The sequence below is a fragment of the Leptodactylus fuscus genome, chromosome 10 (assembly GCF_031893055.1).
Source record: "Leptodactylus fuscus isolate aLepFus1 chromosome 10, aLepFus1.hap2, whole genome shotgun sequence".
Lineage (NCBI taxonomy): Eukaryota > Metazoa > Chordata > Amphibia > Anura > Leptodactylidae > Leptodactylus > Leptodactylus fuscus.
Window position 1 is genome coordinate 59560687 of NC_134274.1, and position 121985 is coordinate 59682671.

Here is a 121985-nt window from a genome sequence, read left to right on the forward strand (position 1 = left end):
AATAGTGGATTTAACGTCATATAAAGTCTTGCAGCACAGATCATAAGAATGTATTTTATTGCAGGGGCCTGTGTTGTTAACCTCTGCCTAGATCTTCTTGTGTATATGTTTCTAAAATATTGAATATTCATATCAGTATGTACTGGGCAAAGTGTACAGCGTGCAAAGTCCACCAATATTCACTAGGCTCCTTTGTATGTTAGCTCAGCAAGCAGCCATTTCTTGCTATTACTTCCCGATAATGTCTTGCTCTGAGGTCACCGGCTAGTATTACATGTGGCCATCAGACAGTGTAGAGACAACTTGTCCTGCTTTCAGGGAAGACACACCCTACATGCCAGATTAGTAAAAGTTTAGATTTGCCTTTAGGGTGTGTACACATTAGTACTCTATAGATCTATCTATGATCCCATGTCCTGTATTAGAAGCTATAGTAAATGCAGTTTAAGGAGACCTGACTAAGAGCCTGGACACTTAAGGTGCACATAAGGGACGAAAGAGCGACCTAATATGTATAGAGGTGCTGACTCTCCCGTTATGTAAACCAGTAATATGGTGGGTACAGCTAGATATTATACAATGGCATGCAGCATATCAATAGGTATAATAATTAGAGATGAGCGAACACTAAAATGTTCGAGGTTCGAAATTCGATTCGAACAGCCGCTCACTGTTCGAGTGTTCGAACGGGTTTCGAACCCCATTATAGTCTATGGGGAACATATACTCGTTAAGGGGGAAACCCAAATCCGTGTCTGGAGGGTCACCAAGTCCACTATGACACCCCAGGAAATGATACCCACACCCTGGAATGACACTGGGACAGCAGGGGAAGCATGTCTGGGGGCATAAAAGTCACTTTATTTCATCCCTGTCAGTTTGCGATTTTCGCAAGCTAACTTTTCCCCATAGAAATGCATTGGCCAGTGCTGATTGGCCAGAGTACGGAACTCGACCAATCAGCGCTGGCTCTGCTGGAGGAGGCGGAGTCTAAGATCGTTCCACACCAGTCTCCATTCAGGTCCGACCTTAGACTCCGCCTCCTCCGGCAGAGCCAGCGCTGATTGGCCGAAGGCTGGCCAATGCATTCCTATGCGAATGCAGAGACTTAGCAGTGCTGAGCCAGTTCTGCTCAACTACACATCTGATGCACACTCGGCACTGCTACATCAGATGTAGCAATCTGATGTAGCAGAGCCGAGGGTGCACTATAACCCCTGTGCAAACTCAGTTCACGCTAATAGAATGCATTGGCCAGCGCTGATTGGCCAATGCATTCTATTAGCCCGATGAAGTAGAGCTGAATGTGTGTGCTAAGCACACACATTCAGCTCTACTTCATCGGGCTAATAGAATGCATTGGCCAGCGCTGATGTAGCAGAGCCGAGGGTGCTCTTGAACCCTTGTGCACCCTCGGCTCTGCTACATCAGAGCCGAGGGTGCGCTTGAACCCTTGTGCAGCCTCGGCTCTGCTACATCAGAGCCGAGGGTGCGCTTGAACCCTTGTGCACACTCTGCTTCATCAAGCTAATAGAATGCATTGGCCAGCGCTGATTGAAGCAGAGCTGAATCTGTGTTCTTAGCTCAACTACTCCACCGGTGTAGTTGAGCTAAACACACACATTCAGCACTGCTTCATCACGCCAATAGAATGCATTGGCCAGCACTGATTGGCCAGAGTACGGAATTCGGCCAATCAGCGCTGGCTCTGCTGGAGGAGGCGGAGTCTAAGGTCGGACCAGAATGGAGACTGGTGTGGAGCGATCTTAGACTCCGCCTCCTCCAGCAGAGCCAGCGCTGATTGGCCAAAGTACGGAATTCGGCCAATCAGCGCTGGCCAATGCATCCCTATGGGAAAAAGTTTATCTCACAAAAATCACAATTACACACCCGATAGAGCCCCAAAAAGTTATTTTTAATAACATTCCCCCCTAAATAAAGGTTATCCCTAGCTATCCCTGCCTGTACAGCTATCCCTGTCTCATAGTCACAAAGTTCACATTCTCATATGATCCGGATTTGAAATCCACTATTCGTCTAAAATGGAGGTCACCTGATTTCGGCAGCCAATGACTTTTTCCAATATTTTTCAATGCCCCCGGTGTCGTAGTTCCTGTCCCACCTCCCCTGCGCTGTTATTGGTGCAAAAAAGGCGCCAGGGAAGGTGGGAGGGGAATCGAATTTTGGCGCACTTTACCACGCGGTGTTCGATTCGATTCGAACATGGCGAACACCCTGATATCCGATCGAACATGTGTTCGATAGAACACTGTTCGTTCATCTCTAATAATAATATCCAAAACAACAGGCAACAGAGTCAAGCTAAGGCCTGGTTCACATCTGCGTTCGGTATTCCGTTCAGGGAATCCACATGGGGACCTCCTGAATGGAATACTGAACTCATTGACAAGTGGTGAGCTTATGAAAGCACACAGACCCCATAGACTACAATGCGGTCTGCGTGTTTAACTCGTGGTGTCCGCACGAATCATGCGGAGAGAAAAGTGCTTCATGATCTACTTTCCTCTCTGCGTGACTCGTGTATAATCTATAATTATAGTCTATGGGGTCTGTGTGCTTTCATAAGCTCACCACTTATCAATGCATTCGGTATTTCATTCGGGTTGTCCCCATGCGAACTCCCCGACCGGAACACCGAACACAGATGTGAACCAGGCATTACAACTCAAACATATGGCAACTTCCTCAGGTTACCCCCTGGAGAATATGCTGTATACAGTGATATGTGTGTATGGCACAAAAGTTATTTCCCTCTTACGTGGGTATGCATCTTCAGTACTCATGATTTTAAAGGGGTTTTCCAGCCCCTAATGCATGTTTCCTAGTGATCTGTAGGGGTCCATCATCTAGACCTCGCACAATTCAGCATCCTCCACTGGAAGATGGTGCAGTGAGTAGTGAACGCGTGCAGTCTACTCCTTTTCACCAGGGAAACATCACTCTCCACTCCTATTTCGTAAGAACCATATGCTCAGCATGAACTGCACAATCTTCCAGCAAACTCCGATTGTATAGGGTCCGGGTATCAGACCTCCATAGATCATACCTATCCTTTCATTGGATGTTATATTAATTGGATTTTATTTTGCTTGCTGCTTTATTTTGCATTGCTATCCCACTGTTAAATACACATTTTCTGGAATATATGCTGCATTGTTTTGTATGCACTTAGCTTGGGACCACTCGGGGTCTGAGCAGGCAGACGTCCACTCATCGGGTATTTATACATTGGGATTATAGCTAGCTGTATGACTGAGATGGTAATACCCTTTAACAGAATGCATCCGTCATCGAGTGTTTATTTTGGGATCCATGAATGAAATGATGAAGAATTGTTTACTTTCACAGAGTAACGTTGGGTTCACACTAGCGTTCGGCAGTCCGTTCTCAGGTTTCCGTCTTCTGCATGCAGAAGATGAAAACCTGTCATGCCGAGTCCAGCCGTGAGCACTATAGTGGCTCCTTCACACAGTATTATCCCCCATAGTGGCCCCTGCACACATTAATATGCCCCATAGTGGCCCCTGCACACAGTATTATCCCCCAATAGTGGCCCCTGCACACAGTAATATCCCCCATAGTGGCCCCTGCACACAGTAATATCCCCCATAGTGGCCCCTGCACACAGTATTATCCCCCATAGTGGCCCCTGCACACAGTATTATCCCCCATAGTGGCTCCTGCACACAGTATTATGTCCCACTGTGGACACCCATAAACAATTATTATACTCTGGGGTCTTTTCAGATCCCGGAGACTCGGGGGAATAAAAACATAAAAAACTACTGTTTCTTACCTGTAACCCGGCTCCTCCGCTGTCGGCCTCCGCTGCCGTCCTTCTTCAAAGACGTCGGACGTCACATGATGTGGGACGCAGGCCGGGTTCATGTGACGTCAGACAACTAGGAAGGAGGCCTGGCTGGGATCGTGGAGAGGTAAGTAACAGTGTCTTTTATGTTTCTTACCTCTCCCGGTCCGCCAATCATTATACTCGGGGGTCCGAAAAGACCCCTGAGTATAATGATAGCATCGGTAGAGGCTGTCACCCCTAATGTCCCGGGCCCTGTGGCAGCTGCCTCTACTGCTATGGCGGTAGTTACGCCACTGACTGGTACCATATATAGCTACAGAGAATTAGGCCATACTTGGACAGACTAACAAGCAAGCAATGATCAGGAATAAATGTTCCAAAAACCATTGCCTGCCTGTCGACTGCATTGACAGATAGTTTATCTCCACACAGTATGCATTTGCTGGCAGCACATACACTGTTTGCAGAGGGTACTGTGCTGCAGACAAACAATAATACGTGCTTTATAAAATATGCTTCACCCGATATACAAACGTTTGCTTGTTTGTCAACTGATCGCTGGCAGGGGTAACTGTGCAAAAATAGGAACCGCTCACCCACTTCGGTTTTACAGTATTTCTCCAGGTTGTGGGCAGTCCAGCATAGGGTGACGGTGCGAAGGCGCTTATAGGACTACAAGTGACAACATAGATAGAAACATTCTCATTGGTCCAGCACCATTAAAGTTAAAAACCAATATCTTTATCTCACATATTTAAAAACTTGTTGGTATGTGACGGCCTGTCGTGTACTGACAAGCCTTATACAGATGTAAAATAAAGATACCGGATTTTAACCTTAATGGTGCTGGACTGATGAAAATTTTCCTCTGACCTTTACACAGACCAACAACCAGTAATAGGTATTCCTAGAAATGGTTATTCTTTATAAGTGTCCTGATAACTGACCTGTGTAAACTGGTAATTTAATATAAAACTGACATTTGATATCTAATTTCTTCAGATTGTTAAATGTTACAAATACAGGGCTATGATATATAGATGAAGGATTGTTTTAGCAGGAATGAGATGTGATTTTTCCGCTGCAGTAGATAACTAGATTACAATAGGATGGAACCGATCATTGTGACATTGTAGACACAATAATTATTTCGCTAGTACAGGTCCTTTTACACATTGCTGACCGGGGGGGGCGATGATTGGGAATAGATGTTCCTAGAAATATTCATTCCCAATCATCGCTGGCTTCTTTATCACATTGCTGCAGTCTAGTTTGCATTTTGCCCTTGTGCCACATATAGGGCCATATAGGCTGTATTTCTACTACACTTTTTTACTGAATTGCAGCAATGCCTAGCATGTTACTCTCCATTTCACCTAGATGCTAACAGCCATTAAACTGAATATATCTGGTTTAGTGGTTATTGCCATTTAGGTGAGATGTATGTGCTACATACATCTCACCTAAATATATATAAAGAATATAAAGAATAAAGAATATGTGCTAGGCAATACCACAATTAAAATCTGCGTGCAAAGTGAATAGTACAATGTCAACATGGCCTTATACAGCCCAATTATTAGTTCCAAAAATTTGCCAGCCTAATTGTACTGCCAATCACTAAATCAAGCTGGCAAACGCAGGATAGGAGATGTAAGATTATTGACAGCACATTGTAAACAGCTGAATAGGAGAGAAATGAAGAGCATTGATGTACTTATCATCAATTGCATCTTTTTCGTGACCTCCATGTGATGGCCTTATAAAGCTAGGATCAGTTGTTTGCCACAGCAGCTGCCTAAGTAGATGTTACGTAATTCTACCTCTGGGCTCACGGCCCCCTACACGGACCCATGATAACACAGAAAATAAAATAATGAATAGGTATGCTAGCCGTTAGGCCTTTTGCACATGAAGTAAAAATGGACATACAACAAATTTTTTGAAATGTCCATTTTGAGAATACAGTGAATTCAATGTGTCCATTTACATGTTCGTATTTTGACAGTCAGATTTTTCACGTCCATAAAAAAAATAATTAACATGCACTTTGTCTGTTTTGTAGGTCTATGGGAGCGGTTTTTAGAATGGATGCAAAATGGCAATCAAAAATGGTTAACAGAGGTTAGATCCCTCATAAAATGGCACTTTTGTGTGCAAGAAGCCTTAAAGAGGACCTTTCATGTCCTCGGGCACATGCGGCTTCATATACCGCTAGAAAGCTGAAAATGCGCTGAATTCAACGCATTGTTGGCTTTCCCGTTATGTGCCCCGGTGGAAGAGCTATCAGCGCCGTTACTGATAGTTCTTCACTGTCAGAAGGGCTTTCCTAACAGTCTAGCTGGGAACGCCCCTCTTGACAGTACAGTGTGTAGCTCTATACTGTGAGAGGGCATTCCTTGGTGCGCAGCGGTTTCGCTGAACGGTGATGAACGCGACTCCCCTTCCTCCTGACAGTACTTGTCCATAGACAAGCTCAGCGTCATGGCTAGGCAGTAAGGAACGCTCCCTTCACAGTATAGAGCTATGGACAGTATTGTCAGGAGGGGCGTTCCCAGCTAGACTGTCAGGAATGCCCCTCTGACACTGAAGAGCTATATATAACAACACTGATAGCTCTTCCTCTGGGGTACATAATGGGAAAGCAGACAGCGCACTGAATTCAGCGCATTTTCGGCTTTCTAGCGGTATATAAAACCGCATGTGCCCGAGGACATGAAAGGTCCTCTTTAAGGAAACACAGCTAGCACCCTGATAAAGCACATGGTCACGTGTGTTGAAGAATTGTTACTTCTTAATATAGTATAACGTACTAACTTTTTTGGATCTAAGAATTTTCTACTCGGGTCTCTTTCCATCCAGTATCCATACGTGTTATACTATATGTACGTAAATTTGAAATATGCTTTAATGTCATAAGTAAACAATTTTCCTCTATTCCCGTGAGTCACAAGACCTTCTGTAAAATACACAGCCCTGCGGCTGTCACTGAGCCTGAACTCTCAGGGGTATACAGAGCCAATGACTTTGCTATTATTTCTGAAGTTTTGACAGTGGTAAAACCTGCGTTGACGGAAGGGGGAGAGTTGGGGATCAGCGCCGTATAATTGCTAGGCTGCTTGTTCTGTCTGTGTAATAAGCATTTGCCTAGCAACCATTTGGCATTAGATCAGGGTGTGTCACTAGAAATCTTTTCCCTTTCTATCTGTACAAATGAGCAGTAGTACAGGACATGACTCAAAGCTTACATAGATAGAAGCAATGCCTGCCCAGGGTTAGTGCGAATAATAGTGCGGCATCTCACACATGTCAGCTGGTTATGTTTACGCCAGGCGGATACCAAGACATAACATTGACTGTTAAAGGAACTTCTTACATTTCATGCAAAGTCAAGCCCTTGCAAAAGTGAAAATTCAGGGGGTTGGTTAAATCAATGCCAGCAAACCAGATGTGCCAGCAAGTATGACATATTACATCTGCAGTGGAGGTGCTATTCTTAGTGGGGTACATCAAGGTCATTAGGGTACATCTAGAAAAGGAGCGTAGCGATAGCTTGTGCAGAGGAAGTTAGTGCTAGTGGGCTCCGCAATCTTCATGGGGCTGAAAAGCCTATCTACAGCATAAGAATCCATCCGCATTATAGATAGCATATGGTAAGTGGGGACCCTAATACATATCTTGGTATAGTGCCTGGGAGTTTCAAGCTACACTTCCGATCCTGTTCGTCCATTGTTCATGTCCCCTGACAGACCCAAACAGCAGAGAGGTGACACTAGTGTGAATCTATAGTAACAAATATAGGCTTCACCAAAGAATTTGCTTCAGCAAAAATATCGCATGTGGCACTACATTTAACCAGAATATACAGAAATTACAGATATCAAGTATCATATTATAGTGTCAGAAAATGTTATTGATGGAGAGCGTTGCAGGGTCTGTGACCTCATCATGTCTAGCTCTTTCCAACTCCATTGTGAAAGGATTGGGTGTTCAATCTTATAATACTAGATCCTTCTTCCCTTCACATCATCTGTCAGAAAGAGTCAGGAATGTTAAGGTTTCTTCTGTGGACTTTCTGCTTCTATTGTAACTATAGGGAAAAAAGCAGCATTTCCATAGGTATAATTAACATACTGAGATTTCTAAATCCCCAACGTTTTTGGAAATCGCAGCATGTCCATAGTGACCATAATATGTATATATAGTTATCCCACAATATGTAGATTGGATCGCTAGAATCCATCCACTTTGCTAGAATCCATCTACTTTGCAGGGACTGTTAAATGATGCGTTTTTTTCTGCAACGTTTTAGCCATGGGCAAACTGTGGCATTTACGCTATGGTGGGCCCTGACCTAAAGGTATACAGGTAGTCCTCGGGTTACGACGGTCTCGAGTAAAGTTCTCTTGTAACAGAAAGCTACCAGCACTTCCGACTAGCAAGGATGAGCCTGCGGCAAATCAACGCTGGTTCTGCAGCAGGCTCGCCATTGCCAGTCAGGAGAACAGGCAGCTTGCTGTTACAAGGGAGCTTACTTTTTCTCATAGGAATGCATTGGCCAGCGTTGATTGGCCAGTGTACAGCATTCGGCCAATCAACGCTGGTTCTGACGGAGGCTCTTCTGTGAGGAGGTGGAGTCTAAAATTGGACCACAGAGGTCTACATTGTGGTCCGATATTAGACTCTGCCTCATTGCCAGCGTTGATTGGCCGAATTCTGTACACTGGCCAATCAACGCTGGCCAATGCATTCCTATGAGAAAAAGTAAGCTCCCACATAAATGCAAGCTGCCAGCTCTCCCTGTACAGTACGTGATTTAGTGTGTAGCCACTCGGAACCGAGGAAGACTGTACTGTACTGTATATGGTACAGTCTTCCTCAGTTCACATTGATCCATTCCTACGCGGAGTTACGTCGAAATTCGGTTTACGCCGCCGCGTAAGAACGGATCAACGTCGTAAGTCGAGGACTACCTGTATTCCCATTTCAAAGTTCTCTTTCAGCTTTGTAATGGCTAATTCACATGGACGAATGTGTCAGGCAGAAAATTTCCGCTTCAGAAATTTAAAGCAGAAATTTGGAAGCTGATTTTAATGTGATTCTGAAAATCTGCATTAAATATCCACTCCAAAATCTGCCTCTCATTCATTTCAATGGAATTTTCAGGAAGAATCCACCTGAAAGAAAACCAGGATGAAAATATCAGCCACTGCCTCCCACTGAAATGAATGGAGGACGATGGCAGTCAGAATTTGGAGCTGATTTTGAGGCAAAATCTGCCTCAAAATAAAATCGAAGTCCCAGTCTTTTCCTGGCCTGCCGCCAGCGTGCTATCGGAAAGGGTCTTCAGCGCAGCCGGTGGTATCATCACGGATAAGCGCAGCCGGCTGTCAGCTGACAGTGCTACCCGGCTGACTTTCATCAAAATGAACAGCCACTGGATAGACCCATCATTTTCATGTCCACCAGTGTCAAGCACCCTGACATGAACTTTCATGTGTGTGCTCAACCTCTACAATTCCTCCTCCTCATACTCCACCACCATCAGCGTTGCACAATTCTGCTCCAACTAGGCTCAATCCAACCTGATTCCCCCAAACTCTTCTGGTTAGAGGTTCAATCCACCCTGATTCCCCCCCCCCCCCCCCAACTATGCTGTTTAGAGGCTCAACTCACCCAAAGGGCCAAAAACTAAATCTATGCTGTTTAAAGGCTCAACTCACCCCAAAGGCCAAAAACACTGCCGGTTCAAGGCTCAACTCACCTCTAGAGCCAAAAACACTGCCAGTTCAAGGCTCAACTCACCCCAAGGGCCAAAAACACTGCTGGTGCAAGGCTCAACTCACCCCGAGGGCCAAAAACATTGCTGGTGCAAGGCTCAACTTACCCCAAGGGCCAAAAACACTGTTGGTGCAAGGCTCAACTCACCTCAAGAGCCAAAAACACTGCTGGTGCAAGGCTCTACTCACTCCAAGGGCCAAAAAGTAAAACACTGCTGGTGCAAGGTTCTACTCACACCAAGGGCCAAAAAGTAAAACACTGCTGGTGCAAGGCTCTACTCACCCCAAGGGCCAAAAACACTGCTGGTGCAAGGCTCTACTCACCCCAAGGGCCAAAAACATTGCTGCTGCAAGGCTGTACTCACCCCAAGGGCCAAAAACACTGCTGGTGCAAGGCTCTACTCACCTTAAGGGCCAAAAACACTGCTGATGCAAGGCTCAACTCACCTCAAGAGCCAAAAACACTGCTGGTGCAAGGCTCTACTCACCACAAGGGCGAAAAAGTAAAACACTGCCGGTGCAAGGCTCTACTCACCACAAGGGCGAAAAAGTAAAACACTGCCGGTGCAAGGCTCTACTCACCACAAGGGCCAAAATCACTGCTGGTGCAAGGCTCAACTCACCCCAAGGGCCAAAAACACTGCTGGTGCAAGGCTCAACTTACCCCAAGGGCCAAAAACACTGCTGGTGCAAGGTGCAACTCACCCAAAGGGCCAAAAACACTGCTGGTGCAAGGCTCTGCTCACCCCAAGGGCCAAAAAGTAAAACACTGCTGGTGCAAGGCTCTACTCACACCAAGGGCCAAAAAGTAAAACACTGCTGGTGCAAGGCTCTACTCACTCCAAGGGCCAAAAAGTAAAACACTGCTGGTGCAAGGCTCAACTCACCTAAAAAGCCAAAAACACTGCTGGTGCAAGGCTCTACTCACCCCAAGGGCCAAAAACACTGCTGGTGCAAGGCTCTACTCACCCCAAGGGCCAAAAACATTGCTGCTGCAAGGCTGTACTCACCCCAAGGGCCAAAAACACTGCTGGTGCAAGGCTCTACTCACCTTAAGGGCCAAAAACACTGCTGATGCAAGGCTCAACTCACCTCAAGAGCCAAAAACACTGCTGGTGCAAGGCTCACCCCAAGGGCCAAAAAGTAAAATACTGCTGGTGCAAGGCTCTACTCACCCCAAGGGCCAAAAAGTAAAACACTGCTGGTGCAAGGCTCTACTCACCCCAAGGGTCAAAAAGTAAAACTGCTGGTGCAAGGCTCGACTCACCTCCAGAGCCAAAAACACTGCTGGTGCAAGGCTCTACTCACCACAAGGGCGAAAAAGTAAAACACTGCCGGTGCAAGGCTCTACTCACCACAAGGGCGAAAAAGTAAAACACTGCCGGTGCAAGGCTCTACTCACCACAAGGGCCAAAATCACTGCTGGTGCAAGGCTCAACTCACCCCAAGGGCCAAAAACACTGCTGATGCAAGGCTCAACTTACCCCAAGGGCCAAAAACACTGCTGGTGCAAGGTGCAACTCACCCAAAGGGCCAAAAACACTGCTGGTGCAAGGCTCTGCTCACCCCAAGGGCCAAAAAGTAAAACATTGCTGGTGCAAGGCTCTACTCACACCAAGGGCCAAAAAGTAAAACACTGCTGGTGCAAGGCTCTACTCACTCCAAGGGCCAAAAAGTAAAACACTGCTGGTGCAAGGCTCAACTCACCTAAAAAGCCAAAAACACTGCTGGTGCAAGGCTCTACTCACCCCAAGGGCCAAAAGCACTGCTGGTGTATGGCTCAACTCACCCCAAGGGCCAAAAACACTGCTGGTGCAAGGCTCAACTTACCCCAAGGGCCAAAAACACTGCTGGTTCATGGCTCAACTCACCTTAAGGGCCAAAAACACTGCTGGTGCAAGGCTTAACTCACATCAAAAGCCAAAAACACTGCTGGTGCAAGGCTCTACTCACCCCAAGGGCCAAAAAGTAAAACACTGCTGGTGCAAGGCTCTACTTACCCCACGGGCCAAAAAGTAAAACACTGCTGGTGCAAGGCTCAACTTACCCCAAGGACCAAAAACACTGCTGGTACAAGGCTCAACTCACCCCAAGGGCCAAAAACACTACTGGTGCAAGGCTCTGCTCACCCCAAGGGCCAAAAAGTAAAACACTGCTGGTGCAAGGCTCTACTCACCCCAAGAGCCAAAAACACTGCTGGTGCAAGGCTCGACTCACCTCAAGAGCTAAAAACACTGCTGGTGCAAGGCTCTACTCACCCCAAGGGCCAAAAACACTGCTGGCGCAAGGCTCAACTTACCCCAAGGGCCAAAAACACTGCTGGTGCAAGGCTCAACTCACCCGAAGGGCCAAAAACACTGCTGGTGTATGGCTCAACTCACCTCAACAGCCAAAAACACTGCTGGTGCAAGGCTCTACTCACACCAAGGGCCAAAAAGTAAAACACTGCTGGTGCAAGGCTCACCCCAAGGGCCAAAAAGTAAAACACTGCTGGTGCAAGGCTCGACTCACCTCCAGAGCCAAAAACACTGCTGGTGCAAGGCTCTACTCACCCCAAGGGCCAAAATCACTGCTGGTGCAAGGCTCAACTCACCCCAAGGGCCAAAAACACTGCTGGTGCAAGGCTCAACTTACCCCAAGGGCCAAAAACACTGCTGGTGCAAGGCGCAACTCACCCAAAGGGCCAAAAACACTGCTGGTGCAAGGCTCTGCTCACCCCAAGGGCCAAAAAGTAAAACACTGCTGGTGCAAGGCTCTACTCACACCAAGAGCCAAAAAGTAAAACACTGCTGGTGCAAGGCTCTACTCACTCCAAGGGCCAAAAAGTAAAACACTGCTGGTGCAAGGCTCAACTCACCTAAAAAGCCAAAAACACTGCTGGTGCAAGGCTCTACTCACCCCAAGGGCCAAAAAGTAAAACACTGCTGGTGCAAGGCTCAACTCACCCCAAGAGCCAAAAGCACTGCTAGTGTATGGCTCAACTCACCCCAAGGGCCAAAAACACTGCTGGTGCAAGGCTCAACTTACCCCAAGGGCCAAAAACACTGCTGGTTCATGGCTCAACTCACCTCAAGGGCCAAAAACACTGCTGGTGCAAGGCTTAACTCACATCAAAAGCCAAAAACACTGCTGGTGCAAGGCTCTACTCACACCAAGGGCCAAAAAGTAAAACACTGCTGGTGCAAGGCTCTACTCACCCCAAGGGCCAAAAACACTGCTGGTGCAAGGCTCAACTCACCAAAAGAGCCAAAAACACTGCTGGTGCAAGGCTCTACTCACACCAAGGGCCAAAAAGTAAAACACTGCTGGTGCAAGGCTCTGCTCACCCCAAGGGCCAAAAACACTGCTGGTGCAAGGCTCAACTCACCTCAAGAGCCAAAAACACTACTAGTGCAAAGCTCTACTCACCCCAAGGGCCAAAAAGTAAAACACTGCTGGTGCAAGGCTCTGCTAACCCCAGGGGCTAAAAAATAAGCTGGTTAGAGGCTCAACTCACCCAAAGTGCCTAACATTCTGCTGGTTAAAGGCTCAACTCACCCAAAGGGCCTAACATTCTGCTGGTGCAATGCTAAACTCAATTAAAGGTGCAATGCTTAGATGACTTCTTTCCAAACCAAGGGTGATTCCTTTCCGTAAGATCTGATGGCTGTTTCCAGCCCTGAATATCCTGGTTGATCTTGTTCAGTAATGAGGCCAGCTCAGCATGACGATCTTGTACGTTAGGTTGTCCATACCCACTAATGTGCATGAAGACTCCATCACAGTAAATGTTCTTATTTTTCTCCAAATCAATCTCTGAATGGAATGCTCTGAAAGATGGCCTAGGCACTGCTGCAATGGCAATCACTGGGTTTTCCTGTTCTGGTTACAAAGAATATTGTGTCTTACTTAAAGAAGAGACAATCTTAGGGTGAGTTCACACGGAGTATACGTCAGCTTATTCTGAACGTAAAAGCAGTTCCCATTCTTTTCTATGGGAGCCGGCTTATGAGCGCTCCCCATTGAAATGAATGGGGAGTGCTCGTATGCCGGCTCCCATTGAACTGAATGGGAACTACTTTATACGCCGCTGATTCTGAACGTGTTTTACGTTCAGAATAAGCTGGCGTATACTCAGTGTGAACTCACCCTTGGGCTGACTGCTTGTTGCTTGTGCTGCATCATTTGGAGTTGGGTCTGTCAGCCTTGTGATGAACTCCTCACACACACACACATACATACACAATAAGAATTAAGGGTAGGTACTGTTGGATTTCCCATTGCCTATTCCATCTGTGGTTGTCATGGGCAACGTGATTTAAAGGAGTGCTTGTTAAGGTTTCATTAGCGTAAAATTTGGGTTTCAGTCAATACAATTGGGGAGAAAAGAAGGTTTCCAGGTATTTTTCCACTTTCATAGAGGTTGTTTTGAGTGTGGAAAGTGTGTAGTTGATAGGCTGTGATAATGGGGTAAAACTGTGCCTTGGGCTTGTTAGATGCCCCCAAGCATGCTTCCCCTGCTGTCCCAGTTGCATTGCAGAGGTGTTGGCATCATTTCCTGAAGTGTCATAATGGACTTGGTGACCCTCCTGAGTCGAATAGTGGTTTCCCCTGAAACAAACTTTTTCCCCATAGACTGTAATGGGGTTCGATATTCATTCGAATAGTCGAATATTGAGGGGCTATTCTAAACGAATATCGAATATTTCACTGTTCGCTCATCTCTATTCTCTATCTTTAGTTTCTCTACTCACTACTGTATTCATATCCTGTAGCTTTTACATTTTATTGTTCACAATACATATTCTACAACTAAATATATAGTCTCTGGCCAATATCCCAATACTTCTGTACACTCTGTACGCTGTAAGTAAGTAATCTTAATGTCTGAACAAATGAAGCTTCCATATGTTTGTTTTTAACACACCCCGAAAACGGACAAGTTGTAAGACAAATATTGTTCAACAAAGCAGGCTAGCAGAAACTAATGTGTAGCCAAACACAATCTGATGGACAACTAATATTTATTGGTGCTAAACCTAAGGTCTATATTATCATTATTTGCTGTACAGCTGGATACCAGCTACTGTCTTTAAAGTCCTTGGGCACACACAGTCTTATGTACCGCTAGAAAGCCGACGGTGTGCTGAATTCAGCTCACTGTCGGCTTTCCCATTATGTACCCCGATGGAAGAGCTATCGGTGCTGTTATTGATAGCTCTTCACTGTCAGAAGGGCGTTCCCTACAGTCTGTGAGGAACGCCCCTCCTGACAGTAGTGTCCATAGTGTTGTACTGTTAGAGGGGGTGTTCCTTACCAGTCAGCAATGATGCTGAGCAGTGAGGAACGCCCCTCCTGACAGTACTCGTCCATAGCACATAATGGGAAAGCCGACAGTGCTCTGAATTCAGTGCACTATCAGGTCTCTATCGGTATATAAAACCGCGTGTGCCCGAGGACATGAAAGGTCCTCTTTAAGAATTCATTTCAGGCTGCAGACATGTTGACTGTAGGGTTCTTCCATGGGATTTAGGTGTCCATACACCTTCAATAATTGTCAAGCTAAACACTTGATCAACCAACACATGGCAATCCTCTCAACATTCAAGAAGAGGTGAATGACCCGTAGTCTGTTACTTCTAGAGGATAAAACTCTGACCATGGTCATGTGATTTATGGTCCATGGTCATGTGATTTACGGTCATGTGATTTACGGTCCATGGTCATGTGATGAGCACACAGGTGCCGCTCGTTACAGTCACAGCACAATAATCAGACATCTGCCTGGTAATCAGCTGTGCACCTGTGTGCTCATCACATGACCATGGACCGTAAATCACATGACCATGGACCGTAAATCACATGACCATGGTCAGAGTTTTATCCTCTAGAAGTAACAGAATGAATGACAGCAAGCCGAATTCTAGAAAACCGTGAGGAATTGATACAGAAAGTATATTGGAAAATTGTATATCTTTTTATTCTACATTGGATTGTCAATATTGGTCTGAAAGTGGCCAACCCATTTAATGTTTCATGTTTTTTTCCAATGTATCTCAAATAAAAGATGAGGTCATTCTACAAATTCCTTTTAAGAGGTTGTCTCAAAAAGACAACAGCTTCTTAAAAAGAAGTTGCTGCGCCAATCATCTGATTGATTCGCCATCTATAACTCTGCAGGCTAGACAGGATTTGTAGTATATTCCATCAGATGGTGTACCGCAGAGCTACTTACCCATGAAATTTGGCCTCATACAGGGTACCATATGTACTTACAAGTCTATACTATGGAAATGTACTGATGCTAGGTGTAACCGTACACCAGGGGTCAACAACCCTTGGCACACGTGTCAAGAGTAGCATATGAGCCATGACTCCCTGGCACTTCTATTTCTCCTCTTCACCGTGTGGGTGATAACTAATGATTGCACTTCATCCATTCTATCACTACAAGGCACTTACAGACATCGATTCATTCCACAGTCTGGTGGTGGGAGAAGACCATATGACTGTACACGTCACTCCAACTCATCCATTGATACACACTGTGCTACGTAAAGTAGTGCAGGCGCAATGGAGGAGGCTGAATTGTTAAGAACACACATAGAGCAGTAACTACAGTAAATACTGCGGGGGAGGGGGACTAATGGGATTTTATGCAAGGTGAGGTTAACTAAAGGGGCATCATTTTCTTCTCACTTTCTGTAAAAAGCGGTGCAGGAAAAACCACAATGTGCCATGGGTTTCCCTGCAGCACTTTTCGGCTGCGGCTCGCTACGTGGGGCCTTAGCCTATCAGAGCATGCAATGCACATATGAACACAAATTTGGCCAGGCTCACACGGCTATGATACTGAAGTAATATGCTCCTTGTATTACAGATGACTTTTATGTACGGGCTGCCAGTGTACGGCACAACGAATACTTTATTCTTTTTTTTAAATTTAAATCAGCATGCTGCACAAAAAAGGTTGCCTACCCCCGCCATACACCATCATACACCATTCAATATGGCTCTCGACTATGTGCATAGCAACTTACAGAAACATTTTGCTCTATAATCATACAATTGGGAAATGAAACAAGTACTGTATTTTACGCTTTAGTTTTGCTGAAAAAGAAAAGTCATAAAATAAGAATTATAATCTGTGGATTTCAGGAATATCAGCTCAAAGTGTAGAACAGGTAAACCAAGGATAAGCTAATGAGGCAACCGGGGAGATCTGTATGTTATATGAGCTGCTTAGCAATACCATCAGATAGTACTGACTGCAGACACAAACCACTGGACAACATTTCTAAGAATGCTAATACAATAATGAATCATGTCTTGTAACCAAGAAATAAAGAATAGTATATGAAGCACTACAGATGTATAGTAATGCTGCCAGATAGTACACTCTGTGTATCCCCATAGACTGCAACCACAGCTACCAATATCATGCATTATTTACATAGGTTTTCATATGCCATTTAAATTCTATTTTTTCTGAATCCTCCCATAATTCCATATACTACATCATGTATAGTAGTCTTCATCCTGTACTGATGGGTTTGTGAAAGAAACACTTAGGCTGGTCTTAAACGACCGTAGTTTAAGACTGCAAATGGTCCGCAATTGAGGATTTTCAATTGCGGACCATTTGCGGACACATTATATTCAATGTGTCCTCTTACACCACCGGATATTTTATCCATTTCCAGTATATTCAACTGATTCCCTGCTGGTCTCTACTTGTTAGTCCTATTGCAACACACATAATCACTGACCCATGGATTGGCCAAGTGGGTATTACCAGGAATTGTGAATTGATATGGGACAAGAAAGTATAGAGCTACAGTGTTGAAATAAGAATGGTGGGGGTTTGGTGAGGGTCTTTTATTTTCTATCCCATTCTGAGCTAACAAAATCTCACTAAGCATCAGACAATCTGTTGGAAGTTTGTAGGCCATGTGGGATTTTCGCCTGGTAGCGGGCTGTAGCCTCAGGTTTCTGGTATGACTGGCTGATTTATGTCCTTTCAGTTATGAAAGCAGGGTTTAGTTTCTTTCCCCCCTTCCTAGTGCAGTGATAGTATTTTTGTATTGCAATGTAAGTATAGTATACTTAACCTTTAAGTACTATCATGGTGTCTATCATACACATATCATTACACTAGACACCATGATAGTACTTAAGGGTTAATGCTATGAACCACCATGTATCTCAATCTAATCAATTTCAAGGAAGATATTTGCATGTTTTATTTGTGTATAAATGTCAATGAGAAATGCATCTGTCATAAAAAAAAACCCTGTATAGTTTATAATAGGAATTTCACACATTTGTGCAAAAATTTCCACCCCTGTCCCATTCATCTACAGGGGCTTACAGAAATCCATGTGTTTGTTACCAAAACAAACTCATTCAGATGATTGGAACTGATTGTATGTCTAGATTCACACCTGCACACGTGATCTCTGTCATTTGGGTCCTCTAGTGGACCAGAACAACAACAGAGAGCCAGAAGACTAAAACAGCATTTACACACAGCCACCCACAGACCCCATTAACTATAATGGGGTCTGTCTGGTGTCCACCATTTTCAGTTTGAAAACAGCAGAGAGAAAAGTCCTCTGTGACTTTCTTTCCAATAATTCTTGGAGGTTTCTGTGATGGAGTCAGTGGTGAACCTAGCCTATCTGCTACCTGAGGTGGACGATCAAAAGATGGCTACTCCTAGCAGGCTTCGGGCCTGTCACATCTGGGACATTACCATACAGGCCCGAAGCCTGCGCTAGCAGTAACAGTCTGTTACTACTAGCACAGGATTCAGGCCTGTCTGGTAATGTCCCAGACCACGTGGAGTCTGCTACATTACCATAGAGGCCAGAAGCCTTTTAGGATTAACTTCGGATCCCGGAGAGGTGAGTAAAACGGTTTGTTATGTTTCCTCACCTCCCCTGGGGTTCTGATTATTATACTGATTGCTGTGGCTTGACGCCCCTCCAGAGTGCCGCCTGATTAGAGGTGCGGCTCTGGACGGAGTATCCAACAGAGACTCTGGCATAGATATGAACTTAGCCTTAGTCCAAGAAATTTCTGCAACAAATCCGCTGAGTGAGAATATACCCTTAATTGTATCTGTTTCTGGAAAATTGGGGTATCAACCATAGGGATGTAAAGATATAAAAATAAGGGGTGTTCAAAAGTGTGGAAAATCTGGGTGATAAACTACAACATAAAACAATATTAGTAGTCACACATCTTTTTTCGCTAACAGAAATAAATTTTACTGGTAGCCCCAAGATTGACATTGGTTCATCTAGGACAAATTCAAGCCTAGATGAACCAAAGATACATGGGTATGGGGTTGTCAGGAGGAGGAATTGTTCTTATGACATAGCTAAATACAATTTTTAAACAAATTTAGAGAAAATGACACCTGCAAACTTTATTAAATGTATAGATTTCTTTTCCTAGGAATGTATGCCACTTAAATTTATCACAATCTGCAGACAATAACTATAAGATATATGTAACGGAGTTTATTAGAGATATTACACTGAAAGAGTTAAAGCCACGAATAAGAACTACGTCTGGCCATGTTATTGCATTACAGTTGTGTGTTCTTGTTCATTGGTAAAGAGACCTTTTGCTTGGCTCCATACCAATTTCATGGCTTACTACGCCTGCAGGTCCATATTTAGACTGAATCCAGTGAGACGTGTTTTTGCAGTTGTAGTGAAGCCCATTGTCTCTGGGGTACAAATAAACACCTTACAAACATCTGCCATTCCTCATAGAGATGTATCAGGAATGTTGTGCTTCATGCACTGTAGTCTGCACGCATACATGAAAAAGGAAGGATATGACTATAGAATAAAGCAGGAATACCGTTCTAAAAAGTGAAGTAGCAATATGTTGCACAGAAGTAGATGTGGTGAAAGATAACTGAAATGATGTAACTCTCATCTGCAATGCTTTCTAGACAGTCTTAGGCAATGTGAACTGACGCTTATGGTAAATGACAATTCTCAGCCTGTATCTGATGGACAGTAGATGCATTCAGTCTTAGTGGTGTAAGTACCTCCATAGCAGCAGAGGCAGCTGCCACAGGTCTTTTCGGACCCCCGAGTATAATGATTTGCGGACCAGGAGAGGTAAGGGAACATAAAAAACACTGTTACTTACCTCTCCACGATCCTGGCCAGGTCTCCTTCCTTGTTGTCTGACGTCTCTGACGTCACATGAACCCGGCCTGCGTCCCGGGTCATGTGACGTCCGACATCATTGCAGAAGGACGGCAGCGGAGGCCGACAGCGTAGGAGTCGGGGGACAGGTAAGAAACAGCAGTTTTTTATGTTTTTATTCCCCCAGGTCTCCGATTATTATACTCTGGGGTCTGAAAAGACTCCAGAGTATAATAATTGTTTATGGGTGTCAACAATGGGATATAATACTGAGTGCAGGGGCCACTACGGGACATAATACTGGGTGCAGGGGCCACTATTGGGGATAATACTGTTTGCAGAGGCTACTATGGGGGATAATACTGTGTGCAGGGGCCACTATGGGGGATAATACTGTGTGCAGGGCCCACTATGGGGGATAATAGAAAGCGCAGGAATGCGTAGGAGGGGGTCGGTCGAGGTCTTCAGCGTCGGTGTCAGGAGGGAGGGGGGGCCCCATGTCAAAAGTTCGCCACGGGGCCCCGTCATTCCTAGTTACGCCACTGGTCTTACTGTAATGTGAATATGGGGTTGACAGAAAAAAAATTCTCATTTCTCCATGGCACTGTGGTACAGCATTGTAGAACCAAAACTGGATTGTTATACCAAACGTAAAAAAAAAAAACCACACTCAAAATAGTCTGCAGTTCACTATGGGGTTGTACAAGTGCTTGTGCTGGGTCCAATTCTTTGCATTGCCTTTATTAATGACCTTGTGGATGGGGATGAAAGTAAAATGTAAATTTTTGCTGATGATACAAAAATTTGCAGAATACCTAAAACTCTCTCTAGATTGTAAAATATTACAGAAAGACCTAGACACATTGGCAACATGGGCAAGAGCATGGCAGACAAATCTGAATGTTGACCGCAGTAGGTCGAAGTAATCATATTAATGGATAAAGAATAAATTGAATAAAAGTGGGCTTAACTGAACAAGAGAAGGGCTTGAATACAAGTAGTCTAAACAAACCCTGCTGGCAAACTGAACCAAGACCTGTACAAGGTTCTCAAAGGGAGCTTTGAGACTCTGTTCATGAACACCAATGCTACGTTGCTACATACCATGTCAGTCACCATTTTAAGTTCTCTCTCTAGCTACAGCCAGCCCACCTCAACCAGGATCAATATCTGTGACCTGTTTACACTGTGACGGTTCTAGATAATGCCTGCTATAACATCAGCTATTTTCAGAACTCCAATACATATGAATGGAGAGACTTGCATATGTATGTCCTTCCCCTACTCACATGCGGCCATTAGGAACCATTTGTTAGACAGTAGAGATGAGCAAATACCGTTTGATCGAGTAGGTATTCGATCGAATATTAAGGTATTCGAGATATTCGATTCCAATCGAATACCATGCGGTAAAAGCAGTGAAAATTCGAATTCCCTCCCACCTTACCTGGCGCTTTTTTTGCACCAATAACTGTGCAGAGAAGGTGGGACAGGAAGCAGGAAAACGTAGGCATTGAAAAAAAGTGGGAAAAAGTCATTGGCTGGCGAAATCAGGTGACCTCCGATTCATAAGAATAGTGCCAGCCATATTCGTGTCATTTGCAGTTTGGAGTTAGATAGGGAGAGACGTTGTGCTGAGGGCGAGAGAGGATTTAGGTTTGGATAGGCAGGAAAAATTAAAACTAACAGCTCTTTTAAGAGCTAAATACTTCACCAGTGTATATACACCATTAGTATATACACTAAGCTCCCTTTTTAGGGCTCAAATTCTCCACAAGTAGTATACTCTGTATACCTGTCCCATAGGGGTAATAAGAAAGCTGTATACTGTTATCCGGTATACACAGCAGTATATAGGCCCAATAATTCTACCCTCTGTATACAAAAAAACTAATTTGTATACAATCCTTCAGTTTGTGAACTCACAAAAAAAAAATTTTTTAAAAAAATTAACATTTGTATACATCTCAAAATGCGCAAGCTAGCACAAAGGGACATGGACGGGGACAAAGCGATACAGCGCATCCAATGACTACTGGTGAGGGGCAGCCAGCATCGCGCTTCTTCACAATCCCTGGCTTGATGGCTACATTAAGCAGGGTGCAGGTTACAACATTGACCAGGCCTGAGCACCAGGAACAGGTGTTGCAGTGACTAGCGGATAATGCTTCCAGCAGCTTTTCCAGCAGCCAGTCAGCCACTACCTCCAGTCGTCTTCCTAGCCAAGAGTGTGCCCCTCCTTCCTCCCAACATGCCCAATCTTCCTAGCAGAGTCATCCCACCTTTGCCCCCTCCCAGGAGTTGTTTACGGGTCCTTTAACTGTTCCATCACTTCACGAATCCCAGGACCTAGCAGATGACTGTGTGTCCTGATGCCCAAACACTGGAGCATCCGCCATCTCCTAGCGATTTTGTGGTTGTGGCCCCGCAAACCATCATAAGTGATGATGACGAGACACAGTTGCCATCAGAGCAGGCTGCTGTCATGTGTGGTGTGCAGGAGGAGGAGCAGATTGAGGAATTGGAAGAGGAGGTGGTGGACGATGAGGCCACTGACCCGACCTGGGCAGGGGTGATGTCTAGCGGGGAAAGCAGCGTAGATCTGGAGGCAAGCGCAGCACCAAAAAAGGTGGCTACAGGCAGAGGCATGTCCAGAGGCAGAGGACAGCTGCTTCACAAAAGCAAGGCAGACCCAGCGAGGCCCAAGATGTTCCCTGTCCTAGCCACTCGAGAAAAACTCCCCCATCCAGGCCACATTCCTTATGTTGTGGAGATTTTTCAATGTATGCGCAGAGGACAAATTTAGTGCAGTTTGCACACTGTGCAACTCCAAACTGAGTAGGGGAAAAGAGCAACCTTACCACCTCAGGCATGCACCGTCATTTTGAAGGCAAGCACTGGGCGTTTTGGGAAAGAGCAAACAAAGGACAATCGTTGTCCGGCGTTGCCGTCACTGCCTCTTCCACTGTGTCCAGTGTTGTTGCTGCAATCCAGACCACCAGCCAGGACACCTCCACATCTGCCTTTGTCACTTTGGGGACTTCACCCTCATCCTCCCCTTTTCCTGCCTCCACTCCTTCTCCTACACCATCATGCGCCTCTTCCCAGCAACCCACCATCTCCCAGGCGTTTGAGCGCAGGCAAAAATATAGCGCAACCCACCCATATGCCCAAGCCTTAAATGGGCACATCTCCAAACTGCTAGCCCTGGAGATGTTGCCGTTCAGGCTTGTGGAGACTCAGGCCTTCCGTAACCTACTTTTCCCAGTGTGCCGTCCCCGCCTTGCACCAGCACATGTTGTGTAACATTAGGCGTGCCCTTAGTTCCGCACTTTGCACTAAGGTCCACTTGACCACCGACGCGTGGACAAGTGCATGTGGACAGGGACGCTACATATCACTCACAGCACACTGGGTGAATGTAGTGGAGGCTGGGACCGGGTCGCGAAGTGGGGCGACCTACCTCCTCTCCCCATTCAAGATTCCTGGCCGGGGTTCAGAACCACCCTCCCCCTCCTCGGCCTCGGACGTAACATCAATCCCAGCTGCGAGATGGAAACGCTGCAGCACTGGCGTGGGGAGACGTCAGCAAGCCGTGCAAAAGCTCATCAGGCATGGTCGTGTGCGATAACAGCCGGAACCTGGTAGCAGCTCTAGAGCTTGCCAGCCTCCAACACATTCCATGCCTGGCCCACATTTTCTTTTTTTATGTAGATTTTGAGCCTCATATAGAGCTCACAATGTACATTTTTCCCTATCACTATGTCTTTTTTTGGAATATGGGATGGAAATCCATGCAGACACGGGGAGAACAGACAAACTCCTTGCAGATGGTTTTTTGCCCTTGGCGGGATTTGAACACCTGAACACCAGGACTCCAGTGCTGCAAGGCTGCAGTGCTAACCACTGAGCCACCGTGTGACCCCTTCACATTTTCAACTTAGCGGTGCAACGGTTTTTAAAAATGAACCCCAACATACATGAGCTACTGGTGAAAGTGCGGCGTTTGTGCGCCCACTTTCGTAAGTCGACAGTAGCCGCTACTAGCCTCCGAAGCCTCCAGCAACGCCTACATCTGCCTGAACACCGGCTGTTGTATGACGTTCCCACATGCTGGAACTCGACGTACCACATATTGAGCAGGGTGTGTGAGCAGCAGAGACCCTTGATGGAGTACCATCTCCAAAACCCAAGGGTTCCTCAAAGTCAACTCCCGCAGTTTCTGCACCATGAGTGGCCATGGATGGCAGACTTATGCGAGATCTAACGTGTCTTTGAGGAGTCCACCAAGAGGGTCAGCTGTGACGACGCACTAGTGAGCCTAACCATCCTGCTCCTGTGTGAGATGCGAGAATCCTTCATAGCCATCAGGGATAACGCATTGCACGCTGAGGAGTCAGGGATAGGAGCAGACCAGGGGCGTAACTACCATAGAGGCAGCGGAGGCGGCTGCCACAGGGCCCGGGCCATTAGGGGGCCCGGTGACAGCCGCTACCGCTGCGGGTTTTTTTGTTTTTTTAAATAGTCCGTTACGGGCCCCATTCACTTGCCGATCCTGGCTGGGCCGGGATCGGCAAGTGACACCGCGGGCCCCACAAACACTATCATTATACTCGGGGGTCTTTGCAGACCCCCGAGTATAATGATTGGCGGACCGGGAGAGGTAAGGGAACATAACAAACAGTGTTACTTGCCTCTCCACGATCCTGCCAGGCCTCCTTCATTCGTGTCTGACGTCTCTGACGTCACATGACCCGAGTAATACTGTGTTCAGGGGCCACTATGGGGATAATACTGTGTGCAGGGGCCACTATTGGGGATAATACTGTGTACAGGGACCACTAAGGGACATAATACTGGGTGCAGGGGCCACTATGGGGGACATAATACTGTGTGCAGGGCTTACTAAGGGACATAATAGAATGCGGAGGAGGGGGTCAGTCGAGGTCTTCGGCGTCGGTTTGGGGGGGGGGTCCCATGTCAAAAGTTCGCCATGGGGCCCTGTCATTCCTAGTTACGCCACTGGAGCAGACCCATTACAGCAGGATAGTCACTGCACACTCCTGTCAGCTTCTCAGCCTGTAATGACGGAGGAAGAAGAGGAGGAGGATGAAGTGGCAGATGTGATCATTGTCACACACGAGGCTAGCGAGGAAGTTCAGTGCGTCCCATTACTTCAGCGCAGATGGGGCGAAGGGGAGGAGGTAGAGGAGGAAATGGACAGTGACCCTTCCGGTGGGGGCAGTGAAGTCATGCCAACTAAAACCCTGGTACACATGGCTGACTTCATGTTGGGCTGCTTTTCCAATGACAAACGCATTGTCAAAATCCTGGAGAGCAAACAACACTGGATTTTTGCAATCCTTGACCCCCGGTATAAAAATAACATACCGTCTTTCATTCCGGTAGAGGGGAGGGCCAATCGCGTTTATGATTGTCACAAGCAACTTGTGCAAAATATGATGGGAATGTTTCCATCAACTCTCGTTGGCGGCAGAGATGACAGTTCCTCCAAGAGGCTAACAACTGCCATCCAGTCCACATCCACCAGGGGCACACTCTCCAAGGTGTGGGACACCTTAATGGCACCCCCTCGCCAAACTACCACTACTGAGGGCCTAGTGTCTCCAGGAGGGACAAGTATAGGCGCATGTTGCGGGAATACCTGGCCAACCACAGCCCTGTACTCTCCGATCCCTCTGCGCCCTACACTTATTGGGTGTCAAAGTTGGACTTGTGGCTGGAGCTTGTGCTTTATGCTGTTCTGCCTTGTCACCAGCGTTCTATCAGAAAGGGTCTTTAGCGCAGCCAGCGGCATCATCACAGATAAGTGCAGCCGTCTGTCAGCGGACAGTGCTGACCGGCTGACGCTGATCAAAATGAACTACCACTGGATTGACCCATCATTTGCATGTCCACCATTGTCAAGCACTCCAACATGAAGTTGGATGTGTGTGCTGCAGGTCTTCAGTTCCTCCTCCTCCAAAATCACAGTTGAAAAACAAAATTTAAAATCACCCCATTAAGGCTCACCTCAAGGGCCTAATATTATGCTCCTACAATCCTCAATTCATCCCAAGAGCCAAAATCGAAAACTCTGCTGTTTAAAGGCTCAGTTCACCCAAAGGGCCCCAAACTAAATATCTGCTGTTTAAAGGCTCAACTCACCTCAAGGGCCAACAAATCTCTGCTGGTTAAAGGCTCAGCTCACCTCAAGGGCCAAAAACACTGCTGTTTGAAGGCTCAACTCACCCAAAGGGCCAAATACAATGCTGGTTAGAGGTTCAATTCACTCAATAGGCCCAAAACACTGCTGTTTAAAGGCTCAATCCACCCAAAGGGCCAAAAACTATGCTGCTACAAGGCTCAATTCACCCAAAGGGCCAAAAACACTGCTGTTTAACCCCTTCCCGCCGATGGCATTTTTTGATTTTCGTTTTTCGATTTTGACTCCCCTCCTTCTAAACCCCATAACTTTTTTATTTCTCCGCTCCCAGAGCCATATGAGGTCTTAATTTTTGCGGGACAAATTTTTCTTCATGATGCCACCATTAATTATTCTATATAATGTACTGGGAAGCAGGAAAAAAAAATTCAGAATGGGGTGGATTTTAAGAAAAAATGCATTTCTGCGACTGTCTTACGGGCTTTGGTTTTACGGCGTTCACTGTGCAGCCAAAATGACATGTCCCCTATATTCTGTGTTTCGGTACAGTTCCAGGGATACCAAATTTATATAGTTTTATTTACATTTTGACTCCTTAAAAATTTTTTTTTTTCTAAGTCGTCATATTCCGACGGCCGTAACTTTTTTATACGTAAGTGTACGGGGATGCATAGGGCGTCTTTTTTTGCGGGGCCGGGTGTACTTTTTAGTTCTACTATTTTCAGGAAATGTTATTGCTTTGATCACTTTTTATTCAAATTTTTATCAGAATCAAAACAGTGAAAAAACGGCAGTTTGGCACTTTTGACTATTTTTCCCGCTACGGCGTTTACCGAACAGGAAAAATATTTTTATAGATTTGTAGAGCGGGCGATTTCGGACACGGGGATACCTAACATGTATATGTTTCACAGATTTAACTACTTTTATATGTGTTCTAGGGAAAGGGAGGTGATTTGAACTTTTAATACTTATTTTTTTTTTTTGCATTTATTAGACCCCCTAGGGGTGTTTAACCCCAGGGGGTCTGATCACTAATGCAATGCATTACAATGCTAATGCATTGCAAAAAATCATCCTTTCTTTTGCAGGCTGCATAGACCAGCCTGCAAAAGAAAGAATTTGCAGACAAGCCTGGGAGCCTTTCAAAGGCTCCCGGCTGTAATGGCAACGTGACGTCGGCCCTGGAGCATGCTCCAGGAGCCGGAGATCCCGGGCAAAATGGCGCCTCCGACGGGTCAATGCCTCCGCCGCCGGAGGGGTTAATGCTTCCGATCGGTCCGGGGACCGATCGGAGGCATTAGAGTCGGTTGTCTACTGCTTAAAGCAGTAGACACCCGGTGGCTATGGCGGTCGCCATAGTTACAGACCCGACACGCGTCGTACTATTACGGCGCATGTCGGGAAGGGGTTAAAGGCTCAACTCACCTCAAGGGACAACAAATCTCTGCTGGTTAAAGGCTGAACTCACCCAAAAGGCCTAAAACTATGCTGGTAAAAGGCTGAAGTCACCTCAAGGGCCTCAATCTCTGCTCACGTTCAGTGCCAGAAAAGTGAATTTTTGAAGGTCTTACCACATCACACACACATACACAATGACAGTTCAGGGTGAGTACTGTTGGCTTTCCCATTGCCTATGCCATCTGTGATTGTCATGGGCAATGTGATTTAAAGGGGTGCATGCTAATGTTTCTTTAGCTTTAAATTTTTGTTTCTGTCCATACTAATGTGGAAGACAGTAGGTTTCCAGGTATTTTTCAACTTTCATAGAGGTTCTATTGAGTGTGGAAAGTGTGTAGTTGATAGGCTGTGATAGTGGGGTAATACTGGGACTTGGGTGTGTTAGATGCCCCCATGCATGCTTCCCCTGATGTCCCAGTTGCATTCCAGAGGTGTTGGCGTCATTTCCTGAGGTGTCATAGTGGACTTGGTGACCCTCCTGAGTCGAATTGTGGTTTCCCCTGAAACGAGCATTTTTTCCCCATAGACTATAATGAGATTCGATACTTGGTCGAATAGTCGAATATTGAGGGGCTACTCGAAACAAATATTTCACTACTCGCTCATCTCTGTTACACAGATGTGGGTCCTAGCGGCAGTCGGATTTATATTCTGTGGATATAGCCATAAATTTCTAATTTGAGGTTGTAATTAAGTATTTGGGAGATCACATTAATCTCTGTGGGGGAAGCCATTTCCTCATATGTACATTGTTACAATCCAACATGCCTGATCATTTGAAGTCGCTTATCCCCTCTTCCAGTGGCAGTAAACATAACACCTACATTTATCTGACGGATCTATTATGTGTAAACTAGATAACTTGAAATATAACTCAACTAAGAGCAAACAGAGACAAACTGGCCCTTGTTGGAGTCGACCATCATCTGTCCAACTGGATCCTAGACTACCTCACAAACCGACCTCAATATGTGAGAGCCCAGGACTGTGTGTCTGACACTGTGATCTGTAGTACAGGGGCACCATAAGGTACAGTTTTTGCCCCTTTCTTCTTCACACTGTACAGTGAAGAATTTAGGCACAACTCATCTAGCTGCAGTAGTAGGCCTCATCACAGATGAAGACAACAGGGAGTACAGAGACTTAAACCAGGACTTTGTGGAATGGCGTCAGCAGAACCACCTCAGGATTAATGCTGGGAAGACCAAGGAGATGGTGGTGGACTTTAGTAAGCGGAGGAGTGCTCTAAATCTAGTGAACATTCAGGGGACAAGCATTGAGATAGTCAGGACCTATAAGTACCAGTGGTCAGCTGTTCCCAAGCTAGCCTTGGCCCCGACAACTCCTGGCTCTCTAACACGTAGGCCTAGCCAAAAGATAGGGCGCGAGCTACAAGAGAGTTAGGGACTGGGTATACTAAGGTGGTGACCCCTACAGAAACCAAGGTGCAGCTGCAGACAAAACAGGATGGGAAGTGCTGGACAACAGACACGCAGCACAACACAATACATAACAAGAGAATGAGGAGAGGAACAGTGGAGAGGTGAGGAAAGGGTTAACACAAGACTGGGGCAAAACAAACTGGAATCCAAACTTCCTCACAAACACCAAGACAGTGGCAGGCAATCAGAACTGAAGGACAGGGCAGAGTGGAGGGACAAACCAGACTCACACACAAAGCAACACTCACACCACTTCCAAGTCAGCTGAAGTTCCAAAAACACTCCTCCTCCCTGAGCCACAAATTCTATGTTGGATACAATGAAATCCAACAACAAGTGAAGCCAGCCCTCCTCCTAATAAAGGCCCCAGAATCATCCCATAGGATAATGGTAACAACCAACACCTGAGGTTCACTCCAGAGAACCTCCAGCATACTCTGAAGGCCAATACCAAATACACAAACAGAATGGACTAATGGCAAGGAAACCACCCAAAGACCGTGGAACCCCGGATCAAATACCCACCAGAAAAATACACAATTTTATTACCAGAATTCAGGTCGTGACAGCTAAGCGGAGATCAGTGGCGGATCCAGGGCTTGCGGGGCCCTGGGCGATTGACTTTGGCGGGGCCCTACTTACTGGGGGGTCTCGCACTTCTAACCTGTACTTCCCAACTGTTGAAGACTAGAAAGAGGGAACAAAATGTGCGGCACGCGCAGCGCGCCGCAGCAAATTAGGCTCCGCCCACTTTTATGTTGACTCCACCCATTCTCATTCAATTTTCATGTGATTCCACACAGTATAATCCTACTACAGTCACCCGTAAATTATATCTCCCCCCCATTTTCATATACACCCTTCATCTACCCCTAGTTTCATGTCCCCCCCATCTCTGTCCCCAGTTTCATGCCATTCTCCCCCTTTATCTGCCCACAGTTTAATTTCCCCCCATCTCTGCCCCAATGTCATGCCATTCTCCCCCCTTCATCTGCCCCAGTGTCATGCCATCCCCCCTTCATCTGCTTCAGTGTCATGCCATTCTCCCCCCCTTCATTTGCCCCAGTGTCATGCCATTCTCCCCCCTTCATCTGCCCCAGTGTCATGCTGTTCTCTCCCCCTTCATTTGCCCCAGTGTCATGCTGTTCTCCCCCCCTTCATCTGCCCCAGTGCCATGCCATTCTCCCCCTCCATCTGCCCCAGTGTCATGCCATTCTCCCCCCTCCATCTGCCCCAGTGTCATGCCGTACTCCCCCTCCATCTGCCCCAGTGTCATGCTGTTCTCCCCCCCTTCTTCTGCCCCAGTGTCATGCTGTTCTCCCCCCCTCCATCTGCCCCAGTGTCATGCTGTTCTCCCCCTCCATCTGCCCCATTGTCATGCTGTTCTCCCCCCCTTCATCTGCCCTAGTGTCATGCCGTTCTCTCCCCCTCTATCTGCCCCAGTGTCATGCCATTCTCCCCCCTTCATCTGCCCCAGTGTCATGCTGCTCTCTCCCCCTCTATCTGTCCCAGTGCCATGCCGTTCTCCCCCCTCTATCTGCCCCAGTGTCATGCTGTTCTCTCCCCCTCTATCTGTCCCAGTGCCATGCCGTTCTCCCCCCCTCTATCTGCCCCAGTGTCATGCTGTTCTTCCCCCCTTCATCGTCCTACCGCCAATGAGCTGAATACATAGGCGTTTAAAGCAGGAGCTGTCAGCTCCTGCTTTAACGCTGAGCTCAGTTGGAATCGGGACATGCCGACCGGGACCATTTTGTTAGGCTCGCCCGGCCCTGGATCCGCCCCTGGCAGAGATCACTTCACACAGAGAACTAAGTGATCCTGAAGTCTTTCTTTTCTTTTTAGTTGCTATGACTCCTGGTATCTTTTCTATCTGCTATGAGCTTGTATGTGTTCTTTCTTGTAATATATTACTGTATTATCCATGCTGCTGTAACACACTGAATTTCCCCATGGTGGGACTTATGTTATCTTATCTAACTCCCCCTTGAGAAAGCACACTTGACTTGGTCTAGTGTGCATATGTTCTGAATAGAGAGAGGCAAGTTGGTGACTGCCAGAGACCTCTTACTTTCTGTCCTGGATATCATCATAGGGAGAGTTGGGAGCACCTTTACATATAAGCTTGCTGCTGGTCGCAACGTTGGATTCAATGACTTTTCTATTAAATGCATAAATGCTTTTTTTTAAACTTGTGTTAATTGAGGGTTTTTAACAAACATAGCAACCATTATATATAACATATGTTCTATAGAGTCCAAGATAAAATTCAAGATGATCATTCAGTTATCCAAGAAGGACATCAGAAAACCAGAGAAGAACAATAGACTGTTTTCTGATCTAACGATAAATCTGGGAAATTGAGCAAGACAGATGGTAAAGCTAAGACCCCACATAGAGGGCCGCAGCAAAAAACACTGCTGGAAAAAAAACAGTGGAAACACATAGCATTTTTCCCTGCAGCGTTTTTCACAGAATGTCCACAGAGGTTTCCTCTGTAGATTTTCTGCTTCCATTATACTTATTGGGAAACCACAGCGGCTTTGGAAAACTCTGTGTTTCTGCTGTACAGATTGTTCTGCAATGTGTCAATGTGATTCAGTAGAAATACCGCAGTTTTTGCGCCACATGGGGCTACAGGCTAGTCTAAGGGAAACATTGGGGAGAGGAAAGGAGGCGGAAAAGAGGAAAGATGCTCCATAAGAACACTTCTGAGTTTAGCACTGAATTGGCAGGTCTCCTGTTAGTCATCTATTCAGATACCAAGAGGTGTTACCAAATATGTCTTGCAATTTTTGTTGAATCCTAGCGGGTAATATGGACATATATGACTCTCAGACAGCGAAAATGTATTTTCTCTTTCATTACGGCTAACTCCACCCAATCCATTTGAAACAAGTATGTCAGTTTTAGTAGCATTAAATTTAGCAGAACTAGTCGCCCTGAGGGTAGATGCTGAGTGATCCACTTTTGTAGAACTATTTTGCGGGCTTTTGCAAATATCAGATGTAGCAATGTTCCCAGTCATATCTGTGAGTTTTGTAGTTGATCCAACCAAATAAGCCCCAGCAGGTGATTAATGGGATGAAGTTGGTTAAACGTGTTGTCGTGAAGGACTCCAACTCTTTCCAGTAGGATCGGGCCAAGCCACAAGTCTACACACAAGGTAAGAAGTCAGCTCTGGGTGCACCAAATATTCTGTTTTAATAATCTGTTATACAAAATATCAGTCTTATTCTTGAATGTGCTGGACTTTCCGTGTATGCCACAAGCCTGGTTCCCTCTATGTTGTGCGGCAGGTGCTCCTTCTATCTATAAATGTTGACACATATCTGTTGAATGAGGAAGAATTACACATAGTCATATTGTGTGCTCATCACTATAAATGTACAAGCAAATATACTGAACGTGGATGCTATTGTGCATAGTTCTGAATAGATAAGACATGCATTTACTACTTTTATCACCGGAGACTTTTATCTCTGCTACATGAATCTGGGCCAAACATTCAGGTACTTTTTATATTTTATGACGCGCACAGTAACAAAAGAGATAAAGAAACCTAGTTATATGGAGAAGTATGAAGAAGGTCATGTGAATTACAATGATTTAGCTTAGGCTGGATTCACAACTTCTCTATTCCATCACAGGAGCAGAATAATTTTATGAACACTGAGGATGGAACTGTTCAATGATGGACATCAACTGAGCCTTATGGATCTCATTGACTACAATGGGGTTTGTTGGGTATCTATTATGGTATCATCATTTTGCACGACAAAAAAAGTCCTCTACGCAGGATTTATGTTGGAATCTGCACTAGAAGCTCCTGATGGAACCTCAGACACAGTTTTTTTTGTCATTTGTCTCAACTTGGATTGGCGATAAAAATCTTAGACAGGTTACCAAGCCATTGGGTTCCCATAGGTAATAGATAATATATACTCAATCTTCAGTCGTGGTGGTTCACATGAAGAAACTTCAGTCTCCAACACCAATCTTCAAGAGGTAATTCACCCCAGGTGAGCAAAGATATACAAGTGCATCTCAATAAATTAGAATATTATCATTTTTTTAGTGACTGAATTGAAAAAGTGAAACACATTTATTATAGTGAGTCATTACAAACAGAGTGAACTCTTGCAAGTGTTTATTTCTGTTAATGTTGATGACTGGAAAACCCAAAAGTCATTGTCTCAGAAAATTAGAATATTATAAAAACCAACTGTAAAAAAAAATGATTGTACTCATAAGGGTGCTGACAACCATCTGTATTAACTGGATGCTATTGTGATCTAGTCAATGATGATTCTTGGTGATGATCATGCCCCTCTTATGTAAGAGAGCCTTGCGTTAATCTGCAAATAAAAATAGCAAAGTGGAGGGCTAGAGACTAAGTCTTTGCCCTGCTACATATTACTTAGTGAGTTCTGGCTTGTGAGTTTGTAGGGGGCAGAATCCTGAAGAGTAAGTCTCTGCCCCACCGCACAGAAGTCTCTCTATACCATGACCGCACAGAATTTGAGGAATGTACAATTATTATGGTATCCTTTACTGACAGTGCATAGTGATTCTACAGCACAGGATAATGCACATAGGGATGTCACAGTACAGATAATGCACATAGTGATGTCACTGTACAGGATAATGCACATAGTGATGTCACAGTATAAGGATAATACACACAGTGATGTCACAGTGCAGGATAATACACACAGTGATGTCACAGTACAGGATAATGTACATAGTGATGTCACAGTACAGGATAATGCACACAGTGATGTCACAGTACAGGATAATGTACATAGTGATGTCACAGTACAGGATAATACACACAGAGATGTCACAGTACAGGATAATACACACAGTGATGTCACAGTACAGGATAATACACACAGTGATGTCACAGTACAGGATAATGCACACAGTGATGTCACAGTACAGGATAATACACACAGTGATGTCACAGTACAAGATAATGTATATAGTGATGTCACAGTACAGGATAATACACACAGAGATGTCACAGTACAGGATAATACACACAGTGATGTCACAGTACAGGATAATACACACAGTGATGTCACAGTACAGGATAATGCACACAGTGATGTCACAGTACAGGATAATACACACAGTGATGTCACAGTACAGGGATAATACACAGTGATGTCACAGTACAGGGATAATACACACAGTGATGTCACAGTACAGGATAATACACACAGTAATGTCACAGTACTGGATAATACACAGTGATGGCACAGTACAGGAATAATGCACACAGAGATGGTACAGTACAGGATAATGCACATAGTGATGTCACAGTACAGGATAATGTACATAGTGATGTCACAGTACAGGATAATACACACAGTGATGTCACAGTAAATGGATAATGCACATAGTGATATCATTGAGATAATGCACACAGAAAAAGGCATTCTTTACACTATGCTATCACAGCATACAAGTATTTTTAATGATGTCACGTACAGACATTATGATGTCCTAGTAAAGTACTGGGGGTGCATTCAGATTTTCACATCCACTTTCATTGTCCATAGTTATCACTAATTGAACCCAAGTCTGAGTGGAACTGGGTACCTTAGTTGTTGGACTCCATAGAATCTGCTATGCCTTATACTTTGGTAGTAGCACCCATAGTTAGAGCTTTCTTAAAAGTGCCCCAACCTTTGTGACCCTGCTATGAGGTTTAAGTTCCTGGAAATCCTCTGACACAACACACTAAGCAAACTGTTGATGATCTGAAGAAGCATAAGTTCACATGGGTCACATTTGCTGCATAACTATCTTGAGGGAAATCAATGTTCACATTTGCAGGAACATAAGACGGTATATTAACCATGGCATCCCCTCTTCCCTTAGCAACACTTTCCTGGTCATCTGTTGGTTTCTCTACCCTGATCACTATCCTACTAATATTATAAATGTGAAAGTTTGTGTGTTTGGATGTTTGTGAGTTTGGATGTTTGTTCCTCAATCACGCTAAAACGCCTGGACGGATTTGCGTGCAATTTTCCACAAACATAGTTTTCCCTCAGGATTGAGTCACAGGCTACTTTTGGTGCCACTAAACAACATGGCTTCCTAGCAGGAGACTCACAAAAGCAGGACTCCTAGCCCCAGCTATAGACTCACACACACTGCCTGGCATTTCCTGCCTCAACCTGCCTGCACACTCCTTACTGTCACCTCAGGAGTAGCCCTCACTCTACTCACTCACATTTACATATAGCTTTCCACTATATAACACATCACATTGTAATTACATGTATCTCCTATCACTGCTATATACAGTACCTGATACATATATACTCCTGTACACAGGCTGTATATACTATATAATTACATGTATTACCTATCACTGATATATACAGTACCTGATACATATATACTCCTGTACACAGGCTGTATATACTATATAAAACAGTGCCTGATATATATATACTCCTGTACACAGGCTGTATATACTATATATTACATGTATCTCCTATCACTGCTATATACAGTACCTGATACATATATACTCCTGTACACAGGCTGTATATACTATATAATTACATGTATCTCCTATCACTGCTATATACAGTACCTGATACATATATACTCCTGTACACAGGCTGTATATACTATATATTACATGTATCTCCTATCACTGCTATATACAGTACCTGATACATATATACTCCTGTACACAGGCTGTATATACTATATATTACATGTATCTCCTATCACTGCTATATACAGTACCTGATACATATATACTCCTGTACACAGGCTATATATACTATATATTACATGTATCTCCTATCACTGCTATATACAGTACCTGATACATATATACTCCTGTACACAGACTGTATATACTATATATTACATGTATCTCCTATCACTGCTATATACAGTACCCGATACATATATACTCCTGTACACAGGCTGTATAACACATCACATTGTCTGTATCACAACATACACGATATAACACATCAAATCACATTTTCTAGCCCACCAAACTTTTTAAAGCACTTTTACAGTTTCACACGTCTGTGTCCGCCCAATACTCAACTCACCGCAGACGAAGTCGCGGGTAAAAGCTAGTCAATGATATATTGACCAAAGTGACTGCTGCAGCCATTGACTGGCATGTCATAACTAGGTGCCAGGATACAGGAAACACAGGGACCAGGCAAATGCCGCCACAGGAGCGACAGAGGATTGCTAGGGTGAGGATCTGTGCCTGTGAGTAGGAAGACTGTAGCATAAATTCCCAATACAGGAATGTTACTGCTGATTTGTTGTTCTCCATTGAGATCAGTAGAGAAAATGTGCAACAAATACACTGTCTACCAATAAGTATTTGGCACCTGTGGTAGAATAGAAAACAACATTTATTCATATTCAATAGTTAGTAGAACCTCCATGAGTGGCAATTACAGCCTCAGCCCAACAGGGCATGCTTTCCACAAGTCCTTGTATGACGGCTAGTGGTATTTTATTCCATTCGGCTTGGAGAAGACAGGTAAGTCCTTTCACCGATTTTGGACGGCTGCAGTTTTGGGGTCTGCCGACTCGTGGCACATTCCGACAATCACCGTTCACCTTTCACTTCGTAATCACACAGACTACTTTCGATTTTGGGTAATTCAGTTCTCTTTTTTATGTCCCTTAAGGATCGACCATTTCTGTGGTACCCGACAATTACCCCTTTTCTTCATTTGCATTTGCATGGGTGTCCAAATACCTATTGGTAGACAGTGTACAGGACTTTATGTATTAAAAGATGGCTAGGCCATTGTATTGAACAAGCCCTCTGAAGGAGGGTTCACATCTGCGCCCGATCTCCGTTTTAACCAATCTAGCCGGTATCCGTCTTCTGCCCCACGAAACTGAACATGGTGTCATAGGCCCAATTCCTATCCTAATCTATAACTAACATAATAACAAACCTATCAACTTAACACAATAATAAATAAAATGACACAAGACCATAATGTGGATAAATAAGGCCGCGATGTTTATTAAGGGTTAAATTTCCAATATTTAAATCATTACTCAAATCAATTAATAACCAATCAATAAGATCAATAATCAATAACCAAATCAATAATATAACCAAACATTTCACCATAACCAAAATATCATAATCACCAATGAACCTAGTCCAGCCAGCATTAGCTGTGTGACCATGTCCCTCTAAGGGAGCGTTCACACTACTGTCGGTGTCCGACATGTAGTGTCCGCTCAAAATCTGTCACGGACATTAGGAGCGGACACTAGCTGTGTCCGTGACACCTGTCATTCATCTCAATGGGCATCGGGTGCGTTCTTTTGCACTCCGTGCCCGTCCTTCCCTGTCCGCAAGTGAGGATGTCCGACTTCTCAAGCGGACAGAAGAACCCAGTCGGACATCTTCACTTGCGGACAGGGAAGGACGGGCACGGAGTGCAAAAGAACGCACCCGATGCCCATTGAGATGAATGACAGGTGTCACGGACACAGCTAGTGTCAGCTCCTAATGTCCGTGACAGATTTTGAGCGGACACTACATGTCGGACACCGACGATAGTGTGAACGTCCCCTAACAAAGCATCGCGTCAGTCCTTTAAAGTCCATATAAAAAGGGGGTGGGTGGGCGGGAGCTCAGGTTTAATAGCTTCTTTCGCCGGCGACTGGTTGAACACGGCGAAATCTCAAATTTCCCGCCATTACAGCTGTGAGGACCAATCAGCTGATTCCTATTCTGAAATCTGCCCGGTTATAGAACCTTCTGGAAAACGTTTGAAACCACTGGCAACGACGTCCACAGGGGTATCCCTTGGTAAGTACCATGATGTTATCTGAGGAGAAAAAAAGGGGGAGAAAGGCGCAGAATCTATCTGGAAAAAAACTACTAATTACCACAAAATTTTTAATTAAAAATTATAAAACTTCCTATGGGCCATGACACCATGTGTCCCCCAGGCTAAAAGCTCTCGGGGACTCCTTTATCAGGAGACGGACATGCAGGACTTTGTGTCTGGTTAAAAAAACAGGCAGAAGACGCACACGCACAGTCATCTTTGTAAACCACCGGATTTCTGTCTCCTGTCCAGAAGATGGAAACTGGCCGGATTGGCTAAACCGGGCGCAGATGTGAACCCGAACTGAATTGAATGTATTGGGACGCTATACAGTGGACGGAGCTTTCTGCTTCCAGACTCGTATTGTGTACTGGACAGAAGCAGCTCCTTTCAGATGATCTGTCCAGGGTCAGGTTGAGAATAGACGTTAAAGAAAAATAAGCCTGGACAACCCCTTTAATTATTTTGTTATGCCGCTTTATGTGATATTGTCTGTCCATGTACACCCTGATTTGTAAAGTGCTGCGGTAAAGATTTTAGCATCATATAAATAAAATGATTATTACTACATTCCAGTGCAAAACATTTGCAGCAAATTTGACAGCTGTGAACTGACAGTGATATTTTGTCATTGCATTTTGTATGATGTCATGTTTTGTATGATCTCATCCACCTTTCTGTTACTGTATTCCTCTGATTGTTTTCCTTGAACAATTCTATAGAGAAAATCTGAAACATATTTGACGGATGTGAACTGACCCTAATGATGTTATTAATTTTCAGTGATGAAAATCTCCGATTTGTATATCTGGTGGCAATGTATGGTCTGTCTATGGGTGGAGTTCCCCTTTAAGCACCTAATTTTTGGACAGATCAGTGTATGGTCTGTCTATAGAGGGAGTTCCCCTTCATTTTGGACAGATCACAGTCTATGGATGGAGTTCCCCTTTATTTTGTACAGATCACAGTCTATGGATGGAGTTCCCCTTCATTTTGGACAGATCACAGTCTATGGATGGAGTTCCCCTTTATTTTGTACACATCACAGTCTAGGGATGGAGTTCCCCTTTATTTTGTACACATCACAGTCTATGGATGGAGTTCCCCTTTATTTTGGACAGATCACAGTCTATGGATGAAGTTCCCCTTTATTTTGGACAGATCACAGTCTATGGATGGAGTTCCCCTTTATTTTGTACAGATCACAGTGTATGTTCTCCTTCAGCATGGATTTCACTACAGTACAGCAGACCCCCTGAAGCGCTGCTCCGTCTGAGCCTTGTGGCCAAGTAAGGAGCATGAGAAAGCATTTTTCAGCAGATGCAAGGTATGAGTACATTCAGTCTCAGCTGCCTTGGGTATTTCTGTACACTGAAGTCCAGGCTAAACTTTATACATTATACATGGGACACGGTCAGGATGAATTCTCTGCTGAGCTCTGCACAAACTCCACCATCCCTTAATACTTCATAAGACCTGGCTCCTTGACAGCCCCTGAGCACCGCCCCTAGGGGAGGAGCCTCTAGAGACTGACACCCGCTAAGCACCGCCCATTCCACTACAATCCCGGAAGCCGGGCGGTCTAGGTGTCTTTGAGCCACGCCTATTCGCCAATCGCTTTCTCCTTATTGGCTGTATCACTTTTGAGCGGCGTGTTTTAGCCACGCCCAGTCAGCGCCGCTGCGCGCCGAGGTCCGGAGCGCTTCCAGTTGAGAGATGGCGGCTACGGCAGGTAGATCTCGGCTGCTGGTGCTCTCAAGGAGCGTTGCGGGGCTGTCAGCGGGCTTTCCCGGACTTGGAGTCAGCAGACAGCGGCCTCACAGGACGGTGAGTGAGCGGGGAGGCTGCGACAAGCTGACGGGATGGGAAGGAAAGTGTGTGCGAAGGAGGGAGTCGCCCGGCCGGGGCGGGGTGTCCGGGGAACTCCCGTCTGGTGCCGCAGCGGTGGTTGCTTTAGTAACTAGAGGTGGTGTTCCCCCGGATCTGCTGGTGCCACCTCCCTAGTGAGGGGGCGCAGGCTGGAGAGGGGGAGCCTCCCTTGCTGCAGGGCAGCCCGGCCACTGACAGCTCTGCTTATCTGCAGTGCACTTGTGGCAGCAGCCGCAGTTCATTGATACTGTCCCCTGCCCTGGACATGTGCACTGTGTGCCCCTGCATAGGCTGCCCGACAACTTTCTGTGATGGCAGAATACTGCAGTAGCCCAGGACATGGCATGCTTCAGCCCCTCACCCACACTGGGGTAGGATTTCAGCAGCAGCACGGTCTAACCCTGACATGTACACCTTGTACCCACAGTCATTCAATGCCCATGCCTCTGATTTGGCTCAGGGTCACCGGAAGGCAGTAACTTCCTATATAGGACAATACATGTAGTCACCTATGCCGGTGGTTGGCACAGTGGGCATGTCGTGTAAGGACAAACGTTGTGATGGTGCGTGGAGGAGGGGTATACACCGGGGTCACCATTTCTGCAGTAATGGACCAGGTGACTGGGACCTTACTGTCTTCTCGTGGATGCACATTGTATATATCCGACTAATAGCGCCATTCCTTGCACACTATATATCTTCTATATACGGTGTGTATTTCCTTGCATTCAGTGTGAGCGGCTGCTGCAGATGTGTATCTAGTAACGGTAGGATGTGATCGTCCCCGTGGTCCCCTGCTCAGTACAGATGATGGGTAGTTTTCTAGTGCTGCCTCCTGTCATCTTATTATATGTTGGATTCCCCTGTAGCTATCGGAGCGTAGCTTCATGCTTGATCTGTCTTTTGTGCGTATTTATGGATACAATATTATACCTGGTGGCTGTCGTTTGTATACCCTACACTAAAGCTTTTTTATAACATTTTTTTTTTTCTTAAATCCGGCAGTGGTTTGCAGCAGAATTGCAAAATTATCTGGAATTTCCTAGTATAAGAAACAGAAGGTTAAAGGGGTATCCCAAGATCAGTATCTTGATAGCTCATCAGTAAGGGTTGGTTCTGACATTTGGAAACCTCACTGATCAGCTGGTTAAAGGGACCACCGTGCTTGTGCAAGCGATGCAGATTTCTTAAAGGAGTTATGCCTTGATAATGATGTATTCTTCATCCATAGGGTAGAGGATAGATGGCTGATCAGTGGAGGTCCAACCACTGAGTCCCACACTGATCCTCAGATCAGGGAGGCGTTTTCCTTCCACTGCTCCCCCCGATCCACTAATTTACTGGGAGCGCCAGAAATAGCGAAAGCTATACTTCAGCTATATCTAGTACTCCGGGACTAGAGCTGCAGTAACCTGGCATGGCTACTACACAATGGACGAAACGGGGTGCTTTAACCTCCATCCACTTTGTAGAACCAGCACTGGCAGCTGATCCGTAGGAGTACCAGGTATCCTAAGGGTAGATCATCAATAGGCTGGTCAACCTCTTCAGTAACGTAAGTTTTTTTTTCTGTTGCAGGCTGACTTGAGGAAGAGGGTTTTTCTGCTGTAATATTATCTTTTAGGCTCGGCCCAGACATTGTGAGATTGCAGAGCGTTAGCTGCGGGTTAACCTGGCATCAGCTATAGTAGCAGTGAAGTGAATGGATTGAAAAAAAAATGTCATCCACAGACTGCCGGAAAAACGTGCAGCTTATAGTGTCTTACATTTCGGATTTGGAACTCGCAGCAGGTCAATTATTGCTGCAGCCTTCAATGTAAAGGATCAAAATGGTCCTAGCGCGGTGGCAAAAACCAGCTGGTTATCTGTGTATCGCCATAAGGCTACATTCACATGACCAAGTGCGTGTAGCCGGGCCTTGATTACGGTACGGACAGCATTTGGATGACACCCATGTGCCGCCCATGCCTCGCGTCCACCTTCGTCAGTGTCACGGGCCACAAAACGGACCGAAATAGAAAAATCCAGTCTTGTGTAAGGTGCTATAAAGTGATCGGGATCAGTATACTAGCTGTAAAAAAAATATGGCTAGCAGACTGACAATGCATATGGTCATGGTCATGAGGCCTTAAACAGGATTTGTCCCTGAAGAGCCGTGTAAAAATAAGTAAAATCTTTCAATAGAGCAAAAGCTTGCCACATATTGGGCTGTGTTCACATCACTTCTAGTAGTCACTGTTGTTTTGCTCAGTCATAGGATGAAAATGATTTGGCACATGGCTGGCACCAACAGTCTCCAGGGTAAATGTCACATATTATTGACGGTGGCATGTCTGAGCTGGGTGCGTGTGTTAGTGGACAGCTGGGAGAGGTAATATATACAGGAGCTAGCATAGGTTAGTGGGTGCACCTGGGGTTTGGTGGCCTGTATAGTATATAGGTGGTGTCCATGCATCCAGTTACTTCCAAGACCTATGATTTGGTGCGGTCCTGAATAGAAGCCATTTTGGAACCATGTGTGACTGGGTTACTTACAGTGTTCTCTATCCATCCGGCTCAGAGACCATCGCTGGTGTTATTTTGCAGCCTGCATTGGATGTCTGAAGATGTAGAAGTGGTATCTGCCTTTAAATTATAATAACACCATTAAAGTGACATTACAGATCAGTCAGTTTGTGGTTTTTACTTGTCAGAGTTTGTGAATTTTTGCAAAAAGGCGCCTACTTCAAAGACACAGCTGTGAAGACCATCAAGATCTGCTAAAAGGGGTTGTGCATGGAGTTGCAGAATTGCTTATCTGTTCAGTCAGACTCCTGATGATGGATCTGGGTCACGTGACCAGATGCAGGGGTCGCTTCTCCCCTCCCTACTTCCCTCATCTCAAGTTAAATACTTGTGCTTTTTGGGCTATCTAACAATGGCCGCCCCCATAGCATAGGTAATTTACTTGTGAGGTTGGAGTGCGGCTTCCAATTGCATGACCCAGGGGTCTGTACAAGGCTTGCGGTCCATCATGAAGAATCCGCCTGAATGAGTAAATGATGCTACACTCCCCAGACAACCCCTTTAAGGCCACACAGGATAACCTGTATTGGATGTACTCCTAGGAAAACATAGCCAACATTGGTTATTTTGGGCATGAGCGGCTGGTCTAACCACAGCCGAACAGTTGTTAATTGCACACAATGCATGTTTTTTTTGTTTTTTTTTCCTGCAGTGTGCGGATGGAAATAGTTTAAATCCCCTCCGCTGCATTGCTACCGTACACTGCAGCGTGATAGCCTCTTGCATTATTTAGGTTAGATTTACGCTGCGTTCACTTCCGCCAGACGGAAAAGTCAGGGTTGCAGCACTCTTGTTGGTGATTTTTGACCAGACATGAGAGCTTGTCTTACTCAGGTCAGCTTTCCTGGACCCCTTCTGCTCAAGCCAATCCTAGTTTTGGCTCAAAAAATGTGCAAAAACTCCCCCAAAACTGCTTTAGCGCAAGTAGTCTTCCATGTCTTCTCTGCATAGCAGTGCTCCTAGGCAAGCAATTGTACAGAGATCGGACCCCTCATTTATATAGTGATGAGATATCCCTGCAATAAAGTGACTTTATAAGATGGGGAAACATCTGCGGTATTAGGGATATTCAGTTGTGATACATTTGTCAGGGACAGAAAATTATTTTTTAGTGTTCTTCCCCTTTAAGTAAGGATTGCAGTATAAGGCCCCTCACCAGGCAGGGAGTGTTTGTACTCTCTCTCTTTGTATAAATGTATCTGTCAGGGTGGTTTTGTGTCATCTACGGAACAGGTGCTGTTGACCAATCGTTGTCCGTAAACCCGTCGCAGCGTTGTCCAGGTGCTGGAATTTTGTACTCGTAATTTCCTCTTTTGGCACGCTCCTTTCTGCATCCTGGCAGACTTGCATCTCCGAGCTATTTTTGGTAGGAAGCATCTCATTAATAAAATATGTCGTGTTAATATGGAATATCTTTTTGGAAACTTGTGTTAGTGAATGAGCAGAATGCTGCTGATGGGGCGGCTGGCTACTGTGGACAGGAATGGTGCGTATCCGAGTGCAGGGGGATACTGAGCTCTCCAAATCTACTCATTTCTGGCTGTGGTACATGTTTGGAGCTTTTCTACTTGAATGCATTCATTTACAGCTCACGCTTTCTGGAATAGAGGACCTACAAAATCTTACGCTATGGGACAAATTTGTCATTCCTTCTATGTTAGAAAACTGGTGTAGAGGGATGATATTGAGGCGCACGTTTCTTGCCCCAAAGATGTTCCTCAAGCCCCAATATGCTCCTTGCCCTCCATATTGTATGTTTGTGGTCAGGGATCGGGGCAGGCTAAGGCATGCCGATTTTCTTGGTGTGAGTTACAATGGAAATCTACACCATTCTATTTCTATTATGGCACAGGGATGACATATAGATTTAAGCTGAGGCCCCCACATTGTGGAGAAAGAGCTTCTTTTTGTTGCAAATTTTGTTGCGGTTTTCTGAGCCAAAGCCAAAAATGGCTACTAAAACAATGGGAAATATATAGGACTCTTAAACTTTTCCTTTCTGCTCATTCTACTCCTGACATTGGCTCACAAAAGCCGTAGCAAAATCTGCCACAAAAAAGGCTGCGTTTCTGCAACGTGGAGCTTCAGCCTTACGGAGATTTAGAAATCTCCCTTTCCCTGCATTGTTCTGGTGGTTTATTTAAGGGGGCGTTCACACTACCGTCGGTGTCCGACAGGTAGTGTCCGCTCCTAGTGTCCGCTCAAAAGCTGTCACGGACATTAGGAGCGGACACTAGCTGTGTCCGTGACACCTGTCATTTATTTAAGTGGCGATCGGGTGCGTTCTTTTGCACTCCGTGCCTGTCCTTCCCTGTCCGCAAGTGAAGATGTCTAACTTCTCAAGCGGACAGAAAAACCCGACATGTAGGGTTCTTCTGTCCGCTTGAGAAGTCGGACATCTTCACTTGCGGACAGGGAAGGACAGGCACGGAGTGCAAAAGAACGCACCCGATTGCCACTTAAATAAATGACAGGTGTCACGGACACAGCTAGTGTCCGCTCCTAATGTCCGTGCCAGATTTTGAGCGGACACTACCTGTCGGACACCGACGGTAGTGTGAACCCCCCCCCCCCCCCCCCGAAGACTGGTGTACAGTAAGCCAGTCTTTATAAATTAGCCCCTATGTTTCAGTTTCCTGGACCCCTATGAATGAGACTTGGAGGGCAGTGCAGTAAATAAAGGTCGTCTATGCAGTCTCCAGCTTTTATTAAGATTGGTGTACAAAAGAGAACATGTACGTAAAACAGATGTGTGAATAAGGGCCAAGTGTCAGGCTGTGTGCACGTTTCTGTTCTGCTTGGGTTTCCATCAATCTTTCCAGTATTTTTGATGTAAGGATAGTGTCAGGGTGCATATGTTATAGACGCCTGTGATGGATTCAGTGGTATCTGTCACACCTTTTATACTGCAGCGTACCGTGCAGGCGATTTGTGGCCTATATCTGTCTTTTGTAACTCTGTAGACATTTTTAGCTTGTATGTCACACTGGTAGTGACATGATCTTGGGCTAAGGGCATGTTCACACACCGGAACGGTTATGAGAATTGCAGCTCTTTCAGTGCTGGGCAGTGACAGTGCACTTCTATCTGTAGTCACAGGTAATGGCACCACATACCTCTGGAAGTGATATAACGGAAGGATTCAGTGCGGGGGTGCCGGTTTATCAGATGACATGACGGGTCATCTTGATTTTTATTTTGTGCCAGGTTTAATAGCTCTCTTCCTATGTATGTGTCGGTACACACCTGCATCCCAGGAAGAAAGTGTCTGCATGTCACACCCAAGCAGCGACTAATCACCTGGTTAGTCACCATTGTGGAATCCTGAGACTGTTGTCATACCAGCTCTGAGCGCACAAGGCAACTGACAAGTAATATGCTACGTCTTCTCGCCTCCCATCCCCCGCCCAGTAACTCTGCCTTCACTGCGGAGAGAGAACATGACAAGGGTGGGGTATCGTGGCCTCCTTGAGGTGGAGGTGATCATGCTATAACATGTGTAATATGAGCCCGGCTGTAGTCTGCAGGAGGCGCCTGTGCAGGGCGTGTAGTCTTTATTATTAGATATTAGACTTTGGATGTAACATGTGAGTGAGTTTGAGAACTTGTAGGTCATGGATGTTTATGTACATGACCAGTTTTAGTTCTTGTTTAGCCTTAAGGGTAGGCTATAAAGGTTTTATGTAAGAAACACAACTACACGACTGACCCAGAGACCACATCCTTTCACACCATGGTTATATATAGCATATATACCTAATAACCATTCATCTGCATGCTTATCTAATGAATAGGGAAGTATGCAGAGAATAGATGTCATTTCTAGTATTGAGAGAACACTTAAACAGTAAAGGCTTAATGCACATCCACCCCAGGGACTATGTGAATGGGGCGGTATAAAATGCTGAATGAGTTTGTAGGCATTTGCCAAAGATTAGATTATATCTAATGTATATACAGCACTCTCCGCTTCCTGGAGTTGATTGTTTTTATTTCCAGTCATGTGACTTCACGGTTGTCCGATAAACCTTTTTGGTTGGTCTATAGGTTCTTCTATCATGTTGTATACATCCCATATACCCCTTTTATTTATGTTTTCTCCATTGAATTGGAGTATAGAGTTTTTACGTGGAAGTGCTTACAGACCACAAACAGCCATGTAGTCTGATCCTGCAGTCCTGTACATCCTTGACAGGGAATGCCCACTGAGCTCTGAACTTGCGGCTGTGATAAATAGTACACTCTGCTGATCCATACTCCCTTCCCCCTGCTTTAATGCATGGGCAAAAGTATCTCCGTAATTCCTACCTAGCCATGGTCAGTTCAGCTTTTGTAAGGTCAGATTGGCTGACAAACTCCCAATTCAATGGGGGAATTTTCCAAGGATTGACTTCAGAGCAGTGCAAGGATCAGTATTCCATGCATCACTGGCAGGGAATGGACCTGCAATGCTCTAGGACCTCTAGGAATGCCACCAGTTCTCCAACTACATAATCGCATAAGGTGTCGAAGCAGCTTGTCTCAAAGTATACTAAACAGACCTACGTGAGAAAGGTATGGTGGTTATCAGAGCAGTGTGTTTTGTAAAGCTTGGTTCACACAGCGGAACAGGTGACTTCTACCTTTGGATTTCTGCCACAGCACTCACTGTGCAGGGTGGGGGTGGGGGTGGCGATTTTAGAGCGGAATGCACTCGGAGGACATCCGAATGTCTTCCTCCCAATTAATATCAATTGGGGGTTCCATTCCAATGTCACATTACAGGATAGGACCTGCTCTATAATCATTGGAATGGATCAGAGCATAGGGAAAGCCTTGGCGTGCACGCTCAGTTGTGTGGGGTCCTTCAGATGGATGGGCCAAATCAGTGGAGTGACTTGAACTTGAATCTGAAAAATTTAGCACAATGCTGTTTTGTTTTTTTTTTCAGCACCCTTCTCCAATCTCTGAATGCACAGAATCTGCATCAAATTCCTACATGTGAACATACTATAATGCAGTTTAATAGGCTCGGAGGAGGTGGTAGACTTCCTTTAAGCTGTAAGAATCTCCAAGGCATTTTAGGAAAGTATCTTGTTTTAGGGTCTGGAATAGACTGTTGCTAGGATGCAGAACCTGGCATCATCGGAGAAGAGAGTCTGTGTCTTCGCTGCCTAATTTTATATCCTAACTAGGTTAGCTGTGCACTTTCATGTCTGTATCCCGAGCACAGAGAAATTCCTCGCAGCATTCTCTTGACGTCATTGGACCTGGCAGAAGGTTTACTTTCTATTCTATGTGCTGTGGGAGAACAAATAAAAAACACATGTTGATGTAGAAAGGCGCGTTGTAGCAATATTATATGTAGTGCAGAGAATCCTATAATGATTACTTCTGGGTATTTGGAAGGGTTAACTAGTCAGATCGCATGTATATTTTAATTCTCCCCCACCGTTAGTAAAATGCACCAGATCAAGATGATATTCATATGTAGAAGCAGATAAGTAGTCTGCTTATTTCTGAAGATTAGGAGGAAGGCGTTCGGCTGAACTGAAGTCGCTGAGCAGTCTCTGACTTTCTGACTAATGGTCTGATGTAAAGGAAACCATGTATTGCTTTGGTGGTGCTTGTTCCCATGGGATTTTGAGGTACTCATCTGGTTTGTATTGTAAATTGCAGAAGGAGAATACTGAATATTTCTTGTGATGGTTATGTTAGGTTTATAGTTAGTTGCAGATTTGGTATTTTATGTAATTAGAAAGTTGTGGGGTTTAGGCTAGGGACAGCCAGTGGGTGAATATACTGTAATATGTATGGCAGGAAACTGGTGTAACAGTGGCACGTCTTAGTTGTCTTGACCCAACTTGAGCCAAAGATGCACTACTTTGTTGTACTTCAACTTACGGTGGGGACACCTTGGCCCTTCAGATCTACTATAAATCATGCCAGAAAACTGGTCACACAGACTTCAATTCTTGTACACTGACCGTAACCCCCCAGCGAGGGAATTTAGAATGATGTTGTAAAGGCCAGTCTTGATATCTCTCAATGACTTTGGAGTTGTGTTCACTGTTTAGTTACCAACATTTTGACTCTTGGATAACTCAGTGAGTTTAGAAATAAAGATTAATGTTTAGGGAATGTCATTCTTTTTGCTGACAACGTCAGGTGGAAGCTTTCTTCAGCAGAAATCTTCTTCCTATACTGTATCTGCTATGGCACCCAAGCAAGGCAAACAATCTGCTCTGTCTAATCTTCATGGGGTCATGGGAGTTGAAGTATTTCAATACTGGAAAACTTTTTAAAGTATGATAAATAAAAAAAAGTCAAATCCCAATTCTCATAAATCCCTGGTGGTGGTCCCCAACCAGCAGGACATATAAATACACAGACACACACATATGTATACACACACACACACACACACACACACACACACACACACACACACACACGTGAAGGAACACAAAATATTCAGCAAACTGGTTTATTTAGAAAAACAGAAAAATAAATAAACCTTGACTTCAAGCACAAAATGAGCAAAACAAAATACAGCCTTAACTTCAGGCGAAAACAAAATAAAAACCTGCTCGTCTGAGCCACTAGCTAAACAAAATGGATAACCTTACTATACGTGTGGCTTACTACCAGCCACATGAACAAAACAGGAGCAATATAGTCTCACCAGACTCGGGATTACATGACAGAACTATACACCTCCCTTTACCCTATGGAACTGCACTGGAATGCAGGATCTGCAGCCTTTTCTGGCCCAGTAATGAGCCAAGAACACCTAGTCTGAGGCATACTCCAGATCCTCCCTGGACCACACATATGTCAGAAACCTGGGGCTGATATATCTGGACTCCACCACTCTGCCTGTCACCTTCTCACTATCTATCTATCTATATATCTATCTGTCTGTCTGTCTATCTATCTATCTATCTAGTAAGCTGATGGCTGGTCAGGTAATGGAGGGGGTGTTCGTCTCACCCAGACTACTAAGGTGGGTGAGATGAGAAAACTCCAGAAGGAATGTTTGTTCTCAGCAGACAACTTTTGTCTGCTGAGCATTTTGGTAAATGATCAGTATTGGTCTGGATTTTTAGGAATGGCAGGTAGGTTAGTAGTGGGACCTGTCATTCCACCCCCCTCCAGTCCACACTTTGGGGATGTTCCGGCAGCGAATCAGCTGCAGAGAGTCTGCTCATCAAGGGAGGCTTAAGAAGCCAGCTCTAGCAGCAGACTTTGGGGCAGAGCTTGGCTGGAGAGCCAAAGAGAGAGGTCATATTATTGGAGCTGTGTCCTGGATGACTCAACTGGCTTTTGATTTCTGTTATTCTAGGTGAGGTAACCTATTCTATGTTTAGTTAGAGCCTAGCCGGGCAGGTGTTTATTTTTTGTTATTATTGTTTCTAGAGTTGAGCGAGTACTGTTCGGATCAGCCGATCCGAACAGCACGCACGCATTGAAATGAATGGAAGCACCTGGTGCTTCCGGTTTGACGGCAGCCGGCCGCTTAACCGGCTGCGTGCATTGATTTCAATGCGTGCGTGCTGTTCGGATCGGCTGATCCGAACAGTACTCGCTCAACTCTAATTATTTCCTTTTGTTGCTGCACTACCTTTTTTAGTGAATTATTATAGATTTCTACTTTTAGCATCTTTGGTTGGCACTGAGAAAGAGCTTTGTAGAATAGATGACCTCCGTCTATGAATTAGTAATTGGTTTCATATAGTAATGCTAATACAGCACAAAAAATAACTTGTAAAACCTTTTATCCTCCTGTAGATCGCCATAGCCTTTCTCTAGAAGCATTCAATGCTTCTATGCATTTATTCCTTGCTGAGTGCCTGTCTCCTCGCCAGTAAGCCGTGTGCCCGCTCTGATGTGCGGGTGCATTATGAAATGCTGTAATAATCCTTGCGGGATTGAACTTGAATGGAAAATCAGAGCAGAGCAATTATACACGGGAGTATTGGATCCTATGCTGGGTTACACAGTGTTGACATAATGAGCATATTGGAAAATGTACATTTCCTATCAGTGCTGCTTATCGCAAATCTGATTCCTGTCATCTCTATGGCCTGTGCTTGTACATAAGAAACTACTGCACACTAACTTGGAATATATAGCTTTGAGGAACTTGCCAGGGTTGTACTGAAAGTATTAAAGCACTGAGCTGCAAATTAACACAAGGGTTGCAGAAAAATATTCACTTATTTTTTTATATTCTTAGATATTTTTCTTCTACCTTTTAATGGGGCTGTCAAGTATTTTTTTTTTTTTTTCAGTGCTGTCGGCCAAATCACCTACTGACGCCACCATACTTTTATATCTCTTTTCTCTTATGACTATCTCGTGATTAGTTTTCTTTTTTTGTTTTTTTTTCCAATGTTTTAGCAGCACTAAGTATTAATGGACAATTGCACGGAAAGTTTATATAATTGGCTGAAGATCCCATTCTTTTATTAATTAATTCATTAATTTTTAGCAGGCGATTTCTATGCAGCCTGGCAGAGGCCTTCCTAATAGCTTGGGGCTTTAAATTGGCCATTGTATTCTCTACTCTAATAGATTCAACCTAAATAGGTAGCACCATAGAAGACGATCTGTGGAACTTGCCCTTGAAATGGTTATCGTGATTGTTTTCTTCTCTTGCCAGAAAACCCTACGCTATGTCATAGGGGCTCTGATACGCATTTTGTGGACTCCTTGGTGGAAAATCTGAGAAGCTATGTCATTATACATTGTTACTATATTTCTGGCTTTGTCATGGGATAGTTTGCCATTATCAAATTGGTTAGGGGGCGTTCACACTACCGTCGGTGTCCGACAGGTAGTGTCCGCTCAAAATCTGGCACGGACATTAGGAGCGGACACTAGCTGCATGTCGGGTTTTTCTGTCCACTTGAGAAGTCTGACATCTTCACTTGCAGACAGGGAAGGACAGGCACGGAGTGCAAAAGAACGCACCCGATGCCCATTTAAATAAATGACAGGTGTCACGGACACAGCTAGTGTCCGCTCCTAATGTCCGTGAGAGATTTTGAGCGGACACTACCTGTCGGACACCGACGGTAGTGTGAACGGCCCCCTTAGGGGTCCAACACCCGGCTCCCCCACCAGTCCTCTGTTTGAAGAGATTGCAGCATTCCAAATAATGCTGAGGCCTCTTCAATACTTACTAAGCTTGGCAATGTCCATTGTATAGAGTCTGTTTTTGGTATTGCCGATCAGCCCCATCTGCTTGACTAGGACAGAATTGCAAGCAGGCCATGTGAGTGATGGACATCACGACCCCTGGACTGTGATGTGCAAGCTGCGTGCAACTGAGCGCTTCCGCTGCTTCAGACAACTGACCTGTGGGGTTTTCCTGCCCGTCTCATATTGATGATTTATCCTATTGATAGGTCATCGATATTGTAGTTTTGGAAATATGTACATTGACAAAAAACATGCAGCTACGCTGTTGAAGTTCTTGAAGGGTTTTGTATAGGTGATAAATGTTCGATTTCTGAGGCCAACAGGATCATTATAGTTTGGACTTGTTCCTAAACCTTGAATGAAGCGTCGGTTGTGCAATTAGGAAAAATGAGGGGCTCTAGTGTTCAATGGGTCAGCTAATGTTTTTTTTGTTTTTTTTCCCCTAAAAGATATCCTATGTAGAGATGAGCGAGTAGTATTCAATGGAGTAGGTGTTCGATAGAATACTACGGTGTTTGAAATACTCGTACTCATTCGAATACTACTCACTGTGCGTAATAAAGATTCGATTCAGAACCAGCGTTGATTGGCCGAATGCTATACACTGTATAATCAACTGCAAATCAACGCTGGTTCTGCAGCAGGCTTGTCTTTGCTAGTCAGGAGAGGTGGAAGCTTGCGGTTATGCAGGAGCTGACTTTTTCTCATAGGAATGCATTGACCAGCGTTGATTGGCCGAATGCCATACAGTGTACAGCATTCTGCCAATCAACGCTGGTTCTGCCGGAGGCTCGTCTGTGAGGAGGCGGAGTCTAAGATTGGACCACATCCTCCATTGTGGTCCGATCTTAGACTCCGCCTCATCACAGATGAACCTCTGGCAGAACCAGCGTTTGGCCGAATGCTGTACACTGTATAGCCTTCGGCCAATTAATGCTGGTTCTGCAGGACGAGTAAGGACCTGTTCACATTAGCGCCTGCCCCCCGTCCGGAAGGAGTCCGCAGAACGCCCCCCCACCGAACGGAATATCAGCGCAACTGCAAGTGCTGTGCAGTTAAAGCGCACAGACCCCATAGACTATAATGGGATCCGTGTGCTTGCCGCGCACTGCCCGCACGAATCATTCGTGCGGGCAGTGTGCTGCAAGCACACAGACCGTTATAGTCTATGGGGTCCATGCGCTTTAACTGCACAGCGCTCCTCCTGCTACTCGTGAACTTGGTGACTCTCCTTTAGTCAAATAGTGGTTTCCCCTGAAATGAGCATTTTTTTCCCATAGACTATAATGGGATTCGATATTCGATCAGGTAGTCGGATATTGAGACTCTACTGAGAAACAAATATTGAATCTCGAATATTTCACTACTCGCTCATCTCTAATCATTAGTATAAGTTCTCCTACCTTGTAGCTCTGGTCCTGTATTTTTGAGTCCTGGTACTCTGTAGTCTCCTAAAGCTTTCCCTACCTGTTCTCTACACAGACCCCCGCCATCCTTCTCTAGTGAGTCATAACCATTACAATAAATCCCATAATACATAATGATAAAAAATGAGCAGAAATGTATGTGAGAGACTATTGTAAATGCTACATATGTCTTATCTGAGAAAAACAGGCTCAACGTGTTGCTGTTTGTATCTTGACAAGTGGGTGTTGCACACATTTTCTGATGAATATGGCTGTGACCCCTCCTTACATGCTGAAATACTTTCACACTTTTATTGCTGCTCTTCGCCTCCTTGGGCCGCTGCCAGCTGTTCGCTCACTGCTGACGAGACAACCACGCGAATGCATTACACACAAAGTAGTGAGAGTATGGAAATTTGGGTCACCGGCTGCCTTACTTACCATATTCCCTTTCTTCAGTCTTCACACATTATTAGGATAAAAAAGGGGGAAATGTTCTGCTCATACTATAAATATGGATACGTGTGTCCACGCCTGTGCTGATCTAGCGCTGAGCTGCATTTAGTACTGACGGCGACAAGAATTATGTCTATGATATAGGTCTGTAACCTTATCACTGTCCTCCCAGCAGTCGTCTGCATTATGTGCTCTCATTTCTTTAGGTAAGCCTATTGATAAGTGATTAGTGACGTGGGACAACCCCCCGAAATAAAAAGTCATGATATAGTAGTCATATATATTATGTTTGTACCACATACTCCCCTGGTGGTCCAGGGTAGCAGAGGAGTTACTCTTTATTATTATCTGTCATAGCGCCAAGTTCCTTGGTAACTTGGGGTAGAAGATGTGGCTAGTATCTAGGGGCGTTTAACATTGCCCCGGTGTCTTAGGGTAGTTTATATCTGGTGGTCGGAGGAATTACTCTTCTTCCCAGACTTGAGATATATGTCATAGTTACATAGTTGATGAGGTTGGATAAAGACATTAGTCCATCAAGTCCAACCTATAACCCTACAATCCCCTACAGTGTTGATCCAGGGGAATGCAAAAAACCCCATGAGGCTCATGTCTGGTCATGATCAATCTGATGTCCACGTTATATATGTAGCTTCTTCCTAACCAGCTCTGATCACTCTAGCACTCCTGTAAGATACAAACCCCTATAGCAAGATTTACTTTTATTAAAAAACTGAAAAATATTGCAAGGCTAAAGCCCCACGTTGAGGAAATGCAGGGTTTTTTGTTGCAGATTTGGCTGGGTTTTTTTGTCAGGAGTGAATTTATCCTAAGGGAAATGTCTAAGAGCTTCCTTTATATTTCCCATTCTTTTCAAGCCACTTCTGACTTTGACTCAAAGAAAAAGCAACGCAGCAAAATCTGCAACAAAGCAAGTTGCGTTTTCGCAACGTGGGGCCTCAGCCTAAAAAGGCTCTTGTCCATCATCTCTGAGGTTGATCCTTCAATTGCAAGATCTGGTACACCAAGGTCAACTCCACAGATCTATCAGTGTATAAGTGTGGTGTTCATCACCTGTATACCTGTATTTAGGGAGATGATTTTTGTATATCATGCCTGTTTGTTTTTTCAATACAAAAGTTGCCCTTAAAGCTGCAGTTAATTCTAGGAACAACATTTCATATTTGCAAAGTCCCTTGATTATGCTTCAAGTCTGAACAAGATCCTACTTTCTGGCGTAGGCTATATTTGGGTGCCTTATAATGTGTGAATTGTGTAGCATGACTTCATTCCCATAAATCGGCTGTGTATTTTAGATCTTCTCTCCATTAGGGTTATGTGACTCGGGGTATGGCAGCATATTTTTGGCACAGGATGGTATGCATTATAATGAAAAGTTTTAATTTTAAAGTGTCAAGAACATATGTCAAAGCAAGGCAGATGTCTGGTGATCGGAGCAGTGCAGATGTCAGATCCAGCATAACAAATGTCTTCCACAAAAGCTTGTAAGATGTTGGCTCTAGGCCACTTTTAGAGTCAGGCTGAGTTAGTTAAATCTGTCATCTAAATGAGTCTCTTAACCTTGTTTACTGCATTATATTTAATCACCCTGCATTTTACTTGGAGGCTTCAGTTTAATTTTGACACCAAAAGGACCCCAATGGCACTTGCCGTACCCCATTAAATGATAATGACATCCGAGTTGGGTTGTGGTATCCATTGTTTGGACAGGAAGAGTGACTCTGCATGCTGCACTATTCTTCCTGTCTGAACAGTTACTTATGAGTAGTCTGTAATAATAGTGAATTCTTCCTTTAATATTTTTAGACTAGTGTGATTGCTATACAATTGGCTTGGTAAAATGGTGACTGTAATTTCTGGAAAAGTTGTCCACAAAAACAAGTCAGGCTGACAACCTTCAACAAAAATGACTTGTCATTGTGCCAGCTAAGGATAGTTTCACACTATTATTTATCTGCTGATCTCATCTGTCACAGGGTGAGAGCAATGGACATTAAAGGGGCTCTATCAGCAAAATCATGCTTTAAAATCAGTTTTAAAATAATATCCTAAAAAAGAATGTGATCTACTTACCGAACGTGCACGCTGGGCGGGCATTCAGGGTGTGTCTTCATCTTCATCCACGCCTCTTCTTCCTCCGATGTCCACCGGTCCCGTCTTCCTTCGGCGCTCGCGAACGGACGTTGATAAAAAAAAATAAAAAAAAAATAGCCTGGGCGCATGCGCAGTAGCTGTAGTAGAAGCCGCATTCTACTGCGCATGCGCCCAGGCTATTTTTTTTTATATATCAGTGTCCGTTTGCGAGCGCGAGAGGAGGACGGGACCGGAGGACATCGGAGGAAGAAGAGGCGTGGAGGAAGATGAAGACACACCCTGAATGCCCGCCCAGGGTGCACGATCCGTAAGTAGATAACATTCTTTTTTAGGTTATTATTTTAAAACGGGGTGGTAGTTTAATATAACATTCACGGTGCCTGAATAGCCTTTTTAAAGACTATTCACGCATATGTGGGGCTCTATCAGCATGATTTTGCTGATAGAGCCCCTTTAAATTACAGATATAGACAGAGCCCCCTCTGTTGTCCGTCTGCATTTACCCCAGTTTAAAAAAACACAAAAACCCATGACAAACTTTCATCATGTTTCTAGTTTTTCTAATGGGGAAATTTTTTTTTTACATGCAGACTTTTTCTTCCATTACAAAAGTCAGTCATGTGGTTTACATTAGTGTCTATGGTAACGGACAGCAACGGACACCAATAACTGTAGTGTGAACAGAGCCTAAGGAGTTAAAGCTACTCTGTAGCATTCACTGTATGCTAAACTGGAAAAATTCCACATTTCAGTGATATCCAAACTGTTCTGCTCTCACGAGTTAAAGTTTGGACAGGTTAAAGAAGAAATTAGGAGCCATTTTTCCTTTATTAGTAGCCGCATAATATGAACTTTAGATTGCCAGAAACATTAGCCCATGAATACATAGTAAATGTACTCGGTGACTAGGACCTATGACACAGATTCTCTACAATGTCCTATTTGTGGTGCAGCACCCACTCGGGCCCTGCATTATGCATAAACAAACCATTGGGATGGGGGGTTTCTTCTTTTACTATTGTCCATCCTTACATTCCTTAAAAGATTAAACTATAGCCTTCATTTTTATATATATTTCATTTAAAACTCTTTGCAGACAGGTTTCTTTGTACTGATGGCTAGATATAAAAGATGGCGCCAGATGGCTGATGGAGCGCTCGCAGCGATTACGCTTTAGCTAATTGTGTTATTCACATTGTGGTTTTGGGACCTTTTGTTTTTCAGCTTTCAGTAACTGCAGCGTTATTGGTATTACACTAGTACCCTAGCGATGGTGTGTTAGAGCTCTCACCTATTTATACCGTCATGCCCTATTTTTCCTCTTTCAGCCTATGTCTTATTAGAATTTCTGTAGGATTTTTGTTCCCTAGAAGCTGATTTTATGTAGTATATATTGTACTACCGCTCCTGGTCTCCTCCACACCTCTCTCCATGGTGAGAATTTTGCAGGATCCCTTGTCCTGCTATGGCCTTGTCACAGTGATCGGATTTTGAAGCCCAATGAAGGATTTCTCATCCGAATACTTGCACGAATTATACTACCACAACACTACACTAGCTACGTTTTTTTGAGATGAGCCACATCCCGAATCCGGTGAGACTATATTGCTCCTGTTTTGTTCATGTGGCTGGTAGTAAGCCACACGTATAGTAAGGTTATCCATTCTGTTTAGCTAGTGGCTCAGACGAGCAGGTTTTTATTTTATTTTTGCCTGAAGTTAAGGCTGTATTTTGTTTTGCTCATTTTGTGCTTGAAGTCAAGGTTTATTTTATTCTGTTTTTCTAAATAAACCATACCATGGGGGTGTTGCCTCCATACTTTATATTATTGAATACGAATTTGGGAGTATGCACAGTTTCTACTGCCACGTGCACCCACCCTTCGGAGAATAGAGCTTGTTGTGGAGTTAGGACCTGTTTTGGGTGGAATAAAATTACCGACTCAGACTTCAAAATAAAATGCTTAATTATTTTAATTATAGAATACAATTATCACTATATTGTTGAGTTTGCTGTATATTTACTCACATAGGAATACAATCACTAGCTTTTAGGATCTATACTGCTGACCATGGTTGTAGGAGTCGAGCTGTCGAAAAATGAGCCCTGATAGACAGCGTGCTGCCTGGTACCTGTTTACTATATATGTATACGGCTAGGTTCACATCTGTGCCAGTCTCAACGCCAGGGGACCCAAAAGACTGAGACAGGCTGCACTTTTAGTGGCTACACACGGACACTGGCGGGACCCATTGACTATAAAGGAGTTTGTTGGTCGTCCACCATTTCAGAACTGAAACTGGTGTAGAGACAAGTCTTCCAGTCAGGATTTTTATCTTCAATTTTTGGCGGTTTCTGTGGCAAAGTCTCCAACAGGGTAGCCGGTAGCCAGCCCCCCCAGCGGAGACTCTGGCGCAGATGTGAACTAGGCCTCGCAGGTGAATGACAAAAAAATGGTCCAAAGAAAAAAAAAATGCTACAGAATTAAGCTGTTAAGATCACAATTATTTATTCCATCAGACATCTTGGTTGAGGTAACAGATCTTCTTTAAGAAATCTCTCTCAAGTTATAAGATCTTTGTGTTACTCACAAACATGGAAGCTCATCATTTTCTGCTTAATCTGTCTGGCCATTTTCTCTTTCAGGACGGGTTCCCCTGGGAGAAATGTATTTCCCGCTCTTATTAGCTTATCAGACGGGGAACTGAAAGCTGCTATTTTAGACCACCCCGCAGCTCCCAGCATGTCTTCTTGCAGACATCAGAGGTCGCCTTTTATAAAGTCTGACTTCCCCTAATTGTCTGTGATCTATTATGAGCATTATGTAATGGGGAATAGCGACAGCCTTTGTGTGGCTAATTGTTTTAGGAACGTATCGTTTTTCTTTGCGACCTTTCTTTTCAGCCAGGGCACCAACTGCGGGGCGTATGGCAAAGCCGAAACACTGACTTTACAGACAAAAGGGATTTCTGGAGGGGCACTATGTGGTGGGACGTCAAGGACTAGAGTTATAGCAGCCTCACTAGTACGATATTAAGGTTTTTTTTAATAAATTTTTTTAATAAAGGTATGTTGAAATATTACAGGTGACCACATACATTAGTATAAATTTGATCAAAAATGACGATTGTCTGAAAAACCATGTGAGGCTGCGCCCCCATAGAACGTCCCACAGCAATAAAGTCCTGCGGGAACACATCGCTGTTCTACCTGCAGCGCTTTAAATAGAAAGTTTGCAGAGTTTTCCTCCACGGACTTTATGCAACAATTATACCTATGGGGAAACCGCTGGCGTTTCAGTAGGTATAATTTACATGCTGTGATTTCCAAAACCACGCCGGTTTTGGATATCGCGGCGTGTCCGTCTGGCGGTCTTTACTGCAAAGTGGGCATGGGACTCCCTAGAATCCCATCCATTTTGCCTATACTGTAATACAACTCAATTTTTCACACGGGCATTTCCGCCCTGTTAGGCTGCAGCCCCAGGTTGTGGAAACATAGCCATTTTGTTGCAAATTTTGCTAGTTTTTTTTTTTTTCTTTGAGTCAAATTAGGAGTGGATTGATCAGAAGGCAGACGTATAGGAGCTTTCTAAGTGTTTCCCATTCCTTTTGTAGCCATTCTTGGCTTTGGCTAAAAAAAACCAGCAAAATCTGCAACAAAAAAAAGCTGCGTTTCTGAGGATTTATTAATGGCTTTTTTTTTTTTTTTTTCTAGGATAGTCCTTAAATATGTGATTAGTGGAGGGCTGGCAGCCAGCCTCCCAAATGGCTCAGCTGTTTGAAGTTACTTCCAGTCCCTGTACTATACAGTGCACTGAGCCCTGTATAGTGGCTGGGCGCCATTATTGCAGCTCTGCTCATATTGATGTCAATGGCAGGTGAGCTGCAATAACAGGACTTGGCCACCATACAGGCACCAGATCTGTCTGATGAGATTTACTATTGTCTCTGTACCAGCTGTTATATACAGACGAATATTGTATTTGCAGCTTGGACATGAAATTTTTTATTTTTTAAAAATAAATAAAAATTTTTATTTTTTAAAAATATATATTATATTTGGTTATGAATTTCTTAGGATTTTCTTTCTTCTTGCCTAATAAGCTGATCCATATTCTATTTACTTTAATGAGGAGGATTTGAGAACCATTTGCTATACCAAGAAAATCTGATCTGCAGTGTATTTATGTCAGTCTGAACTGGTCGTAAAATGCATCTGTCTTTGGCTTTGAGTAAATCTGATGCCTGCAGACCTCCAGCCTAGGGGAGAGGCCTCTGAATTCAGAGTTTGTCTTTTTTATTGTATTTTGTCTTTATTTAGGCTAGGGCTACATGGCAACTTGCCATAACCCCTGCAGCATTGCAGAACAACCCCTTCACTAATGTAAGTAAATGGAGTTGCATTGTTACCCAAGGGGGCTCCGACTGTGACTTCATCACGAACAAATTGAACACTAGTGGATTTCTTTGGTTACTAGAAGTTGCAGTTGCAGCACATATGGGGTCCCAGTGCAAATCCATTCATTTACACTGGTGAAGGAGTCGCAGGGCAACACGGAGATCTTTGGTCTTGTGATAGGAATCATGACCCAAGTTGCTGTATATCCCTGACTTTAAGCTTTTGCATCAAGAACTTCTAGCTCTATCTGTTTTATATACCTATGATATATGTATTACAATGCTTTACTATAAATGGTGAAATTTCTGGGAGTTGGGAGGCCTCATACAAATCTAACACTCGCCCAGTCCAGACAAAATTGGCAGGGTTAAATTGACTTTGCTTTAATGTCTGTGGTGGACCTAAAAGGGTTACGTGGGGTATAAAAATTTTTAGTAATTGACTTACTTAAGTACAGGTGCACGTTTACTAATATAGATGCGGATCCCTAGTCACCTAGATTCTGAGTTTTCATAGCGTTATGAAAGGTTAGATGTTTTACAGCTCTGTCTCCTCTCCTGACCCTCCAACTCTGTCACGTGTCTGACCCCTCTCCACTACTTCTGCTTGTCCTCTGGGTAAGGTGGTCATGAAAAGGAGTGTCAGCAATGGACTGGACCCCAAGACTTCAGCCACCATTGCAGTACAATGAACGGCTCAGAATCTGGGCAACAGGGGACCGGCATGTATATTAGTAAGTGTACTTATCTACTACAATGAGTACACTACTGAAATCCTTCACATGAGCAAGGACTGAGGATCCTTTTGTGCAGCGCTTACAATGCAAGGCATGTGCCAACAGCTGTGACTTGTCTGTATGGCAGTTGTATTTTTTTCATCCAAAAATGGTATTGAATCCAGTCAGTGGAATACAGAAAAAAATTCAGCTAAATATGAACATAACAAAGCATTATAGATAAGGACTAACATACTCAACTTTTCTTATTTTATTCATCTATATAGCCTCAGGTCATACTCACCCCCCCCCCCTTTGCACAGGGGGGGGGTGTCACATTTTTTTTTGTAGCTTTTTTTTTTTTAAAGTTGCTTTTGATAAATATGGTGTACAGACTGCTGGACGGACTCTCTGCATCTATTTTTCCTGGCTAGAACATTTTGCGTCATGTTTTCTTAAAAAAAAAAAAAAAAGCACCTTCTGCATTGCAACATTTTGAAGTCTTATTTTTTTTAGCATGCAGGGCAAACTTATGTATAAACATAAGATCAAAAATCTCTCAATTTATGTTCACGTTCCTGAATTCTGGGATGCAGAGCTTGACAAATTGCCCGCTATGTCTATATCTGCATGTAATGCCTCCTTGCTCTTTGCTCCACTTGTATCTTTTGTTTTCTTAAGATTCTAGGACCTGTTGATGCTTTTGTGAGGCGGAATCGAAATTCTGCAGAATGTCTCCCTTCTGGGGAATTATTTCAATAAGCATTATGACAAATAATGTGCAGTCTCTCTGCATTACCATTATGTCTAAAACAATGGAAACCCTGACAGACTCCATTGTAAGTCAACTGGTGCCATTGGGATCTGTCAAACAGTTATGGTACTGTGACACGACTTCTGTTATGGAAGGAGACCACAATGCACATGTAAACATAGACAAGTGCTGGGGGATTTTGCCTACAAATTAATTCCCTACCCTCCATCCTTACAGGCAATTCTATTTTTTTTTCCCTAAATTTTATTGTTTTTTTCTTAAAAAAAAAAAAAACAACAAAAAACAAAAATTAAAAATCAGTTAGTTGGCACAGTGGGAGGGAGGTTTGCAGGCTTCCTTGATCTACCACCCAGCTATTTTATTAGTGTCCATCATGGCTGTTGGCAGGAAGAAAGAGTCTGCATGGAATATGTTAGACTTCAGGGCAAAGCTTACATCAGTTTTATGATGTAAATCTCAGTTGTACATTTTTTTGAAATGGTGAATTAACTGAATGAAATTTATTAAAGGAATTGTGACTTAAAGGGGTTGTCCCATCACAAGGATCCTATCTATACTGCTTGTTAATGTGGATGGAAGACTTTTCCTAAATACATTGCTTCAGCAAAACTGCTTTGTTTGTCCACTATCTTACTTTATTCAATTCTTTGTGGCCACAGCCCTGACCTAGCTGCTCCTGAGTCAAATGATGTATCTGCTGCACTCAGGGGGAAGGGAGGGGGGCTAAGTGCAGGGAGCGAGCCTGTGTATCTAGCTAATCCTGTGTCTACACCACATGACCTAGGTCCTGCACTCAGATAGAGGAGCTGCTTTCATTTCTTCGGTTCTCCCAGTTATCTGGCTAGCTAATTCAGTTGTGTTCATTACGGCAGAGACAGGCAGTGTCTGTATGTAACACAGAATGGAGTTGCTGCTGCCTGTACTTCATAGTTCAATGTGGGTGGGCGGAGCTACACGCGAATTTGGGGGCGGGGCTAAACGGCAGGTTGCCTGTGAAACCCCGCCCACCAAATGATGCAAGAAACCAGGAAGAAAGAAGATTTTACAAGAGTGAAGACTGCTGAGTATGTGAGGTGGGAATACCCCTTTAAGGACACACATCTCCTGCAACATTTGGGTCCCCCAGCAATGAGGAAAATGGGGGACACAAATCTGATCTCCCTCCCCTTTTTAAAGTGCTCCATTCACTGCTATAAGTCTGTGGGAACTGCTGCAGGTTACAGATTTGGCAGCCCCACAGCAGTGAATGGAGAACTGGTCACGCAAGGACTCCATTCTCAAGAGGGCTTTAAGGTCGGGCTCACATGGGGTTTTTTGGTCTGGATTTTGACACGGAATCCGCGTCAAAATCCGGCTCAAAAAAATCGCCTCTTTTATTGAATTCAATGGGTTCCTTTTTCCGCGAGCGGTTTGTTTCTGCTCACTGACAAAAGAAGCAACATGCCCTTTCTTGAGACGGATTCCGTGGCTGATTCAGCCGCCGAATGTCCGCCTCATGACACTCCCTCCCGACTAGGCCCATTCATTTGGGCCTAATCTGGAGTGGAATGCTGCAACTGTTTGCACTGCACCAGCATCCAGTTGTGGCTAGCCGGTTTTTGGACCAGGTTCTGAGGCGCGTCAAAATCCGGTCCAAAAACCCCCTGTGTGAACCCAGCCTAAGGAGGGTCTTTCTGCCCTGTATTTTCCTGATTGCTGGAGTACTTGGTGATCAGACCTTCAGTGATCTGACACTTATCCCCTATCCACGAGATTAGTGACACAACCACCTTTAATTGCCCTAACAAAGTGTACAATGCAGATCAGTCAGCAAAAAAGAACTACCAATATAAGGCTACAGAGAAAGGGGATCATGATGTTGAGGGTGTACAGAAATGTGGCATATTTGCTGCTGTAAAATCTGTTGCATAAAAATGCAGCATCTTACGATCTCTGCAAATTGTTTCCCAAACCTTTCACATACTGAAGAAAAAAAATTGCCGCAGAGACAGACCTGTAGTACGGATTCTAAATTTGCAGATTTAGAAGGCGATGTGTTCCCTACTGTTGCAAAGTAAATAGTGCAGTTCGTTTCAGTGCAGATATGCTCTCTACTGTTAGGTGGGTGGTCCCTGTCTGTCTGCTCCTGCCTGACACCCCCCCCCCCCCCCCCCCACCTGACAGACGAGAGCATTGTGTTGAAACGAACTGCACCAATTGGTCCTGAATGGAAGCGGCTAAAGATAAAAAGTTCGACTGCTCCAGAATCTGTGGTATTGTATCGTATTGAAGGATGCAAAGAACTGGAGTTGGTAGGGGTGGTGAAAGGTCTTCTTTAAACTTAGCATTCGGTACTACTGGATACAACATTCAGTATTTTTTTTTTTTTCTTCCTGGATATCCTTAAACTACTAAGATATCTGCCCGTATGAATAAAATAGAATTTTGTAGGCACCCCACACACACACACACACACACACTGCATTCCATATACATATATATTTATATTTTTTAACATATGATCTGCAGCTATGCATCTCCAAAGTTCCTAAGGACTTCCGTTTCTTCTCCATGAATGAAACGGAGATTATCCCTGTAAGGGGCAGCTGGCTTCTCAGCATGGAAACTAAAGTCGAGCATTTGGAGCAGGCAACCTGACAGGGCTGATGGCCATGTGCAGGGTCTTAGCACTGCTTGTATACGTGTAATGTTAGCGCAAGTCCTATTTACGGGAGGGCAAGCGTTTAAAGAAAATCATCTTGAACTTGCTGCTGATATATTGACATACTCTATTATATTGGTCTTTTTCCTGGGAAATTCTGTAATTCCCTGCGGATGAGGTGCAGGCGTGTAGGTGACCCCAATGTGGGCTAGGTCACCTTTCATCATGTGTGCTGTTCTCATCAGCATCACTCAGGTTCTCATTAGTGTGAATGCAGTCTGCTGTGAAAGGCGAGCGACTGAGCAGAAATGGGATTCTGCCAGTCTTGCCGTAGCTTTGAAGCTGAAGTCATTGTAGATGTGAGCAGGGAAGGGAAGAATCAGGTCATTTTTATATATTTTTCAAAACTCTACTATAATACTTCATATGAATGAAAAGCAAAATTCTGAGCTGATTCTGGTTATTTTCAATTGGTGGCTTCAAAACGCATGTCGGGTACATGTCTACAATCCAGGTTTCAAGGCTCCAGTACAGTTGTCCAAACCTGGTGATTTCAACTATCTTAAGTGCAGTGCCATGTGAATCTTACAAATGTGTTGGGGGTGAGTGGGAGTTTGAGGATGCTTCATTTCATCTCCAGTTTTTGTTTGCATGGGATATAAGGTGATGATCTCTTGTGTAAATGTTTGCAATCTTTACCCCCTGTAATAATGGCAAAGCGATTAAACAATAAAATGTGTGTTGTTCTAAGTTGTTGGCCGCACCCCGTTATGTAACAGGACATGTATAGGGGTGGGGGGATGAGTATACTAAAAAAAGACGAACAATTGAATCATATAGATGTATTTAAAGTGGTCATCTGGGCTAAAAATATTGAAGACCTATCCTAATGTTAGGTTAGAAATACGAGATTGATGGGGGACTGATACCCCCATTGATCCCAGCAGAAACGGAGCTGAAAGCAGACCTCTCTGTTCTCTGTGTAGTAGCAGAATAAGAATTGATCTGCAGTACCTAGTTTGGCCACTACATGGAGGATGGAGCTATCTGCTTCCTGCTTCATTCTCTTCGTATCCGCTGCTGACTGTTAGAGTACAGGGATCCAGACCTCTGCCGATCTGGTATTGATGGGATACCAGATAGGATAATTTTTTAGTCTTCGGATGACTTGGTGCTACTTATTTGCAGTTTATCTGACCATGTGAAAGGACTACTATTGGCATTGACCTCTCCCCCTAGAGAACAAGTATACTGTCCCATCGCTTTTCTTAGTTCACTCTGAGGCCTTGGGCTCATTACGTGGCTATCTCTTTGGTTGGCTCTGTGCAGCTTTTTGCTATTAACCTAGCTTGGTTGACTTTGAAATCATTTAAGCTTTAAGAAGCAGATAGAGTTTAGTTCCACCCATTAGACACAGAAACAGGACTAAGGGTTTATGCATAGAAAAGCAAGATCCGATTCTCTAAAATGGATTTAAAAGCGTGTCACTCTTATGAAGTGTGTAGCAATCGGCCCTCGGCTACAAACAGAACTTTGCAGATTCACCACTCCTACAAGCACTCATTCTCACATATCTATGTATATAAACCAATAAAGAAGTGTGCACTCCTTTATTGGTTTAAATGGATCCGATGTTCAGGGAGAATGACTACTTGATCTATTCCGCTGCATGGTACTGGATCGTCTCAGATCACCTTGGACTTTTTTGTCATTTCTTCGATAAATAAGTACCAGAGTACTTTGTAATGTTTTAGTTCCTGTTTTCAGCTAGGTACCAAGCGAGGCAGAGTGTTAGTAGAAGCTTACGTGTCCACACTAGAGATGAGCGAGTACCGTATATACTCGAGTATAAGCCGAATTTTTCAGCCCAGCTTTTGTGCTGAAAAAGCCCCCCTTCGGCTTATACTCGAGTCAGCAAAAAAAAAATAAAAAAATATCCACAATATCAATGTATAGAATCTCCCATAAAATAGTGCAAAAAATTAAAAAAAAAAAAAAAAAAAAAATGTCCCTCCTTTCCCTAGAATACATACAAAAGTAGAAAATTACTGCAAAACACATACACATTAGCTATCCCTGTGTCTGAAAGTGCCTGGTCTACTGGATATAGGATATCTGCAGTTCTCCTCCTCCGTCGGGAAGGGGTTAATAGGAGCACTGCAGATACCCTATATTCAGCCAGACTGAATTCCAAGTGGGGGAAGAAAAAACAGTCCTCAAGCTCAGGGAAGGGGCAGACAGACAACCAAAACACCCCCTCCCCTTCCCCGGCACCCAGCATCTACTGCACCCAAAAACTCTGACCATTTTAATTTTTGAAATTTTCCAGTAGCTGCTGCATTTCCCCCCCTCGGCTTATACTCGAATCAATAAGTTTTCCCAGTTTTTTGTGGTAAAATTAGGAGCCTCAACTTATATTTGGGTCGGCTTATACTCGAGTATATACGGTAGATTCGATCAAATATCTCCCCTGCAAAAAAAAAAGCGCCATGGAAGGTGGGAGGGGAATCGAATATTTCCCGTGTGGTTTTCGACCGAGTACACCAATAACTATGCAGGGGAGGTATTCGATCGAATACTATTTGCTCATCTCTAGCACCGCTCACCTGACTGGTTGTCACTAAAGGAGATACTTAAAGCAGGTGCTTTCTGCAGTGGAAAGTACACAAATGAAATGCACAGTACCCAAACTGAATTGAGATGAAGCGACCCTGGTCTATATGGTGCTATGCAGTGGGGGAAGTGTCTTTTTGTGTTCCATACAGCTTGAGTCAATTTATGGAGCCATCGTTGGCCTTTCACAGAGGTGCATTTGGTCTTTACTGAATTTATGGAAGCCTCAGATTCTGAGATTTCATCTTCTTATTCCATTTATTGTCATATATATTGAGACACTGCATGGATTTACCAGACCATGCATGCTTTGCTAAGAATTCTGGATAAAGGATACACAGAGAAGACCTCCTTGGTGCTCTAGCACCACCATTTGGAAGGTAACTCCGTAGATTAATACCTGATTTTCAAAAAGACCTAACCGCATAATCTAGGAATGATAACCAAGCCAGAATAACTCCTCCAGAAGGAACAAGATCCTGTCCGCTGACAGATGTTTCGAGGTTATTTCCTCTCATTGGTGCAAAGCAGTGTGAGAGGTCTAGACATTAGTCAGATAAGACATGCACAGCCTAATAAACCTCTATAGCATCTCTCCCTAATGACATTGTACCCCTTCTGACCCACTGCTAGACCTGGACTGGTTAAGTTTTATTACTGCTATACACAATCCGGAGCATTGAACTTACCCGTACAGTTAGAAGGCCTTGATGTATAACATATATGTTCTTATCTGTCACTGATCTGGTTAATAGAGAAATGAGATGAAGACATGACTTGACTTTTACCAAGTTTATCTCCTTATCTAGTTGTTACACAAGTCTTGAGCTGAAGACCAAAGGACCCTGACCTTAGGACTGTAAATTGACAACGATGCATGGCAGTACTAAAACCCTATACTATTTATGATAGTACTAAAACCATACACCACTTATATGGTAGTACTGAAACCCTATACAATTTGTGTAGTAGTACTGAAACCCTATACAATTTGTGTAATAGTACTGAAACCATACACCATTTATATGGTAGTACTGAAACCCTATACCACTTATATGGTAGTACTGAAACCCTATACCACTTATATGGTAGTACTGAAACCCTATACAATGTGTAGTAGTACTGAAACCCTATACAATTTGTGTAGTAGTACTGAAACCATATTCCATTGATATGGTAGTACTGAAACCATATACCATATATTTTGATTAGGGCAATAAAAGTTAGTACGTAGAGGCTTTTGTTAAGTTTGCTTTTACATTTTTCCTGGTCATCTCAAGGTGGAGTATATGTGCAGAATACTTTATTAGAAAAATGGTATGTATCAAGAGTGTCAATGGATCTATTACACTTGGGTGCATATGTTACATATCGCCGTCTACTTCCCATTGATTGGATATTGCAGCATGCTTGGTTTCAGAGTGGTCTACCATTTATCTTCAAGGAAGATCAATGAATTTTTCATGGCTTGAGGAGGACAGCAATATTAGCTAGTCAGACTGAAAAGCTGCCCACTAGACAGTTTCCAAACTCTGATGTATGAGCATAGTCTGAATATTAAGGTGCTGGTTATGCCTTCTATCGACCTCCGTCACCCAGCCGAGGGATTTAAGCATTTTTCCCATCTGGGTAAGGGTTTAGATTGATCAGTCAATGGTATGTGCGTATCGTAATATGCCTGGTCTGTAAATGTAACTCTTTTTACCATATGGTTATAAATGGTAACGCTATCTCAGTATCATGATGGATGTTCTGCAGTAGGAATTATCTCTGGTGCTTAAAGGGGTTGTCCCATCACAAGGATCCTATCTATACTGCTTGTTAATGTGGATGTAAGACTTTTCCTAAATACACTGTTTCAGCAAAACTGCTTTGTTTGTCCACTATCTTACTTTATTCAATTCATTGTTGACACAGCCCTTGACTTATCTGCTCAAAAGTCAAGTGATGTATCTGCCTGCTCTCAGGGGGGAGGGAGGAGGGGCTAAGTGCATGGAAGCGAGCCTGTGTATCTAGGTATTCATGTGTCTACACCACGTGACCTAGCTTCCTGCTATCAGATAGAGGAGAGGAGCTGCTTTCATTTCTTCTGTTCTCCCAGTTATCAGGCTAGCTAATTCAATTGTGTTCATTATGGCAGAGACAGGCAGTCTCTGTATGTAACACAGAATGGAGTTGCTCCTGCCTGTACTTCATAGTCCAATATTGTACATATAGTGTTATTTGAGGACCTTTGATGACATCACAGGCCCTTCAGCCGCCCCATAGGATCACGCTATGTGGTGGGCGGAGCTACACACTAATTTGGGGGTGGAGCCAAACAGCAGGTTGCATATGAAACCCCACCCACCAAATGACGCAAGAAACCAGGAAGAAAGAAGATTTTACAGCAGTGAAGACTGGTGAGTATGCGACGTGGGAATACCCCTTTAAGTTTTTTCGGCTGAAGCCCTATGCACTTGACCGTATGGAAAAAGTCGATACCGTCCTGTATAGGGGTACATGGGTACATTTAGTTCATGGGTACATTTAGTTTAGCAAAGTAAATCTGTACTCTCTTACTGAAGGGGTGGGGGGATGTTAAATTAACTGAGGCATAATACATATACATGAGGACTGACCCTGGTAGCAGCTGTTAATAGTTTTTGTCCAGCCATAGCAGCTGCATGATATTCTTTGTCTGGCGCAGGATTTTTCTTCTTTTTATGCATCTTGTTTATTTATAGTCTTAGTTCCTGTTTTTCATATTAAATAAGAAGTTTTGGTGTTTTTCACTAAGTGAAGTTTCAAATTGCAGATGAAAGTTTTTGGTGTTGACGATGTTCTCCGTGGTCAGATTCTTATAGATTTGACATTGTCGGCATATCTTCTCAGTACTGTGAGCCCTACAGGCCATCGGTTTGTCGTCTTCCTTTTATTTGCTTTTCTTAGAGAAGTCATATTGAGCTCAAGTTGCAAATTTAGAGTCAAAATTTGATTGTGATGTTCTGTCCACAGTGAATGAGAGTGTGGATCCGTCATTCCCCACCCCACACACTGAATGCTAGCATTCTCTGTGCGTATATACACTTATGGGGAGGGCTGTCAGTGTGTGGGCGGATGGGCTGTTTTCACTGGAAGTTAAATAAACATGATCGTTTGCATATTATTGTATACAGACTGCCATGTTTGTGGTGATCTTGACTCCAGAGAAATGCATGCGTGATCAAGGACATTGGCTACGCACAAGTGTGTATTGTGTTGAACTACATCAGACTTAAATGATGGCTCCATTGTGATTCTTGCAGACTTGGCATGTAAATTACTAGTGGTTGATCCCTGTTTATTGATGATAAATGTTATACTAAGGATATTTGTTGATGGTATGATAAGATAGCCAGCAGTTCTATATCCTATAAACATTCTCAGCCTATTGTTTATTCAGCAGGAGACCAGGAGATAACTGTTGCCAGACACTTACATTAACCTCTTATATCTTGGCAGAGGAAAGGTTTGGCCATGTTAAAGTCTGTCGGGAAAGATCACATTCAGTCCCTATTCATAGATTTAGTGGATTCCATTAGCTTTTATATAATGTATATGGTCAACTTCCTCATAGATGGTTCATTCTGTAAAGTAATTTGGTACCAGACAGCGCATGGGAAGAATATGCAAATCTGTCTTCCATGATGTAATTAGCAAGTCAGTGCCTCAGTCATGCAACCCAATAGAGGGCGCTCTACATGAGGACATGAAAAGCAGGGACCTTTGCAGCTCCTTGACACTCAATGGGGTCCATAGTAGTGTGATCAGCACTGCATTATAGCTTATGTTATGGAGGGAAGCCAGAAACCACATACTAAGAGAGTCTGGATTTGTTTATTCCTTTTAGCATAAGTGGCTGCTTTGCATATGATCAGAAAAGGGTTGTACTAGATCTACTTATGCCTGGAGCTATAAAGTGTTATTGGCTAGTTGATCAAGGGGATGATGGATTTATTCTCACTGGTTGCACAATTCAGCAGAATCAATGTAGGAAAATAGTCTTATATAGACGCTAGAGAGTATAAATACATCTACATCTTTGCAATAAAGAGAGAGACATCGATCACCTGAAACGGTTTTATTTTTGGCCAATTGAAAGAATAACCTTCTCCACGTCCACCAACTCCAGCTCTTTTCATTCTTTAACAGGCGCCGCGTTACTGATTGTTGGAATTTTTTCTCTGGTTCTTACGGGTCCCGAGATATCAACGCAAGTAGATTTGGTGCTTGATATGCTAACTAGACTCTCTAATGTTAAGTGGGTGGTGTCTGGCAGGATCCACCCCCTCGATATTAGAGAGTCTAGATGGTTTTGACCGACTGCACCTAGTACTTGGAAACGGCTTGATCTAGAGAAAAAATTCCAACTGCACTGGGACTAGTTGAGGGTTACATATAATAATACAAAAAACCTGAAATGATGAAAGGACCTCTAAGACTAAAAGCAAAACTGTTCCACCTTGTATTCTATTGACTGTTGTAACTGTGTGCTCATCTGTTCACCTTAGTGCTCTTTTACATATATTGTTTTTTGAATGGAAACCATCCGCCCTGACTGAGTATGCTGCTGGACTGGTATAAGGGATAGTCCAGGTTCACGTTTTAGAGGTTGTGAATGTTAAACTGGTACAATGAAATGTACGGTATATTGTTTTGCTTAAAATATATTCATCCTAGTCTTTGGTTTCTTGAGTTAACATACTGTAAATGGTAAAGTTTGAGTTTGCTATTGTTGGTCATACAGTGTTAATCTAGCAGGTTTTTTCTTTCATGGTTTTTTTTGTGAACATATTGGCTCTGGTTGATCTACTACCCCTGTAAAGTATCTGCCTTTACTAGGCTGGCAACCTTGTTTTATATGTAAGCAAATGTTAAATAGGGATTTGATATAAGTTTTGTGACTCCTGTGGCTTTCATTGGTGGATTCTCTCCTTTTTATCAGTAACCTTTTCTTGTATTAATAACCACGGTCCGTAGTATCAACCATACGAGTCTGTCCTTGGCTAGATCCCAGCCCATTGACTGTATTATATGTTTGGTTTGCACATAGAATGTTTCGCTGAGGCGGCATGAAACCTTAGATTTACGAGTAGCAAACATGTGACGTCAGACTAAATATATCTGACTGGGAATGTACCCAGATTGGGTTACCTGTGGTCAGGAGACTTGCACAGAGGGGAGATCCAGGTTGCAGCTTGCCTTTTATCATATAAAACTTGTTTTATACCAATGTCTGTACGGCGTTCAGTCTTCTAGAAATAATCCCTAGTGCAGACGTGAGTATGCCCTTCACAACCGAGTGACCATGATCAAGCACTTCTGTCTACACTCAGCTGTTTCCAACCATTCCTCGCTCATTGTGACTGCACACGCTACAACAGGTGTAGAAAGTCCATCAGCGGCTGCACGCTACATGACACTAGGCGAGGCTTAGCAAGCATGTACAGCATCTGGAAGCAGTCCAGTAACCTTAAAAAGGATTTAAAAAAAAAAAAAATGAACAGTAGCACTGCTCATGCCCTAAAGACTAGGTTTACTACAAATCCATAGTTAAACTTTAGATGGGTTCAATGTGTATTGGGCCCCCAACTTTAACCACTGGTGTGCAAAAGGAGTTAGCGTCTTGGGTTTCAATATGCCCGCTTGGTGCGACATTCACTCTTTAGCTGTATATGGTGGCGCGGGTCTATTTAATGTGTTGGCTACCTAATTTATATGTCCTAGGTAGACGTTGTGCCTTGATGGCTGTGAATGATTCCCTCAGCTAGACCTTCAAAGTCAAGATGCCTCCTGAACTGAGATACCCGGGTCCCCAAATCACTACTAATATTTAAAATGTAAAAGTTTGGATGTTTGTTATTCCATCACGCAAAAACGGCGGAAAGGATTTGGATGAATTTTGGCATGTAGTTTGTAACCTCGATTAACGCATATGCTACTTTTTATCCTGGTAAATGACATGACTGTTATGAATTTATGTTCATATACTATAGTAAACTGCTCTTGGCAGCAGCTTATCGCAGTTAATTGGAGGCTGTTGATAAAGCCCGGGTCAATTATCTCTCTATGTAAACACACAGATAGCACTGAGTCCATTGTGTACACGTATTTGCATGTTATCTGATCTGCTCCAGGCAGTGCTGACACACTGGATGGGAAAACTCCTTTATTCCAAATTGGCAGTTTGCCAATTTTAAACATGCCGGAAAAAGAAAATATGATTTGTCATAAAATTCTAAAACAATGAGAGCTATGAAGGTAGCCAGAAGTCAACAGAGTTCTCCTCAAGGGAAGCTGAGGGGGATTATCGATGCCAACAACACACTCATTGTATGGTGTCCCAGTGAGCTGCTGATATGCGGGAACAATCACAGGCACGATGCGAGGAACAAGTTCAGCGGCAGGCCAGCTTGACAGCTGCCGAAATGCCGGCGAAGGCGAAGCAGCAATTTGCTAAATATAGGCGGATCATCGACACCAGCAACACGCAGACGAAGTCGCGGGCAGAGGCTAGTAGTGTATAAATGGAACACAGACTAAAGCTATATGCGCACAAACATGTGCATGTGCCAGGTCCATGGTAAAGTCTGTGTGTAGCTCATGCCTTTTGTGAACCCACTAATTTCTTTCAATGAGCCCAGCCAACAAAACTGAGATTTGCCCGGAACTCTTGGCCTCATATATGGACTTGTAATAATACACAGCATGTGTACGGTGTCGTTAGAATATATTGGGTCAGTGTACTAGTTGAACCAAGAGGGCAGCTATTTTTCACATCACAGCGCTACATATGATCACTGACTTTTTCATGGGGGAAACAGAGGTATTTGTGGGTTTTTTTTTTTTTTTTATAAATGTGCACATTTTGAGTCAAAAAACAAATTTGGAAGTTAGTAGATGGGGAGAGTATGTCAAATGTCCAACTAGTATTCAGCTATGTTAACATCAGATGGCAGTCATAATTCTGTTCCATCTGAATTCTGGCCCCCTTTTCCACGTTGAAAATCTTTTCAACAAATTCCCTCATTTTCTAACACTTTCTGATGATTGTCCCCCCACTTTTTTCCAGTAAGCTCCCTATCGCTCCCTTGTGTAAATGGGCCGTTTTTCTAGCTCTCTCTTACCTAACAGACTTTCACACGGCTCTTTGTTCTGTGTGGATGACATTTAATTTAACAGGGAAACTTTTCCCAAAGGAAAGTGCTGGGAAAGATTCCCATCCTTTCCCCTGATGGTTTCCAGTCGTGTTTTTGGCATAAAATGTATGGCTCTGTTAAATACAGCTTTATAATCTGTTGACTTTGTCATCCCCCTCCTTCCTCGGTAAGGCTCACGTTGGATATTTCCTACGCCTTTGTTTGCATCTTTGCAATTCAGTTTTCTATAAAATAGCTTTTTTTCTCATACGCATATGGTATACTAATGTTCTGTTTCTTTATGACCTTCATCACATACCTGGCTTCTGATAAAATCCCCAACCTCTCATTTTATGATGAATGTCCTGCTCTTCCAAGTCTTGAGTGTATGTGCCAAGGAACCGATAGGAAAACGCTGAGCACTTGGCAACTTCAGCTGTTTCCATAGATTAGTGTTTAGATACTTAGACTGGCAATATTTTATGCTTCTTATCCTCTTTTTGTTTTTTTCTTTAGAGATTGGCTTTATGTGAAGATCTCAGAAAAAATAAAATATTATTATATAATATTAACACATATTCCTAAAACTAAAAGAACTGCTCCCATGCATCCCAACGCTTTTCTATGGGTGGCCTCCCAAAATCAACCAACCCCCCCCCCACACACACACCTGTTCTCCCCTCTCCCTACTTATTGGGTGCCATTCGCTTTACCCGCTCCATCTAGTCGACCTGTAAGACCCAGTTTTCCCTAATGTCCCCACGATCGTCGATGGTCTCCATCCTTTGCAATCCCCTCCTACCCACTGGCTTGTCTTCTGCCATGGTCAAGGTGTGGTCCACAGCGGGTTTATTCTGCATTGCCGATATGGTAGACCCGGTGTCGTTGGAGCTCAGGCCCTTTGATTATTTTGTGACTAATGCAGGTCTTCCCTGGACTGAATGGTTTCACTATTCTCAGGTTGCACACTTTGTTCGATCTCTCCATGGATCCTCCAGGGTTTCCCTTCCCACGGCTTTTGAGAGGATCTGTCGTGCCGGCACCTCTACCTTATCACCTCAGTTTACCAGCTCTTCTCTTGTCTGGCGCTTGGCATCCTTCTTCGACACCACTATATGTCCAAATGGGAGAAGGCCCTGCGTGTTCCTATTTCTCAGGGACAGTGGCAGATTTTTTGGTCACGAGCTCAGAAATCTTCCCAGTGCATCACTTTCAGGGAAACGCAATTTAAACTCCTGATGCATTAGTACCATACACTGGCCCTCCTCCATGCTTTTAACCCTGCCCTCCCCATGAGGTTCTGGCGCTGTAACACTGCTGTGGGTACCTTGTATCACATTTTTTGGACCTGCCCCCTCATACTAGACTTTTGGCAGGAGGTTAGAGCATTAACTGACTCTCTTTTCTTACAAGAAGTTCCCTTAGATCCCCTTATCTATATCCTAAACCTCTTCACCTAGGCATCTCGGTAGTAAGACTTCCAGACTCTTTCTTCACCTTTGCACGACCGCTAAGACCCTTATAGCCAAGCATAGGAAGAGTTCTAATCCCCCCTCTGGCACAGAACTCTTGGCCCGCATTAAGGATGTACGGAGCCTTGAATTTTTGATGGCTAGTCTTAATGATTTGTTGGATGCTTTCAACTCCATTTGGTCCTCCTGGGATGCCTATTGCACCCTGCAAGGCCTTGACCTAGTATCCCCCCCCCTCGTCCCCCCCCCTTGTCTCTGTGTCTGTCCCCCCCAGTATCCTTGTTCTCCCTAACATGACTTTTTATGTTGTTATGTACTGCGGGACTGGCAGTTTAGCCTTTCCCTTTTTTCGCGTCTCTTTTTTTTTTTTGCACTTGTTCTCTTACTTGTTTTGTTAAAATTCTCAATAAAAATTAGTTATAAAAAAAAAAAAAACTAAAAGAACTGCTAAAATTTAGTTACTGCTCAATGATTGGATAACCAACGCAGTACATACACGTTAGATTATTGTCGTACAAACTTGCCAATATTGGCAGAGCCAAAATATGTATGACTGTCAATTTAAAACAGATATTTGGGAAAAAGTCGTTTTGTTCAGGAGTTTTTCCTTAACCAATTTTCAGGCAGAACATAACCTTAAGGCTAAGAGCCCATGTAGCGAAACAATGTGTAAAAATTGGAGGGGGTTTGCTGCATTTCCTCTCATTTGTCTCTGTGTGTCTGTCTCTGTGTGTCTGTCTCTGTGTGTCTGTCTCTGTGTGTCTGTCTTTCTTTCTGTCTGTCGAGAATGCGCTCTGCAATTCTGCAGCGAAAACTAATATACTGCATTTTCCCAAGAACGCACAGAAATGTTACTGTATGCCATCTAGGTCCATATGCATACGACTGGGTTTTCCAATATTTTGGTGCTTCTGGGCCCAGTGCAAAATCTGTAACTCATGTTCCTCACCTACCATGTACAATTTACAATTCTGTTTGTTAAATGCAGTAGGGTCTTTTGGGCCTCTCAGGCACTAGTAAATGCATGTGACAGTACATGATACAGATCATGGCTTTGCAGAGGGGGAGGATGAAATAAGTATCTTCCGGTTTTTTTGTTGTTGATATATTCCTATCTTTTAATCTTGTTCAGTAACGCTATTCTAGATCTGTTTAACTGTTTATTTGCCGTTTTGGTTCTATACTTGGTCCGTAATGCCTTAATGTGCAGTTGCGATAGGCTTTAGAATGATTCTTCCACATTCATATAATACTGTAGATAAATTAACTTGCTGCAATATTTCGAGTGAAATAGGTCATGTACAGCATATATTGAATTTTTATTTCAGTCTCAAAAGCATTACAGAAGAAAAAAAGCCATTCCACCTTGTATTTTCAGCGACAAATACAGTGACCTTGAGCACTGATGTTCAGATATTGCATGTGTACAAGAGCCAAGATGTGAATGGGATCTTCTCTCCGCACAGAAACCAAAATGGCTAGAACAAATGTATAAATCTTCAGGTTGCTTTTATTGAACAGCATAAAGGAGGAGAGCAGAAACAAGCGGGGTCTTTTGCCACATTGTTGGCAGATACAGAATTGATGGTATTCTTGCTCCGCCACATGTATGCTTGTAGACTAGAGATGATATTAAGTCTCTGCAAGCCTTATATTAATAGACTGGTGGAAGCCTCCACGATACAGTAGCTATGACCATGTATCAAGGAGATTTCCCTTTTGGTTTTGGATTACGGTTGAGTTGATGGCTTCATTATTTATATCGCGCTAGAGTAAGAAAACGTCAATAATCCTAAATGAAAAATAAAGCAGCCGATTTGTCATTATTAATTACACGTAAATATGTAAGAGCCGTACCTAACACAATATTGCGCTTGTGTAGGGATGGTCGATATATATGCATAAAGGGGGTGCTTTTTTATCGCAACTTATTGATTGGATTTCAATGCGTCCTGTTTTGTTACAGTTGAGTTGTCTTCTAATCGCACGCCATATGGTGTAGTAGAAATTCCCTAAAATGCTGGAGGTAATGTTGTGGATGGCTATAAATTATTGAGCGCCTGCATCCTTTAACTTGTGTGCAGCAAAACACCCGATCTTAAAGGGCTAGAGAGACAGGTTTCTAGAATTAACATTTCGCTGGAGAGATTTTGATGTCCTGTTCATCGATAACTTTTTGACCTTACTCCCCATAATTTTATTTTTTTTAATGCCCCTTTCACTCTTTTAGCATTTCTGTTCTTTTCATTAAATGATCAAAAGACAACTAAAATTGAAAAGGTACCATTCTATATAGGTGCATGCTATCAACAGATTTGGCCTGTGTGCAAAGTCTGAAGGATACTCATGTCATCCATATATGACCACTAAGGCTTTAGCCACAAAAGAGTGAAAAAATGGCTGTACGGCCATTAAAACGGGTAAGTGAATGGGCGGTTGTACATGTTCGTCAAAAAACTGATATACTATCTTTGTCCATTTCTACGGATATGAAAACAGACATGTGGCAACCCTAAACTTTCATGAATTTTAGGGTTTTCATGTCGTAGCAGTTTTTCCCATTAATATATTCCCAAATTCAGCAACAAATCTACCACCTGTGAACATACCCATAAAGTAAGAACTCTTGTACTCAGAGTACCGAGAGGAGCCTGTACAGGTTTTTTTTAAATTATTTTTTATTTTCCATTATAAAAGGCATAAGGATGTTCAGGGTGAGGGAGGCAGATTTGGAGGCAACTTTGGTGTTTTGAAGTCCGAATCAGTAAAAAATGTTTTTTCCTCCAGCTTCAAAATTTAAAATTAATTACTTTTAATCATATTATATAATTATTGCCCACTATTATATAATTGCCCACTAGTGAGAAACCATCCCATCCAAGTACCCCCAAAGTAGTGATCGCTTATAAATGTTAATAAAATAAGGCTTCATATGGAGCTTTTGTTAAGTTATGTAATGGCCCTGTCATGTTGTATAATGGCGCTCACAGTGTTCCCACATGTAATATAATGACCCTCACATATTATAAAATGGAGCCAGTGATCTTTATGGAGCAAGCAGTCCTATGGCATTACACCTTGTCACCGTTGAGGCCCTATCTCAAGCCTCAGCAATCCATGACGTAACTCAGGAAGCCGGAGGAGGCCCCAGGAGGCCTGAAACCAGCGCCGGAGCCTAGTAGAGGTAAGTAACACTGTTACGATTCCTCACCGCCCCTGGGCCTATGCTAATTATACTCGGAGGGTCTGAAGAATCCCCAGGGTATAATAGTAGTTCATGGGTGGCAAGCTACTATTATGGGGGCTTCTCACTGTGGCATCTGTACCCATTATGGGGGCTTCTCACTGTGGCATCTGTACCCAGCCTTGAGTGTCTTCTTCAGCAGAGTATACCTGTTGACTTGATTTCATTTAGACTCTGTTGAAGTGGCAGTCTTGGCAGATTTGACAGACACAATAGCACTATTCTTTCCATCAAAATGATGAAAGTCTGATCCAGCAGAGGCCTGTGGCTTCCTTTACAAACTAAAGTCACAATACTAGTGTGAACTCAGTCTTGATCAATCTCTCATGCTGCTTTCTTGAACTAGACTTCTTTATTATAGAACACAACCTTGAAGTAGTTGTTCTCCGGAGTCTGCCCTTATTTCTGACATGACATTTCTAGGGTGATAATCGGGGCTAATGCTGTAGCTGAGACTAGTGGGGGCGGCAAACACCGAGTGCTCTGGATCTATTCTCAGAAGCATCACAATCAGTTGACTAAACCTGCAACATAAGTGCGGGTTGAATCTAAGGGGTTAATGTCAGTAAGTGAATCCGCTGCTTGTATCCTATGGATACATTCATAAGAATGGCTTGTGCAGTATTTCCTTTGGGATGACATAATTTCCATGTATGGTAATGAGGATAGTGCATGCTAGCATAGTCCAAGGCCTCCGCTGGAGGTATACAGTTGGAACTAGTTATCATGCATCTGTGTTGCTATCGTTACCATAGAGAATCCTATTTAGCGAGCGCTGGGTCATATGGTCAGGTTAGAACGTGTTCAGTGATTCCTGGGATTGCTGTGCTTGTGTCAGATAGAATAGGGATTCTGCAAGGTTAACCCTTGGCGGGATCTACGCTGCACTGTGTAAGCCCATGAGCTCTGCCCTGTTTCTCATAATGACTGCCACTTCGTGTCCGAGTAAATATGAGGTCAACTCGTAATAGTCATCCATGTCTGACCTCCGGACAGCTCGTAGATTTGTATTGGAGAGCAATACAACAACAAATTTTTGTAAAAAGAACACGGACATATACCTATGGTATTTTATTTTGTCTATTTTTCTAGGATATTCACATTAATATATAGTATAAAGGTTTTCATAATGTAATTGTGTATAGCAACTAGGAAACGTGATATATAAAGGCGCAGGTATCAGAAGTCCTAATTCCTGCATGGCAAAGGGTTCTTCAGTGCGAAGTAAATAAAGTTCTTAAAGGAGTGTGCAAGAAGTGCTCAAGGTTAGTAGTATATTATGTCAGCTGGACAAATGCGCCAAAATGGTTTAACAACTGGCTTCTGAGGCTGGGTTCACACCTCGATCACCATTTGGGAATTTCGTCCCCCATTCCGCTTGAAAAATACAGAGAGAAAAGTTTCTTTGTGTTTTTCTGGTTGGATCTCATTATAGTCTATAGTTTCTGTGGGCTACCACTTTTTAAGCAAATTGGGTGGACCGGAAGAACTCGAAACCCCAACGCAAGTGTGATCCTAGCGTAACCCCCATGCACAAACCATTTCAATTTTGAATCCAATTTAAAGGGTCCTTTTTTTTTCCATCTGTTTCTGCGTGTCCGTTTTGTAACGTCCATGTTACACTGACAAGCGTTTGTTTTTTATTTTTTATTGATCACATTTCTTCAAGTATGTCTCTTGGTAATGGATCAGTGAAAACAGGTTGGAATGGAAGCCACTTGGATGACTTCTAAGTGTCATCCTGAAAATATTCGAGTTGCTCTTACCTCTTTGTGATTGCAGGGGGCATTACTGCTGTCAGACTGTAAGGCTGGGTATGATATCTCCTGGTTCCTTCAGCCAGTGTGTAATCCTGATCCTTCTCAGAATCTCAGATGGTTTCAGACAGCCTCCAGGAAATTCCATCACCTTCTGCATCAGAGGGATGTCGTCTTTCAAGTAGAGGTAGAGGCTCTGAGCTGGGAACCTTCATAAAAACAAGGGTGGTGACACGTCAGTCTTTTGCTGGAGAAGCTGCCACTACCTGGAGCTTTCCACCGAATATATTATGATTAATAATCTCTAACTTGACCTGGTTTCCAGAAGGAGAAGTAACCCTTAGTTCTCCTCTTCGAAATCACAACCTCTTCTGATTCTGACCAAGACTTTCACTTGCTGCTCTTTAGTAATGGCATAATGTTGTCTTAGTGTCATAGACATGTCTGCTCCTTCTATCAGCTGTCTATAATTCTCAGGTTTTCTTTTTAACCCTTATGCTTACACGATTGCTTTCTTTAAATCTAAACCCACCAAAACCCTGTAGTTCAGTTCATTTACTGGTCATTGGCTTATTATTTTACAGGATCCCTTTGGAGTTTTTAACCTCCTACCCCCTGCATGTAGGGATTACACCAGTGCTGTGTCTGCAGTCAGGTTGCTGCAGTGGATAGTGATTGTTTGCTGCTGCAGCGCACCCTTCCTCCTACGCACCGTCTGCCATTAGATCCAGTGTGTTAAAGAGTGGATGCCATTTGTCTGTCTTGTAACATTTCATTGACTGATGCTTATAACCCTGAGAGTCGTTATTCAGTCAAGTATGTGTCTCTTTAGGTGCATGACAATTTATGGATATGTTCACACAGTTTTTTGCAGGCTGATGAAATCTGCTTCAGGACATGACACGTGTGCTTTTTTTTTTTTTTTGTTCCTGCTGAAAAGATAAGCTAGAGGGAGAAAAACCGCTACTAACTTCCATTGAAATGTATGGAAGGTGTTTTTGAGGTGTATTCAGCGTGTGAAAATACCCTTAGGCTGGTCTTACATGGCCGCAATGTAAGTCCGCAAATGGTCTGCAATTGAGGGTTTTCAATTGCGGACACATTATATTCAATGCGGCCTCTTACACTACTGGATATTTTATCCGTGGTGTGGCCAGGCCGGAACTGTGGTCCGCAATTTATAGAGCAGGTCCGTAATGGCTGTGAATTCACGGCACTGCACGGACTCGCCCACAGAACTCACGGGCGTCTGCGGTGTCTATGTTGATGATCAGCAATTTGCGGACTGTAAAATCATTACGGCCGTGTAAGACCAGCCTGTTAGGGAGCCTTCACACGGAGTTTACGCTCCGCTCATTCAGACACGTAGACACGTGTCAAAGTGACCGCTGTAAAACACAATCCCATAGACTTCAATATGTGCTGCTCTTACGCGTACTACACATTGAAATCAATGGGAGGCTTTTAAACCCATTGATTTCAATGTGTAGCGCGCGTAAGACCGGCATACATTGAAGCCTATGGGATTGTGTTTTACAGCGGTCACTTTGACACGGGTTTACGTCTCTGAATGAGCGGAGCGTAAACTCCGTGTGAAGGCTCCTTTACAGTCCTCACTTTGACTACCACAGTATCTTGGATTTTTTTATATAAACCCTGATTTGGTTGCATATTTCTGCCAGCACATGAAGCCAGATGAGGCCCGGAGAATATGGAAATAATCCATAAAATTTCTGGATTCAATCGGGTTTATACCACCACTTAACCATCATCTTCTCTTATAACATGCTGCCTGCACATTGCATTGTATTTTCAACACAAACTTCCCTTTAGGTGGCTGGATAACTGTGTTTTTGGGGTGTTTTTTTTTTTTTTTGTTGTTGTTGTTTTTTTGTCATTCAGATGACGATAAGGACTAGTTTTAAACAAGTTCTCTGGGAAGCCTGGATAAAATATTAATCCAAAATTGATATTTGCAGATTAATTTTTCCCATTTTGGCCCTGTCGCTACTAGCAGATTGAAGACTCAGTAAGTCGAGGACCTTCTATCGTTAGATAGAAAATGTTACAAATGAATAATTGTTCATAAGTTCTGAATCCTATTAATCTGCATTTGCACTGATGGAATAGACAGTAGCTGATTCACAGCTTGGGGTTTCCTCTTTTTACTTACGGGTATTAATGGAACTTGTATTTATGGTCTTCCTTGGGCTCCTCAGGACATTAACTCTTCCACTCAACTGTGGAAGGATGTATAGGCAGACAGATGAAAAGTGCCGCTGTCAGGAGTGATAAATGGAGGGAATGTAGAATGAATATGTGCCTTCTGTGGTGTGGCGGAGGGTTCCCAGGCTGTTTGTTAGTACATATATCTCCATTGCTATAGCCTGGGTGAGTCACACTAGTGTAGACAGTATAGTTTAAGGGAGTATCTAGTATATTACATTTTCATTTAATTAGATGTACTTCTATAAACAATAGTGGTTTATTTTTTCACATTGAACTATTTTTTGTTAAAACTTTCCTGGGAAACAGACTACATACGTTGTCTATCTAGACGTTGCAACAGGGTGTGGTGACATATCTGTCTATTAGGCTAAGGCCCCACATGGCGTCCTGCAGTAAAAATGCATTGCGGAAAGAAACGAGGCGGCAATGCATCACGGTTCTTGCCGCAGCGCTTTAGACAGAAAATTTGCAGAGGTTTCCTCTGCAAACTTTGTTTGTTATTCCTATGGGGCAACTGCCGATGTTTCCATAGGTATAATTGATATGCTGCGATTTCCAAAACTGTGGTTTGTACCGCAAAGTGAGCGTGGGATTTGTTAGAATCCCATCCACTTTGCTCTGCCTGTAAAATGCTGCTATTTTCTCCATGGCGTTTCCACCTCTGGCAAATTGCAGCGTTTGCGCCACATGGAGCCCCTAGCTTAAGGCTAGTTTCCAAAAAGCACAGTGGGGATGATTTATTAATGAAATTGCACCAAAAATGTTGTCAATACATGCCTTGCACCGCACTTGGCGTTTTAGACGCTTTGCGTCATGGCAGTATGTAAAAATGGTCTAAAAATTTAGGGGCAGATTTATCATCCCGCACCAGACAATGTGATAAATCTAGGGCAGTTTAAGACTGTCTAGTTTCTCTTCACCAATAAGCATAGCATTATTCCCAATCCCAATGATGGTCTTTTCAGCTGTCCTAGTGGAAGCCATGCTTCCATTGGCGTCTGCATACGGGTGTGTAATTCTCACCTAATGTCGTGCAGGACCGGAGAAGCATTGTCCAGATGTAATGCTTTTCTTTACTATAGATCAGGCGCTCTATTCTTGAAATAGAAGGGTCAACATTATAGTATGACCAAATAGGAGTGGAGTGAAATCTGTGCTGCAGACCATCAATTTGTAGAAGATCACAACAACGGTTAGGCCATCGACTTAGGCAATGTTGCCTCCTAGTCTCTTGAGGGTAAGCAGACTCTGTCCTAGAGGTGTCTTGTATCGCCTCCAAAGACCATGGGACCTACAATTCAAAGGACCTGATTTTTATTGCTTGTTAAAGTTCTGAATATTCTAAGTTATTCACCCATATTTTACGCTCTCGATATTGGTTTCCATGCTAATGGCGTTTGCGGTAAATGTCAGGACTGCTTTGTGCACTTCATTTGTTTCCGTGTTCCATTTCGGTTTAGCTGGAGCCCTCTGCGATTGTGTATGCCATTGTTTTAATCTGTTGAACGAGGCAGAAAAGACCTTGCCAAGAACCCAGATGCTTCATGGTCCCTCTTATATGAGAGATTGCTTTATTATCCTCCTTTTGGAAAGTCTTGTATATTGATCTGCGTTTTTTTTTATTTTTTTTGCTCCTGTTTTGGAACGTTGATGCTGGTTTTATAATTCAATGACATCAAATTAACAGCTTGTAAGCAACAAAAACTATTCAATTACTTGGCGTTCTGGGTCAATCTCTACTTCTATGGCTCCTTTTCATGTCCTACCGGTAATTGTAATGCTGCTACCGGTGTTTGATGCGGAGTAAAGGCAAAGGGGTCTTTTGTACGCCGGCATGAATAAAAGGGCTGCATTTGTGCATCATAATAAACATCTACGCCGTTCAGTAACTTGTGTAAATTTCCTGTATAACTCACGCCGAGTTATAATCAACGTGGAGCTGAAGAATCCCTGACACAGCAGAACAGCGGATAGATTTTTACACGACTGTAGTTTAAGACCCCAAATGGTCCGCAATTGCGAGTTTTAAATTGCGGACCCACTGTTTACTATGTGGCCTCTTACACCAGCGTAGATTTTGTCCGTGGTGTGGCATGCCATAACCGTGGTCCGGACGGTATACCGCATGTCCATAATGGCCGTGTTTTTACGGCACGGACAGTCCTATACAAGTCTATGGGCACGTACAGTTATGCAGATATACACTGAATATACATCAGTGTATATCCACAATTGCGGATGTCAGCATGTGTGTTTTGTGGTGTGTTTTGTTTTTTGCAGATTCGCATAATACTGATACACACAGAATGTTGCAGATGCACTTTGCAGTACTTTGGGCACGGACGTCTGCGGAATGAGTTTTTAGATTGAAATTTGTGTTGCGGATCTGCAAATTGCGGACTACAAAAACCACTACGGTCGTGTAAGACCAGCCTAAGAAAGGGCCCAAAGGTGCCAAAGATGCGCTACATCATCACGCACCTATGCCAAAAAACTGGTGCAGATGTGTTCATTTCCCCAATTATCATCTGATCACTGGACACTTCTAGGGACCATTGCAGCATAGTTGCGAACCAAACCCAGTTCACATGTATTGCATGGTTTCGTAGGTACTTAGTCATGCTTCCATTGGCGTCTGCATATGGGTGTGGTTCAATCTGCATGCGGTTGCCTCTATGTTGGAACAGACCCTTACACGGGAATCCTTCCTATGAGCGATCAGGCAATCATCATTCCTTATATAAGGCCCTTTTAATACTTATACTTGGTAGGAATGGAAGGTAAAGTTTTAACTTGGACGTGCATTAAATAACATCCCATAAGATGGTTGGCGGGATACCTTATAATTGACCTAGTTATGTCCAGTGGGCTTTTTTCTATTTCATTTTTCCATAAAAGACGGTTATATAATGTGTTTGTGCACAATTTTATATGTATTTTTGGTAGGAACCTGCAGTTTCATGTTGTACTGCTGTAGAAGTTTGACAGCTGCTTTCAGAGTCATGACAGCAGCCCAGTAATGAATGTAATGTACGCTCGGAAATGACTGGGTAAAGCGATCCGTTCAGACAGCCAGGGATTTGCTTTATTTCTCCATCTATTTATTTGGCATTAGCCGGGGAAATAAAATGTTATATGTGCTGTAGAATGAAATGGCCAGCGATCACATGGAGCGGATCTCGGCTATTAATGAAGTATCCAATCGCCGTTTTGTTGGCAGCGGATGGTTAAATATTTCTCTAAGCATTTGCAAGCAGTAACTGTGTTTGCTTTTTGCCCTGGTCCCTGTGAGACTTGGACTGCAGGAGAATTGACTCACTGTTTGCGTTTTGGTTTGGCAGCCATGACTTGTAGTATCCAGGTTCTCTGGCGCTTCTATCTATGGATGTGATAATGAATAGTATGTGGGGGGATGATATGACTATATCGTTTCAGGAGTATTTTACTTTGGCAACCTATGACTAACACTACTCTGGTGGAATCCTTGTTTCGTCATCTTCCGGGGATCCTAAGATGCATTTCATAATCCTCTCTCGCTTTCATGGCTTTTATGTGTTTTTTTTTGTTTTTTTTGTTTTTTTTTTCCCACTGATGTGCTTGGCATGCAGAAAGAGTTGTGTTCTGCAGTATTTGCTTCTCTTTCCCCAGCGATCGCCACACACAGATGAGGAGGATAAAATAAGAGTGGTGGCGATGCTGTAACCTTGCAGTTGTCCCAACCAAGGTTATCTGCTGCGTAAAAAGACGTTGCGCTGGATCTGGTTTCAAGGAAATAGTCTTGGCTAGCGAAAAGAAATTTCAAGAAGCCATGTAGTAATGACAAGCAGTAAGTCACCCTGGTCACAACAACTGGCTTTTATTATTGTCTTTTTCTGTGATGTTAGGATGAAATGTCTGACGTTGCGATACAAAACGGTGATTTCCTGTTAACTATGGAGATTTTTGTGTTTATGTGGCATTTCACCATTTGCATCACATTATTTATTCCATGAACAGCTGCTGTGGTAGGAGGAATGGATTATTTATTTCAAGGAAGTGGGGCTTCCTTGCTTTGGTCTCTACTAAACCGAGGGAAAGGTGTCTGCTACAGAAAGATGTCTCAATATTCGATTGGGTTTACGTGTGCTATACTCTGCAAAAACACATACAAAAATGCAAGCGTTTTTTGTAAAATTTGTCTGTTTCAGAAATGCTTGTGCTTTTTTATATGGCAGCTACGTGTATTTTTGTATGCGTTTTTGTGGAGAAAAGCACACTGTAAACCCAGCCCAAGGCTTCAAGTACGCGACAGACCGGGTGGGTTCGAATATTAATTTTAATTATTTTAAATGGATGCCACTTAAATAACATCATAGTTCCTTCTGTACTCCAATTATTCCAATGGGGTTCAGTTTTGTTTCCATAGTAGGATAGGACCTGTTCTATAAATACAGGATCGGAATGGAGCATAGACTATGTACATAATTTATCTGGGTAGTGCCATTTACCAAAGTCAATCGCTTACTTTGTGGACTTGAAGGAGAATCTGCAAGAGGTGAGCAGTGAAAACACACGAACTCCATAGCCTATAATGGGGTCCGTGTGCTTTTTGCGCGGTCTCCTCACGAGTCATGGGGATAGGAAAGTAGATCACAAAGTACTTTTCTATCCGTATGTTCCATGCGGACACGGCGCGGAAAGAGCACAGACCCCACTATAGTTTATGGGGTCCGTGTGCTTTCATAAAGTCACCGCTTGCCACTGCGTTTGGTATTCCATTCGGGGAGTCCCCATGCAAACTCCCCAAACGGATTACCGAACGCAGATGTGAACCAGGCCTTATGCTGTACACTTTTTTATTTCTGGTATCCTTTTAGGATCATATTATAGGTCTTTAGCTAGCATCCTGCACAATATTCCAGATATAACATTGTATTTGCATGGTACTGAGTTTTACCACCACAGTTCCTCTTCATTTGCAGAAAAGGTTGAGCTCAAACTTCTGTGGTTACTCGGAATAGCTTATTGACCTTTCCAGGTCATGAGAATGTAAAACTTTCAGTTTCTAAGTCTTGAAATTTTGCTTCTTGTTGTCACGTGGTTGTTTTATAAAAAACCATGGCTTCTGCGACTGTCCGTGTGTTTCACAGGCAATATGGTATGACATCTCATATCTCATAACACCACAGCTAAGAGAGTGTTTAGGAGGACATTAACCTATATCTGTCTGCTTCTCTCAGATATATGCTTTAATAATTTATCATATGACAAGCTGGAAGGACCAGTAAGCAGTTTCTTCATGGAAAATCCAATTTCATGTCATTCTCTTATTCTCCGCAGGATAAAGTTGATGGTGGGAATCTTGTCATTGTAATATAACATCTCTATTTCCCCTGCTGCTAGACCCCCTTTCTGCAATGGTCTGACTTGATGGAGATTTCTTAATGGGGTTGTCCCATAATTAAATATTTACATAATGCATCTTATCAGCACGTGAACCTCCTTAGAAGAGGGAATCCTAAGAAAACCAGGGGGCGCTATAGCAAGTATGTAACAGCAATGTCTGTACATAGAAGTAACTTTTTAAAAAGTTGTTACATTTTGAGTAATAGAACATAACAGATTGTTCATATACGGTAATCCCTAATTGTAAAAACGCTTATAATAGTCCCGTCATGTAGCCAATGGGACAGCACTTGCATAAAAAGTTGTAGGGGTATTACAGGGATCATAATGCCATAAAACACAAGCCAGAACTGTATTAAAGAAGACCTTTCACGTCCTCAGGGCACATGCGGTGTAATACACCGCTATAAAGCCGACAGTGTGCTGAATTCAAACGTTGGCCGTGGTTGGAGTAAAACAAACAAAAAAAATATTCTTGACTAAAGCTTCAAAATAAATTATTATAATAAATTAATGAATATTATATTATGCAGTTATTGATATTGAATAATGAATTGGTTGTATACTTTGTTACATATTTACCTTCATAGGAATTCAATCTCTGGAGCGTTTTTTATATATATATATATATATATATATATATATATAGCACCATTAATTCCATGGTGCTTTACATTTGGGGGTTACATACAGTACGCAAAATATATAAAACAGTGACTGACTGGCATAGTGGGGTAGAGGGCCCTGCCCGCAATGGCTTACAATCTATGAGGGACGGGGATAGAGACAGAAGGAGAGGGGGAGACTGTACAGATGGTGGTGTGGTGATAGTGTTATTGGAGGTTGTAGGCCTTCCTGAATAGGTGAGTCTTCAGGGCCTTCTTGAAGCCTATGATTGTGGGGCTCAGTCTTATGTGTCTTGGTAAGGTGTTCCAGAGTATGGGGGATGCACGGGAGAAATCTTGGAGACGGTTGTGTGAGGAGCGAATGAGAGCAGAGCGGAGCAGAAGGTCATTGGAGGATCTGAGGTTAAGTGTGGGCATGTAGCAGGAGTTTAGTTCAGAGATATATGGAGGGGCCAGGTTGTGGATGGCTTTGTATGTTAATGTTAGTAGCTTGAACTCAATTCACTGGGCTATGGATAGCCAGAGGAGGGACTGGCAGAGGGGAGCAACCGATGAAGATCGGGAGGAGAGGTGAATTAAGCGAGCAGCACAGTTTAAGGTGAACTGGAGGGGGGCGAGGGTGTTAGCTGGGAGTCCATGGAGAAGGGTGTTGCAGTAATCTAGGCGGGAGATTGAGGGCCTGGACGAGCGTCTTAGTCTTTTCAGGGGTGATGAAGGAGCGGATTCGGTGGATGTTCTTGAGTTGGAGGCGGCAGGAAGTGTTGAGGGTTTGAACGTGTGACTTGAAGGATAGGTCGGGATCCAGTGTTACTCCAAGGCATCGGGCCTGTTGGACAGGGGTAAGTGGGGTTCCGTTGACTTTGATAGATGGGTCAGGTGGAGGGGCCATACGGGGTGGAGCGAAGATGATGAACTCCCTTTTCTCCATATTGAGTTTGAGAAAGCGGGAGGAGAGGAAGGAGGTTACAGCCGTTAAACAATCTGGAATTCTGGCCAGCAGAGAGGTAATGTCTGGTCCAGAGATGTATATTTGGGTGTCATCAGCATAGCAAAGGTACTGGAAGCCATGAGATTCTATGAGTTGGCCAAGGGTGTAGATGGAGAACAGGAGGGGTCCTAGGACGGAGCCTTGGGGGACACTTACAGAGAGAGGGCATGGTGAGGTATGAGGAGATCCAGGAATGGGCCAGGTCTGAGATACCAAGGAACGAGAGAATTTCTAACAGGAGGGAGTGGTCGACTATGTCAAAGGCAGAGGAGAGGTCAAGGAGGAGGAGGACAGAGTAATGGTGCTTGGCTTTGGCGGTTAGAAGGTTATTAGTGACTTTAGTTAGGGCAGTTTCAGTGGAGTGCCGGGGTCTGAAGCCTGACTGAAGTCGGTCAAGGAGCAGGTTGGACAAGAGATAGGAGGAGATTTCGGAGTGTACATGTTGCTCAAGCAGTTTTGAGGCGTACGAGATCAGTGAGATGGGACAATAGTTGGCTGGAGAGGACGGGTCGAGGGACGGTTTCTTAAGTATGGGTTTGACTGTGGAGTGTTTGAAGGCAGAGGGGAAGGATCCATTGGCTAGGGATAGGTTGAAGAGATGGGTTAGGGCTGGAGTAATGACTTCAGTGAGTTTGGGGATGAGATGTGACTGGATCAGGTCAAATGTGCAGGAGGTGAGGTGGGATTTAGAGATTAGAGAAGAGAGTTTTTCGTGAGTGATGGTGGAGACACAGGTCAGGGTTGGGGAGCAGCGAGTAGTTGGGTAGATGGGTTGTCGGGGGTGTAGGGTGAGACTGTCTCTGATGGTGTCGATTGTGGGGCATGGCCACTACACTGTGGGGAGCCGTCTCTAGAAATACTTTAGTTTTATTAATTCAATAGTGGTACATTGTAGCTTTGTGTCTAGATTGTGACAGATTTACCCACGGGGCATGTGCCTTGACAGGGTTACACAGGGGCGTAGCTATAGGAGGTGCAGCAGTAGTAGTTGCTACCGGTACTAAGCCGTGAACCCTGAAGGAGCTCCAAAAGCACCTCTAACACAAAATCTGCCGCTATTCTAAAGGACACAAGGTAGGTAAGGCCCCACCACATATTTTGCTTTGAGGCACAGGAGCTTCGCGTTACACCATTGACTATACATTGTAGAGCGTACACTACAGAGATGTGTGAATAGTGCCTACTAAGGTGTTCTTGTGGTTGTAGCACCATAGTTTAGGATCTTCCTTTTCAGTCAATGGAGATAAGAACACTTTCAGGCGTGTAAGCTTGATGGGATGTTCGGTAAGTCCATGCATCTTGGAGATTCTCGCCCTTGCTGTCAGCTGAGGTTATAGATCTCCGGTTATATGGTAATGTTTATGCAAATGATCCTGATGGAGGTCAGAAATCCTTAATTCAACAGTTCTTGATAATAACTAATATCATGCACTTGGTAATGTATATTTATTGTGGTGTCAAATGTATTTCACCCATGGAATAAGTGGACAGTTAGTGATTCTTATCTAAGTATACTTAATATAAGAGGAAATGTCTGCTGGCTGTTATTTTCCTATATTCTGACGCTTCTGGAGAAGTAAAGGTTTTCGTTATCCTTATTTGCAGACGACCGTGTCATCAGTGCTGTATGTCCAAATAGTACGGACAGTATTGCTTCAGCAAATAGATTCCTGGGGTTAGCAAGGTAACTGTTCCACAAATACGGACAACACATAGAATAGAAGCCTATGGGAAAGTCCGTGCCGCAAACACTGAGCAGAATAGGACCTGCTCAGGTCCACACAGATCTGTGGAGCACATGGTAGTGTACTTGGTCACATAGGAAATGAATGGGTCAGTGTGAAAAACACGGATAGCGCACGTAGTTTGCAAGGGACCTTATTAATGTGCCCAGCCCTCGACAAGGAGAAACTTTTCCATTGTAGCCAATAAGATGGGGTCACTAGCAGTATATAAACTAGTAATAGCCCTGCTGCTATATTACATTTATATGGCCACAATTGACATAAGTCCAGTTACAATATATGCTTTGCTGGAGCTACTTATCTATTGGAAATTCATGTTGGATGGGGGTTAAAATCCTTCTTTACTGCATTTTCTATGTATAAAAATTGTGTAGAGATCTGTCATCCATGTGCCGTCTTCTGCCATCGATCAACTGCATATGGTTTATGACAGGTCTGTGCCATCTGTTCTTACAGCATGTTTGGTGTTATATTGAGAGTACACGCAGTCTGACATGTTGGTTGTAGCATCAGTCATAGATCGGACAAATATTGACCACCAATACCAACCTGAACATGTTGGACTGACAACTCAGATGGCCAGTGTGGCATGTAGTTGCCTAGACTTGTTTGGGGTAGGGTCACACATGGCAGATTGTTGATGACTGTTCTAGTCATCTGGGTGGGGCTTATAGAAAAGCATTTGTCTGTAGTGGAAACCCACCACAAAAACTTCTGCAGTAAATAGAAGTAGATTCAGAAAGCCAAATACTAAAGGGAGACTACCACCAGACCCCAGCGTGTCCAAGCTGACCCACAAATAGATGGGTTAGGGTCACCAGAATCAAACTGTTCTTTCTTATAGTGAATTGGTTCCTCTGCTTCCGAGGTTTCACTTTTTTTGCTAATATGCTAATGAGCTCTTTGGAGCAATTGGTGTGTTGCCGCTTACTTTTTTGGAGCAATGACAACACCCTCATTGCTCCAAAGAGCTCTTTTGCTTAATAACCGAAAAAAGGTGATCTATTGGAAAGGCAGAAATTCACAAGGGGGAAACACGGTTTGATTCAGGTGACCCTAACCCATCTATTTGCAGGGCTGGGTTGACATTCTGAGGGCCTGGTGACAACTCCCTTTTAATCAGTTAATACAGTTGTTCTACGCCAAATGAGTTTTCAGCTCAATAAAGTGCATAGTTCATGAAAGGTGCAGACCTTTTAATAAGCGGACTGTAGAATGGAGCCAGCTTGAGGGAAGTTTATTTTTTTTTCTTCTAAGTTCATCTAGATTTTGGAACCAGTCCCAGAGCAGCACAATTTGGTCTCGGCTCTCTGAATTCTCCTTTGCCACCTCATTGCCCCAGTCAGCCTCAGGGATTATGTTAATTTTTGACACTTTACTAATATTTTACTGATGTGTGAAAACACTTAAATGTCTGTGTAGTGTGCCTGCCAGAATGATTTTAGAGATTAGCGCTGCCAGTATGGGAGACTTGTGCCACCCAGTGCCGCCTTATGCGCCAAAGGATACCTACTTGTAGGGCCGAAAACTAATCTGTAAACTTTGTCCTTTCAAGAGGAGAAAAGTTACTTAGCAGCGGTGGTAAAGCTAAATTATTTATCACGTTGTCATTTCTAGCCTTAACTATGTGAATCACATTCAAAGATTTACCTCCATATTTCCGTATTTACTGCGGTCTCTCATACCAGTGGAAAGGGATATAGCAGTAATGGGGAGATTCCTCAGGATAAAATTTACCGGGTGCATTTAACTTCAAAGAAAAATTTTTTGAGAAATCAATTGCAAAATTAATTTAAGTGTAGATTTGACCCTTTGCATTGCATGATCTGATCAGTGGGGTGACATCTGTGACTTTTCCATAGGATACACGCTAAATGTCTGATAGATAAGCGCACACGTTGCTATCTCTAGAATCTCCATCCAACCTGTCTACTTGGCTGAGAGGTAACCATGCACATGCTGCTCTTTCCATACATGCTTTACTGTATTTGGAGTCCCCAATAGAAGTGAAGGGAGATAGTTTTGCATGTTCACGCCATTCACATTGGACATGGCATTGGACATGATGGCTAGGGATCAGCAGACCCGGTTCTGGAGATATTCTGCTCTGGAACCTGTCATGGGAATATTTTCTGGCATTAGTGTACCTTGAAATTGTTCCACCTTTAGAAATGGAGTTCCATAGAAGTGAAAGGGGCAACAAATCAGCAACTCTCCATTACTATGTTCACATGGGGCATTATGGGCTACTTGTGGGCGACCCCTGTGTAAATAGGATAGCGGTCACCAATGGGACCTCAGAGACTTGATTGATTTCTAATGGTGCCCGTTGGATGCCCATTCCTTTATGAAGTCACCAGACAAAAAAAATTGGATTTGCAGGTGTTTTTGTTTTTTTTTTTTATCTGGAGATTTTAGACATGGACCCAGCATAACTCTGTAAATTGTATCAGCCTTGTCACTAAATACTGTGCATGTAAGTATATAGCGTTCTCACCATGTCGGCTCCTTGTTCTCTTAGTACACTTGTTAGAGCGCTGTACTGTATTGTGCGTCCACATGTTGGTCACAGATAAGGGTGTTGGCACAGATAATGGTAGGCTTCAGGAAGTTTAGTGTTCGGAGCTCATGGCAAGTGAAACTACATTTACTGATGGAATAACATTCATCATAAGTAGTCCTGCCTAATATGTTAGGGAATTGCTATCTGTGCTCATCTGTCGTGAACCTGTGTTTCATGTAGTGATTCCTACTACAGTAAGCTGTCAGATCTACTGTATTAACCAGTGATTGTATGGATGCGGGTGTTTATGATGTAGTGAAGGGATCAAGTGAGAGATTGAAATCTATCGATCCACATCAGACAATGAGGCAGCTCTTGTAACCTCACATGACCAGAGGAAGTTCCCCCTGTACATCCTGGCATCGTATGAGGACCGGCAGCTAGATCAGATGCTGTCACTAGATAGTAATGAGGAAGGATCTGTCATCCCATTTACAGTAAATGCTCCGTACTCAGAGCTATGTACAACTTGGTGGGGCTTCCGGTGTAAGATCGGCGCTAGTTTTAGTTTGGTGGCTGATTTAAGGTCAGAAATTGTGTTTGCAGATTGTGTCCTGTTTAAAGGTTTCACCGCAGGGCTCTGTTCTGGGCCCAGTACTTTTTAATACCTTTATAAATGATCTGGACGATGGAATTATTGGGGAACTCATAAAATTTGCAGATGATACGAAGACAGGAGGAATAGCCAACACTAGAGAGGAGAGAGAGTGTATTCAAAAGGACTTAGACACACTGGAACAATGGGCTGAGGCGAACAAAATGGTATTTAACAGGGACAAATGCAAAGTTCTACCTCTGGGTAACAGAAATGTAAAAAACATATATAGTATGGGAGGAATAGAACTAAGTGATAGCATAGGGGAAAAGGACTTGGGCATAATAGTAGATCACAAATTCAACATGAGCCAACAGTGCGGTGCTGCTGCAAAAAAGGCTAATAAAATTCTGGGATGTATTAAGACAAGCATTGAATCTAGATCAAGAGAGGTCATTATTCTGCTGTACTCTTCCCTGGTCAGACCACACCTGGAATACTGTGTACAGTTCTGGGCGCCTCAATTCAAGAAAGACATCGATATATTGGAGCAAGTCCAGAGAAGAGCAACCAAAATGGTGGAAGGTCTGCAAACCATGTCCTATGAGGAGCGGCTAAAAGAATTGGGATTGTTTAGTTTGCAGAAGAGAAGGCTGAGGGGAGATTTAATAGCAGTCTACAAATATCTGAAAGGTAGTCACAGTGCAGAGGGATCTATCCTATTCTCATTAGCACAAGGAAGTACAAGAAGCAATGGGATGAAACTAAAGGGAAAGAGATACAGATTAGACATTAGGAAAAACTTTCTGACAGTGAGGGTAGTGAGAGAGTGGAATAGGCTGCCACGGGAGGTGGTGGGCGCTCCATCAATGGAAATCTTCAAGCGGAATCTGGATAAACATATAGCTGGGATGATTTAGGAAAACCTGTGCTCGCAGGGGGTTGGACCCGATGGCCCTTGAGGTCCCTTCCAACTCTACCATAAGATAAGATACCTCACTGTTTTAGGAATCCTGCATGCTTTACGTGAATGGAAAACTATGGTTTATTTTTGGAAGTAGAAGCCCTGCCTGGTGGTCAAATAGAAGTTTTTGCTTAGTTTTTTTGCAAAATCATGATAAAATCCTACAATATGACTGCGCTGTGTAGCTAGACTCCTACACTTAGGCCATACTTGGCCTATGGCCTAATGTATGTATCTATAGTTGTTCACACTGAGGTCAGAAGAGTGTACTTTTGGCCCATGTTGGGGTAGTACATGTTGATCTCTGGAAACTGCTGCAGTGGGCGGAGTAATAGGAGCGGTGCTGCAGCCCCATCTACTGTAGCAGTGGCACTGCAGCTTCTATTACCTGCATATGTTCCCCATGCACTGCTGCAGCTTTCGGCACCAATGGACGATGTCAGAGCAGCTGATCTGCGCATGGTCCGCTTGTCCTGTGGATATGTCATCTATATGAAAAATCCATTTGGGTCAGGAAAACCCATTTTAATATATTTTTCAAGAGGCCTTGTCACCACTCCTGATGTCTCTGTTTTCGTGAATCCCTGTATTCCTCATAAGATAGGAATTATGGGCCTGCTTATCTTATAACTGTGTCTCTGCCCTGTCTGACACCGACAGATCAGCGTTCAGTGAGTAAAGCAGTGAGTTTAGCAAATCATTACTAAATTTGTAGGAAGAATAACAGAGAAACGGCACAAAATAGCACTATAAGAAAATATGCTCCAGAGCTACTTTATGGTAATATAAGAATTTAATACAACTACATTATCCCATTCCGCTCCCATTGAAGCCTATTCTGTTCAGGGTATTGCAGGTAGCGATCTTACTGTTATGAATACGTTGTATTGTTCAGAGCTTCATATTCCTAGGCATAGGTGGGAGACCCGAGAGGGGGGGAAACCCTCATTGACAAGCATCTAGTTTAGCAGGCAGCCCTTGCAAGCTGGGGATTCCTGGAGAACATTCCTATTGCATGTGAACACCTTGTGAATGTTAATATACAGAGAGGCTTTTAGTTCATCTCCTCGCAGCTGGAATCATTTAGTGCGTCCGGGGCTCATGAAATGCTTGTTGGTTTTGTATAAATGGCTTATTTTAATGAAGGGGAAAAAAAGCAGCTACAGTGAAGCGAGACCGCGCTGAGACTTTTTTTTAAAAATTTTTCCCTTGCCCGCATGTGTAGCTTTTGTTTTCCTGTTAGAAGTTGTTTTTTTCGCAGACCTCACCGCAGCATTTCTATCAAATGCAATGATAATTCTCTTCATAAATAATTCAGCGTATCTCTGTCAAGATTACCTTATTTATAATGGCTCCGGCACAGGATGCCATTACCTTACTTTACTGCACATTCCCTGGTACTGCCGGAGCTTGCTTACAATGGCACGTTGGTCATGCCAGATACGGTGTGAGACTGCATGACCCCTCAGGAGAATTGGACCGCCTTCATGACTTTTCCCTATCAGCCTACAGCTTGTGCTATTGCAGAACTTTGCTTGCTGCTTTTTGCTGCAACATACAGTTTATGCAGGCGCACCTTTAGGCCACGCACACAAGAACGTGAGACACGCACATTAAGAAAAATAAGGGAGCCAATGGGGACATACCCATGTCTTTGGGATCCGTCGGGCTCTGTATGTAACTGCTATTTTATCAGTCCATCTGTACGTTGTTGTGGTCCCCCTACGGACAAGAACAGCAGCCAGGCGCAGATGTAAACTTAGCCTAACTGATGAAGAATAACGGGCACGTTGATGGAAACCTGGCGTTGAAAACTGACAGTTGAATCAGTTTTTAGTATTTCTTTTTTTTCCTCTGTAATGTGTATGTAGCCTTAGAAACCTATGCCCATAAAGTATAATCACATAATGGTGGGTAAGGGGCCTAAAAGGTGATCATTGGATCCCTTTAATAGCCCTTGATTAAAACAAATGTATTTGTATGTTTTGACTGTTCATGGCTGTAGCCAGGTGTAGAGCTGAATGGCTACAGATAAGGGTATATTCAGACACAGTGTGTATCCACATGAAGTAGACTGGTGCTTCCTTCCCATATTAAAAACCATCTTGACTGAGCATACATGTTTGAGGATGTCAGCTAGAAGACTAACCGTGACTTGTTCAGCCAACAGCCATCTTAAGTGTATGAGGAACTCCTTCATACACCCTCTGCTCAGCTGACTGTACATGTGATCTGAATGGGGAGAGTGGAGAACACTGCTGCCATATATCTCCTCTATGAGAACAGAAGGATTGGATGTATAAAGCCACACATGCCCGAGCCTTAGCTTCTGCCAAAATCAGTTGGTCAGGCCAATGTTAATCGTAGACACGTAGACACCTTGAGCTCCTACCAGGTCATGAACACTGGAGAAGAATGAAGTACCAGAGGTCCGTTATGGGTGAACCGCGCTCACTGGTGTGTACAGGAAGATGGTAAACCAGGATCCAGATATATACGATTTATTGAGTGAATAGGAATACAAAACGACGCGTTTCGGGCCTTACACTGGACCTTTCTCAAGTGCAAGAACGAGAGCACCAGACTGGCTTCTTCCACAATGCAGCTGCCGACACCTCCAGCCGGATCCCCCGGCAAGACCCTTGTCCCCTTGTGCGACCCTTGTGTCCTCCTAACCGGACACACAAGCACACAACAGCCGCACTAGCGCCTCATGCCGGGAACAGGCGCTAGTAGGAAACTGTTCAGTGCTCGCACAAGGGAAAAGGGTCTTGCCGGGGGATCCGGCTGGAGGTGTCGGCAGATGCATTGTGGAAGAAGCCAGTCTGGTGCTCTTGTTCTTAAACTTCAGAAAGGGCCAGTGTAAGGCCCGAAACGCATCGTGCTGTATTCCTAATCACTCAATAAATCGTATATATCTGGATCCTGGTTTACCATCTTCCTGTACACACCAGTGAGCGCGGTTCTCCCATAACGGACCTCTGGTCCTTCATTCTTCTCCAGTATCTCCCCGGTCCTCCGGTGACGGATTGAACTGCTGCCACTCTCACCTTAATACACTTTTAAGTGTTGTGGCTGTTGACAACCTCATAAGGTGTGAGGCCATCTGGCCAATACTTACCCAGTTTCACATCCATCTCTATACGCCTAATACTACACTTAGTGCGCTCGGTGTCCTTGTTCTGTTTCTTATGAACACTGGAGAGGCCATGTAGCTGAGATCCTTGCTAATAAGGTACATCTGTATATACCCCGAGGCAGCTGTTATTTTCAAGTCTTCTTGGTGTCTGTCAGATTCAGATAAAGACTAGAGATGAGCGAACAGTGTTCTATCGAACACATGTTCGATCGGATATCAGGGTGTTCGCCATGTTCGAATCGAATCGAACACCGCGTGGTAAAGTGCGCCAAAATTCGATTCCCCTCCCACCTTCCCTGGCGCCTTTTTTGCACCAATAACAGCGCAGGGGAGGTGGGACAGGAACTACGACACTGGGGGCATTGAAAAAAATTGGAAAAAGTCATTGGCTGCCGAAATCAGGTGACCTCCATTTTAGACGAATAGTGGATTTCAAATCCGGGTCATATGAGAATGTGAACTTTGTGACTATGAGACAGGGATAGCTGTACAGGCAGGGATAGCTAGGGATAACCTTTATTTAGGGGGGAATGTTATTAAAAATAACTTTTTGGGGCTCTATCGGGTGTGTAATTGTGATTTTTGTGAGATAAACTTTTTCCCATAGGGATGCATTGGCCAGCGCTGATTGGCCGAATTCCGTACTCTGGCCAATCAGTGCTGGCCAATGCATTCTATTAGCTTGATGAAGCAGAGTGTGCACAAGGGTTCAAGCGCACCCTCGGCTCTGATGTAGCAGAGCTGAGGCTGCACAAGGGTTCAAGCGCACCCTCGGCTCTGATGTAGGAGAGCCGAGGGTGCACTTGAACCCTTGTGCACCCTCGGCTCTGCTACATCAGAGCCGAGGGTGCGCTTGAACCCTTGTGCACACTCTGCTTCATCAAGCTAATAGAATGCATTGGCCAGCGCTGATTGGCCAATGCATTCTATTAGCCCGATGAAGTAGAGCTGAATGTGTGTGCTAAGCACACACATTCAGCTCTACTTCATCGGGCTAATAGAATGCATTGGCCAGCGCTGATTGGCCAGAGTACGGAATTCGGCCAATCAGCGCTGGCTCTGCTGGAGGAGGCGGAGTCTAAGATCGCTCCACACCAGTCTCCATTCAGGTCCGACCTTAGACTCCGCCTCCTCCAGCAGAGCCAGCGCTGATTGGCCGAATTCCGTACTCTGGCCAATCAGCGCTGGCTCTGCTGGAGGAGGCGGAGTCTAAGATCGCTCCACACCAGTCTCCATTCAGGTCCGACCTTAGACTCCGCCTCCTCCAGCAGAGCCAGCGCTGATTGGCCGAATTCCGTACTCTGGCCAATCAGCACTGGCTAATGCATTGTATTGGCGTGATGAAGCAGTGCTGAATGTGTGTGCTTAGCACACACATTCAGCTCTACTTCATCGGGCTAATAGAATGCATTGGCCAGCGCTGATTGGCCAGAGTACGGAATTCGGCCAATCAGCGCTGGCTCTGCTGGAGGAGGCGGAGTCTAAGATCGCTCCACACCAGTCTCCATTCAGGTCCGACCTTAGACTCCGCCTCCTCCAGCAGAGCCAGCGCTGATTGGCCGAATTCCGTACTCTGGCCAATCAGCACTGGCTAATGCATTGTATTGGCGTGATGAAGCAGTGCTGAATGTGTGTGCTTAACACACACATTCAGCTCTACTTCATCGGGCTAATAGAATGCATTGGCCAATCAGCGCTGGCCAATGCATTCTATTAGCGTGAACTGAGTTTGCACAGGGGTTCTAGTGCACCCTCGGCTCTGCTACATCAGATTGCTACATCTGATGTAGCAGTGCCGAGTGTGCATCAGATGTGTAGTTGAGCAAAACTGACTCAGCACTGCTAAGTCTCTGCATTCGCATAGGAATGCATTGGCCAGCCTTCGGCCAATCAGCGCTGGCTCTGCCGGAGGAGGCGGAGTCTAAGGTCGGACCTGAATGGAGACTGGTGTGGAGCGATCTTAGACTCCGCCTCCTCCAGCAGAGCCAGCGCTGATTGGTCGAGTTCCGTACTCTGGCCAATCAGCACTGGCCAATGCATTTCTATGGGGAAAAGTTAGCTTGCGAAAATCGCAAACTGACAGGGATTTCCATGAAATAAAGTGACTTTTATGCCCCCAGACATGCTTCCCCTGCTGTCCCAGTGTCATTCCAGGGTGTTGGTATCATTTCCTGGGGTGTCATAGTGGACTTGGTGACCCTCCAGACACGAATTTGGGTTTCCCCCTTAACGAGTTTATGTTCCCCATAGACTATAATGGGGTTCGAAACCCATTCGAACACTCGAACAGTGAGCGGCTGTTCGAATCGAATTTCGAACCTCGAACATTTTAGTGTTCGCTCATCTCTAATAAAGACATCTGTAAGAGAAGGCTGGTATAGAAGTTCAGGGTTGGGATAAGAGGTCTGCTTGTGCCAAGTAAAACCTTCTGAGAGGCCTGACGTGTTCCAGAGATGTCTGTGTCATGTCACCCCTATGGTATCTTCCACCTGCATATCACTATGGATATCAGTGCTGCAGGGGGAATGGAGGAGTGATGCATTGTGGCTGCAAATATACATACATATTGGAATTTCCAGTAATTATTAGCCATTGTGGAACTATCTTAAGTCCAAAGGTGATCTGTATTATGTTGTGCTTGCAGCAAGGAGTGGGCAGCAGGACGGTGATAAGAGGTTTCATTGCTTGGAGTATACTGCACTGCTTTGTGGCTTCTGTTGCTGCAGAGATTTTCTATACGTAGCTCTTGTGAGACGGGTTAACAAGGAGTGGTCACATCGTCCTGGCTATTAGAAGCGGGTTTAATTGAGTTAACCGCTGGGGTCTTTCTAATTCCGGCATCATGTAATGGATAAGCATGCTGTACATTTATGTCACTCTGATGCATTTTTCTATATTGTAGTTACTATTTCTAAGAAATATTTGGCTTATAATAGGTCCTAATATAAGTAAAGCTGCAGCCTAACCTTCCTCCCTAGATATTAACCATATATGTGCTTCTGTTTTCTAGGTGCACCAGAGACTTCCTGCATGGCTGAGCCAAAAAGTAGCATTTTGCAGTGCAGCATCGCCCTCTGATGGTGAGTAGGTGTAATTTCTTTGTGTTATTTAGGCTACTGATCTGCAGATATTGATTTCATAAATTATTATTTTGGTACCCGTATACAATTCTGTACCAACTATATTAGTTCCTTTTTTAGTATTAGTAATGCCTTTTTTCATTCATTTGTTAGATGTTTCTGTGGTTTACCAAAACGGGTTTCCTGTGATAACCGTTCACCTCCCGTCCCGCCAGGAGAAATGCCGATTTACTCTGAAGCCTATTTCAGATTCAGTTGGAGTATTTCTGAAGCAGCTCCAGAATGAAGATCGAGGAATTGACAGAGTAGCAATCTACTCCACAGGTTGGAACGCATGCGACTGTACCTGATCTCCAAAATCCAAAATTGTGTTATAATGTACCTACTGGAGCTGGACTCTGATTATTAAGGGAAAGATCTTTAATTGGTGACTCCATCTTAAGATGACCAAGCCCCCTAGTTGTATATTGGCTGAATCCACTGATTTTGGTGGGACCTGCCAACCATCTAATGTGTTTGGTGAGAGGGGATGGTGGGCTCCCAGCTCCTTCCCCTGATGGCAGATTTTTGGGCAAAGTATGTTTGGATTTCAACATGGCCGATGCATTTGTTCTCTGGGAGATAAGCTGCTGCCACGATTGTTTAACAACTGCTTCCTCTCTCTTCTTAACAACACATGCACCCTCTGCTGAGCATGCATGTGCATGGGAGTTTGGGGAGAGATGTCTGGTAACAAAACCATCATTTGGCCATTTGGCTAGCAACTATATTGTGTGTATGGCCAGCCTTGCCCATAAAAAGTAGTCAATCACCTTTCCCAAGCATATTCCACCACCACCACGGTACACCGCTGCTCCTCACACTGCTGTGGTATCGCCTATCCCACTGGTGCAGCAAGAGCAGTGCTCCCAGGGATGAAGTCCCGTCTCCAGTGCACCAACTCCCTCATATGCATAATACTTCAAGGTTGTTTTCCTCCAAATATACAATAGCGACATACATGATCTTTATCACTGTCATATGCTCTCTTACACTGTGGTGGCAGTTGGGGTAGGTGGTAGGCTGCCTTTAAATTCCTATGTCCTAATAGGCTTCTATATATTATCCTCCTTGATCTGTGAAGTCATATACTATGAAACCTTTGTCTAATGGAATCGGCATGCATGCAGTGTCTCCAAAAAATGTCATTCCTCTTGTTCCTGTTCACCACCATGTCTCCACCTCTCGTTCCTGGTCCTTGGCATGTTTCCATTCTAATTCCTCGTCTCCAGCATGCTATCCCTTTAAATCTTGGTACTCCTGGACCCCGGTATGGCTCCCTTTTTTTTTTCCTGGTCTCATGGCTTTAGGGGAGGAAGGGGGTCTTCTCAAGGGGGTGATCTTCCGAGGAGTTTTCATTGAGGTTTTTGTCTTTTTCCAGATGGAGCCCGTGTAGCCTCTTCCACAGGAATTGACGTTCTTCTATTAGATGACTTCAAACTGTCCATTAATGATAAAATTTATGATGTGCGGACACCAAAAAGAGGTAGCGTTATATGTAAAGCTTAGTTGTTGTTTTGTTTTTTTTTCTTTCTATTGTAAAGGGGTTATCCATCTTCTGAAATCTATTGTAACAGCATCTAATGTTACACAGTGAGACACTAATGTTATCAGCACTTGACGCAGAGCCACAATGACAAATAATATATGAAAGAAGACCAAATTTTGGTGCACACCAGCAGGATTTAGATTAGTCAGCATATAACACTCCAGCCTCTTCAGTTCTTCCAAATGTGTCCTTGCTGAACACAAGTTTACATGGCACCTTCTCTATATCCATAAACTGTATATAAATAGTGCTTAATTTTGTAAGCTCTGTGTATCTGAGAATCAACATTGTGGTTTTCTTCCTTGTTCAGACCTATTAAGCCATGAACATGCAACGACTATGAATGATGTGAAGCATCTTGTGCAGCAGTTGCACACCTCTATGCATATCAAGGATTTCCAGGTCAACAGAGAGAAGGAGCTCTGCAGTCGACTAGAGCAGCTCCAAGGGCAGCTCGAACCTCATGAAAAGGTAAATCAGTCCCTAATTCTGCCACCGCTTTTTTTTTCAAATTGTGTTTTCCGTGTTTGTATTATAAATTAATATGTTTTGTTTTTTTCTAATGACTTTTCTTTGGTTTTTGTTGTGAAAAGAAATCGCACTGCAGCAGTTCAACAAGTTGCCGAAGTTCTGGTTAAGGCTAAGGCCCCACGGGCTGTAATCGCAGCGCTAAAGCGCTGCAGAAAGAATCGCTGCGTGATCGCATTGCGGTTCTTTCCGCAGCGCTTTGAAGAGAAAGTTCACAGAGTTTTCCTCTGCGGACTTCCTCTTCCCATTATATCTACGGGAATGCCGCCGGCATTTCCGTAGATATAATTGAAATGCTGCGATTTGCAAAGCCGCAACGGCTTTGCAAATTGCAGCGTGTTCGCGCTGCAATTTCTTCCGCAAAGTGGGCATTCCCTTTGCTTGCACTGTAAAACGCCGTGATTTTTCCCGCAGCATTTATGTCCCGTGGGGCCCCAGCCTAAAGGGGTTTTCTGGGCAGAATTTTTATTTTTTTTAACGAAAGATCTGTTAATGCTAATAATGGGTGAATAAGTACACCCATATACTTTTAGCAGTGTTTGGAATGATTTCTGGATGTCTCTGATGTCTGCTGGAATTCTCTCCCTTTGTTTACAGGGTGTTAGCCTTCTGCTGTGCAGATTCCTGTGTAGCTGGTACACTAACTGCCTCTCACTCAGCATCCCCCTCATTCCGTTACAAAACACTCCCTGTCTCACGAAGTCTAGTGAACCAGACCATTACTAGCCCCTCCCAACCTTCCTGTCTCACTAAGCCTAGTGATCCCGCTCATTACTAGCCCCTCCCATCCTACCCTTGTCTCTCTAGCTAACCTATTCTGCCCACTACTAGCAGACAGAAAGAGGGGAGGAGCTGTTCCCTGGACACAGGAAGGCTTGGTATTGATGGGGATAGGGGAGGGGGAAGAGTAACGGTGACGTTCCATTTTTTTTATGGAAGGAAATTAGAAGTTAGGTGGAGGGAGTTTAGTTTAGGGAATTAGTTCTCAGTTTATCCTGGTTGTGTGTTATATATATATATATATATATATATATATATATATATATATATATATATATATATATATATATATATATATATATATGTGTGTGTGTATATTGGTGTATAGTTCTCTATTGAAACTGAGCAATTGATCTCATTAATTTGATTTTTTTTTACACTTCTAGCAAACACAACTCAGATTTTTCTGCAAATTTGTGAAATCAATATCAGCCCTGCCCTAGCGCCTAATCTATTCCATGCAAGCTTCTTCCTCCTGCTACAAAGCTATGATTTGCAGCTTCTTCACTGTATTAGATAGTTAGGTGTTAGGACAAGAAGCCTACCAGCATCAAGTGTATCTGACATCAGCATGGAGCGAAAATGGGAAAAGAAATACTCAGCCACTTGCGGATAATTTCTTCCATAAAGCTCTTCCACTTCAATATACTCCCTGACTCTTGCTCGGAGAATCAACTCCTTTGGCATGGAGTACAATAATCACATATTCAGGTAAAAAAGGAATCCAGCACGGCTGTTTTCAGGGAAATTAAAACTCCTTCTTTATTAGTACATCAGCGTAAAAACACTTGCACACGCATCTTGTTCTTTAAACAACCTAGCATCAGAGTCACACGTTTCGGAATACTCTTCCTTTCTCAATGCTTTCTCTAAGGCTTTGAGAAAGGAAGAGTATTCTGAAACGTGTCAGTGTGATGCTAGGATGTTTAAAGAATAAGATGCGTGTGCAAGTGTTTTTACGCTGATGTACTAATAAAGAAGGAGTTTTAATTTCCCTGAAAAAAGCCATGCTGGATTCCTTTTTTACCTGAGAAGGTGTATCTGACTCCAGCTCTCTGTGCCAACTGATTGATTTTTTTTTTTTTTTTTTCAGACCTGATTAAATTTCAGAATCGCCCATAAGCTTGAAATAAATCTAGATTATATTTTTACGCTAAATTGTCCATTCCCTATTGTGATGTCTTGTACTGTTTGTTGTGTTGTATTCAGGGCTTTGTCGTCTGAGTTAGGGCCAGTTTTCAGTGAAGTCTGAATTACCAACCCCAGCTTCAAAATAAAGTGATTAATTATTTTTCATTCTGTTCTACAATATCGTATGTTAGATTTTTGGTTTTGTAGCATGTTTACTCTTATGCAACGACATCACTTTTTTTTTTTTTTTTTTTTTTTTTTGCATTGGAGTCTGTCTGACCATAACTATCAATAATATTAAAAAAATAAATAAATAATGAAATGGGTTGGGTTTTTATGTTGGTTATTTTGATACTTTGGGGGCTTATTGCAGTCCATCCGGCTGATATATAAAACGTATCAGCGGACCTTTGAGTCTAATGTTAAGCAGATTTTTCAAGCTTCTATTTTCACGTTTTGTTTTTTTCTGTGATTGACAGAACAGCATAATCTGCATTCTCTGTTTATTTCAGCGCCGCTAATAAAAATTGCTTTTTTGCAGTTGAAAAAGCTATTTCTATTATCTGCTCTGCAGTGAACACAGGATCACTATGCAGAGACCTGGCTGTTAGGAGCGTGACTGAGCTTGCAAGACGAGATCTGAGATGGGAAAATTTGTGTTGAAGTGTTAGTTTTGTTTTTTTTTCAGGTTTTTTTTTTTTTTTTTTCCCAGTCTCCCTTTTGTTCTTTGGGAGAATGAGAATACTGTTTATTTTTGTTACATAAAACTGTTTTTGTCTTGTATTACCTGCAATTTTTACATTGAGTAATGTGTTACCAATATTTCTACAGGCTCGGCTTCAGGCTGCTCAGAAAGCAGCAAAGTTGACCAGGATTGTCCAGTGGGGCGGCTTAGCTTATATGTCTGTACAGTTTGGGATCCTCGCTCGTCTGACGTGGTGGGAATACTCCTGGGATATCATGGAGCCTGTCACTTACTTCATTACTTATAGCGGTATCATTGGAATGTATTGTTATTTTCTACTTACAGGCAAGGTAAGACTTCCTTCTGTCAGACTGAAACATCTATTACAGAGGACCTTTCATCAGATTGGGCACAGGCAGTTCCACGCACTATCGGCTTTCCCGATCTGTGCCCTGGGTAAAGTGCTATCTATCCTGGTACCGTAGCGCTTTACAGTCAGAAGGGCGTTTTTGACAGTCAGTCAGGTACGTCCTTCTCCACAGCAGCGACTATCGTGCTGTGCTGTGTGAGTGGTGAGGAACGCCCCCTCCCCTCCTGATAGTACTAGTCTATGGACGAGTACTGTGAGCAGAGGGAGGGGGCGTTCCTCCCCACTCACACTGTACAGCGCTATAGGCTCTGCTGTGGAGAAGGACGTTCCTGACTGACTGTAAAGAGCTATGGTACCGGGACCGATAGCGCTTTACCCGGGCCACAGATCGGGAAAGCCGATAGTGCGTTGAATTCAGCGCACTGTCTGCTTTCCAGCAGTATATAGAACTGCCTGTGCCCAATCTGATGAAAGGTCCTCTTTAATAATAATAATGTCACTGTGCTAGGTCACTGAACAATGAGCGAAGCAGTAAAGAAAACATGTATACCTGATAGACTTTCATATTGCATTATTAGATGTATTACATGTACTAACAAAAAAAGATTATCTGATGCCAAATGATGTGTTCTACTGGTGATTTCCAATAATGGTTATTAGAGATGAGTGAACACTATTCGAAACAGCTGTTTGAAGTAGCACACTCCCATAGAAATGAATGGACATAGCCGGCACGCGGGGGGTTAAGCTGCCGGCAAAGTCTGTGTGCCGGCCGCTTCCATTCATTTCTATGGGAGCGTGCTATTCGAAACGGCTGTTTTGAATTGTGTTCGTTCATCTCTAGTGGTTATGGATTCCCACATGCATCGCTGTCCCAACAGCTTCTTCTGATAACTGAAACAATTGTTTGGCTGATACTCACCCAAACTTGTACACCTGGAGTAGTGGGGGCAATATGGGATCAACTTCAAGGGCCTTTTACACAGACCTGACTATTGGACGGATATTTATAGGGAATGCCAGTTTCCCCATCATTGGTCTATCAGCCAACAAATGCTCAATTTTCTACCCATCACTTTATTTTTATTTATTTTTATTTTATTTTTTTATTTCAGCCAAGAAATGTTTGCAGGCAACACAAGTTCTCCATGTAAACAGGGGATGTGTTGTTGACAATGGTGCAAACTGTTTTGGGAATCATATTTGTAATCTTTGATCCTTATGCAGGTTTACATGGGCCATGCACTGTCTCTTTAAATGATCAGAGCACTTGTTTTTTATTGTTGCAAATCTGTAACAAGACGTGTAATGCCATGTAACCCAAGGAGAAATTCTATTGAGCTATATTGAGTGATTTTTCATTATAGTTTATTTTGAATGGTTGTGTAGCAGATGCATGGGGACCCAAAAGACAGAGACCCTGTTTGCTTACAAAGTGGTTACATGCGGGGTTTCTACGTACAAACCCGCAGGACTCCTCTCTCTGCCAATTTTAAGTGGAACTGCAGCAGAGTCTTTTTCAGAGACTCCAACTCAAGTGTGAATCCAGCCTTAGATATTCGTGGTTTTCAGTATCTGTTTAATGCAGATAAGTCCATTAAAGGGGTAAAATGTAGGTAGATATACAAGCTGTTGATGAAAAAATATTATATGAATACATGTACAATGAGTTTCTAACCATGTTGTACCTTTCTTCTATGAACATGTATGTTCTATATCAGTGATGGTTATGAAACTACTAAGCGGCATCTCTTGGAACTATCTGATGTCTCCTTGCGTCATATTACAGCTTGATGTATGTAGTCCAAAAAGATGGGCAACCATTAATACTGGAATGCCTGCCATTGCCATCTCATGAGAGTTAAAGGGCTAACCCACTAAATACATTTATTGCCTATCCATAGGATACAGTTCCTACTAAGCACAAGAAAAATGATCCTAGGTTTTCTGTTCCAATAAAGTAGAAGTCATACATGTTCACTTCTGCTTCGTTCAATATCTGTCAGACACATTGAAAATGAACGGAGCAGTGGTGTCTTTGGACCCCAGAGATCTTACGTTTTGCCTATCATATAGGTAATAAACACTTATCTTGGGCCAACCATCTTCTGGTGACCACACCAGTCGTTAGTTGAATGCTCATTTAGTTTACAGCTATTCTAATGACTCCCCCAAGCACATGCACACTCCATTTGGCAGAGCTTGTATGTTGTTTCAATAGGACAAGGGGAATCGACTGCTATTAGACATCTGGCAGCTGCTAATCTCTCTTCAGAGCAAAGGATCAGGAGGCAACATTCAATATGTCTGATCCTTTCTTCCAATGGCTATCATAGGTGGACATTACATTCCAATAAAAGTATATTGAAAGATTGGCGTAGAAGCAGTTTCCTAGTATTTCCTGGAAAGTTTGTCTTTAAAGTGAAGGCCTTCCAGTTACTTAAAAGGCCCTTTACAACTTTTTTACAAAAAAATTAAAAATCTCAAGACTAGTTTGACATGCGGATCACAAGCCCAGTTCCCCCAGTCATGACCCATCACAACCTGTTTTGACACCATCTTGTTATAGTCAACAGAGCTATGTAATAATTTCATTTCACACAATGGCCTGGTGACTGCTGAACCACTAGAGCACTGGACAGATATACAAGAGCAGAGCTGCAAGCGCTATATACCTGCGTTTCAGCCCATTCATTAGAATAGAAGGGTCCGTCACAACCACAGATGACAATACGGGTGACCGGTAGACTGCACATGGTCGTATGCATGAGGTCTGAAGGGTCACTTATATAATTGCAGACAAGAAAAGGAGTGTGAAGAAAAAAACATACTTGATAAGTTATAAAGAATAAGCACGCTGACACCACTGAATATGACCTGTTTTTTTTTCTCCCATTACAGGAATATATTTATCCAGAAGCCTCAGACAGACAGTACTTACATTATTTCCATAAAACGGCCAAAAAAACAGGTTTTAATTATCTAGAATACAATCGACTCAAGGATGATATTGCTCAGGTATGGAGTGTTGTGTAATCTAGTCTCTTGTGAGTGTATGTTTCTTCTAGAGAAATTGGATTGTGATTGTGGTTTTGTAAGAAATTTTAGTGCTGAATAAGACGTGGAAAATTATTCCTCTTTATATCGATATTTTAGCAATAAATGGTGAATAAAAGATGTAGATCTTGTAACGCACACATGGTGCCTTTCTTATCCCTTTACATTAAGCCAAAGCAGATGTAGGGCTTGCAGAAATCAATGTGTGTGACATTGAAGCAACTTCATTCAAGTCAATAAAAGGGTTGTGCAGGAGTCAAAAATAAAGGCTTGCTTGCAAGGCCATGTGACCGGACAGGATGTCACTTCCTGAGAAGAAGAAGAAAGCAGCAATGTTTTTGAGTCCTGCATGAACCCTTTTAAAGTAAATTCTTTGAAATTTCCACGAATTCTGCTTGTTCTACAAGTCACAATGTAACTTAACTAAAGACGCAAGCCATTGTACTTTGCGTCTTTTATTGAGACTGTTGAGCGATCCTACGCAACGCGGGAAGAAAGTGAGTGAACCCTTACATTTAAGAACCCATAGAATCCCCTTTAGCGGCAGTCTCCTCCATAAGATGTACAGTTAAAATTTACACAACATTAAGAAGGACTTTTTGACGACTGCTCCCTACAAAATGTCATTTCATCAGTATTTCTGGGATGCCTTGGGTTGCTCAGCCCTGTTCAGGCCCTTTCACAATAGAAATATATTTTTTCCAGCCATTCCTTAACTCATGTGCTTTGAGTTACACCTCATCCAGTGTCGCGTCCGCAGAGGTCCATGGACAATTGCCTTTCGATTTTCCCTTTTTATGTTTTATTACGCCTTAGAATTCATTGTTTCTTTAGTAATGACAAGATGTCTAGGCCCTAAGGCAGCAAAGCAACCCCAATCTATGATGCTTCCTCCACCATACTTCAATGTTATGTGGAGGTGTGCTGTGTTTTATCCTCAAAACAAAGTTTTGCACTTTTGTTTCTAAATAGTTCAATATTCGTATCCTCTATCCATAGAATTTTATTCACAGAAGCATCAGGCATCCTTCAGACAAGCCAGAATTTTTTGACACCAGTGGCTTCCTTCATAGTGTCCATGTTTAGTGATTTATTTATTTATTTTTAATGGTTAACACATGAACTTGTGTTTTTACAGTTTGTAGATCATTTGCAGCTACCTTTGGGTTTGTTTTTACCTCTTTTATGATTGCCATTGTTATCTTGGAAGAGGACATCCTATTAAAGCCACTCTGAAAAGAGCAATAGTTGTGCTTTCTGCATTTATAGACATCTTTTTCATGTCTAACAATGGATAGATTTGCATAGGTTTTGTTTTTTCTTTAGCAATGTTTTTGTTGCCGTTTTCAACTTTTACATATTTTGCAAATGTTGTGTACCTCTAGGCTTGGTTAATAGAGATGAGCGAACACTGTTCAGATCAGCCGTTCCGAACAGCACGCTCCCATAGAAATGAATGGAAGCACCCGGCACGGCGACCGGCCGCCGGCAAAGTGTACGTGCCAGGTGCTTCAATTCATTTCTATGGGAGCGTGCTGTTCAGAACGGTTGATCTGAACAGTGTTCGCTCATCTCTATTGGTTAACACTAAACAGTCTTTCTTGAGAATAACAGATACGTCCGTAACCAGGCTTTGTGTGACTTTATTTAATGGGTGAAGCATCTGTGAAATTTGCTTCTAAACTCATTTCTTTAGACCACATTTTGTTTGCAATCGCTGCAGAAATACAGGTCATTCTAAAGGGTTCTCTTACTTTTTCTTGGAGTGTCATCTAAGATATTCTGCAGGATCGCACAATCAAATTTAGGGTTCAATGAATTCAGGTGTAGACTTCAATACTTCATAAACTGCTTTCAAACATAAACTAAAAACCAACTTTGTCTTCCCCTTACATCTAGGTTGAGTTGGACCTTAAAAGACTGCGTGATCCCCTGCAGATGCATCTCCCGATCCAACAAATTGATGACAAAGATAGATCATTGCAGGACTCCTAAATCCCCAGCAAAACCTGTGGATATCTCTTGCCTTTGAAATTAAAGCATTATTGGTGGTAGCTGGGATGTGGTATTGGGATGGGTGATCATTTCTCCCTCTTATTTTGTGTTTTTCCCATACCTTTATGTTGTTTTTTTTAACTTTTTATGCTGCTGTTAAAGAACAGGCAGAAGTGAATGAAAGGAGAGCTTGGAGCCTTGACTTTGTTAAACGCCTCCTATGGCTTGGAAAATTTCTTACTTAAACCATATTAGTTATTTTACTTGTCAATGAACACAAATGGATGATAAATACAAGTTAAAAGTTCTATGAATGATCATTTTTATGTTTTGTTTTTTATGGCACGTTAGATTGTGGCAGTGCCTGTAGAACACATTGGGGTAATGGTCCACTAGTTGAGTGGAGTCACATGAGTAACGTAGCACACAATTAATGCTATTTGGAGAAGCGTTGGACCAGTAGTAACCTCAGCGTAAAGCTAGTCTCCAGTCTTCAAGCATTTGCTGTGATGACGTGAAGGCGTTCCGATGCCTAGCCGTCCTGATAATCTCCAGGTTCATGCACATGCCTTTCTGTGTTTAGACACAACGCTGTTCAATCTTAATCCAAGCCCCAAACACAGTGAAACTTTCTGCTATGCATTTTAAGAAACCGCATGTAATTTTTTTCTTTTCTTTTTTTTTTTCTTTCCTTTTTTTCTATTTCCTTGTAATCACTTTATTATGTCCCTTACCCCCATCCCTCTCCCTCCCACTGCCTTGGCTATATATATACTTCAGGGGCTCGATGCATGGTAGGTTTTTATGTCTTTTTTTTATTTGTTTTTTCTTTCTTTTTTGGGAGGGAGTTGTTCCCCTGCTCTGCACTCTTGATTGGAGGATCAGTGGGGTAGAAAAATCAGGGTTGCATGATTATGAAGGGGTTACCACCTTTATTCTAATGCAATGAACATCTAATATCTTCATAAAGATTTGCATCTTCTGATTCATCCCCTGTTGATAGAAGCGCAACATCTTCCTGGATGAAATCTCTAGATATCCGGCCTTGTCTATATTTTGTGTACAGTATCTACAAACCACTGAAGGATTGGAGAGTGACAACGACTGAGATATCGCCTCTATCTTTTTGCTCCAAAGTTTTCAGGGGTTTTCTTGCCTTTTTTCCTTTGGAATAAGCTGCTCTTCCACAGACTTTCAATATCAAAATGGTGCAGTCTCTTGTTGGGGTTGGCATGGGGTAATGATGGGTGGTACTGGGCTTCAATTTTGCAGAGACAATTTTTTTAAGGACTCCCCACTGTGAAAGGCTCCTACTTCAGGGAAAGGATTACAGAACTAAAGAAGTGAAGCCAGTTGACTGGTGCCTTGCATATATTGAAATAGAGAGGAGAGTGTGTATATGTTCTCTTCATATATTATTTGACTGGCAGTTACGTTACCATGGACTCCTTGCCAGCCTAAATCTTGTGCCCATGTGGAACATGGCTGGCAGATGCTGCCAACTGTAGTCTTAAGTAACTGCCTCTAACCTAAGGCTCTCCTCTCAGGTGGATTGAATCCATTTTCCATACTTTATTGTTTGTTTCGAACTTTTTCTATTGTGTCCTGTATATTTAATTTTTTTTCAGGATTGTTAGATCCATGCAGAACATAGTATATAGGAGATTGGCAATAAACCACTTCCAGACGTAACGTGTGATCTTGCTTTTCTGGAGGTGTATCATGCCTTCATGTGACATCCATATCTTTAAGATGTGCCCTGTTAAATTGTGATAATCGATTGGGCATGAATGTCTGCTATGGAATAATAGTGATCGACAATCATCTACATTTAGAGGCCCAAGTAACAATGCAGATCTTTGGTTGTATGAAGTCATCATAATTGGTTTGGATGCCTAAAGGCAACCCAATTTTATGCCGTAAGAAATCTTAATATGGTGATGGCCATAGCATCATCCTAAAGTTTCTGCTTGGGTAACTGATCTTGAATAGGAGATTTTTCTTTTAACACTAAAGAACCGGAAGCTTTTCATTTGCCATTTGCACTTCGGATGCTGAAGGAGCTGGAAAAAATAGCAACTTTGGTCCCTTCAGCAGCAAATAGCCTGATCCTGTTTGTATAAATGGTTTATAAGAACAGTAAAAACACAGGAGTCGTCTCTAAAGGGTCTGGTATGTGTGAGTGTGTGGGGAGGTTTGGAGCATGGAGGAATGTCCTATAAATAAGCAAAATATAGATGTGTAAAATCTTGTATCATTTATGAAATATGTATAAAAATGTAATTCTGCAACAATAAACACTTATTCAGTTTTTCAAGTAGAGTTTGAAGTTTATTTCTTTCTTTGGCTTTTACTTCTCCTGTTATTACAATTCCTCTTGCTGTGTATGATGGGTCCTAGGACATCTCTAGGCATTTTCGATCTTATTGTGCATCACTTTTTCTGTGGGTCACCAGTATTGATAGTTATCTTGGCATGTGACAAAAGCTGCCACTTAAAGTGGCCATACACAATACATGAGTGTCCACCAAATCCATCATCTAGAAACAACATAGAAGATTCACCACAGAAAAACACCACATGGTCCATCTAGTCTGCCCTTTATTTTATTACCATTTTATCTTGGGCTAGACATGTTTATCCCAGGCATTCATAAATACACCTACCATAGATTTCCCAACCACCCAATCTTCCCGATGTTTGACCCATTTCCTGCAATTCTTCCCCTTCACCTCCCTCAACCGAAAAGGGACACAGTATCTTAGATGTGGTCTCACGAGCGCTCTATACACTGCAGAATCGCAATCCCTCGGATCCTGTTGTTTTTTCCTCTAGCTATAATGTCAAGCACTCTACCTGCCTTTCCTGCTCCCCGGCTGTCCCGTTGAGTTATCAGGCTGCACATCAGGACCCCTAGATCCATATCTTCTAAAATCCTAGTTAACACCGTTCTGCCAATACCATACCCAGGGGGCTCCTTCTGCCCAAACAGATGTATTATCTTGCATTTGAAAACTTTGAACTGCAGTTTCCAATGTTTGGACCATTCATCCAGTAAAGCTAGATGTTTTTCCATGTTATAAATCCCTCCACGATGACACTTGCCAGTGACACTTGTCACCGGGAAACTGGTGAACCTTACCTACTAAATCTTGTCCTGTGTCACCCACAAAAATATTAAAAAGAATTGGACGGAAGACCAACCCATGAGGTACACTGCATATTACTGGAGTGCATTCTCGTATCTATCAATCAGCCAACTGGAAATCCACTGAACTATCCGGATATTAAATCCACTTTTCAATAATCAAACAATCTCAATGGCCTTGTAGAATTCCAGGTAAGTAATATCCATAGCCCCCACCCTCGTCAAACACTTTTGTCATATAGTCAAAGAATTAGTCTAAGATTCGTTTGACGTTGATGTTTTGGGTCCAACAAGTGTATCTAATTTACGGTAGTGTTCCACCATTGACAAAATGGCAGATGTCCGTATATAGAAGAGTCGGCATGTTGGGTTTCATCGTCGCCAATTCTTTGTCAACTGACAAATTTCTTGAAATCAGAGGTGTTAGGCAGTGACTTGCGCTCTTTCGCCTGAGTATATGTCTGGTCTCCTAAGCTGATATGGGCATAAGGGAGTTGAAGGAACTGACCCTTTAAAAACCGTTAAGCAGATGGTAGCGTGAAACTACCTAGGAGCAAAAGAGAAAATGGAGGAGTAGCAATGTTGTTTCAATGGGGCAAGTGTCAGATCACTGGTTGTCCAATCACTTGGAATTCCAGTGATCAGGAGAACATGGTCCCCAAGGTTCCCCGATTGAAGCACTAATGCACTTGCTTGACTGGTGCTCCATTCACTTCAATGGGTCTGGCAAAGCTTTCAGTCCCAGCAGTCCTATTGAAATGAATGTATTACCTGTTACATAAGCAGACTGTTGCTTCATTCACACTGATTTTAGGGCAACTGTTAGGCTTCCATTCTGATTGCTGGGGGTCCTAATGGTCTTTTCCCCTATTCTATGGATAGGGGATAAGTCCCTGTGGTCTAAATTTTTGAGATGATTAAAGAGGTTATCCCCGTGTCTGGAGTGGAAGGCTGCAGATATGTGGCTGCTAGATCTGGCCAAGATGTTAGATGTCTTAGCCTCCACTAGTTCCACATTTTATATAAACTTTAACACTAAAGAATTACTACAAGATTGAATCAAAGGACTCTGTATACATTACTGTATTGCAGGTCCTTATATAATCTAGCAGAAATCCACTACCTAACCTGTTACCTCTGCTTATAGTAACTTTCCGCTATATATGGTACAGCATGCCTATATGATGCAACCTTATAAAGATGCTGAATAAGACTTAGGCATTTTGGACATTGTTACAAATTCACTAAAAGATCTGAACAGCTGAGAAAAAGGAAAGTGTATGTGGCTTATTTCTTCCTCTAAATAAAATATGACTGAAGCTTTCACGCTTGCAAAGGGGTTAGTTCTTAATGAATATTTCATGTCACTTCTCTTGGTCTATTCCCTGCAGATCGCTTCCCAAGTTAGGAAAGAGGCGATGTTTATTTTACATTCTCCTATCCTATTGCTTGGAATCATAGCCTCCACAGGGCAGGGTGGGTGTACTATTAGGTATTTTGCAGACATTTGTCCCTTTGACTATGTAGTATGCTGGCTTAACAACACTAGAACCTGTAAGGGGTTCAGTCTACAGCATAGCACAATGTATTAATAGGATTACTCTCCCCATACCCTCAATACTAAGGTTAGGGTTACACCACGAGGTTGGCTTCAACTCTCGCTCTGTGACCAAAAATCACTGAGTAACCCTGTGACTCTTGCTAATGTTAGTGAGTGGAGTCACATTGTGACCCTTAAGGTGCTGCAAAAAAAAAAATTTAATAGTGTTCATTGTCTTTGCAATCAGAAGTCACAGCACCCTAGGGATTGCAATGTGACTCCATTTAGCCACATGAAATCTCAAATTTTGGATGACTGGGTATGGGATTATTGTGTGATGCCTCCTGTTTTGTCAACGTGCTAGTTTTCTCCACTTGCAAGCGAGCGGGACAGAATCTTTGAACTGACCGCTCCTGCAGATCGCTACTTGTCTAGGCCACAATGTCAACAATGTGTGCCCTAGGGGTTGGCATAATAACAATATGATGGCAAGATGGGAACCTCTGCAAGAAGGGATAGTTTCATGAGAAAAATGGCCTGTAGTGATCCTTTCTGTACTGCAAATGAATTTGGAGGTCACATCCGAAGTGTATTGTGGCAAAACATCAGAAGTCATTTACATGACATTGAGCTATAAGTCAGATAACCAGCTACAGGTGTTCCATTGACCTCACACCACCACTGCACAGTATTGTAAGCGCCCATTGGTCTGTGGGTATGCGCAGTCTGCTCTGCCCGAGGCCTAGACGTTACAAGCCACCACCAGAAGAAACGACTTCAGATGATGCTGCTGAAGAAGATGGAGGTGACGCTGGAGTGAATTCTCTCGCAGCATTGGGGATGTCCCCAGTGCTGTGTGAGCAATGGGGCCCGCCCCCAGTGCTGTGAGAGAGCTCATTTGAATCCCGACATACCGGGATTGTAGGCAAACGGCGGCACAGAGAAGACGACGAAAGGTAGGAGAGCCTTTCTTAAGGCTATTCCGACGTGGTACCTAGATAAAAATGTGTCTGACCTTTAAAATCCCTTTAAAATCGTGTGGCCATTGAATGAATAAATGTTGAAACTACCTTTCCATGCCAATGGGTGCTAGTTTGTTTATTGTGTTGTAACCCAACAAATTCTAGTTTATTCTAGTGATCGTCTTCTCATGTAATTCTGTGAGTTATCAGAAGTAGAAATGTTGAATAATTTGTCATTTCCAACTAAAAATAGATTGTAGTACTATTTGTTACCTACAGGTGTCACTACAGTTATTGGCTAGATCATGTTATTGATACTAATGCGGGGAATCGGTAAAGTAATAAAGTTGTAAAGGATTTGATCATGGATGTACTGAGGTTATGCAGCCCGTGCCTTCCTGGAATCTAGAGAGGGGTTCCCGTAATATCTGTGCTACATTGATAAATGATATTAATTTTGGCAAAACTGACAGGTTGTTTACAAGATCTGAGGTCTGAAATGTCCTTGACTGGAAAACCACTGGTAGGAAATGTCGTTTTATCTCCTTCTCTACATCCTTCACATGAAGTCCGCAATACATCATGATAGTTTAACAGGCGACTGTCTGGATAGATTTGTGGACAGTCTATGATCCTCCGCAACCTCGCAGGTTAACATGACATAATCTTAGAATTACATAAACATTACATAAACTAAGCATTCCTATTACTTTCTTGGGATTTTTGTTGTTGTTGTGATCTTTAAGGTTTCAGATTTTCTCTGGGCGAAAGGGTGGATATTTTCTTTCCACATGCATTTTTGTTACAACGGGGTCGAATAACTGTGTCCATGAAAATAAGGATCTAGTATATTGTATTGTGACATTACAGATTCTTTGACAGATAAACAATGTCAGAAAAGTCTAGGTCTGTTGATATGGTAGTATCCTATAAGTAACACTGGTCTTTACTAGGGTTGAGCGATCGTGTTCGAAACACGATCTTTTTAGGTGGGATCGAGATCGGTGATTATTTCCCACAATGCTTTGCTACTGGCCAAGCATTGTGGGAAAAGCTAACCATGTTAGCCTTCACACTGAGTATACGTTCCGCTCATTCTGAGCGGAGTGTATACTCAGTGTGAAGGCTCCGCTGCGGTTCCATAGGAATGAATGGAAGGAGCCGGCACACAGCCTTAACCCCCTGCGCGCCGGCTGCGTCCATTCATTCTAATGGGAGACTAGCTATCATCTCTAGTAGCTACTTACCTGCAGAGATGGCTGGTCCGATGCCCAGTGTTCTCGTTTTTCTTCGCCTCGCTGCCCCCGACTTCCAGGTTAGTGTTAAAGAGCTAGGAAGAAGGCAGGGCTTGTGGCTTAGGAGAGTGTGGGCGGGTACTGGGAGGGGAGATGTGACGTCTCCCCTCCCAGTACCCGCCCACACTCTCCTAACCTGGGAGGCAGGGGACAGCGAGGCAAAGAAGAACAAGGGCACCGGACCAGCCATCTCTGCAGGTAAGTGGACACCAGGGGGGACTAAGTAGCCAGAGGATTAAAAAAAAATCCGCTGGCTACTTAGTGATTTAAAAAAATCACTACACAGCGTGGATTCTAACAATTAAAGCATTCAATTGTTAGATTCCATGCTGTATAGTGAATAGGATTGTTTTTAAAATCTGATCTCCAATTAGTAAAAAAAAAATCCCATTGACTTGCATTGGGATCGAGATCGGGTTTCGAATGAAAAATGATCGGAAATCGGATTTCAAAATCGATCCTGAAAAGTCAACATCGGCTCAACCCTAGTCTTTACCATCCTACCAGGATCTGAAAAGTGGACATTTATTCCACCCAAGTTTTAGCCCCAACATCTCTTCCTCACCTGGTTCCTCTGGAAGTAGATTGTGGTACATAGTCCTTGAACTTCAGTTTACAGCATATGGATCCAGTATTGGGAACACCAACTCAGGACTCTCTATGTAGGCCACAACTGAAGCACTACTGCTTGGAAAATGAGGAATCTCCAGCAGTGATGGCTAATCAGCTCATCATTGTGGGACCTATCATAGTAAAGAGGCTGTCCAAACCAGACATAATCTTTAGGGGGCGTTCACACTAGCGCCGCTGTCCATGGAAAATTCAGGTAAAACTGCATAGGGCCATTCAGCTTTAAAACCCAGTCATTTTGATGGGTTTTTAAAGCAAATCTCCAGTCCATATGCAGCCTCTCTGCGGTGAATCCGTTTTTTGTTGGGGGGTTTTTCACGGACACATAGTCAGACATGCAGGACTTTGTCTGTGCGAAAAAACAGTTTCACTGCGGAGTGGCTGCAAATGGGCTCACATATTTCAGCACAGTTGGAAGTCCCCAACTTTCCAAGCAACAAGTGCAGTTAGTTTTGATACTTGATGTGCTATTTAAACTGTATAATGTCAGGAGGGCGGTGTCAGGCAGGAGCAGACAAGGGGGTGTGATTCTGAGTGACACAGACTGCCTCTGATTGGAGCTCTGGATCACACCCCCTGCCTGACACCGCCCTTCTGACATTACAGAGCTTAAATGGCACATCAGGCACCAAAACTAACCGCACTTGTTGCTTGGAAAGGTGGGGACTAGAGAAAACTGTGCTGGAATAAGTGAATCAGTCCCCATTACCAGGTGCTCAGAACTTTAATTGATGAGGGTGGTGGAAGGTCCTCTTTAAGTATGTCTGGGATATGTTCTTCATTCAGTCCACTTTGTACTTTTATTCTCTATATTGAGACAGATTACATATTGCTGTTTACATGTTTACACCTATATACCAGAGTAGGCTGCTGTGACTATTCCTTACATGTGCCGTGTCCCTTGTGGGATAAAACCCAGCTGCCTAATGTCTTCCACTTAGTAGCTGCATGGTCTAGAACTGGTCCCCTCTCCTACAGAACACAACTTTGTCATGTATTCCTAACAACATTTAGAAGGTATCCTCTAGTATTTAGAGGGACTTATCATTACTAATCGGTACAATTATAAAAGAGAACTGGACATTAGGAACAAACAATATGGACCTATTTTAAAGTAGATGTATTGTACAGTATATTTGGTTTATGATTAGAGATGAGCGAACAGTGAAAAGTTAGATTCGAGTAGCCGCTCAATACTCGACTATTCAATCGAACATTGAACCCCATTATAGTCTGGGGAATAAATACTTGTTTAGGAGGAAACCACTATTCGACTCAGGAGGGTGACCAAGTCCACTATGACGCCCCAGGAAATGATGTCAACACCCTGGAATGCAACTGGGACAGCAGGGGAAGCATGCCTGGGGGCATCTAACAAGCCCAAGTCACTGTATTACGTCGGGATCCCTGTCAGATTGCGATATGCTGGAGCTGACTTTTTCCCCATAGGAATGCATTGACCAGCGTTGATTGGCCGAATGCCATACAGAGTACAGCATTCGGCCAATCAACGCTGGTTCTGCAGGAGGCTTGTCTGTGAGGAGGTGGAGTCTAAGATCGGACCAATATGGAGACTGCTGTGGACCGATCTTAGACTCTGCCTCCTCTGGCAGAACCAGCGTTGATCTGTACTCTGTATGGCATTCGGCCAATCAACGCTGGTCAATGCATTCCTATGCCGAGATGTAGCAGTGCTGGCTGTGCACTCAGCTCAGCTACACCGGAGATGCAGCCGAACTGAGCGCACGGCCAGCACTGCTACACCAGAGATGTGAACCCTGCTGCACACTCAGCTCTGCTGCATCAGAGCTGTAGCAGAGCCGAGTGTGCAGCAGGGTTCAGCGCACACTCAGCCTGCTTCATCTCCGATGTAGCAGTGCTGAGCGCATGGCCAGCACAGCTACATCTTGGCATAGGAATGCATTGACCAGCGTTGATTGGCCGAATGCCATACAGAGTACAGCATTTGGCCAATCAACGCTGGTTCTGTCGGAGGAGGTGGAGTCTAAGATCAGTCCACAGCAGTCTCCATTCTGTTCTTAGACTCCGCCTCCTCACAGACGAGCCTCTGGCAGAACCAGCGTTGATTGGCCGAATGCTGTACACTGGTCAATCAACGCTGGTCAACGCATTCCTATTGGAAAAAGTTAGCTCACGCATATTGCAAGCTGACAGGGATCCTGACCAGATAGAGCCCCAGAGAGCTGTGTGTGTAACATTCCCACCTAAATAAAGGTAATCCCTAGCTAACCTGCCTGTACATCTATCCCTGTCTCACAGTCACATAGTTCACAGTCTCATATGAACGGGATATTAAATCCACTATTCATATATATTGGAGGTCACCTGATTTCGGCAGTCAATCACTTTTTCCGATTTTTTTTTTTCGATGCCTCCGTTGTTGTAGTTCCTGTCCCACCTCCCCTGCGCAGTTATTGGTGCAAAAAAAGCGCCAGGGAAGGTGGGAGGGGAATCAAATTTTTAGTGAGTTTGCCACCTGGTGTTCGACTGGAATCGAACATCTCGAACAGCCTGATATCTGATTGAACATGTACTCGATCGACCACTGTTCGCTCATCTCTATTTATGATCCTTGTCTGGTTTCTGATCAATACCTGAAATGCAAAAATAAGAATTACAGTATTATTGGGTTCAGTGTTTAGAAGACATACATACTATAGATATTAACCGGACAGTCAATGCCAGCTTTAATATTTATCATTACTGTGAACATTACACTTCCATAACTTTTTCTTTTCCAAAATTCCTCCATTATGCTGTCTATGGACCGTCACTATTCTAAATATGCAGGCTGACCGAAGGAGAAACATGTGACTTAGGACAGGACATACGGAAGGGCTGACCTCAGCTAATGACCTGTCTCCTGAGTGTCCCTCCTCAGAGTTCCCTTGCGGATAACAATGTATCATTTTGAGAATTCCAGCATGTAGAGA

At 43.5% G+C, this 121985-nt stretch overlaps 1 protein-coding gene across 1 annotated transcript; it reads left to right on the forward strand.

The window, feature by feature from the left end:
* Nucleotides 1–39409: 39409 nt before the first annotated feature.
* Nucleotides 39410–113776, forward strand: MCU (mitochondrial calcium uniporter). Its single transcript, XM_075258245.1, has 8 exons — nt 39410–39520; nt 101253–101322; nt 101476–101646; nt 102743–102847; nt 103221–103381; nt 106181–106384; nt 109306–109422; nt 111361–113776. Exons 1-8 carry the CDS (start codon nt 39410–39412, stop codon nt 111454–111456), a joined length of 1035 nt encoding a protein of 344 aa, XP_075114346.1. The 3' UTR covers nt 111457–113776.
* Nucleotides 113777–121985: the final 8209 nt, after the last annotated feature.

Excerpts from the sequence above, each read along its gene's own strand:
- MCU (XM_075258245.1), top strand. The coding sequence starts at position 39,410 with ATGGCGGCTACGGCAGGTAGATCTCGGCTGCTGGTGCTCTCAAGGAGC. Across the intron at positions 39,521-101,252 it reads GACAGCGGCCTCACAGGACG|GTGCACCAGAGACTTCCTGC; the intron begins GTGAGTGAGCGG and ends TCTGTTTTCTAG. Across the intron at positions 106,385-109,305 it reads ATTTTCTACTTACAGGCAAG|GAATATATTTATCCAGAAGC; the intron begins GTAAGACTTCCT and ends CTCCCATTACAG.